Raw genomic sequence first — 144179 nt, 5'->3', positions numbered from 1 at the left:
CGTTCAAGCAGCTGTAGTAACCCCCAGGAAAAAAAAAATAGTTGTGCTAAATGAGATTTTTATGTGTGGGTGTTTAAGTATCGGCGTGAAGCAAATTTCTACCCTCTTCTCATCAGAATGGGAATGAGACCATGTGAGTGATGTGACCAATTACCACCGAGCACCCCAGAGCAGCTTCTGAATATTCACATCCAATTGCTACTTTGGTGGAACAATTGGTTTGAATGGTTTGAAAAGGCAATGATGTCAAATGTGCGGCGTGATTAAACGCAGTGAAATTACCAGCCGTTGAGCTGAAAAATAAGCTCTGTTTCCTTCCCAGGGTAATTCTGCTTTTAAATTTTGCTCCGATGGGAGCAGGAAGCACCTGAATCTATCAGGGAAAAGGTGCAGCTGAGTTTTGGAGGCAGCATAGACTGAGACATGCGTAGAAGCTTTGATATAGGTGCAGCAAGTCAAATACCTCCTCTTCACCCTGATTCTCATGCAGAACCACACTTCTACCCCAGGTAGAACAACACAGCAGCACCTTTTGTAAGCATACCGTGATGCAAATGTAATTTGAATCAAAGATTTTTAGGGCCAAATATCTGGGAGTTGATTGTCCGGATAACTGGCAAAGGCTACGCATGTTCCACCAATATCAGCTGTGTCTGGGAGCTCTTCTGCTTTCTGTACAGACAAGGAACATGTTAAACACACAGTCCTGCTGCTTGGTTCATGCCTATTTCTGTCATCACTGAAAATGGCCTATACTCTTTTAAAAAATAGACCATTAATTCCCTCATTCATCTCTCTCCTGTTTTAAAAATGCATATACCATACGTTATAGTTTAGTAGTAGCCCCAATTTTATGACTGAGTCATACAGATCCAAGCATTAGGAGAAACAGAATTTCTTTATTGTAGTGCTCAGAGAAGTGTGTGGTTTCCAGATGGCAGAAGGGAGCTGGGAGCACACATGAGGAGAAAAAAGTAATACATCCTTCAGGATCATATCTTATGCTGAGCCCTTGTCAGAGAGAGGCAGCACAGAAACACTGCCCATCTCCAGCTGCTCAGGTTTGGGGCCAGCTCTGAAAACAATTTCTCTCTTCCTGGTCCTCTTTGGGGAAGGTGATTGTGCATATTCTGTAGAAAAAAAAAAAAGGTTTTTTCTTAACAAGCGACCCCCACACATTTTGTGACTGAGCAAAAGGCTTCTTAAACATGATGCAGGCAGCTAAGATGAGGAAATAGCCTGTATAAAATCTGCCCTGAAACTAGGGAACTTTTTCTTTTCCTTTCTTGTTTCCTACCCAGAGATCTGAGCTAATTTTCTCTATCCATAGGCTCCCCCCACCCCCTCAAAAAAAAAAAAAAAAAAAAGGCGGGGGGGGGGGGGAGGAGACTGTATTCACTAATTATACATCCTGAAAAGAATTTGGTTCAGTGTAAGATGATCCTAGTGATATGCTAATCCTTTTTTCTGCTTGGTGCAGCCTGAAGCCTGTGTCTAACATTTTTTTCAACTGTATGACAATAAAAGTTGTGGCAACAAAAGAAATAAATGGGCAGCTAAAGAAGGTATAGCTGAAACACATGGCAGACCAGTTCTCTCCTCTCCTTCTGGCTGCTCTTTTGTAGGCTCTGGTTTGGTATCCTCAAGTCAATAGCCGAAAGCCAGCCACCTTAGCAACTTAGTATGACACCCAAGCCCTCTCTCTTTACATTCATGAATAGTCAGCAAGCAGCAGACAAAATAGAACTAATCTTTTTTGACAGAATTGTTCAATTTTAGAGGAAAGGCTTTTGAGGCACCTTCCATACATTTGCAGAATATGAGACAACAATGGCCACCATCACATTTTACAAAAGGACGACCAGGGGTGTGAGCGCGCACACACAACGGCCATTTCGATAAAATATTGTAGCCAAGTTCAAGCGATTGCAGGATATGCCCATTGTTAGGGGGAAAGCTGGCAGGCAAGAAAAAATAAATTATTTTAAAAAAAAATCTCCATTGTTTTGTTGCTGATTATTAAACATACACATCCTGATAACATGTGATTAGGGTTATTTGTCTTGATTAACTAAAGTTAAGAGAGCTGATTAATATCCACTCTTTAATTTCCTGTCATAGGCTGATAACTTCATCTTTTTTTTTTTTTTTCCTTTTTTGGACCAATGATTCTTATTGTGAAATGCATTCAATCCAGCAGGTTCTCGCCTGCATTTAAAAGCTGGTTTTGCCATTTCGAAATCCTGTAACACAGCAGCCACTCACAAGTCTTGTATGTGCAAAGAAGGACATTCCTCTTTTTCCCTTCTCTCCCCTCCATTTAATGCAAGCCATATCTCTATCTCCAAATACCATTTGAACAGGGAAAAGAAGGAAATAATAATAATAATAATAATAATAATAATAATAATAATAATAATAATAATATAATTTACCCAGTCTATGGGCAAACCCAGAAGTTAGCAACATGGTCCATGCAGCTGCAACACTACATTTAAAATTCAGTTTACTCCTAGGAAGAGGGCTAATCCTGCCCCTGTAATTCCCTACAGCCAAAATGTACCCCCCTCCCTGAGTGACAGTGCAATGCAAAGACACTCGCACGCTTATCTTCCCCAACCAGATGGCCGACTTGGATCAATGCACACACGCCACGATCAATGGGAGCGATAAAGAATTAGGAAAACAGTGGTACATGCTCCCAGAAAGCTTGTACACTGCATAATTATTTTATGATTCTACACATGGCTACATGTGATACTGGAGTCAAGAAGGAAAAGGATAATTAGAGAGCCAGAAAGCACCCGTACTGCACTACACACTTTGTCAGTCAGCAGTTCCCACTCGGCTCAACTCACTGCCGTTATCTCCTCTCCTGCCCCCTTGCAAATGAATTTAGGGAATATGTAAAATATTAGGGGGAGGCGGCTTCTGGGTTACAGAGACGGGATACAGGAGATTATCGTGTCCTGTGATATGACAGCAAAAGTTTTTGTCCGAGGGATTGGGTGGACTGTGCGAGCATTGCTTGGGGAGCAGAGCTTAGGGTGACGCCTGCGGGGCACAGGGGTACGTGCCACGAGCGGGGGGTGCGTCTGAACCCTGCTCGGGCTTTGCTGGGAGAGGGACGTATCCACAGCCATTCAATAAAATATAGCTGTATATGTTAGTCTCTGGGCTTGGGTTTTTTTTTTCCTCCTTTCCTCCCGGCAGCAATTTTATGATTGGCTCCTTGTATCCAGCGTATTTGCCACCACGCCGCCAAGCAGAAAAGCGGGGGGAGGAAAGAGCTGCCCCCACCAAACTGATCGAATGACACAGAATAAATATCAAAGTGCTGGATGGTTATGACTGGGAATCTGGATGCCAAAGAGCACATGACCGAGATTAGGGAACAGAACAATGCCAGGCAGAAAGCTGCCCTTGGTGGCGAGAAATCACCGTGCTAAGCACTTTGCAAAAACACCTCGTCACCGCCTGACGCCACCAGCGTGTCCTCGCCCTGCCAGCACCTGGTGTAATACCACCCTGAAATTGCTGATGGGGACAGAGGGAGGACAAGGAGATGGGCTGCCATCAGCATCAGAGGGAAAGATGGGGCACCCTTGTCCCTGTGAGGGCCCCCCATGGACAGCACCTTCCTGCTGTCCATCGGGCTGGTGGTGGGACCTGGGGTCATGGCATGGTGTTGCCGTGCCTGGGGAGATCGGGGTAGGAAATACCCAAAAAGGATTATTGAGAGTTCACTCACTGACAAGTCAAGTAGCGGAGAGGTGTGATGGAGAGCTGGAGCTCAGAGGGGAGCGGGGGAAGCATCACCATCCCTTCCACTGCTGCCTTTCCTCCTGGGGGCTCAGTGTACACTGCAGAGGTGTCATCTTTGGAGACCATGGTCCAGAGACACCTGCCCAGGTCCTTCTGCAGGGATGTGGCAGAGGGGCTCACCCTGCATCTCCTCATCCATGTCCCAGCCCGCTCCCCCAGCATACATCAGGGTCAAACAGCACCTTTCAGTAAAATAAGTGAATAATTGTGGTGGTGACACGTTTGAAAATTTTAAATGCTAAAGTTTAAAATAGGCGAGCTGGGGTCTCTCCTGCTGGCATTTGATTTAAACCAAGATCAGAGCCCAGAGCCCTTGCCTGGACATGTGGAGCAAAAGTCTCTGATGCACACTCAGGCTTAAAGTCACCGCAAAAACATCTGCACTTCACTCTTCTCCCTTCAAACACAGGTTATTGCGTGGGCAAAGGCACAGCAAACTGCAGTGGCTTCACCAGTAGAAACCATCACTGTGAACGTATCTATGAGGCTGGACTGGTGACCGGAGATCCCCCATGCATGACAAGTCACTCACTAGATCAAATTACTGCAGCTCCGGCCCCAAACACACATTTCTGCTTGTTCATAAAGGTTTCCCATCATACTGGGTCTCAACTCAAAACACCCAGTGGTTTGCCCAGCTATGTTTTGCTCCACACGTGTACATAAGAGAGGTGAGAAAGAACATGGCATGACTTGGGTCAATTTAAGCAAACATCCTTCACTGCCGAATCAGAAATCATGCAGTGTCAGTTCTGCCTATGAGCAAAAACATTCAGGCAGAGCTGCCTGCAAGCATCGCTCTGGGAGCTGAGCAGCGCAAGTGGGTCTGACTGGGATGGGGATGAATACTGGTGGATTGGTGAGGTGAGACACACAATGATATTAACTCACTCATGTCTTCATCTCTACTCTTCCGGAGGCTGGTGACATCTGCAAGGAGGGAGATAAAGCCGACGCTTAGAGGCATGTCTACAACAAGGGGCACTCATATCTCGCTCAAGGGACCACCTCGTTTGGCTTCTTGAAGGATTTATAGTCCTGGCCAACTGCACGTGGCATCTCACCAACCCACTCTGATGGGTATGTAACCTTCCCTGGCATAGATGGTCCAGATGTCACTGTCGAAGCAGAATTATTCAACCTGAAGAGTTATGCGTTGTCCCAGGTCTTGGAGAGACAGCTTTCCTGGAGGAGATGGACACTGTATAAGTGAAGTGCCATTAGTTTGACCACTATGGCTGTTTCACCTTCTTAATCAAAATGTCTCTATCAAAAAAAAATTACTTTTTGGACAGATATGAAATTTTTGTTGGTGCCTTCTGTTTCTTTTTCTTTGGAAAAAACTCACAATATTTCCCTTCTTTTAAAAATGTCATTTTTTGGTAAAAGTTTTAATAAAGACTTATCTCAAACTGAATATTTATCCTAAAAATAAAAAAATTCACAGTTTTAGTTTTCAAAGCTTTTAAATTCCTTTTTTTTTTTTTTTTTTTGGTCAGAAAATGATAGGAGCATGAGATAGAGAAGGGAACTATTTCCGAAATTTCTCATAAGAAATAATTGCCTCCCCTAATCATTGTTTCCACAAAGAAAAGGTTCTTTAGTGACACAGGTTCTGCCTTTGGAGTTGGCATCATACTGGGTAACAGCGTAATTAGAAATAGAGAGATGTAATAACTCTCCAGGTTGGAAGAGATCTGTACGAGATCAGTTTTGCCTCACTTGGATATGGACTATCCATTTCTGGAGTGCAATTTAATTACTTCTGTGGTAGCAGGTGGTAAGTTTTGCATCTCCCCTGACTGGCAAAGTGCCTCTTCTCCCCCTCAGTCCAGTTCCCTATGCCTTCGCTAAGTCCGTCCTCTTCCTCGCTGGGTCTGTCTCTGTTTCTCAGTATTTTCCTGCCATAGCAGCTATGATGGACGGATTCTACCGTTTGTTTTGGTAAGCAAAGACCTGGAGTCACAGCTGCAACCAAAGAAAGCATGCTGTAACTCAGAAGAGGGTATTTTTTTCCAACCTGCTGTGTATTAGGGAGCCTAACACAGAATTAAATAACCTGACAGATGCCCTAAATTTTGCCAGCTGCTTTTGGTCCCTGCTTTTGGATAGGCAGGGATGACTAGAACATGTGGGACACTGTGGCCACGTCTCCTTTACCTTGGCCCCAGAGGTTTTGGGTGTCGCACAGCTGTGTAGACTTTGACTCTAGGAGAGCTGGATGTATCATCCTTTCTTAATGCGACTGTGTTAGTCTCTTCTAGTGGGACTAGTCCATGCCACTCATGGAGTAACTTGAAGTTTGCATGCCATGATCCCTCTGTATCAAGACTGGAAGTGCAGGCACATGTCCTGTCATGAGAGAGGGTGTGAAACCAACCCGGGGTCAGCTGACGAGATGCTCAAAAGCAATCCCACCACAGAGCAACTCCTGAACCATCCCCAACTGTGGATTCTTCATGGGATGGGAGCACACACAGTTCCATGTGGAAAGCCCCCTGATAAGGAAAACGTCAGGGTAGCTGCTATGGACAGGTTCCTGTAAACCTGTCTCCCAAAGTCCACTGAGTAAAAGACAAATCTGAAAGAAGAGAATAACTATCTGCAGACCAGTGCTCAGAACTCTGTCCCACATTACAAAAGGGCAGCGGAGGTACCTCTCAGTGCCTCTCACAGCATGTGTATGTGAGACCTCACCATGCTGTGGGTGATAACATATGACACTGATGTCACTCCTAATGACCTACAGGATTTCCTGAAATAAAAGGAAAATAACTTTTACTTCTTAGCTGTTGAGAGCAAATGGGACTTAAATTGACACAGTTGCAAGTAGGCTGGTAGAGAAACAAGCAACACTTTTTTGTGTCTTGTCTATGTTGGGGTTTTTTTGTCTCTTGCAAGGCTATGTAGCATATTCTCTCTCTTCTCTTCCATTATTTCCTACTTAATTTTTGTTTCCAGTTTTGGCCTCGAACAATAACACTGTTATCAAAGAGCAGTGCCTTGGACTCATGGAGGCTTTCAGAAAATATTGGTGCCATCTTCCATAAAACATTTTAAACACATGCTATTTGTTTTTAGTCTCCCTTCTGGTTTTACACCCTACAAAGAGGACATTTAATATGTACAATAGAATTAATAGGCATGCAATGTAAGCAGGACTTACATTCAAAATACACTTCCACAAAACAAAGGAGCAGCTGTGAAAATGTAGAGTCTGCTGAAAATTTTTTACTTGGGTATCACATTTGCTAAAAGATTTACTCTGCAAAGTTTTATCTAATTTCCCATTCATTCAATTAAGCAGAGAGATAAATGCCCAGATCTCAAGAGATTAGGGGAAACTATGTTTAGCTCCCTCTTACACTTGCGATCAAAACTGTGTTCAGTTTCATGATTACCACTATAAAGTTCATGTTTACAGGCTCTGTGCTGCTGATAGATGAACACCTCCATCTTCCATGAAATCCAATGGGATTTGGAAGTAGCCAGCATCCCACAGATGTCTCCAGATCAGGAGCATTCAAACCACATAGGAAATGATACCCCATTTGACAAGGCTAGAGCAATCTAGTTAGGATAGGTCTTCAAGCAACCTGGTCTAGTGGAAGATGTCCCTGTCCATGGCAGGGGGGTTGGAACTAGAGGATCTTTAAGGTCCCTTCCAAGCCAAACCATTCTATGGTTCTGTGATTCTATGAATGGTCTTTCAGCCCTGTTGGGAGGAATAGCCAAAACTCATGGGTTAGCAGAGCAATCAGTTCAGAGTCAGAACCAAGCACCCACCAAAATCTCTTGGAAATGAATCACATGGTAAAGATAAGGCAGAAGAAAGAGATAAAATGGAAATTAATCTCGTTTGCACTGGTATTTGTGTCACACAGCCTTTATCAACTTGCCTAAGCAAAGTCAGGAAGATTTTTGAACAAAAACAGAGATACTTGCCAATGTTTTTTTGAACATCAGTCCAGAATTCTGCTTTCTCCCCTGGCAATTAGAACATGTTTTAGTCATTGGGATAATTAATTTCTGGGGTTCTCTATCTATTTAAAGATAAACTATGGATCTTGTGAAAGCTTGAAGTCCATGGTACATACAACAGACCCCCTTAGAATCTCTGCTACTCCTTCCCCAGAAGGGTGACAAGTGGGTAAAAAGAGAGATTGAAGACAGAGTGAGCACAGCCAGAGACACTCATCCTAAAAACACAGAGCTGTGAAGGTAGTTCCTGGTCACTCATGCACCAGGAGAAGGCATGGATGAGATGTTCCTATCTCCCACCACACAGCCTGTGGTTGGGAGCTGTTGGCAGCAGTTAGTCTGAGCAGCCTTGAGGCCAGTGAGTTCCCTGGATGCAGAAGGAACGAAGGCTGACCACCATCACACTGAACCACCCAGACTGCAGCTGCGGGACATGATAGACATTTGCTAGTGCCAGCATTACTGTGGAAGCTACAGAAATGCAGACACGTTTCAATTCTACCTTATAATGAAGTGACTTTGAAAGAACTGCCTTAGGAACTGAACAAACTCCATTTAGCCTTTTTCTTCATACATTTTAATTCCTCCAAGGTTTCTTGAATCACCCTGGATCCTCATGCATGGCACAAACATATAACAAAGAAGTGCTTGTGCCTTACTGACTTTTTGATCTAAATATAATATTGATTCTGGGTTACAAGAGTTTTTCCTGCAATTTACACCTCCTATGTTTGTATGGGTAATGGGAATGGACAATTCCAGCACCCAACAGATCAAAGGGAATTTGAATTTGCTGCAGTCCTGGTAGGCAGGATGTTTTCAGGTCCTCTTGTTCCAAACACTAACAAGCAGCAGAACTGTAGAATAGCAGCTCCTGTATATATTCAAGGCAAAGCATTTGGCAGTAGGTTTGATGAGACCACTATCTCTCACATTGATCTGCATTTTCTCAGTAAGTTCTTCTGTTCATCCATTTGGTGGCTCTAAGTTTCTACTTGGACTGAAAATTCTCTGGGGATGAAAAAATCTTGGGTTTTTTTTTGCCTTTAAAAGCACAATAATCCACAAACAAGCTGTAGTAATTCTGTGATATTTCTCCTACTGCTGCTACTAGAATTGTAATTGGAATCGACCCTTTCTTGATATCTTGATTAAGAGTTAATTTCCAAAAGCAACCTTAGGTATGGAGAAATTTGCAGATTTGGGCTTCATATAACAAACACGGTTATGTGACAACACCAATATAAAATGTTCATTCAAGTACCATAGCAGGAAAACTTCTGGACACTAAATAGACTTTCTTGGATTTTCATGTCTGTTTGTAAAAAAATGAAGAAAACAAGACAAATGATAGAAAAGACCTAAGATATTATTCTAAATTTTATCAGAAATTTCTGATTAAGCATATGTGAATACAATGTCTGGTTTTAATAAGCTTGAAAACATCATCAGCAATTAACTGGCAAAACAGAATAATGTTGCATAGTCAAGCAAGGGTAATTGTGCTCATTATATTGCCAGAGATGTGGCTGATCAAAAAGAAAAGCACTGTTTTCTCTGAAGTTCATTTACGGTATTTAGGTGGAATCAGCACTGAGTTCATAGCCATTAATCAGACAAACTGCTTCACACAGAAACTGCTCACCAACCTGCCAATGCCTCGCACACTGTCAACACACACAATGGGTTTCCCACTGGATGTGTGTATCTCTTTTTCCAAGGCTGTCAGTGCTATTTTTCCATTTCACCTGAAATATCCGTATTTATCCCTCAAGAAGTAACACCAGCCTCTTCTCATTCTGCATTGTGGAGAGAAAGTGTTGAGGGACAGCAGGGTGCATGGAAACCTCTGTGAACTTCTCTTTGGAGGCAAACTTATCCCAATGAATTTAGATGGAAAGGAGAATATGGTGGAACCTCGTTAGTACAAAAAGTGAAAAAGCTAATTATTTTTCTACAGTGACATAATTATAGTCATCCAAGAACGTGAAAGAGGCAATGTCTGCAGGCAGAGGGAGGAAGATCAGCTGACATAACTGGGAAAATGACAAACTACAGGACACAAAAACCATTTTCACAACAACAAAAATTCATAGATTTCTAATCCAAAGCTGGGATTTTGAGGTTTGGCTTTTCCATTACTGTCTCTTTCTGGGATGGACAAACTGTCTGGACCACCCTGAAAAATTACAACTCCCTTTTCAACCAAAGGGCACATGCAGCCAGTAAATGGTGACTCTATAAAGGGATTGCTGGCTTTGTTTGGGCCTTGCTCTGCATATGAACAAGCACTTCACCCATTCCCCTTGTACTTGCCTCTTATTTCCATAATTACCTGCATTTATTGCTTACTGTGAATATGATGCATTTAATGCCTCAATTTATTCAAACAGGGTCTGCAGCTGTAGGTGCTCAGTGTTGCACCTAGAGGTTTCTTTAATGGTTTGGTACCAGCTTTTTTATCCAGTGTAACCAAGCATCAGTTTCCTCCAGGGATATACAGCAACCTCTTCTCCAAGGCAGCAAACTTTTAGTTGTGTCAACACTTGCTTAGAAATGTCTATTTTTTGTTTAAGAAATACATGCTAACATGATGCCTGCACCCACATTTTCAACAGAAAGACCCATGGACTTGAATTATAGCTCTTATTTTACCTGCTCTCTGTGCCATGTTTTTGCGTTCTGTTTCTGAAAATTTTTTTCTCTGCCTCAGGAAAAAGAAAGACCATTACTCTGATTTTGTGCAAAACTAATTTCTTAATTTATAGTGAGTCCTTTAAATTTCCATTTTGTGCAAATATTTTGTGTGAGATTTGTATGTGTAAACATGCAAAACAATTTTTAATGCTTCCTGAAGATACATAGAGGAGAAAAAGGGAATATGATGAGGTTCATTGCCAAATTCAAATCTACATCTGAGCAATAATTCACCAATGTAATTCCATCAAGGACAAGGGAGTTACGTCAGCTCAATCTGGAGTAAGAAAGTTCAAGGAAAAGGCTCTGAGCCTTTAAGCACAGATTCCTTTTATGAAAAGAGTCAGGAGGCAGCAATTAAACTCAGTTACATTGGGATGAAGGTGCCCTCCCCGTGCCCAGCTCAGAGACCACACACGTGTCGAATGATTCTTGGGGGATGAACGTATCCTGCTCTGGCCAAGGGCCGGGTCAGTTATAGCCAAAATCTCTTTGAGGTTTTGGCTCAAAGGTGCAGCCCTGTGAAATACTTAGAGAGACAATCCTGCACCACATAGTCTGTCCTGATGAAGTTGCCCCTTTCGGAGCACGCAGGACATTGACCCAATTTGCACAGACCCTCGGCATTAGCATAGACCCATTTCAAGTGAGGTCTTTGAACACCAGTTGCCTCCAAATTCCATTACCTCTCTCCCTGCTGGGTTTTGTGCTTTAAGTATCAGGCAGGGGCTGGGAGAAGAAAAGAAAAAGAAAAAAACCAGTAAGTTAAATCCTAAGCCCAAATAATTAGACATGTTTTGGTTAGTTCTCTAAACTCTTACTTATTGCTGTTTCTCCATTTGGCAGAATATAATCTGATTTTTTTTCAGACTTGACACACAGGTCAGTTAATCCAGAGGTTCATGTATGAATGAGCCAGAGAGAGAGGCAAACACCAACTTTGGATGTGTTTGTCGCAGCTCTTCATCTTTGTTTGCAGCCTCATCTGACGTACAAGCAAATTTCAGAGTCATCCTTGCTTGTAGATACGCTGAGAAAACTTCACTTTGAGAGGGAAAGAAATGCAGGATGACTTTGCTGTCTGGCAGATAAGCTTAAGGGTAACAATACCTCATCTTTTGTCACTAATGAGAGGGAGGCCTCGGGTTGCTGGATAATTTTAAGAGGAAAGCTACTCATAGAAAAACACTTTGTGGACGGAGGGGAGTTTTAGCTCTATGCTGAATGGTAGAAGGCATTTTTATTTCATCTGGAGTTGAAGATCCAATGCTGGCCTGGAACAGAGGGGACTCATTGCTTTTGAAAATTAGACTGTGAGTGCAGAACAACTGAAGGAATAAAGTCCAGCCAGTTCTATTGCTTAAAGCTTTTTACTTCTTTGTGTTCAGGAGCAAGTATTTAAACTTGATGCCTAGCAAATACAGGGAGAAAGTCTATTTCTGACTTAGCATGATCTTAGCATGACCCACAACATGCTAACCCTGTGGTTGCAAGTGCAGGTCAGGACTTGACTTGTCTTTGTAGAGAAGTTCTTGCGCTGCAAGTTGGAAGGGGAGTGAATTTGCACAACACGTACTCTGTACCCCATGACTGTGTGTCACCTAATATTGTACTTCAAACTAGCGGCAAAGTCTTCACAAACTGTTGGAAGATCATGGACAGCTTGCTTAGAGTGGGTACCCGCCCCTTGGCATGACTGGAGTTACAAACCCGACCTTTAGTGCAACTCAGCTGCTTTATATGCAACAAGCGCTAAGCATGTCTGTATGGTATCTCTACCTTAAGATGCACTATTTGCACTGAGACCCTGAGCACAGCACGACCACTTTCATTCATATACTATTTCCATCTTATACTGGTTGTTACACTCTGGACGTCACTGGGCACAGCTCTTTGCTCTTTGGTCCTTTTTAGTGGAGTTTGCTGCATTGGTTGGCATTTCTTCAGAAAAAGAATTCTTGTCTTGTGTGATTCAGGTACAAAAGAAAGTGAGATTGAAGAATACACTTGGAGTAGAAGGGAGTGAGGTTTGTGGTGCTTATTTCTTCTTCAGGGAGCCAACTTTGCACTGGCTTTCAGGGAAGTTGTATCCCTCACCCAGGGGCTCTTCACCTTAATATACAGGGCTCCACAATTCAAAGGAGTAAATTTATTGAGGATAGCCCTCAGGGGTCCATGAATTTTTTTTTTCCCAGTAGCCTTTTCACAGGGTTTCTTGGACCTTGTCAACAAAGAATAGACTATGAACTGGATTTGGAATTCTCTGAAAAGCCACCGGAAGAATTGGAGGTATCGTGCAGTTGAGTAGCTGGTATCGTTAGGGAGATACCTGATGGCATTTCTTACTAGTGAGAGTTTTCCAAATGCTGATGGCTTTATGCAGAGTTCTCTCACACCATTGCACTTTTCCTGCAAAAAGACAAAATACTGCAGGGACAAGGTGAGGTCACCACCAGAGGAGACAGGACAGAGTCTCTGAGCTGTAAGGAAACAGCAGAGGATATTACTTGCGCATGCTGCTATGGAAGAGATTACTGTCAGAGAAGACTGAGCTGAATGGACACCTTCAACAAAAAGAGACAGTGCTACAGCTACATACTCTTTGAAATCCTTTCCTCTGAGCAACAGCATTACCTCTGCCTCACTAAGAGTCAGCTTCAATGAGCTCTTCTTCCTTCATAAAACTGTCCTGATGTGAAGGATGTAGCTCTGTATGGTGGCAAATAGGAAAGGCTCTGTGTTATCTGTGTGCTGCTGGCACTCAAAGCAATGTTGCCTAATCAGTTTATCTTTGAGTTTCACAGAGATGTTAAAAAAGGCCGAAGAGGAGCTGATCTTTCTGAGACTCCACTAACAAAGGACTTGGAGGTGCAGTTTTATTTAGTCCATTTCAGCCTGCAGTCCTGACACCTGTTTGCCATGAGAAGGCAGACCCGCATGGTCTCCAGGATCAAAACAACTTGATGAGGTGGTTAGTTGATGTTTGGCTAACTTCACAGAGTTTGCTCAGGAGCAGGAGCTCAGCCAACAGGAGGCAATAAGCTGGAACTGATATACTACGAGGTGGGAGGTTTCCTTCATGTCCACAGGATGGAAACGGCATGGACTAGATTAACAAGCCTTTGGGGACGGGGAGGAAGGGGGTATTTTTTACATCATCCAGAACTTCTCAGGTACAACTACACTGCTCACTGGGAGAAAAGACTAGCGTGTACAAGCCATTTTGTTTTGGAAAACCACAGACGTGAAGAGCGGCTCTGTCTAAGAAGTGTTTGAGTTAAGGTTACTGTAACAATTCTGCATGGACCCTGGTTTCTTCAGCGCTTTGACAGCCATTTTGCATACACATTCTGACCATACTTTCTTCGGGTGGAAAAATCACCCACCAGGCCTTAGTCCTGCTTTTCCTCTGCGAGAGCTGCAGGCCCAGGTGGGGATCAGAATGTAATTTTGCAGATTATTTGGAAGTGTCACCCTACTCAGGTGCTCCTTTTCATGTCATTATCAAAATCCACAAAATATAGCCTGCTTTGAAAGCATTTCCTGCCTTAAGGATAATCAAATATCATCCAGGAATATGTAGACTTTTAACAGTTCTCATCAACAGACTGTGAGCTTGCTAATAAGTATGAGAAACATGACGGACAAGAAACATGAGAAAACTCCAGAAACTAAATGTTGTGAGGATTCATCTTCTTGAATGGTGATTCATGCATGCAATTCCCATGAGTATTACTAGGAGTTATGGATATAAATCCTAGCACATCAAGAGGGGAATATAACCCCTCGTGGTTAGGAATTAAAAGCATTCTGAGGGGCGCAGAGTCTCATCTTAAGACACAGAGTCACTGTGTGCATCTAAATCCCTGTACACTGAGATGCGAATATGCCAGGATCACAGTAATAATAATGACTATGCAGCTTGTTTGGTGCTTTTGAAATTGGATGACACAGACACATCTTTCCAAATTAGCGATTTAAAATTGCAGGTGGCTGGCGCTTTCAGTTTTCATCCACCCTGTAAGCCTGGAGATGGTTTCACTAATACAGCACTTCCCAGATGTTTAGACCCCAGGTGTGCAACAGTGTTCTTATTGATAGGATTTAAATTTGGGTTTTTTTCAGTACTGCTTGTGTTAGGAGCAAAGATAACTACATTGGGTCATATCTTTCATTATCACACAATCTTCTTTTCTTCCTTGCATTACTGATGATGGGTTTAATTCTTTTTACAATGAATTTGTCGAGATTGTGCATATATTTGTGTACAGGGTATGTCTTTACCTTGAACCAGGATAGTACCTTCTCTCTCCATTCATTTGTAAGCACTGTCTCCATGGGCACACTTGCCCCTGCAGCCATTATTTTACCAGTGAGTGTTAAACTATATTATTAATGATGTTTTTTTCTTTTGTGGTGCCCATCTACTTGTTAGAATTGCTTCTTTTTGATAGTTTTGCAAACCTTTGGATGTTGTCACTGCACCACCAGATAGTGTGTTTCAAGGTCTCATGGTTACTCTAGTTTCCATTCATATGCCTGAGGTTTACTTCAAACCTTGCTTGCTTGTCTAATAAGGGATGGCAAGCAATACTTTGGTTGGAGGGGGATTCACCTGCTTTGGGGCACATATATGCCACACAGGTACTTCCATAAGAACTAGTCCTCCTAACGTGTTTTAAGTCAGTCAAGAGAGACAGGCACAATTTCTCTCAGTCCCACATCAGATGAATCATATCCTAAAAGTATCTGTTTATCCCCTGTCACTCTAAAGGGAGTCTGGAATAACTGGCTCAGATGATGACGGGCACACTGTATGTCTCTGCACTCAGGTGAGATGACCCCTACCTGCGTGCCAAATACAGATGTTCATAAAAACTGACTCGGAGCAGCCAAAATGCTGAAACTCACAGAAAAGTGGCCACAATCAATCTGTAGATTAAGAAAGAAGTAAACCACTTCCAAACCAATTTGTAGAATGCATATCATTAATGCACATGTTCAAGGAACTCATCAGATTTTCTCATGGATACAAAAGAAGTCCTGAGGTTTTGCTGTGTCAGGATGGACTGAGGCAAAGATCAAAGCCGTGTAGAGCTGGAAGCCACGTGATCCACAGACTCGACCATTCCCAGTTTCTTTTGTCATCTCCATCAGCTGATTCATCTTCCTCACAACTTCTCCAAAGGTGAGAAGGGACAGGTATTTATTGAATCCACAACATCAATGAATATGATTCTGAGCTTTCTCCCAAAAGACCATCAACCTAAAGCCCCAGATATGTAGTAATTAGACCAAGAAAAGTGATCATCTGACAGCCAATAAATCTGACAACCTTGTAGGAGCAAAACCTGTGCTCTGAAAGAGGTATTTCTCCCCTCAGCATATACATGAACACATTTATAACCCTGGAACTTCCCACACTGTTGCATTTTCTCTGAATTTCTAATGTATTCCAAAGAACCCTGAGATACTTCTAGGATTTCTAATTCAGTTTTTGTAACAAGAAAGTCAGACTGATATCCAAAAGTGCCTTGTGGTCACCAGGTCCTCTACATTTATGCACTCAATTTGCACCTGTGAATAATTTTTTTCTACTATATGGAGAATTATGGAGATTTGGGGAGTTGTGCATATTTTCTTTTAAGATATGCTCAGGTCCACCAACAATCACGGTCTTGAGGCAAGAATCCCAGGGTGAAGCGCTCTGTCCTCTGCTATTCCGTAAGTTATACGGGACTCACTCAATGCTTGCCCCTGCTTTAAAATGTCTGAGGCCCACAGACAAATATGGAAGTATCCATATGGGGCTATAGTGTGGCTTAAATAAGCAGATACTTTCCATGATGTACTGTGCAACAAGCAGCAAAACAGACAGTCCTTTACTAAAAGGACTGTGGGATGGCAGACCAAAGTATGGCACCCTGAAAATGGACTAAATCCATCCCTAATCACAACCAAAGTGCTGAGTTTGCAGTAGATATTTCTCTTATCAAGACCTCTAGCTGGATGCGCTGATATGGGTAATTTCCCAGGTGTTTACTTGGCAGAGAAAGAGGTCGTCTAGGGGGAAAACTGTCTCCTGGAAGATGAAATGCTGTGACCCAGAAGCTGAATAAGTGTAGGAAAAGGTCTGCGTATACAGCAAAATGTTGCAGTTATTATAATTCCTGAAAATACCAGGGAGCTGGATTCACAAGACTCTTCCAGCTGCATTTCCCTGTGTCTTACATGCCACCCCCCCCACGTACACCAGCTGCAACATGTGCCGTCATGAAAATAACCCTAAAGTGTATTAATTAAGAGAATAATACTAGAACTAAGCACTATCAGTATTCAGGTTTTCTATCATGCCAACACATGCTGTATTTCAGAAAACAAAATATAAGCTGTAGAGTACTATATTTTGCTTTTTCTTTCTATTTTAGAATGAATTACTCTCCTAGTTATTCCACTGTCATTTTTACTGCCACGGAGCAGCTTGAATTTGCATTTTCCTCAAACAAGAACCAGCTGAACACAAATTTCCTATATAGCTTCTTGAAACACTGCAGTGAGCGAATTCATATTTCCTTTTTTTCAGGTACTGAAACTAGAAACTTGGCCTTGGGAGTCACGCTGAGCCACTGCTGGCAGAGAAGCACTGCTGGGTGACATCTGTCATCAGCCACCGCTGAGCTGAAATATTCAGTTCCTAGCAGCAAGTTGTGCATTAAAGAAAGAAACAAACAAACAAACAAAAAGCCTTCCAAGAATTCTCCAAAAGCAGTTTGAAGCAGAAGTGAATTTGAGAAAATTCAATACATTTTTCAGCCACTCCTCCATCGAAAAAGTTCTCATCAAGTATCACGTGAATTGTGCACTGAGCTCTGCACAGACTAGTCTGAATTGCAATGTGAAAAATGTCAGGCAGCAATTCTTACCAGTCTAATTGTGGTCTATAGCACTTGTCCAGACATAGGATTTTAGGTGGTACTTTAATCTAAGGAAAATACCTGTAATAAATATGTCTTTTATCTCCCAGAAAGAGATGTATAAAGAAGCAATGCCTTGAAAACTCAGCCAGAGAAATTCTAGAAATAAGGTAAACATTTATAATATCGAAAGTGATTAATTCTAGTAACGAACATCCAGCAAAATGAGGAACTGTCTAGCTCTTGTAAGTCTTCAAATCAAGAATGGTCAGGACATTTTAACATCACAAGATGCTGAACTTTACACTGATTTTAAATTAATAAAATGAACTGGTCTGGGATGTGCAGTATGCCAGATCTAAGGACCACCCGGACTTAAAATGCTGTTTCCATGAAGCAACGGGGTGCACACGGCTCTGTGACTGCCTCATGAGATGGACCAGTTTGTCCCAGAGCTCTAAAGTCTGGGCCAAAGATTAATTAGGGACTAGAATTGTTGTTGGCTGAATTTGAAGCTATTGGGAAGTTCTCTACATCAGAAAGGCAGATGATAGGCCGGACATGCTTCAGCATTTTCTGTAGATCCTGAGGGCTTCACAAATACATCTGTGCAGACATTTTGCCACCCAACCCTATGGGATTCAGGATACGTGTGTTCCCCTCTTGATTCACCTTAGACCTGGTATGGGGTCAAAAGCATGCTGGTTCTCCCACTCTGTTCCCTTTCCCCAAAACCAAAACCACTTGTCTATTTAAACTGGAAGCTTTGGGAGACAGGGCTCTGACCTCTCCCTTGTTGCAAAGTTTGTCCTAATAACACTCCTAACAGATAAGAGCATAAAAGCATTTCCATCACAGCTTTCTCTTTCACATGCTCTAAATGCAAAAACAAAAAATGAGGAAGACTTTACTTTCCCCTGTTTGGATCCCACTGCATCCCCAAAAGTGAAGTTAAATACCTGATTAGAAGGCAACAAAATACTTTTCGTAAACAACAAAAACCTAGCTGTATTTTAAAAATGGTATAAACCTGCTGTGGGTGAGAGCATAAGTGTTGACACGTGTGTGTTAGGTTGAGGTTTAGAACATCATTATTTACTCTTATTTACCAAATGTCTTACCCACCATATTATCTGCTTTTTCAGATGTGTACTGCTTTTGATTTTTAATTGGTCTTATTTACCAAATGTCTTACTCATTAGACTATCTACTTTTTCAGATGTGTTCCCATTTTGATTTCACTATGAAGAGAACCAGCATATCAAAACAGTGACACACAAGGCTTCCTCAGCGTCTTGGTGCCTTTGACACAGTGTCCAGCACCTCTGCATATCACTCCGTTGGTTTAGCAAAAGGTCCTTTCTCCCTTCCATGATCCCCGATTCAACTTTGCCGTCTCCCTGCTCAGCATGTAGGGAGATTAATAAGGCATTGACTGTGATGGGGCTGAGCTAGAGATGCCAGAGGTTGTGTCTCCTCCACACCTTGCTGACACATCTTTCTGCCTTTGGTTTTCATGTACCGTTTGGAATGATTTATGTCCCTTTTAAAGGAATAACTTCACCACCTGAAAAGGTTTGTAACACTGCACATCGTTTCTTTTCTGAAGGCTAATTGCTGTTGCAAGCTGGTCTCATTCCCCAGATACCTGAAACATGTAGTCAACAGCAGCTCCATATTCAGAGCAACAGAAACCCCCAGGGGTATTTAGTCACTCAATGATAAATAAGTTCTTAACTATCCTGCTGGAGAGGACTCGAGAAGATGCTCACCACAGCCAGGGTCTTTGTGTGGTGGTACTAAAAAGTGGCTCAAATGCCCTGCAGGCCATCACAGGCTGGAGTGTTAATGTGGGGGTGTACGCAGGCAGGGGCTGTTTCTGGAGGTGGATACCCCTCCACATCATTCCAGGAACCCAACACGATGTTCCTAAGCAATTCCCACCTAGGTAGGGCAGAGCCATGTGATACCTCTCACAGCCACTCACTGGACTGGCAGACACAGTGCCCACCCTGCAGACCCCAGCTCAGCATGCCAAGGAGTCAGCAATAAGGGGCAAAATTGCATCAGCCGTGGGATTTTTCACATTTAACCTCATCTTCATAAGCATTCTTCACCTTTCAGAGGCTTTGAATTTGCGATTAAAGCCCCTGAAGGTGGGAACAAAAAAGGCAACTTTTGTGTGAAGAACAGTTAGCTCTGTGCAGTAGGTTGGAGGTTGGATTTATTGTTTCCTTATACAATAAAATCCATTTTTTGCTGAATAAAACCCAACTGTTTGCACTGACTGCTTAAGAACGCTCTAACATTTAATCTAAAAAACATCTCCAAGTGACAGTTTGCCCCAGACCTTCTACTAGCTGAAAATCTACAGCATAAAGGATGTAGTTTTCTGAGAAAAAAAAAAAAAATCTTGGTGTATTCTTGAGGAAAGCAAACAATTTTACCAAAAATATATAATAATTAAAAATTCTGGAGAAATTAGCAATAATTATAGACTATCTTGTTCAGAGATTTTTTACTATGTTTCTATAGATCTCAATGCATTACAGGCCCCTCCATAGTTTCAGATTTCTGAAACTAGTAAACAAGTATTAGCAAAGTATAAATGCCTTTAATATTAGTAAACTGCCCCCCCCTCTCCTGCCCTATGCAAGCCACTGTAACAACAGAAAAAAGAAAAAAAGTGGCAGCAAATATCAGTAGTTTATCCTTTAGGATACTACAAATTATTCTGTTTTACCAAAAGTTGGATTCATTTACAGCTTGAAGCAGGCAGGCTGAATTTTAATGCATTTTACCCTCTTATTGTTTCATCTAATAAAAACGTCCTTAGCTCATGACAAACACAATGATGAAAACTGATGGCTTGATATGCAAACTTTGACCCACAGCAATAGCCTACTATGTCACCAGCCGGGAAAATTCCAAGCGAAAACATTTTTGACAATAAGCAATAAAGGAACAGCATTCCAGGGAGGAACTCACACTTGAGGCTGACAACTAGGCAAGAGATTAAAAAGGAGAGAGAGAGCGAATTTTAATGACCTGGAATGCTCTGGAAGATACGTCTGGTGTAAGTATCAAAAAATTACAACAAAGAATGCAAACCTGGTAGAGGGCAAATACTCATAAAACTCTAAAGGTCTAAAAAAAAGGAGGAATTAAGTAATGTTATACTGCTCCTTCACTGCATACAGTAATTTTAAATACATCTTTGCCAAATTTGAGATGGAAAGCTTTGGTTGATCTTCTACCTACTTTCTGTCGCTTATGAACTTTTCTGAGAGAATGACTTCTGCCTAGTTATCCTCTCAAACTAACTCCCTCTCTCACCTTGACACCATCAGAGCTATATCAGTTCCCCTCGTGTGTTTAGATTGTCAATGCCCACTATTGAAACCGGCTGTGCAGGGGCTGACCTCAGGTCCTGTCTACTTAGTTCCTCAAAGTGCGACTTAAGTATAAGAGCATTTTGGAGTTGGGTGGCAAGGCAGAAGCTGTAGTGAGGGACAAGGAGCTGAAACACCACCTTTACCTGGAAGAGCACAGAGGTCTCTTTGAAATAAAGGGACAAATGAGTGACCGAATGAGGTGGGTCAAAGGCACATGTAGCTCAGCATCCCCTTGCTCACATGGCTAGTAGCAGATGCTTAATAAAAAAAGGAAAAGAGAGCTAACACACCACTGTGTTTCCATTGATGTATCCAGAAGTTGTACCTTGGAGGGTCATAGCCCTGCTGGACTTTTTTCCCATTCATTTGCTCTTCCTTATCAGAAACTTGAATATGATTTCTTGCACCTACTGAGCCACTTGTCTAGAGAAAGATAATGTCTTTCACCCAAAGACAAGAAGCCTCTTTCACCCAAAGACAATCTTTTGAAGTCAGGAATCAGAAGGAGCCCACCTGACCTCCAGCAGAACTGGTGAAAAGATCCCTGGCTTGGTGGACAGGGTCCCCATCCAGCTCGTGCTCTGGTTGAAGAGCAATCTAGGGGACACACACATGTACATAGAGATAAACATGACTTGTCAAATCAGGGCCCACACGTTCTCCTCAGTTAAAGGGAATGCCTCAGCTAATATTCTTCTCATCTTCCTTCTCTAAAGACTCAAATCTACCTGCAATTCAGAGCAGAGCTGAAGGTGTTTTGTAGGGCTGGTGAAGCTGTATAACAGTTAAAAGCACCAGGACCCAGACACCTCAGAGAGGGCACCACTGACTAGCCCGCAAGCTCTAGATAGATTATTAAAGTTTCTTGTGGACATTTGACCATGAAGGTGCTTGGTTTTTCTTCCCTTTACCAGATTCTGCAGTCCCTAAGCACTAGCATTTATTGAACTCTCTTTTCTTCCAAGGGAAAACAAAGAAAAAGAGGAAAAATTGTACAAAAAAATAAATCCTGCTTTTGTTCTGGATAAAACTAGGTCAGCATTTTCCATCCTCACTGTCAGTTTTCTGCAGTGTGTTTCATACAAAACATCATCATTCCGGCAAAAGGTATTTATAAAGTGAGCTTTGACAAAACAATTGCTGTTGTTGTTTTTTTGGTTTTTGTTTTTGTTTTTTGTTGTTTGTTTTTTTTTTTCCAGAAAGGCTTTGGCATCTGTCACTGCCGGGAAAGATTTAAGATCTAGGTAGAATTTTCATCTCTCACAATGACTTGGACTATATTGACTAGATCTAATAGATCTGATGTTTTAAAACCCCTTGTGCAGTAAAACACTATAAATTGCAGCTGTTTAGAAATCTCCCTCCTCCACAGAAAATTTTCAGTGGAAAACATATAAATGTTTCCAGGATTTATTTTCACCCAGCACTCCCACAACCCCCCAGTTCCCGTGATTCAGAGGCAAGAAAATAGTACCACAAGAGAGCTGGAGCATGGCAAAAACAGTACCCCATGGGACAAGGAGGATGTCAAGAACACAGACTACTGTGGGCAGGGGGCATGACAGAGGTTTTGCTGAAAGAAATGAGAGAGTATTTTCACCAAAACTGGGGAACAAAGACAACTTCTTTCATTTCCTCATAATTTGCAACCAACTGGTAAACCAAGACCCTTTTCCACACACATTTCAGTGCAATTACACACAGAAAAAAGTGATACTTGAAATTTAAAAATAAAGAGAAAAATATCTTGTAATTTTCTTGCCATCTTTTTCAACATGCATATAATTAGGACTATTTAAGGCTTATTGTGGGCACACAGAATACTCACTTTGGGGCATTTACTCCATTGTGGTGACACATAACCCACTGCAAAGGCAATTTCTCCACTTACCCCACTCTTCCCTCTTCATTAGGAATACCCTATGTCTGTAGCAGTCTCAGAGTCCCTTACCTGTTAGATGAAAGAGGATTTGCAGGTATAAGATGCATCTGGGGTAGGTGCTTATCATCAGTTTTTCAGTCAGATTATCCCTTAAAAACAAATGTGGGAGAGTCATCCACTGTTGATACATAAAACAAGCACAGGAGATCTACATTAGGCACAGAGACAAATGAAAAAATGGCCTGGGAGGCCCAGAGCTCACTAACATCCTTATGTCTCACGAATAAAAGTGGGGTAGAAGACTGATCAGCAAAATGGGAAGAGATGGAAAGCAGAGACACGCACAAGAGAGAAGCATAGGGGACCTGCACTGGCAAAAATAAGAGATGGATGAAGGACCATAGTGCTGGAGTCAACAGGTTTATCTGCAGAAGCATTAGTAAAGGCATTGCAATCTGGCCTTCATTTTCACTGAAGTTCTTTCTCTTGGATAGAGTCAGAGGAGAAGACAGAATAAGACCTTAGAGAGAGAGAGGAAAGGCAGAGGGGAGTTCAGCACATCCCATGGCTCTGGAGACAAGGCAGGAGCCAAGACAGTCATAAAGCAGTTAATCCCAAAAGCTTTATCTGACCTGTCCTAAACCAAACATGCCACCAGAAAGCATTCCTGCAGCCCTGTAATAGCTCAGCATCGCTCACAATAGCCACAGCATGTCCAGCAGAACAGCAAGGTTAGTCAGTAAATCAATATTATGTCAAATCCCAAAGTCAATCTGAGTCTGATTCATCTTGAAAACACAGCTCCCATGTCTTCAAACACTGTTGAATTCTTTAGGGGAAAAAGTCTCCACTTCCCTGGGTGTCGTGAACAAGTAAGTAAGTCTAGCAAAATCCAAACACAATTTGACAGGATATAATACTTGTTGGAGATAATCCTACCTGCTGAAATTTCCTTTTAACCTCAGTGAAGACTCCAGTAGATGCTAAGTATAATCAGGACAGATACCAATTCTCGCCCACTGGAAAGCAGAACGAACAGTCTTCAAAATATTATTCTTTTATGTCAGATCGTGGCAGCAAACGAAAAGTTCTAGAAATAGTTACTTTGGGCAATTTTCTCCTGAAAAGTAGGCTGGATGATTTTGGCTGTGGTAGATTCCCCAGGGTAATAACAATATAATTCAGCCCATGCTTTTCAGGCGATGGAGAACTATGGTGTTCCCAGGTAGGGGAATTGCAGATTCCCACAGTTAGTGTTGGTCTGATTTCTTCTGAACCCACGGTGGGTTGGGAAGGACCATGACAAAGCTGTTGTCGATGCTTCTTCCCAGTTGAAATTCCCTCACTACAACTTCTGCCTTGCACCCAGCTTGAAAATGGCTCTCAAGTATTACAGGATGCAGATGACTATTGTGCTGATCTAAAGATACACTTTACAAACAGATTGTCCCGAGACTCCACAAAGAAGTTTTCTGGAAATGCCCGTTATGTTACACAAAGTGTTTATTCAACTTCAATTAAAGCTCTGATCATACATTAATTGTAAATTTTGTCGCAAACCAGCATGAGTTGCCTGATGATTAAAGGACTGATATTGCTATTAATTATCATTCGTAGCATGGAAGGCTGCAGCGTGATTCCCCCTACAGGGGTAGGTGCTGTATATACCCTCCTGAAGAAGCATCCTTGGCCCTGGAAAACTTAGAAATCTAAACAGACAGTGCAGACAAAAGAACTACCATTATCTTCTTTTTCCAGATGGGGAACTGAGGCACAGAGAGATTAAGTGACTTGCCAACATCTGTGGAAGAATGGAGGATTAAACCTTGATCTCCTGAGTCCAAGTCTGGTGTTCAGTCACCGGACCAGCCTTCCTGCTCCTGCTAATGTGTTATTGCTATCATCTGCTCAGTGGTTTTTCCTACCCATTTCTACCTAATCCCTTTTCAAGGTAGCTCTTCAGGGACTGTTACTTATGTGGGTCAGGGCTTGATACAGCCATGCCAAAGAGGGACATACTGTTTCGTCCTGTGGGTACCACTGGCTTGGCTGGCAGGTGCCACTGCTGGGTGGCAGCGCAGGAGCAAGGACTTACAAAGTCATTTCTAGTTCAAGGCAGAAAAACCTGCCATGAAATTACTGGGCAGCAGGGGAAGAGGAGGTTGTTTGCTGTGGCTCTCGCTGCATCTGCAGTTCCCATCCTAGAGAAGACAAAAGAGCATGTTCAAGCTTGTAAGATGGGGCTGTAAGACAAGAAGAAAAAAATCTTGAAAGCTGTATACTGGATGGATCCCTGAGCTCTACCAGTATTTATTTCTTGTGCTGCAATACCACCTGCAGGCCCCAGTCCAGGGCTGGACACTGCAGAGAAAAGATGGTTTTACAACCCAAGGGTGTAAGTCCCAGCCCTCACCCTCCATGGGAGCCTTTCTGATGGCTAGGGAGGGTTTGGATGAAGCTCTGCACACACCATCAGACAGGCATACGCCATGCTGCTTCACTGCACGCATTGTCCAAACCAGTCCCCTCAACCCAACCAAACGCCTTGCAAGGAGGAGGGCTGCAATGAAAATAAATCTGAAAACAGTCTTTGAGTTGAAAAGCTGCAGGTCCTCCCAAGGAACCAAGTAATGACACTATTTCCCGCACCATTTGCAAAAGGTCAAAACTTTGTCCTCTGCCAGCAAGTGATGCCTTGGCATGTGGACCCCAAGTAGGACTGCCCTGCTCCCCCAGCCCATGCCAAAACGGGGGGCGAGGGTGGAGGGTGCCACCGCCAGGCCCTCGCCTCAACGCCTGTCACCCCGATTGTGGTGGGCGAGAGATCACAGGCGAGCAGCGGTATCTGCTCCAGAGACATCAGACGGCGTCGGAGCAAGGGTAATCCATTTATTTTTAGAGAAGTTTTTCCACTCGGAGATCATACACACTGCAGATCACAGAAACACATGCAAGCATGAAATTTAATTTTTAAGAATTCTTTTCCTGGGGCTTCCATGTAAAGCGGCAGTGAATGGGAAAAACTATAATCACGACAAGACAATTACAGAGGGGTTTTTTGCTAAGCATGAAACTTTGAAAAAAATGTTTAGGGAAAGGGGAGAAAAAAAACCACTAGAAAAGTCATTTTTGTCCACTTGTCTTGTTCCATTGAAGCAGAATTAGACATCGCGTCATATAAGTGACTTTTAAAATAATAATCGGCTTTAAAGTACCCAAGAAAAAAAAAGTTTGAGTTTGAGCTACTTTTCCTGGTTTGGCTCTTTTAGTGACACAGTGTGTATGCAAATGTGGAAACAGTCTGCACCCTCCTAAATGCTGCAAAACACATACACTTGTGCTTTTAGAATGAAAGGACTGGGAAACATACATTAGGATTTGCAAGATTATGGTGAGAAAGCAGGAGTGATATCTTTGATGTTCTTTTCAAAAAAAAATAAATGGTGAAAAGACAGAAAACCATGAGTGGTTTTTCTCTTCTTGGCAAAGCCCCCCAGGAAAGAGCTAGCATGGAAAATGAGTCCCCTCTCATCTTCCAGAGAGACAGTTCCTCCCCTTCCATCCTAAGTTCACTGACATGGCTGTGTGGGGAGATCAGACGCTGCGTGTCTGAGCCCTGCTTAGCCTGTGGATGAATAGAGAGGTTAGTTTCTACAACAGGCAGCCACGTAAAACTTCTTAAGTAGCAAATATTCCCTGCAAAATAAATACCTAATGTACATCCAGAAACGTAGAATAGAACCAATTTGGTATTGGTGAGAAATGTGTGATTGTCACCTCCATGGTCACGTAGACTGGAATTGTAACTCTGGGGGAAGGTTTCTAACTTGCTTGTCATTAAAGCCAGTCCTTTCCTGGTGTAGGTCTCCTCTGATATAGCAACAACTGCTTAGCGGTTTTCACAATTTCCCTATTCATGACTGCAGTGTCCCAGCAGCTTTAAGTAAGAAACAGAGATTCTGGTAAAAAAAATAGCCCATTGATTCGCAGCTAAGGGAATAAAGATGTTAAAAAATTGTTCTGAAACTTTTAGCTGTCCTTATTCAAGAGGCAGGGGTTTTAGTGCTGATCACTTAGGGGGAAAACGACATAAAGCAGAAAGTATAAAAGGGTTTACCTTGATTTTGTAGCATTGTAGCATCCCTTTGGGTCTCTCGTCCCTGCATCAGGTGACGCTCAGCCGCAATCAAAGGTGGGAGCGCCACGCTCAGCTCCTCCAGGTCTAGAGACAACACAGCAAAATAATTTGTCAAATTGTCAGAATTTAACAGACATGGTAGAGGAGCAGACCGGGGAAATTTGGATAGACTGTGCCTTCACCCAGTCCTAATCTCACCACTGGAGGCTGTAAACATGATGGGTAAAGTGACAGTCTGGCTACAAATCTGTCTGGCAGCTTCATTAGACATCTTTCGCCTGACTGATTAAACTGCATTTAAGACCCACTTTCATTTTTTCAAGTCTTTTGTTTAAATTAAAAGGTCATGTTTTCAAGCGAGTGATCCGCTGCCCTCTCCAGTCTCCTGCCACAATACAGTTACATTAGTACTAGTGTTGCACAAAGCGCTGTGAATAAGATCCACAGACACCAACAAATGTCGCAGCCAGCGGAGGTTACAGAAAGGGGTTTTTGTCTGTTCGTTATATGCCACAGCAGGGATACAAGCTTGAAAAGTCCTCCAGCCTCAAACTTGGACTATTTCTGCTGTGCACCAGGGGACTTGCAAAGAGGACTTGCTACTTTTGCAGATTTATTAAAGCACCCGGGTTTGCCCAGTACGTCTCACTGCACCTTAGTTTTGCTGCTGCCTGACCACTCAGGAACTAAAAAGGATTTTTGGTGGTTAGACAAAAAAAAACCCAGGACCTGGGATTTGGGGTCTAATGCTGCCAAGTGCTGAGTGCCATCTGTTCCCACTGGCTCCGAGCGGCTGTGGGGCTGCTCCAGAGCTCACGGGATGGGGCCCCGGCGCGGCAGAGCCTGATGGAGCAGGGCAGCTCTCCAGAAGATGTAACGCGGCATCTTGGGAGCGCTCCCAGTTTACACCTCTGCGTCTCTGGCCCACAGACAGACTGCACTTAACCTGCCACCCTGCAGCCAAGTGCTTCTCTGAGCTCTCAGAAAACAGTAAGTGCACTCGAAGCTGAGAGAGATGTCCTGGCTGATTTTAAGACTTCTGTATGCTTTGTTTCTAACTAAATCCAGGAAGGGAGTTCCTTATTATCTGTGCTGGGAGGTCATGATGCACTGAGCATTGCAGTTTCTTATGCCATGCTGATGCCACTGATGCTGGTCCAAAAAAATCCCCCAGTCTCACTTGCACTTTTCCATAGGTTTTTGCTTGGCAGAGAGGAGCACGAGATGAATTGGAGGGTCAAGACATGGAGGAGCTGTTCCCTAGGAGGGTCATGGTTGAGCTGCCTGCTTCTCTCAGGTGAAAAGCAGAAATCAAGGGAATTGAACAAAAGGACTGAAAATCAAACACTGGGTCACTGTGTCGGAGGAGTCCTTGCTTCCTGCTGACAAGTTTAACTCCAGCATGAAGGGGTCAGTTCAGTGCCTCGTAGGAGGGCCCACTTTACACCAAGGGGATGTAAAAGTTGACTAAATTTTTAAAAGATAAGATGAGCCTTTCACAAGCTCTCTTCTATAGATGACTGTACTCTGCCCAGTGACCTGTTGTGCCCTGTTATATTCCCTAAACTGCAATTCTATTAACTGAGAACACTATAAATGTGACTTAATAAACTGGACTGTAGCTTGGATTGCAATATTCATTGTGTCCTGAGTTTGACATGCTTCCTCCCACATCTTTTTTTATAAATCACATTGCATTGGAACTTTGGCTATGAAACTGGACACAAAAATGTATTTGGTAGAGGGTTACTTCCCTTCTCTTTCAAGTACAATTAAATCCTTGGTAATCACTGAGGTTTTCAGAAGTGGTGGTGACAACAGAATCTCCCAGAAATAGCGTTTCCCTCAGATTGCAGTGGGATTCGGTCTATAACGAGCCCAGGAACATACTGATATTGCAAATACAACCCTGACTGTCTGCTGCATTTTTTACTTATTGCAAGGGTCAAAGGCTGGTTAAGTATGACATCTACATTATTACTCTAAACTCAAGCTGGTTTTTCTGACCCATCGGCACGGAAGCTGCTGAAATCCTATAGTGTAACATTTGCTTTAGGACTACATTTCTCTAACTGATGTGCCTAAGATTCACATGCAGGTATTGATAGGAGAATAGACCCTTTAGCATTTAGAAATAAATCCTTGACATTTCTATGTTGTACAGTAAGTCCAATTATCCTACTCTTGCTCTGGTCCCCAGTCAGAAATCTGAAAGGCAGAAGAAAATTCAGAATACACAGCAAATTTTTCCAAGTTGTGTGGATTGTTGTAAATAAGAGCAGAAAATATGATCCAGCAACAAGTAAAAATATTTTAGATATCAACAGGGCTAAAGCAGTGTTTAAAGGCTTTTCTGAATGAGCTTGCTTTTGTAAAGCCAGAGGACCTTTTGCTGTTGAGTGTTCATTTATAAAAATGAAATAAAATAATCTTTCTTTCCCAATACCTTAGAGAAATGCTTCTGAATGACCCTTTCCTTTTCTTCACACAGGCTATGTTTTTTCACAACTAGCTGACTATGAATAGGCACAACCATTCCAGTAAGCCTCAGTTTGTGCTGCCAACAATTATATCAGTTATCCAGGCCCTTACGTGTCATTTAATACCTACTTTCATAGAGGCAGAGATGAAAAGAACAACTACAATAAGATGCAGTTAATTATGGATATGTTTAGAAACAGTCTAATGAATAATAAACAACGTTTTATTTCCTCTGACTATGACACAGTGGCAAATAATTAAGAATCAAAAGAATTCAAAGTATTAGGTAACAATCAGAAAACTTGTGCAAGATTTTTTTCTGCTCAAGTTTAATTGGTTCATTGTTCCCATGAACTATAAACCACGGGGTTGATAGTGGTGCTAAAGTTTACTTCTATAAAGGAAGATTAACATATTCGGGAACTTTACCCTAATCCTTGTTTTGCGTTAACTCAAGCAGATTGGATTAGTAATTCTTACCTACCACCCACTAAAAGAAAACGGGTTTCTTTTCTCAGACAACTGGCTGTATTGTACCTTCATGTGCATTATCTGCACTGAAAGCGTTCTGCAGAAAGAAACAATGTGAAGTGAAAGGGAAAAGAGTTTTACACTGTGATGGCAAGAAACAATTGCTGACGTTGCAGAGTCTGAACTCTGCTGAAAGGCTAGACCTGTTCCTTCCCAGTTCATGTGCTGTTATTCCAGGCAAGATGAGAACAAGCCTTTCCCAAACTTCTCAATCAGGAAATCATGAAAACGAAGGAAAGTCGATTTACTAGTTCTGATTTGGAGACCAGTGGGGTGCGCTGGCAGCAGCCCAGAGAGGGAGCAGGGCTGGTTTTGTGGTTCAGCTCTGCTGAGTGCTGGCTGTTGATGCAGGCGTTGCAAACCCACCAGGCTCCCGTGTGCTTAGCCCTGCTGGGAAGCAGGGCAGCCACTGCAGGAAGCATCCTATGCTGGTGGTCCTCCCCGTGCGAGGACACAGTGCAGTGTGGGCCTACCACAAGTACCTGTATAACCCTGGGCCCGTGGCCCGTATAACCCTATCCCACTGAAGAGTTAGACCCAACAAGTCTCTCCCATCCGGCTGATATCCCATTTTCACTAGTTGCCTGAATAAAGCCAGGTCCTACTTGTACTGAAGGCAGTGCCACATCTTCACCCCAGGAAAGAAGCTGCAGTTACCTGCTCTGTTTACAGTTACTTTTCTCCCAACTGTTTTCCTCTTCAGAGTCTGTAGCCCAGATCCTCCTGCTCCCTCTCCATAAGCAAGAGCTATTCCTTTACTCTAGCGGGAGCAAGACAAGATCCCAATGAGAGAGAAACACTAGCATTGTCATGAAGGCCAAAGGACTTGATACCATACAGGTTCCTCTGAAGCTTGGTAAGACTCAAGCATCTTCCAGATGCTTCACTGGGGAAAATTCCCTTCTTACATATATGGACACACTTAGCCAGACCCTTTCTATCATTCATCAACAAGTTATGCCAAGAAGTTTGAGGAGGTTTTGAATAAGGAGAATCAAAATCTTTTACACAGTTTTCATGAGCAATCTGGTGCCCCAGGTGAACACAGCAGCTCCATGGATCACATATAGAGGACTAAACTGTGCAAGACCATGGATGAGCCGAGCACAAGAGATAGTTTCTGTCCAAGCTCCATCCAACCACAAAACTGTGAAACTCCCACAAAATGTGGCAACAGCACATAGAAGCAAATGCCAAGGTATAGAAAGGCAACTCTTTGCTTTCTTATTGGTGCTGGTTGCCTCTGCACCTCAACAGAGATGATGGTCTTCCCATTATGATGGACAAAAATTAATTTCTGTTTGGGTGGTTTCTCTCTTTATATTAAGCAATGATTGTAACTTGAGATAGCTTTAAAAATATTCAGTTGCCAGGGCAATAGGAGGTAAAGAGCTAGCAAACATATGTGCCCCAACTATTGAAAAATAGTTGGCACGAGCACAACTACAGTGATGAGCTTCGTGCTAATCTACAGCGAGCAACAACAGTGATTTCATGGGCAAAGAGCAATGTCACCTATTAGCTGTGTGTGGAGGAGCCAGCTGGCTAAATGGTGGCCCATTTTAACCTGGATTTCCAATGCGATCCCAGTAGTTATCAATAAATCCCATTTACTCCTGCTCATTAGCAGAGAGGGATATTAATTAACTCTGCACCTGAGAATGAAAGAAAGCACCTTGAAGAAGCTCCAGCTATTTCCCCCTCATTGCAGCGCAGAACTGTCTCAGGTGGTCCAGGACTGACTCTTCCATTAAACCAAGCTTGATATTTTGGAAAGCAGAAGCCCACCAGAAATAAAATTATAGAGCCAACACATTGGTCTGAGGTACCTTGCTTCAGCATCTCAAAAGTGAAGGAAAAAGCACACACCTCCAAATTAATAACAACAGCAAGAGACACATGAGATTGAGACCTAACTCTTCTTGGCTGCACGAAGCAGACAAGAAATTCCTTAGACGTTAATTTACTGTCCCAAAGGATGTGGGGCCTGTGTCCCCTTCTCTGCCCCAGCTGTGACCCACAGGCCCTGGTGCACCTCTGTTCAGGAGCCCAGCTGCCTGCAGAGCATTCACCCTCCGCCACCCTTCGTTTGGAAAATAGGAATTTTTGGATGCAACGTATATGCAGTGCCTCCCATAGCAGGATCCTGGTGTCGTATAGACCTGCTCAGTACAGCTTTAAAGCTCATTAGTTTATAGCCAGAGCTGTAGGGAGTTACTTCCCAGCATCTGGGGAACAGCAAGAAAACCCTGGGGCACCCTAAGGTTCCCAGAGAACTTGAAAAAAGCTGGTGCATTTCCTAGGGTAAATTGCAGGGTTTTCAGGAAGACCTACATGAACTACTTTTGAGATTTGCTCTGCTTTCACTCGAAACCCTTTTCTTCCTGGGGAAACTGTTGCTTCTGCCATATCAGTAAAAGAAAAATGAGGACTGGATCAATAAATTACTCAGATGCGTTGTACTATCTGTTAAGAGAGCTGCCAGTACAAATTTTTCACTTTCTTCCTTTTTCATGGTTTTCCACCAAGCTGTGCAAAACACACTGTGTATCGCTTACTGTTTGGGATTTTATGAAGAAAAAAATAAATAGAGCCTCCAAGTACTAATTTCAAACTGTTGTAGTGAACTCTCCCTTTTTTTATTACATAATAGAGCCTTTTGTCCTCAGTTTTCCATCTGTTTGCTAAGCATTTTTCACTTGAAGACTCAATTAGGACAAAAACCCCCCTCACAATCATTCAATTCAAAAATTAATTTGGAGATCAAGGGACTGACTTAGGCCTATACCAGTGACTAAAAGCGATTCAGGCTTTGTCACATGATCCAAGAGAACTGAGCAACAACAGTTTAGCTGCTTTAATCCTGCTTAATTTGAGTGCAAAGAAATTCACATGTGCTACTAAGAACATTTTGCGAGTACACTGTGTCCATTTTTCTGGGTCCCCACATCCAAAGACTTTGTTTCATTGAGAGCTCATGACACCCTTGATTAGTAACCCCCGTGCAGACAAATGAAACGCACACTATTTTGCAGAGGTAGTGAGTGACCTACTCAGAAAATACCCTGCCGAGGAAGAGGTGGTTTCAGATAACACATTTTACAAGCAGGAGGGATAGCAAAACCAGCACCATTAGGGGTCTTGGCAGTGAAGCAGGTCCCACTGTGCCAGGGACAGTATAAAACAGAGATGCCATCAATGGCCCAAAGAGTATATTTAAAAAAATAATACAGCTATGTCATGGGAGGTCTTAGCAGTACATATCACTAGTTTCATAACTTTTTGCACATGCTTTGCACAGGCTATAGGGTCATTAGCAGTGACCCTCTCACCAGCTACCACCGCATGGCACGAGTGTGTGATCCCGGGGCCATGCGTTGGGGTATCAGCCCACCTGAAGCTTGGCTACAGCCTATTTCAATGGGGACGTCCAAGCAAATTTTCATTAGATGAAGGAAAACTTGCAAAAATCCCATCCGGCAAACAGACGCGCAGACACGTACCTTTTCCCTCTCTAATGCCTTGTGCATTTACTGGTTTTGGAAGAACTTAATTAAAGTCAGTTGTGAAATTTCCAAGGAAAAAAATGTAATCCCTTATAGTAAATGTGCTGTGATTGTTCTGGGTTCGCCCTGCCTCTCCCCCTTGACTGGTCTCACAGTGAGACAACATAATCTGAGAGATCAAAAAGCTGAAACCGGCCATGCTTGCTTTTCATCCTCCCTCTGACAAAGCAAATGGCAGCAGAGAGGACTTGAACTGCTTGATCCAAGCAAGGAGCCATGCTCTTCCCTGGACCTAGCAGTTCCCCCAGTTCAGTATCTGGCTGCCCAGTTTACATAAATGCCTTTCCTGGACATAAAGGGTCTCCCTGTAGGAAACTTCCCTTCCCAGGGGCATGACTGCAGAGGACAACTTCTGATAATGTCCTTGTTTTATCCTCTGCCTCCAAGACAAGTGCAACGTGAAAGTATAACATCTTTTCTCGCATCCCTTTCAATCCCTAGACATTTGGTGAGGAGTCCCTAGGAGTTGCGTGGAGTGGGTGGCAGCCCCCCTGCTTAAGCTGGAGAGGACAAAACTGTAAGTCTTCAGCTGAAAAAAGTGTGCTGGGGCAAGGGGATGAAAACAGGGTGAGGAACCCAAAGAAAACTGGGCAGCTGCCCTGAGCAAGGTGGGACACGATGGCTCTGTGCTCCAAGGCACATATTGCTTCCTTCTTGCTGCCCTGCTGGGATGTGGACTCTCCAAGTCCATGTTTCTAGGTCTGTGACTTCTCTGGCTCTGAAGCCCTGATTTACTGTGAAATGTGCGGGGGCAAAGGGAGACCCACTTCCAGTTGTTGCACAGCAAGCGTCATAGGCAGATAACTGGGATATAGCATGGACAAGTCTCAAGGGCCTCTTTATCCTCACCTTTGCCTTAATTTACAGCTTTGTCAAGATCTGTGGTTAGCTGACATTTTAGGAAAAAGTGCCCAGACACAGCTATTCACAGGAATTAGTTCATTTAAATTACAACCCTTCGAAATGCTGGAAGGTCGATTACAGAAACAACCAAACAAAAGCCACAATGACAACAATCCTGCAGCTCTGTTGAAGAAAGAAGCCGTACAGAAAGGTCTGTGTTGGAAAAACCAACCAATTCAACATCAAAGAGAAAAGAAATAACAAGCAAAGCTTGCCCTCCTCCCCTTACCCACACGGTGTATTTTATCTAGTCAGAGTGGCGGTGCTGGCGTGGCGCCAGGGATCTCGCCGATAGATCCAAGCAGTGCTGATTAAGAAATGTAACCAAAGTAATTAATGATGGGGGAGGACCGACTCCTGGTGCTGACAGTGGAGCTGGGATCTGACTCGTTCTTTGCAACAGTTAACCCCAGAAAGAGTCAATTAGAGCAGGACTTCCCAACCTTTTGCAACATACGCTCTCACTTTCAATTAAAATGGCTCACTAGGAACCCAGAGCAGCAAGTTTGAGTCAGCGGGCTGCACAAAGCATCAGGCTTCCCATGCCTTTGTAGTTTCTGACTGTATTTCTCTGACATGCCAGTTTTTAATTTGCAAAAATATTGTCTGGATTTCACCCAGGATTTCAGATGGGTTTCAGCGCTCTCTGTGCTCTGTTCAATACTCTGGACAAGGTTCCAGCCTCTCCAGTATGAGCAATGGCACTTGGCCTGATTTTCAGGACAGCACTTGCTTCTCTCTCTATTTAGGTAACTGTGGTCAATAAGGTCCATGTATGTAAATGCTGGGTCAATATTCCGGACTGCTGTAGGGATGTAAATGCTCAGTTCTGTCTTCTGGATGCGTGTAGGTTTGTCTGTCCTCAGATCATAATGCAGGGTGGGTTTTGGGGGTGGGTTTAAAACTGATTTCAGCATCCTAGATTCATTGTCATTTTGGTTCAGGTATTCTGGCTAAATTCAGTAATGGTACTAGCCAGTTTCCCTCCATATAGAGCAAAGGCATGAGCTAGGAAATCTAGGCTGAAGAGCAAACTTTGTCTGTTCTCTCTTACATCTTTTGTGTCAAAATAATAATAGATGAGAGAATTGCAAAGGAATCACAGTATTTTTAATTTCTCTGTTTATTTTACAGGGGTCTTTTTGTTTCTTGGAGGAAATCTGTGTTACTGAGCACATTTCAACCCCTCCAGCCCCAAAAGACTCAGGATCTTCTGACTTCCTGGCTGGCCCTGCTGGCTCTGCCAATGGGCAGACTTGGATTTACCCCTTGTTTTCCTTTACTTTCCCCTTGAACTTCCAGACTGTCCACCTCCTGTTTTAGGAGCAACATGAAGAATTCACCATAAGATGATACAGAAACCAGGCTAAAATAAAGGCTGATTTACTGCACACTAGAGGCTGGGTCTCTGCTTCTGTCCTTCAAGCTCCTGTTGCCATTCATGCTGCAGTCTGCAGGCAGCTTCCACTCAGGCAAAAGCTCCATTGGCTTGCAAGGAGTCTGTACTGTTTCCTTCACAAGTGGGACTTGATTTTATTTAACTTTGATTTATGATCACACAGAAAGACTGTGCTGTGCTGAGCACCAGCATCGTAGCAGAGAGGTAAGATCTTGAGTTTTATCCTCCTTTTTGGGCCAGATATAATCACGGTAAAAACCCAAATTACTGAATATTTACCCTATTGTTGGAGACACTCACATATTTAGTCTCATTCCCCACACCCTTTTTCAACGCATAAAACCAAGATTTATTTTCATGACATTCTTTTATGATCTTTGTGTCAACTGGAGAAGACATTTTCTAGCCTAGAGGGTAGAGACTTTGCTTTATATTGTCAAAAAGAGCAAGTTCAAGTCCTGTGGTGAGGGTCACATTTTTTATAATAAACCCTTCATATCCTTTATTATCTCCTTGTTAAATGGTTCAGTACATTAATTATCGTTATCGTCCAATATATTCTGCACTGAACAAAAATATTTCAACAACGCCTTTGGTTGAAGAAGCAAAACATAATATACCATTTTATGAGTAATTTTCATGAAATTTTGCATGCATACAGATCTTGTGAGGTAGGGAACATACTTTGTTTGAACTTTATAGCCTTCTCATTCAGTTTTCATTAATAATTTTTCTTTAGTTCTCAATAGGTTTCTCTAGCATTGAGGGAACAATATCAGAGCCCTCCTGTAGCTAATTTAATATCTGTAAATTTCCAGAGCTGATAAGCGACAACTGTGCAGACGAATAGAAAAGTAAAATAGTGAATGTGGGAGAAATAAACCACAAATGAAAGTGGAGACTGCAAGATGCTATGAAGTGATAATCATTGCAAAAAGTTTGGCTTCATCAGGTAAAACCACTAGCAGAAGAACAGTGATTACAATTTGTCCTCTAAAAGAAAATCAAAGTTTTAAATTTGTTTGTTGGTCTCAAAAATCATTCCCTTGATAGATAGAAAGCACTTCCTAGTCAAGATTTTCACCTGCCCCTGTTCTCAGCCATGCTCACATGCAACCCCAGCTTTCTAGAGGCACTAGTAAGGACAGACATGTTTCCTGGCCCAAGAAACCAGTTTCTACCACACCTTTCTCTGTGCCAAAGCACTTTCTCAAGGCTCTGACCCATACTCATAACTCTTCTCCCCTAGACAACCATCCCCAAAAACAGGATCCAAGCCCCCTTGCCCTTGTTAATCCTCCTACCACATATTTAATGACCACTTACTTGAAAAATCTTTGCACTCCCTCTTTGAACTGTGAGCAAATACAGTTTCTCCCCCTCCATCCTGCTCACCTCCATAAGACAGAAATCCAGCCCCTACCCATCCTCCTTGCCCCTGTGCTGCTACTTTTCCCCACAGGTCCTGCTTTCCTCCCCCCGTGCTCTCAGCTGCAGGCTCTGGGGAGCACACAGCAGAGTTTAGAGTTGCTGCTTTGTGGGGATCAAGCAACTGTAAGAAGATGTCCAACCCAGCTGCTGTGGTGAGGAGCAGCTACGTAACATGGCCCACGTCTCACTCCCTGTCCTCCCACACCACTGCAGGCAGCGTAAAGCCGTGACCTGCACACTCACATGAATCCCCCATGCTTTGTTGGCCACGTCAAAGGCTGAACACACCATCCTGGACAAAAGGAACTCTGTGAAAACCACAGACAAACCCAGAAGCTTTGCAGTGTCTGATGGTGTTGCCCACTCTACAGAAACTCCACCTTTAGTAGACACATGAGCTGCAGCTCTACAGCAAACAAATCTTCCCACAACAGGTCTGCTTCACAACAGCTTGGGGAAAGACCCCCTGGAAAGAGTACTCATGGGTCTATCAATTTAAGATGTATTTTTAAATCCTTGCCTGCACAACACAACTTGTTCTCATGAACACTCTTAGCTGTACAATACTTTGTTGCAGCCATCACACACAAGAAAAAGCATATTGAGGTAGGGGACAGCATATTGTGGGTGTTTTAGCAAAAGGAAAGTCTGTGAAAGGACCACAGACCTTGCTACACTTAAATCATCCCTCCACAGCAAACTGTAGCTTATCCGTAGAGAAATACAAGCTGGAACGAGCAGAGAGGTTGCAATTCTGCTCTCACGGGACCAGTCAGGTCTGGTCCTACAAGCCAATCCATCCTGTCCAGACAGGATTGGAGCCTAACACTGGGTCACCGGAAAGGCAGGACCTGCAGGAGGAAATAAATTCCCCTGGAGCCACGGGACCAACCATGGTGCCGGTCACCAGGATGTTATCAACAAGCAAATTCTTTTCCAATCCTGCAAATACCCAAAGCCCTGGCACCCGCAGACCTCACATCTCTAATTAAAAATGGCCATGAATACTTCAATAAACAACGCAATCCATCATGTTCAGGACATAATAAAGAGACATGGAGTGGAAAAGAAGCTTTGCCCCTGTCCTATGTGCCATACTGTATGTGTTTCACCGCAGGGAAGCATGTGCTAATTTCTTACCTCTCTGCTGACTGCACTGTCCTTTTGCATAGTTGCTGCTAAACTGCATGAAAGGTATTTCTAATCTCGTGACGGTGACTGAAAAGGGTTGAAGGACACAAATTAAGTCTCATAGCAATAGAGCAGCCCAAGAATGGAAGGTCAGCCAGTTGACTCTTCCCAGAATCCCCTGAACAATGCAATTATTCATGAAGGAAATTTCAAATTATTTTCATTAGACTTCTGTTTTACCAATCTAACCAAAGTGATTAATTAGGGATTAAAATATTTACTCTGCACATGCTGCCTTGGCACAGCACTAGAATATTTAAGCATTGTGCTAAAAGGGTCAGCTGTCTCCAGTACTGTTTGGAATTCATTCTCTATTTTCTGTGTAAAAGGGCATTGACACTCATGTCTATACTACACTTAGGATCCCATTAGGGACATGGAGAGAGAAATGAGTCTCTTTTCCTGCCCTTGTAGCTGCCCCAAGTTCCCCAACTTCCTTACCAGGCTACTTCGGCTGAGAAGCAGACAACAGCAGCACAATGACTACAGAATGCCGTGCAGCACATTTAAGGTTCGATACCTACTCCACAGAACCAGAAGGGAGGGAGATGCTCATGAGAATCTGGAAGGACCAGCTAGAAAAGAGTGTTGGGTTGGAAGACAGAAGAACTGGACTCAGATTTTGGTCCAGTTATGGATAACCTGCACAACCCTGGCCAGTTTCTTATTCTAACTTGTGCCTCAATTTCTTAGTTGTAATCTGGGGCTCACCAGCAGCAGGGTGAGAATTTGTCATGCTTGGTAAAGAAGAATGGTGCTTTGACTTGGGCCTGCCAAGGAGCAAAATACTCTTCCAGTGAGGTTATGAGGATGTGGCCCAGGGGAAGGTGACACTGCTGCATATTCTGGTGTGGAATATCTCACAAATGTTTGTCCTTACCTGATCTTTGAATTAGCATTAGATACAACTAACACACAACTAGGATGTGGTGCACACTGGAGTGGAAGCTCACATGAGTGCAGGGATTTAGGAACCTCAGCCTTCCAGAAATAGAAACACGGGCTTACCCAAAGTGGCAAATGCTTTCACTGGTTATGAAGTTCAGAGAAAGGATCACTTTGTATTCTCCTGTGAAACAATGTGCTGGAAACACCTTGCTTGCTGCATTCCCTTTCCAGAGCTGCAACCAGCAACCCCAGATCAGAGCCTGGGGCACATGTCAATTCACCCCGACCTTTGGAGCCTCCTGGAATTGAGTCGCAATTCATCCTTCACTCCTGTTTGTCTAACTGAATCCAAAGCAATGGGATAGGTAACAAGGAAAGACTCCGAAAAGGGTGAACATGAGAGATCATGCAACTGATGGTGCATCAGGCCATGACGGCTCAGCCAGTCTGCACAAGGACAGTTGCATTTGTTTCAGCGCTGAGGGTTTGAGTGCTGGCATGGCAATCTGACACATCTCAAGCACGTGTGTGTCTCTGCAGGATAGTTAAAATGCACAGTACCTCAGAGCTGGCGAGTGCTGCCACTGCAACCTCACCAAGATGAAAAAGATGTATAACAGGATTTGCATTCCTTTCCAGACTGACTGCTGCAAGCAAACATTTCAGCACTTATTTGTTACCAATACTATTAGAAGTCTCAACCCATTTCCTGGCTGGGGCATGTTTCCTCGAGGGGACTGAAGTCACCTGTCACTTTCTTTCTCATGTTACTTAATCGTTTTAGTCCAAGCAGTAAGCTGCCAATCATATTTAATATTTAGTCACCTTGAATGCATTGCTACTGATTAAATAGACTGCTATTTCAGTAAACAACTGATGAGAGAATACTTACAGCTTCATTATAATTATTCCACCAGATATTAGAGCATTATTCATATGTAAGTCCAAAGAATATTTAGGTCTTCTCCTATTTATTTCACAAACAACATTTTAATTGCTGCCATATTAGCAGAGCTATCAGTACTAATTGGATAATACCCCTTCAAAGATTTTTCTTATAGCAACTTCTTTTGCTTGCTTGCTTTTAAAGGATGATTTTTAGGATCTCTGCTGATTACCCACAAAGAAATTTACCCTTATGAGTTTATCAGCCAGGCACCTATATGTATTCTTTTGGGTCTGGTTTGTTGTTTGTAATACAGTGAAAACAAGCGAGTCCTACAAGGGGGAAGAAAAAAATGATAGGACAAAGCCTGTACTGCAAATCATGGCAGAGGCATGATGAAAAATCTTCTTTTCTGAGTCTTCTGAGATCATCTATGGCCTTATCCGTAGTACATCCCCTACCCTGGGTAGTGTACTCCTCAGGGCTTGGAGAATCCTTTTAGAACACCATTCAAAAGATCGTTAAGAAAAGTAAACTTATTGTTAGTACACTTAAAAGCAGGGGTCTTGCTTCCAGCAGAAAATATCTTACAGGGTCCACAGTTTGAGAAGTGTTGGAAAACAATGCTGCAGAGTCATATTGAAGCTGGGCAGCAGGTTTTGACAAATTATATGCTTAATAAAGGTCTTTGCACGTTAACAGTGAATGTATTGAGTGGGCTTGGCCAGGGAAGAAAAGGTGAAGAAGAAATTTCAGAAAAGTAAAGATGTTCTGTGTCACCATCATCTAGGCAGGATCTTCAGGCCTTGTTTCTAGAAGGGAGGTTTTGTTTAGAAACTCAGCTAGGGCCATTTTTCAAAGGAACAGATAATACATGTGTTTGTTTCGCTTCAGTGAGAGAAAATGAGAAATTGTTACTTAAGTTTGACCCAAACATTTCTCCTTGTTTCTTCCCACCCCACTCACCTCCTCTCCTTCCTCCCTCACAGTTTTTCAGTTTGAGCACTGAACTGAAAAATTAATTATTCTTACAGCTCTATTAAAGGATGACTTATGCCAGGCTGCTTACAGGCAGTCTAGCTGATGTATATTAAATATCTCTATTTCTTATTTATTTTCCTCTTTCTTTTAACATCTATCCCTTCTTTTGATAATTTCAATATGCTCAAGCACTCATAGGGTGACATGGATTGTACATTAGGCAAATATGTGCAAAAATAAAATAAAATATGAGCCCTAGAAACACCAATAATAATAATAATGCTGAATTTGAACTGAAAAGGTAAAATTGCCTCATCACTTCATAATCAGAGTTTTGTGTTACACACAAAACCTTTAGACACACATGATCTTCACTGTGCACAGTGATAATTATCTGTGTAGGAAAACAGCATAAAATGCAAAAACCTAACCTTCATGCAGCTGGTGAAGAGGAGCAGCACAGAAGTAAAGCATGAGAAGTGCTTATATTACCTTCTACTTCTTCTGCTGCCTTCTGTTTGTCTCTCCTCTATTTGTCCTGGGATGCTCCACCGTGTAGCAGCAGAAGACATCCAGGGCCACTTCTCTGTAGCTGGCAACAGCCCACCTTTATGCACAAAGTGAGGCAATTCCAGGCTTTGGACTGTTTCTGTTTCCAAGAAATAGCAAAATCTGGGCAAAGGAGAGCACAAAAGCATAGCTCCCATAGGAGAAACTTCTGAGCACAAGCAATGGCATGGTGGGAAGAGGAGTCACACATGGCTGGGGGAAACCAGGACACTCATGAGCAAGATCTAGCAGTGAGGATAAAAGCATCAGTGGCTTCTATTTGTAGCTCAGTGAGGGCTTCCCGATTTCTCAGGAAAACTTACTAACCTTACCATCTTCTTGTGTAAATTATTCAGCCAGGAGGGTAGGGAACACATGGCCTGAGAAACAGAGTGAGGTGATCAACAGAATTAGTATTCAACTAGAACTAACTACACCTTGATCTTCATTTGTCTCTCCCCATCCTCTCAAGGAAGTTTGTGCTTTGGTCACTCTCTGCTAGGGTCAGTTAAACTCACTTTTCCAGCAGAAGACCATGAAGATAGAGAAAGGCAGAATTTTAACCTGGGCAGAAGAGCCCTAACTAGTTCCACCATGGACAAGGCTGTCAAGCTTGTGCTTTTCATGGCCACAAAGCCATGAATGGATCTGTCCATTCCTACATTAGAGACTACATCCAGCTATGAACCAGCAGCGCTGCAGCGTGCACTGCAGATGTAAAACCAAAGATGAAACAGCTGCAAGTAGACATGAGGCACTCTTGGTCTATGGGATCCAAGCTGGGGAAAACAATTCCACAAGAAATTACATAAATGTAGGGTCCAGCTCTATTTACATTACATCGTAAGACATCCAATGCACTTGGAAGAACCTATAGTGAGCAACACCAGGCAATGTCTTGCACTGCCGCAAGAGATAGAAATGTTCACAGATCCTACCAGCTACTCCTCCTTGCTTGTCTCAGCCACAGTAACACTGACCATTGGTTCAAAACACAGACAGACAAAAGATCAGATAATTTCCATTGCTATGTACCTTATTACATCATTTTAAGCAGTATTTCAGGGTGTAGAATACACCCCCTGCTCTTAAACTGACAGAAAAGGGCTCACTATTTCCTCTTGTTTAATTTCAAACAGGCGTATGGAAACATTCAGTTTCCAGCCCAGCTAAGAGAGCTGGCAGGAACAAACATTAAAATGTTCAGAACATCTTAGAGCAGAGTTAGAGCTTTTTATTGTTGTTTTATAACTTTGCTTTAATCAACTTTTTATCCATTGACTCCCTTGCAAGTTCCAACCAATATAATTAGCACTATCTAAATTAGTTATCACTCAAAATTACTTCCTTCTTGGAAAAAACAGTTTTATTTTAAAATTATAGGTGTTGCCATAGGCTATGCCAGAACTATATGCATGGGCACGTTTTAAGTAGATAATATTTTTAATCCTAATTAAAAAAATATTCCTCCCCTCTATAAAATGTTAAGATTTGTGAATGACCTTATTTTCATTTTGATAGACACATGGTAACAATCAACTGATTTTCATTCATATACGTATTCTGCACCTTCCATTGAAACACTATATTGTTCAGCTAAGCTCTTATATAAACTGAACACACATTTTCATTGTCAGGTTTATTCTCATCTCATTGCACATTTGATAGAGAGCAGAGAAGCTAACATTTCCAAAGGGTGCCTATTTCAGAACCTGTTATTTACACACTGCCATCAGTAAGCAACACTGTGTCTTCAGTAGGTGCCAAACACCATCAATTCCTATTGATTTCAATGTGAAGTGCAAGTACATAAGTACATCTGATAAAACATCGGGCAGCTCACAGCAGCATGAGCCGAGAATGGAGATGCTAAGATACCAAATCTCCCAGATGTGGCTTTGGATACAGGACCTACCCAGGGTGGCTAGCGATCCTGGGCAACCCAGCTGAGCCACTTCAAAGGGACCAAACTGGGTAGTCAAAAGAAGTCCACCAGATTGTTAGCTGGCTTTGAAAATGTTGGCCCTGATGGAAATTTTTAGGCACCCAGGCTGGGAAATACTGCCTGGAGATTTTATATGTCCACACAGTGCTCAAGCTACTGGGAGGCATGCAAGGTCAATACTACTGCAAAAGAGCTGTTTGTGGATCTGCACTGAGCAGGTTACAGGAATAGGCTGTAGCTGTTGATCTCCTGTTATCTTAAATCGATGTGAAAGGGGGCAGCTACTCCTCTGGAGCCCCAGCTCCAAATCTGAATGCAGCTGACAGCCATGAGCCACACGCTGTTCTTGGACCCCAAGGGGAGGAGATGTTCGGGGGACAGTTTACAGGCAGAAGATGACAAAGGCTCTTTAGAGATCCCATTTCTCTGTGGAAGGATCTCCCGGTGACTGGGGGATGTTTGCCTTGCCATTCCTTGTCGTCTGTCTTCCTTTTAGAGAAGACTTTGAGTACACCCATCTGTCTGCACAGTACCTGTTACTTATCCTTTGCTTAGGGAAAGAAACATGGGATGGGGATGCTGGAGAATGGCCTGAACTCTGAGTACAGACTCCTTCAAACACAGAAGAAGAGTAGGATGAAGCACTGGATGGAGGATGTTGCAGGAGACCTGAGTAAGATAGGCTGTGGGCACATGGCTTGAATGTTAGCTGCAGTGCCCCACCAGGGAAAGCACTAGCCTTACCAAAAGACCACTTTAATTCTTACATCCCAGTGTCCTTTAAGGCTATGCTGCAGCACAGGGTACCCAAATCAGCTTTACCATTCACCTGGTTCCCGCAGTAACTCACTGCAATAACATTTGTCACGAACTGCCCCTTCCACATATTCATCCTCCATCCCACTCCCTCTCTATCTCCCAGTTTCATGTCATAGGAGTAAGGGGGGCAGGGGGAGGTGAAACAGGAATCAAAGCAACCTTATCATTTAAACATATCATTTGAAACTTGGTAAAGAGAAAGCTGAATAATTTCCCACAACCTGAGGGCACTGCTATCTTTCATCCTGACTTGTTCTGCTATTTACAAAAAACTGCATAATTACCAGAGCAAATGCCACGTCACAGCCTGCACCTGCTATGGGCAAGATAGAGAACATGTTTCTGAAAGTAATAATTAAATAAACCCATCTATCAATCAGCTTCATGTACTTTTGTAGCTTCTGTGTGCTTTAAAAGGAGCAAAACAATGCATTTGTGCAACGAGCTTTCTCTCCACATTTTTAATGGCAATTATTGCATGTAAACTAGCTTTTGTAAGAACTATGAAGCAGATGGATGTGGCCTGAAAAAAAAACCCAGGCAAATACACCCACTGGAAAATCAAAAAGATAAAAATGCAAAGTCACTGCGTGTGTAGTTGTCTGTATGCTATGAAATGGTTCTTTTTAGCCTCAGCATCTGAATATTCCCAATGGGAATGTTATTATAAAAGACAACAGGTTGTTTCAGCAGAACTGATCAAAAAGTGTGATTGCAGTTTCAGGCATGGTCCCATGATGTGACTGACAATCCTGAGCAAAAGAATTATTTTCACCCAGCAGCTCACTCTTGAATGGAAGAGCCATCCTGGAAGAGATGAAGATGCTTGAAATCCTGGGAAGCAGTGAGAGGGTAAGGATGTGAGGAGAGGATTGAATGCAGGGAAGCATCTTCTCTTCTTACCCTTCATTTCTCCTTTGAGCTATGCTACTAACACTGCTGCCAGATCTGCCAAGCATGGTGTCCCTCCCAGGCTGCATTCAAAGAGGATTCAGGCTCTCTCTGGGGCTGTAGCAGTTTCCTGATGCGAAAATTCATCTTAGCCCAAGCCAAGGGAAGAGGTGGGTGCTGGTCCTTCATGTAAATGAGACAAAGGCTTAATGTTCAGATATCTAGACATACCCCCCATCTCTTCGCGGGCATCTTTCTACATCTCTTCGTTATGTATTTTCTTCTCTACCAAACTGACATCTGTGGTGCAAATTCCCTTTACATTGCACTTTAAAATACAACTAAAATGAGCAATTGGATGAGACATTTATCCTGTGTCACCACTGGAGAGCTCCTTCTTTGTCAATGGGCAAATTTACAGCATTAAGTCATTCCACATCACGATTTTGGAAAGTTGCATGCAAGGTAAGATTATGAGAATTAAAGGGGTGAAGGGATCTACTTTCCATCAAGGATTTTCTGACAAAGAATCTGCTGGCAATTAATAGATTAATAGATGTTTTTGCAAATTTCTCATGAAATCTTACTGAGATGAGTAAGGCAACGATCCCAATTCACAAGCCCACAGAGCACTCTGGTCTGTGGTATTTACAGCTGTGGTTTGCAACCCTCCTTTTTCACAACTTTTGATGCTTAAAATTTTACTACAGTGGTCCAGGCCCTGCCCAGTGTGTTTAAACCAGTTGCCAATGTTGTTCTTCTTCATTACCTCCAGAGACCTTGCAGAAGCAGTTCTTGGACGACTTTAGAAACCCTTGCTTTGGACCAAGCAAAATAAGCAAATCCTGAGTTCAAAATGTTAATTTTTATTGCCAATTAAGCCTTTACAAAGTACTGGAGATTCAATTCTTGAAACACAATGTAGCTAAGAAATGTATTTGAAAAGGCACCACATCCTAAATGGGAGGGCAACAGAAATGGTTCAAGAAAATCCCAACAGATCACTCCTACAGGCAAACAGACCTCAGGAAATACCCTTCATAATCACCTCTTCAGACAGCAAGGAAATGACTTCAAGAAGGATGTACTTCCTTTCATTTTCAGTACCCTAGATATTCAGAAACTCTTCCTGAGATTTGCAATGGTTCCTACTTAAAGAGTAATTTATTGACATTCCTAAGAGAGAACGTTTTAATTCACAAAATATTATTCATCAAAATGCTACAAAAATGGCAGTTTTATTCTGATCCTAATCTATAAAGCTTTTTGTCTATCTTTAAAGCTATGGTTATCTTGAAGTGCTTAGTCTCATATTCATTGCTTTTATAATTGGACAACATAGAACAATGGGAGATTTACTAGTTTATTAAGAACCAAAATGAATGTAATCCAATATCACCCTTTGTTGAAAGCCACCTACAAAAGAATTGCATGAGGATGTGAAATGAATAATCTTTCTTGGTTTTCTCCTCTTGAAATCACTATAGTGCCTTTCCAGAGCATAATAAATGGCAATATGTTATGGAAAATTACTACAAGTCTTACCAGGTAAACAAGTTCAGTAGATTTTTGGGAACTGGTGCAGCTTCTCACAAATGTTTTCACAGAGGAATCCTTTTTTTGAAATGATCCTGATGATCCAGGTTTAAAAAAGAAATCCTTAATATCAACAATCTGGTTCTTGTTCTACAGACGACATTATGGTTGATCAACCCGAACTCATTTGTATTTTTCTGACCATTAAAGATGGTCTTGTGTATGGAACAATGATTCTAAGGTGGGAAACTAAAAATTATGCTAGAAAAGGTAGGATAATTCAGCACCAACAATAAAACAAGATCTAAATCATACTCTGCACTAGTCTTATTAGTCCTTTAAAGACGAAATGAATGATCAATGCTGAGCAGGAGTCAAACCTTCAAGGATAAGAGCAATGAGAAAATGGGAACATTGTGTCCCAGTGATGTGTCAGAGTTTAAACCAAGCAGTCAAACAGACAAAGGTATTTTGATGCTTCCTTGCCATGGACAGAACTAATTTTTCAAGTCCTGCATCCTTTCCAGGTTGGGATGAAGCTGGAACAGGTTGAAAAAAATTTTCACAAATCCTGTTTTCGATGAAAATGAGCTTTGATTCTGCAGTGAGCTCAGAAAGTGTCTTTTGCTACCTTGGCCTCCTGAAACTTGCTTCAAATCAGGGGACCAATTTCCTATTGCAGTGCTCTATCATTCTTCAGCTATACTATTAATTACGTTTTCTTCCCTGGCCTTCAAAGTGTATTTACAATCAGAGAAATTGAGACACAAAAAGACAAAACATTACTTTCTCCACGTAGACTGGGCCTTGAGACCAGATCAATGTAAACTTAAGAATCATTGTTGCCTGATACAAAGAAAGGCCCTTCCTCTGAACCAAGCGGTCACCAGGGACGCAGACCGATCTTCAGGTTTGATTTTGGTGTGTGTGTTGTTTCTTCAGCTGTAAATCTGTCCTGTTGTCTGGGTGAACTGCACCAAAGAGGTGTCAGGTGGTCACTGCCTGATTGCACACACGACCTGTCACATGTATGGGTATGCTGCTCCCCGAGAAGTCTATGGTAAAACAGCACTCAACTTTCTTGAGTGCCGATTTGGACCACTCAATAATTTCTGCATTACAAGAAATTCTCATCTTTCATAATCTGCCTTTTCCTATCGAACCCAAGAGTGCTAGAGCCATCCATGCTCATTTGCTGTGCTTTGTGTTCCTGGGAGAGCTGACCATCTATCTCCCTGCCAGCCCAACCAACTCTAACCCTGTTCTGTAGCTTCTGGGCTCTGTTGTAATGCAAATAAAAAATGCATGGAGCTACTTGGAACAGACCTTCAGAGAGATATTGAGAGCTTCAGGAAGGGAAGCAGAAAGCAGAGGTGTAATATGTTACTTCTTCAATTTTACTTTATTTAATGTCATGTTTAGGATAGCCCTTATTCCTACCTCACTTTCCTGCACCATGAGCTTGTGGTCTTCTCATCTCTTGGGTGAACAAACAGGATTCTGGTGTCCAGGAGAAAGATGGGAAAACTCTCTTCTTCTACAAAACAGGGTTTAGGTCCCCACCTCCAGGAGGGGTCTGGGCTGATGCATGCCTGGAGAGCTGGAAAGAAAGACATGAAAGGCTCAGCATGCAGACTGCCATGGCTCAGCTTCTCCCTCTCCATCACTAGTATTGGAAATAAGCACCAACTGCCACCAGGCTGGTGCATTTAAATCCTTTCCATGCTGAAAGTCAGAGGTAACATGCTGGATTGGTGCCAAAGGTTCAACTGATCTCAGTGGTCACTGACAAACTGATCCTATGGGATCTGGGTGCAGTTACACCTTGCAGAGTGCCTGGCCAGTTCTCAGAAACACCTCAAAGTGGTACTGTCACTTCAGGCTCCCTCAGGCAGGTCATACCTAAGATCGTTTATCAAGTTAAACTTTACTTATTGGCTTAAAGAATAAATAAATGTTACTGTCGATTTTGCTGCTTTATTGCAGCTAATGGCAGGGCAGGATATCAATTGTTTCTTTCCTCAGGACTTGTATGCTCTTCTGCTTTTCCCCATAGATGCTTTCTTATAAAGAGTAAAAAATGTAATGATTAAATTGAAAAAAATGCTTGTAGACCCAAAAGAAAGAATGCATCTATTATAAAATAAAATCTCTTTTAGTAGCTATTAGAATGCATTAAAAATATTCACAGGACTCTCCCCTCCAGTTATGTTGCAAAAGCCATGCAAATAATAATTGTGGCTAAGTGCACTACAGTGACAGTCAATATTGTACTTCCCAAGCTAGTACTCATTATTCTTTATGGAACTCATGCATTTTGTGAAAGATCAAAAGATTTACATATCATATGGAGTGCTTTAGGGAGTGACTTGCTGTGCACTTTAAATGCACAATGTTCCACAGCCATTTAAATACAGATTTCATTTCTCTCTTCTGTGTGATATTAAATTTGAAAAAAGAGGGAGAGAGAGACGAAATCGACTTGGGTACCTTTGTTCACATCATGAAATACAATTTTAATTTGGTTCCAATATAGAAGTTTAATATTTTTATGGGATGTTATTGAATAATCTGCTAGGCTCAGCACTGGCCTTTGCTCAGGAAAGAGATGAAAGAAATCAATTTTTTTTATGAGCACTGCAGGCAAAATCATCTGCTCCTCCATGCCCTGGAGAAGGGGATGGACTCCAACACACTGCTTGGCCTCCCTCCACCACTGGCTTCCCTGCAACCTCCCCCCATTAGTCTGGTCGTGCTCATGAGTGGAGGGTAACGGCAACTGAAGAAGGAACTGGAACCTATTTCCTTAGTGCAAGAAAGCAGGAAAATACCGTGATTTCTGTGCTGCCCCAGGCTGTGGGAGACAAGGCAGCATCATTCTGCCACAGCCTGCTTGCGTGCCCTTGGGTGAGCCACCGCACACAGGTTCCTCTGTGCAACACAGACACAAAAGCACTTTTTTACCTTGCCAGGATGTTGTGAGGATAAAAAAATACATTAAGGACAGCTGCATGGCCAGTTACTATGGTAATACAGCCACATGGCTGTGTAGAGGGGCTTCGAGACCATATTTGCCATGCCTACACTCTACTCCACATACTCCTGCTCCTGAGATCTGCCCTTTAGCATGTGTCCAGCTGTGAAACGACCAGATGTTTAGACTAGTCTCAGCCCCTCCATCTACTTTCTCTGTCCCTGTGGCTGTGCCATGGGGCCAAAGACTGGGTACAAGCCCTGGGGACATGGAAGGTGTCAGGCAGGGGACACTTTCTTTCATGTTTCCCATCTGAAGGTGAGATGGGATCTACAGACAGCCTGAGCTACACTCCTGGGAGACCTGGGAGTACACCAAGTTTGGGATCAGCCCTAAAAGTAGTTTTTTCAGAATGATCTTTGTGATCATTCAGAATGATCATAGATGAACACCATTTTTGGGTGGTACCTAAAGGAAGGATTAAGAGGACAACAGTCTGTGTCATTCTGGGTCTACTCACCAGAAATGGGAGGAGTTGGGCACCACCCAATACATATCTACACTAGAAAGGTGGAGGAAATGTGTCCCTGTTCCTCCTCCGAAGCAAGAAAAGAAAGGCTTCTGAACAAGTAATTAGCCATTTATTTCTATGGAAGAAAGAAATGTTTTCATGAATAGGAAATCTACCCAATTTGTTTGCTTCTGGTACATTCTGCATTATTTTCCAAATGAAGCAAATGGAAAACCTCTTTAATGAAGCATAACTATGTTGTGATTAAGGCTTATTCTGTCTAAATATTGACTTGGATAACATTTTCTCAGGATGAACAGACCATAACCCATGAATCTGGCATCAAATTCAGGAAGATTAATAGGAAAGATGAATTTTCTGGTTGTCTGAAGAGAAGTTTGACATGGCCAAGGCAACAGTCAGAGACTTTTCTGACTATTTGTGAGATCCAGCCAGAGCGTTTTCAAGACGTTGTAGCTTTCTTGTTCCACTGGACACTTGAAAGCACAGAGAAAAATAGCTCTGTCCTTCACTGGTTAGCACAGAGACAGGAACAGAGTGGCAGGAATTTCTGTAAAACAACCCCATTGTCTTGAAGCAAAGATTAACCAAGGAGTCTTGCAAGCCCTATTAAAGTACAACTGCTGGCTCTTTGACCTGCACCTGCAGGTAAAATCAGAATAAGTCAGGCATACGGATACTAATCCTGGCCTAAACAATCTAGAAGAGGAACAGGTTGACTGGTGCTTGGGAAAAGAAAATGGTAATTAGAGCAAAGAGTGTTTGGAAAGGTAGCTCAAAAGGGAAAAATAAATTGTCCTGGACATAGTTGGTCTTCTGCCAATTTGTACAGTGTGATATTTTCTCTCTCTCATTCAAAAAGAACAGATTGGTGTTTTTTTAATAAATGAGCTTTATTCTCAAGAAGGGTCCTGTTGTGAGGGAAGGCATGTGAAAGCTTTTTGGTTGTTATGTGCTTTACGGTCAGGCCCAGAGACCCCAGCTCAAACAGGATCTTATTTTGGTAAAAAAATAAACAACAGGAGTGAATCTCTGCCCCAGAAGGCTTACCACATGGTGAGGGAAGGCACAAAAGGGGTAGGACACTACGATTCTGTTGGTTGGGAGCTCAGACCCTTCCATCTCTGTCTGCAACCAGCAAAGCAATGATACTTCATAGAGAAATACCACCTCCAGACCTGTGATGGATAACGATATCTCAGAAATATGCATAAATAGACCGATGAAGATGAACTTTTCCACAAACACTTAACAGAAAAAAATTTCCTAGGAAGAAAAAAGCTCCCTGAAAAAAAGTGTTAGCTCCTTGGTCCAGGGGACATTTTCACCATTCTTAGGATTTTGGAATTTAAAAACATCATGAAAACTGACAGTTGTATCAAACAGAAAAGCAATGAAACTGCTGCAGTGGTGTAGGCACAACAGTGCACTGCAAATAGGGTGTCTCTTGGCCTGTCTGGTATTCACTGGGGCAAGATGAGAAGTTGGGAGTTACAGGAATTATTTGATCAACAATTTCATTCTTTGAGATTTAGTTGCTCATTTTAGCTTTCAAAACTCTTAAAAAGACAAGCTTCACTTTGGGCATACCTCTAGGTCTTATTGTGGACAAGTGAAGGATTTACACTGTGGTCTCTTCACAGGGCTTTGACGATGCAGACAGGCTTAAGGGAAAGTCAGGAAGATTTCTCTTTACAATCCCATCTTCTCTCCATTCCTTGTTTGTATAGAGAGCGCTTTTAATTCATGAAAGGTTGTCTTTGAAAAGAGAAAGAAATTCACCTGCCAGCTCTGAGCTCTCCCATTCCTCACTGGGTATCGCCAGTGCTATGCATGGCACATAAGTACTCCAGAATAGGTACAAAGCATTTGGAAATATTTCCCTATAGCATTCTGCCATTGTATTTCCACCTTAGCACCTGTCTAGCCCACCTAAACTTTCAAATTTCAGCTCTGTTCCCATTGTAAACTTCCCAAAGCTGAGCTCTGCAGTTCCAAGGATTTCTAGATGGACAGGCAGGAGGAGTGTGCAGGTTAGCTAACTGTTTGTAAAAGATAAAATTATTATTCTCAGGAAAAAACAACAACAACAACAGGAGAGACACAAAATAATAACCCAGCAGATCTCACAAGCCAATTGCCAAAAACCTTTACAGTGATGCTTTGTCTTCCTACCAACTACAGATCCCAGCCCTTATTTTGGTCTCTGCACTGCAATACTGGGCTTTCCTTTGCACTAGAAGGAACTAGCAATAAAAGAAATACAGAAACGTAAAGGCTGAAATTAAAGTGGAAGAGCAACGGGAGCGTGGCAGTAGTGGTGTTAATGCTGAAGTATTCCCTGGGAGCGCGAGCTGGCAAATGTAGTGGACACCCAGATATTTGAAATGCAGCCAAATAATTTGGCACATCTCTAACTGGCACAAAGCAGTCTTGGTAGAGCTTCCTACTGCTGCTGGCACTTTTACAGCTGTCTTTCTTCATCTTGCTCTTCCCACTGCAACAGCTACTCAACAGGTGTTTCCACAGACACAGTGTGTTTGGCAGCTGTAACCTTTCAATATTATCGCTGGAATACATTTTTCTCCCTCTCAACAGCATCGCTCGGCTCCGTTGCCCAGAGGCCGGCATGGCAACGGGGACAGCTGACCAACTGGATTTGGGAAAAGAGGGCTGTGTGTTTGGGCAGCCAGATGTACGAGTCAGTAAAGCAGTCGGAGAACATCAATGCTTGGCGTGGCCCTGGGAAGTTGGAGTGAGGCTTTGCTGAAGTTTATCTGGAACTCATCTTCTGCTCACCTGGGTCTTCCCTGTTTTTTCTGTTCTTCTCCCAGGACCTCTTGGTCCATGTCCATTTTCTTCATTTCAAACAAGTCCCCATGCCTTTGGGCTTCCTGTCCTTGATTTTTCATAAGGATTGACTGTTTGCTTGGACCACGATGGATTTTCTTTGCCCAAACCTACTCAACCTTCAGTCCAAATGTGCTTAGAGGAAAAGACAGGAGAGTTCAGATCCTGGAGGAAACTTGGGAACCATGACATTTTCAGACACAGAAAGCACCCGGAGAGATTCAAAGGTGAGTCACTTTGGAGTAGAGTTCATGAGAACAATAAAAATAACAACTGTCTTGCTTTCTTCTTTTTTAGCTTATCTCTGCAGTTTTTTGGCGTGGTGTAGCCTTTTCTGTTTTCTGATCTCATACACACCAAAACAGTCTCAGTTCTTTCAGCAGTGGAATCTGTGGTTTTCTGAATGTTGTCTTCTTTAGGTCTCTGGTACATGGTATATGGGAGAGAAACAATACTGAACTATTTTCTCACCGGAGCCTGTGCAAAGTCACAAAAAGAGATCTTTAAAAAATACCTTTTACTGATGTATACACACACACACACACACACACACACACGTGAAAGCTCAAGAATAACCGTGCTGGTTCAGCTGAAATGTCCATTTGACACATCATCCTGCCTCCAATAGCCACAGAAAGCAAATGGCTAAGGGCAGGTTTACAAACCGGACTGATTTTTCAGTAGCACATTTTCCAAATGTGCAAAAATTTGCAGCTGCGAAACTTCCAGAGCAAGAGGAAGGTGGTGCTCAATAGCTCCCAAATAACTGTTTTTCCATGAATTTATCTGCTTGCTTTTTGAATTTATGTGAACTTAGAGCGTCCACCAGATCCTGCAGCAAGGAGTTCCATCACTTCACAACACACTTGTTTCTGTTTATTTTCCACCTATGACCCAAGAGTTTTGTATGGTGTCCCTAAGTCTTGTATTAGAAGAGAGGCAGAAAAATGAGTTTCTGTCCCTCCCTGCTTCTACAGCAGCCATGATTTCACAGGTGTGATTTTACCAGTGTGTCCTCCCTCCATCCTCCTCCCTTTTCCACAAAGTGATTGGCACAGGCCTTCAGAAATATAAGTATGGAAATGTCCCAGTGGATCTTTACTCTCTTCCCTCCCCAGAAGATCTCAACTCTCTGAAGAGCCAGAATAATATTCCTAGCCCCTATTTTGTCCATGTTTATATATCTATATGTAGACACACACTTGTTAAACTACAGATAGGGCAATTAAAGAACATGTCTCATGGTATCTCTGCCACAGAATAAAACACTGCATTAAATCTTTGTCCAGAGCATCGTAAGCACTCACTTTCTGATTAGGGCCGGAAGGCCGCAAGGCTGTTAAAGCCCTCTTTCCACTCTCCCCAATGTTGCCATTAATATGTAAAAGCTTAAGCTTGCTAAAGGGATTATTTCCCATCCTATCTGATTGTAAACTGGCATTTCAATGATTACATGTATCTTTTTGTCATTTTCTCGTAAAACATCTTATTCTTGAACAGCATAATTGGCCTCTTACTAATGTTTAATGAATGATTAAATCAGCATAAATGCAACATACAGCTCTACATGGAAAGCATGTTTGCAACCTCCAGAGCTACAGAAATGTATTTTTGCAATATAGGATTTAAATCCTTATAATTTTCTAATTATGGACTTTCTGGTATATTTCACATTAAGTACATGGGAAAGTAAATGTGAATTTGCCTGTATGAGCTCAGAAGCAATTCAGTCACTTATCATTTTGTTTGCAATTTCTAACCTATGTATTAACAACACCTCTGTGGTTTTCATTTAAGTATATTATATAATCTTCCCAAATTAAAAGCCAATTAAAATCACATAATTGCAGAGCTCAGGCAGGCAAGTCCTTGTAGAGATGGCCAAGCAAGGACACTTCTTTGCATTGACACATCACATTAACCAGCCTCATGGAGAGACTCTCGGTTTTCCCCAGGCAAAGGAATCCAAGTGAAATGAAGCAACAAATGTTTATCTGAGTGTAAAGAGAAATGGAAGGGTATTTCTTCAAAGGGGGGAGAAATATGGGAAAATACAAATTCAGTTTGCTGAAGATAGGAGGTTGAGAGGCATTTACGAGAAGTGGAAATCCTGTGGCAACATGATGTTGATCTCAGGAGTCATAGATGTAAGAGTAGTTTAAAGTCCACTTTAAGAAAGGCCCCTTAGCTGACAAAAAACAGACACATGAAACTAGGCTATGCTATTACCAGGGTGCCTACAGGACCTCAGCGTCCTGTGGCAGTGCAGTCCTAGGGTATATCCGGCCAGATATAGCCAACAGAATTGGGGAATTGCCACTGACCCTCTCCAGGGACAGCGGTAGAGCAGGATGCCTCACTCAGGAGAGGTCCTACCACGTCAACAAGTACAGAGAAGAATGATTCAGAGAGACATGAATTTCAGTCTTCCAAGAGAAAAATGCAAAAACATTCATCTTTTCCAGCAGAAATATGGCAGGGAAGTAAGCACAACAAAGAAAAGCCTACTTAGACAGAAAACTGGCATTAGCGCAAGAATATACCAGAACAAGCCAAATAGTTGCAGGGTGGAAGTTAAATTACAGCTCCCAAGCTCTAAGGTGCTGAAGCAGCTCTTTGACAGATGCTGCAGGGCCAAGAAAATGCATGGGTTTAAAAGTGAAGCTGGATTTGTTTATGAGGGGGACCAGGGGTCAGATTTCCTTTCAAAGCTACCATCTACATTGTTCAGAAAAAAAGTTTGTCTACAAGATCAGGAAGCAAAGCGACACTGCATAACAGCAAAATTTTTGAGATGTGTAGAGGACGCGCCATGCTGCTGGGTTGACCAGCTCTTCTAACCAGGCTGAAGTCACAACCCACACTGAGATAGATCAGAGCTGAATGCCTGAGCCCTCCAGCATCCTTCAGGCTCATCCACATGCCATGTACTCTGTTCTACTCCAGGTGTATTTAGATAACATCAGACAACAGCCAGGGTTTTTATGGGGTGGTCAAGGTTCATGAGAGGTGAAGTCCATCGGATGGAACCATCAGAGCCTTGTTTGAGAGTAACACTGCTGCAAAGGTTACTCTTTCTAGCACAGTCTGCTGCCTGGCTTTTCACCACAGATCTGTATGAGTACCTTCTCACAAGTTACTGAACAAGAGTTAATGTATGTCAGCAAAGCTTTGCAAATGCTTTTGCAGTCAAAAGAGGGGCCAGCAGGTTTAAAAAAAAAAAAAAAGGCAATTGTTTTAAGAATCACCACTGCTTACTCCCAAGCAATGCAGGCTCAGGAAAAGCTGTGAAAAATATTTTAATATAGATGTGATGGTTCAGTTAACAACAAATGTTGGACAATGCAGACCAGCAAACTGTCTGAAGATTTTCCCCTCTCTCTCTGGATTTCTACTCAAGAAATACCTGCAGTGAATCTGGAGAGGAGAAGAAACGGGATTTTTATCCAACCAGTCCAGCAAGATGCTCATACAAATGTCTTTTTCCTTCTGCTTTCCAACAACTGTAGCTATTCCTCATATATTTGTATGGTGTGACTCCATGGTCAGGTCTCCCTCTTTCTGCCTACCACCCAGCCTGTGACCTTGTCCATGGAGTGCAGCTAACAGGAATTCTGGCCTACAGCCTGCTTCACCATGTAAGCCTCCCATCTCTTGCTGCCTCCATCCACTTTTGGACTGCAGCATACTCTCAAGGCAGTAAAAAAGGTGATAATAGAGTAGCCTCTTTTGGTGACAAAAGCAAATGAAACAAAAGAAAAAAGCTAAAATAACTCATTGAAATGACAAGAAAATGTCTTATAGAAGGAATTTCAGTGTTTCAAAAAAAGGTGGGAAATTAATTTTCCATTTTCTGAGGTGTTCCTGTAATTCTTCAGAAGGGACAGGTCAGATTTACCAGGAAATAACATGGTCCAACTGGTAGTTCAACACTTCATCCAGCTACAACTGCACCACAGACTAAATCTGAGTTTGGCAAACACTTTCCTGGTCTCATCATCTGGTTTACAAAATCACTGAGGGATTTTAAAGGACCACAGGCAGGTGGACTTTTAGTTGGCATCACAGTTTGGATTAATGGAATGCCCTACCCACCAGCAGGAGCAAGTGTTACAGCTCTCAGCAAAACCAGCCTGGATTTATTAATTAACATTATAAGGAAGAAAAGGCAGGCATTGAAACAGATACAGATTCACCCATTAGAAATAACAAAAAGCCCAAGCAGGAAATGGGAGAGCATAATATTTTTACCAAAATGCAAGGAAAAGGTATCAATCAAAACCTTTGGAAATTTCTGGCCAAACTGTCTGCTGTTGTCATGGCAAGACCACAGGCTGAAATTAATGTTCCAATTTTTCAGCATGATACCAAGTTGGTTTTTAAATGATAAACAAAACCACGGTATCATATCATCACTCTTCAATACACCTTTGCCCCTGCCTTCCCATCCCTGACAATTCAGCACTGGGTGCTGTGGCTGTCTGAAGGGCTGCTCTGTTTTGCAGATCTTCTAAGAGATACTGAGATGTCCAAGAAAGATGTTCCTGGGAAAATATCAAGTGCAGAGTTAGAGTTGAATGTCTGAATAACCAGCTTCCCAGTCAGATTGATGCTAGATGCCTTATTTGCATTTTATATAAACTCAAGTGAGCAAATCTTGTATTTTAGGAAAAAAATGGTAATAAAATAGAAAAATCATGCAGTGTCAAACTCCTTCAAGCATCCACTGATCTGTCACTAAGGAAATCCTCATCAGCCGTGTTTGAGGGCTTCACATGAACCATAACAGTATCTACTAAGCTGCTCTGTTTGCACTCTGCCACAGTACAGTGGTTTCAGTCAACACAGATACCTGGAGATGACTGACTTCAAACGCTGTTTATTGAGCAAACATCCACCATACAGCTCAAAAGACAAAGAAAGGGAAGAGAAAAAGATGGGCAAGTATCCTCATGAATGTGACTCAGGAGGGACACAAACTAGCCAAGGACATTGAAGAGTCAATGGCAAATATCTTATTGCCAGAAGCATTTGTCTAATGAAACAGGCCAAGAATAAAATACCTGGTGTACCAAAACCTAGAACCACTAGTGGACTTGGATGTCTAGACTAAAAGCCCTGCCAAGCTGGTGCTTAACTCTCAAGATAATGAAATTCTCTGGGTGCTCCAGTTTCCACCAGAAAAGTCTTCATAGTACCTGAATTCCAGCTGCTGGGCACTCACCTGCCCACACAGGTCCTGCAAAGAAAGCACTGGTGGGATTCTCACACTGAATTCTTCTGGAGAGGAAACAGGGAGACTCTACTCAATCAAAAAGAAAAGGGAGAGGACATGTTAGTGGTTAAAATGTTCTGTTACACCATCCCAGATTTCTCACATGTCTTGTACTGAACCTGATCCTCCTTGTGTAAAATTATTCAGGATTCAGAGTCAGAGAAAAAACAGTTCTTGTCTGCATGTTGAAGGTACTAATTTACCAGATCTGAAGGAATATTTAAATATCTATGTAGAGCAAAACAGTTTCTGCAGCAAAGGCAGAGAGAGACTAAACTCAGAACACAGCCCAGCAGCCAGGGCTTCCTTCCAGAAAGGGGTTAGAGAGGAGTTTGCAGCCCTGGTCTTTCTCACAGCTCAGCTAACTGCTCCCACATCCTCCCAGTTGCCTTCCATTGTGTTGTGTAGGAAGAGACCACCCTGCCCCAGTACCTAATGCCAGGAGACAGTTCACCTGTGTGAACCTGACATTGAGGAAGCCACCATCGCTGCTCCTCAATGTTTCCTAGCTGTTGGGAACGAGCTATTGCTTTTTACCTTCAAGACCCTTCCCAGCCCCTTCTAACACAACCTACCATCTGTCTGTCGCTACCAACAATTAATATTGCCTCGACAGACCTGACTCCTGCCTTATTGCCTACCTGTTATAGTTCCACACATCCTTTCTTCCAAGCAGCCTCTCGTGCCTTTGAGGACATTCTTCATGTGTATACCGTATCTCACCATCCTCCCCAAATCTCTCCTCTGTGCTCTGCTAAGTCCAAATGGTTTGACAGCTGTCAGACTGCTGTAACTGATGTCAACTCTGTCAGCCACCATCGTCTCCTTCTTGTTTCTACCTCTCTACGATGCTCCGTCCTCCACTCTTCTCCTGTACCGAGGTTATCAGCTCCTTGGGGCAGGCATAAGATTTTTGTTCTGTACCCATACAGTACCTACACAACAGCACTCTCTGATTTTGAGAGCCTGCAATATTATATTTGAGTAACAAAGGCAGAATTCACTTGAGTCCCTTCCTGCTTCCACAATTATAGCTTAGTAGGACTACACTGCACCATGTATAAACTGTGCGACCTAGGGATCTTTTCAGCTTTGAGGTTCAGATGAAGGCTCCAGCTGCATCCCTGACTCCATGTTGGTGTGTGAATTGGGTGCAAATCTTCCTTCCCTGAACCTGATTTCCTTTGCAAAGAATCACAGCATGTACCTGTGTCATTCACTGACTCTTCAGTTAAAACCATTCAGGGAATAGGATTTGTGGGGCTGATGTGTTCCTTAGCCCATTCATGATCCATCTGAGACACAAAAGGAAGGTCTGGTCAGACAAAGAGCTCTTGGCCCATTCTTCAGCCCTTTTCTGACATGTCTTAGCCTCAGATCCACTTAAATCACGGGGAAGGGTTATGTTGTGTGGCAAGGTTACATGAAAGGGAGACCATGTCTTCTGAATCCTGACAAGTTCTTGGTCTTTAACCATGGTGATTTAGTTTCTAAATAACTCACATTCCTTAGCTATTCAGTCAAATCACTTGTGAGAAGACACACTGTTATTATCATGTTATAAAGCCAGATGAAGGAAGCAGAGACAAAGAGATTGCTCAAATTTATTTTGGCCATTTTAAAATGATTTCCAGGGGGTTATGTGTCTATGTGCTTTTGAGATGACTTACCTGGAGAGGTGCATGGTATGGCAAAGCCCTCCTTCTCTGGAAACATCAGCCCCTCTATTGCTCAGGTCAAGCTTCTTTTGTTCACAACAAACAGCAGAGCCTGGAAAAAGAACTGGAAGGGGAGTTAAGAAGATACTTGTGGGACATTACAAAGAGGACTGTGAAAGAGAGGACTATATGCAGAAAAGCAGAGATGGGCATGAGGCAGAAGGGGAATATTGAACATATAAAACTCATGAAGAAAAGCATTGAAACCTTTCTGAGCTTCCCCACATGATGATGGCTAAAGGCTGTGCAACTGGAACACCTTAGGTACTGTACATTAAAGAGAGAGAAAATGCAAGAGAAAGACCAAACTAGGCAATAGGCCATGAAGAAGAACAACATATTCTCCATTCATCTGCAAGGACAAGAGATGCTGGCATCCCATTCTGCTCTAGATGAAGGCTGGCCACTATGTCTTCTCACCACCTAGTTGTTGTCACAATTGGTCACCATTGCTGAGCAAACGTTAGCAGCTTTTCTGTGTATGGGACTATCTTGTACTCCTCCTTCCTGGGGACGATATGCCCTGCTTCCTTCTCAGGGCAGGAGAACTGGCATGGCAAAGTCATCGCAGATGGGTGAGCAAAACCACAGCTGGCATTGCAGCTTGCATTTAGACAATTAAATAGCCTGCCAGCAGCCATGCTTCTTGGAAGTGATCATGCCGTAAATATTTCACTGAGTGTTGCCCGTGGCCACTAAATACTGTCAAACACTTCTATAACAAAGGCTTGCTATCTGGACCTCAAATCTCTTCAGTCCCAAACTTCGGCCTTACTCCCATCAATTCCCATAACTCATCTTCACCCTGGTAAGATTGTTTTAGTGAGATTAGGTCCCACATAGCTGCACCTACTTCCAGCAGTTCTTTCTATTCTTTCTGCTTTCTTTTTTAATTCTCAAGGTTTTATTGTTTCTGGAGAATTTAATTTAAGAAAAAGGCTTGGTTTCTGGTTTCTGGGGTTTGAGTTCTTTTTCAAATCAACAAAAACCCCCACAAACCTGTGCCTCCAGTGAAAGGAAAACTTTCCTTGCCAGAATTAAGTGGAGGTGGTAGAAACGAGGATATTTGAACAAAGAAAGCAGGAATGATCACTACCCCATCGCTGGAGCACACAGGGAAAGGAGGGAGAGAAATGGAACAGCAGCAGTGAGAAATATGCATGCATATTCAGCCCCTTTGTCAAAAAACCTTGTGCTGCAGCATTTCAATTAACAAAGTAGGATGGTTTACCTGATAAAATGCTCCCTGTGTGAGTGTAATTACATATTTATGCCCCACAGAGATTTTTTAATTTCTCTTCAGTTTGTTTGCCTTGAAAGTATTTGTCACTGGAAATGTTCTTGATGTGTAATTTTAAGGCAGGGTTGGCCAAATGTGTGGTTTGTTTTCATTTTAGATTTACTTCACTGAAAAAGGAATGGAAGATAATGTATATTTTCAGCGCAAAGAAAAAAAAATTCAATAAGAAAGGTGATACATCAACCAGCAGCAGAAAAAAATGCACTCAAGTGCTGCTTCAGAAATTTCACTGTCTTTTTTTTTTTTTTCTTTCTCTGGCTTGAAATATATTCTCAGGTGCTTGAAATAGCTTATTGTTCTGCCACTTTCATTTTGTCCTTGCTCCACAAACTCGCCTCTTGTGTTTCCAGAGAGGCTGCAATGAACAGGCTGCTTTTAGGTCATTATTTTCCTATTATTTGAGCCCCTTCCTGAGCAATCCCTGTCTTGGGGTTTCGGTGCTGAGCACCACCCTACCTCCAGCAAGGCATCACAGATGTGCTCAAGCCTAAGCGTGCGAGTGATTGCATTGCGCTCAATAGGCTTCAAGTTACACTCGTCTAAGTACTCCATTGGGTCAGGGCCTGGCAGAGTATAACTGTTGTAAATTCATTGCCATGGCTTCGTTTAGCCATAGAAAAGCACAGTTAAGACTTTGGAGAGCTGCTTGAATGTTTAGTGAAGAGCAGAACCCTAGCTCCCATCAAAATCTAGTCTGTCATTGTTAGTTTTCTTCCTTATTTTCCCTGAACTTCTTCGGAAAGGATGGAAAAGGATCTGAAGGTCAAAACTGCACCAGTTTTGGCTGGTGAATAGCACAACAGAAGGTCACTGCTGGCCATGGAGGTCAATATCTCTCTCAAAGATTATTAGAGGGGTTTTCTCAAGGCACGCAGTAGTTCAGCCAGTGTTTGAGAAGTCACCACTGTGTGAACCATTTTACTGAGGATTATGCTAGTTTAACCTTGCAGGCAGGGAAAAAGTTTGAGTGGTGTCAGGAGATAAATCTGTGACTGCATCCCCTTCCCAAAGATCAGGTATGCTGCACTGGATCATTGACTGGCACAGGAATGATTCTGCTGGGGCAAGCAAAGCTTCTAGCTCTGGAGATGACAAATATCCATATTCATCTCCTAGACCTGACAGCAATTTTTGACACTGGCATGACTGAATTCATCTTACAGGCCTGGCGGAGATAAACGGAGTCATGAAGTTGGCTTTGCTTCTTCCTCTCAGATGGATCCCGGAGGGTCATAACTAGCATCTGTTCTGTCTCTTCGAGGATGCACAAGGCGAAGTTGTGTCTTCTTTTTACTACCAGGTTGTGTGAGAGCTCCAGGAGCGAGGCTCAGAGATGTTATTTGACGTTGGTGCCTGCCAAACTGTGACACTTCCCTATTACAGCCAGAATTGTCTTCTCTCCCCCAGCTGTCCCGATGCCCACAAAAGAAAAGCTCCTAGATGAAAGACAAAGAAGCTGGCTAAGGCCCAACACATGGTCATGGGAACTGATGTTGGGGATAAGGAAAATATGCAAAGGAAATACCCTAAAATCTCAGCCCCTTCAACGTGCTATCAGAATGACAGTGCTCTAATTACTGCTCCTATGTAATGTGGAATGGAGTTTTTTTCCCCCACTTTGGTTACCCAAGAAATGCAAACTCCCTTTCAGATACAAACCTGGAGCTTCCACCACTGTGCTGTATGTGTGTTTGGTTCCTGTTCCACCCAAGGGTGATTGCCAAAATCCAAGGGAAAACTGATACGGGTTAACATACAACATAACATAACAGAGCATTCTGCTGCTGCACGAGGTTTCTGCATCCCATTTAAATCAGGCGTTAACCTGCAAAGCATTCACCGGGCCATTCCCATCTCAGACACCACCTCTGTAACCCAAGATGCAGCATGACACTGAGGTGAGCCGCTTTCAGGTGCGCAAAGCAACAACTGACCACCCAGGCACAGAAAAATTAGGGCACTGCACTCTGGCTTATGCTTTCCCCATTCTGTTGGGTGAGATGTCTCACAGTCATTATATAGACCCATACAATGTTTTGCAAATGTTTTCCTAGAGGAGAGGTGCTACCATATGATCACAAGCATCCTCAGTTAAGCCGAACACCTATTAACTATTGCAAGCCTGGCTTTAGCAGTAGATGTTCCAGCTTCCAGGGGCAGCCATTTGGCTGTCACCCAGCTTAAGAGCAGCTCCCCTGGATGACAGCATCTCAGGGCTGCTAGCCAGACCTGTGCCAGCACAAGGGCTGCTTGGCAGATCCCACTCTGCCATTCCTGAAGAAAAGTTAGCAAGGACTGCCGACCAGGCTGCCAAGCATCACTGCACCCCAACCCTGCCTAGCCCAGCTCCACCTCGCAACACGGCACCATGGGGAGTCATTGCTACCTACCACCCCTAAAACCCCCACCCCCCGAGCTCCCAAAGGCATGAGGTATGCCTGCTGGGACTCTTTATGTGTGAAGACTTTGACATTCAGCCTGTAGGGACAGAGAAGACACCTGTTCATTGATTATATGATCTCCTGAGATTCCTTCTGGTCCCATCATCCCGCGATTACTCACCACCGCCTGATGTCAGGATGGTTTTGCGATGCCGGCAGCCGTTTCCCAGCAGCTAGACTGAGGTCGGACACCAGTTAGTCGTTGACACTGATTAGTTCTGGCTTGAATGGCCCGAGTGATCTGTTCATGTTGCAAGATAAGACTACTAGTGACAACAACAAAAAAAGGCAACTCAAACCAAATAAACAAACAAAAGCCACAGCCTCTTAAAATGTATTATCTTCCCTTACTGTCTCAGTACCACTGTAAGACTCAATACACTCTCTAGTCTTATGTTCCAGTAATGTCTTTTTATATTATCATGAGATGGACAACCCACCACGCTGCAGCCACACGTCCCTCTCAGAGGTGAAAGGCTGCACACAAGCTTCCAGCTCCAATTCTAGCGTATTCTGCTTCTTTGTCTACGCTTCTCTTTGACTTTCCCATCCTCTCTTTTACCCCTTAACCAAAGATGCTCTATCAGGGGCCCATGTCATTGCTGGGTATGTTTGAGTGCATGAAAAACTCCTGAAGGATATTGGTTTCTTTGAGAGGTTTTCACACAACTCCACGTATCATCTTGGAAATATCTGCTTTTTAAAGCTATATGGTAATGCACACTGTGCATCTGAGATTAGAATATGGCCCTGAGGAACAAAACGCTCTTCTCTCTTTACAGCTGACAATGCATAGCTTATTTTTATGAGCTCCTCATTTTCAAGAGATTCAACTCCATTGTTTGACAGTCACAGTTTCAAGGGAAATCTCCAAAGATGGTTTGACTTTGGGCATTGCCATTTCTATCTCTGGGGTGCAAGCATTCACTGGGCCATATTGACCCGTGACCTGTGTGCCCAAAGCGGGGCTGAGCATTTCAAAACCAGCTGGGGAAACCTCCAGCTTTCCAACAGACAGCCTCAAAAGTCTCAAGGAAGATGCATGCACAACAAGAGGGTGCTCTCGGAAACCCCAAGAAGATTGTTTAGTTCCTGTGGCCTCCTCTTGGTCCTTTACTCCTAGGACCAGATCCAGCACCTACAGGTCCAAAGGGTAAGATTTTCTGAGAAGGGTTTTTGATCAAGCCCTTAGGCTATCCTGCTTTTCCCTTTTCATTACCAAAGAGTTCAATACAATTCTTCTCCTTTCTCTTAAGTCACAGTATTGAAAAAGGAAAAACACCCTGAAAGGCTGGGGAAATAAAATGTCTCTTTTTTTGGCTAACCTTATGGGACCTGAAGAACTGATCACTCCTGTAGGAACAGTTTGCATCTCACCTCAAAATAAAATTTACGTATCTGTCTTGTCTCCAGCCCAATCCTTCTGAAGAAACATTGCCTTTAAACTGCATCACTAACATCTGTATTCAAGTATCATTCCAAAACAGAACAAAAGGGGCAAAAATAAGGCAAGGTAAAGAAACTGTTCCAAAAGGGCACATCATCAGCACACAGGGGAGCAGACCAAGAACCCCAAGACTGCATGGACTTAGACTGCCGTGTGCTTGTACAGGGTCTACCACTCTCCTGGCCTGATCCTGTCCAGTCCCTAGTCTGCCACAATAACAGCAGCAACAATAATGAATTAAGTTCTGCCTGCAGTAGATGTGGCTATTTCATTTTGGCAGCGCGAATGTTGCTAAGTGAAAGCACGTCTTTCTGAACTGCCTTGCTCATGGGAACCATTTAATCATTATAGAGCAATTATAGAGGTCTTTATTCAGTTGTTCCTTAAGTCCTCATTCAGGCAAACCTATTTCAATGGGAACTGTGCCTGAAAGGGACTCATCAAAACCTGACCAGGAAATGGCCAGTAAGAGTAACCTATTTTCAAGAGAGAAAAACTCATGCATTACATCCATAATGGGTAACTTCTTATGAATACACCTATTGAAGTGTGTTATATTCATTAAACTCCATTTGGAGAGGAAGGGTAACCTTCCAGTTAACACAATTTCTATGGGCTTGTGAGAGCTAGGTTCTGTTCCTGGCTTTGATATAGACTCCCCCCGTGACCATGGTCATACCACTTCGTAATATTACCTTGGATTTAGCAAAATAGGTAATAAACAGTGACAGTAGTAAGCGTCAGTTTAACTGTATTTGTGGACTGCAGCCCCTGGTTCCTCCTCCACAAAACAGAAAGAAGAACAGATGATTTCTCCTAATTTTTTTTTTCTGTTCACATTTTGAGGCAGGGACGGTCTTTTATTTTGTGTGTGCCCAGTGCATCGTACAATATGTCTTTGATTGGGGCTGTGCTCTAGCACAGAGTAATAATACTAATTGTTATCAATACAAGCAAACAATGCTGTGCTTTTGTGGCAAATGTCCACTAGGAGCTTGACTGAGACCATCAACATTTCATTTGGGACTTAAGCCCCATTTGAACTTGTCTCCCAAAGCGAGAGTTTACAAACACAATTTAGTCCCTATTTGAGCAGTGCTTTGAAGATGTAAAGTACTAAATTGTGTATCTGTATGTATGAGAGACAGAGACAGAATGTGTAATTTCTTTTTGCATTCAGTGAACACAAGATTTCCTTTTTTCCCCTCTTTTTGGAAGGAAGTTTACTGCTGAGACTATTAGAGAAAATGCAAATGTGCAGACTGTTTGTTAAGGCTCCAGGAGTGAAAGCACAGGCAGTTGTTACCATGAGTATTTCTAGGAAAAGGGGAAATCTTTGTCTTTAAGTGTATTTATTTAGCTAAAGAAAGTTTGCACAGCTTGTGGAGAATGGTTCTGGAGGAAATTAAATTTCAGCTGCACCTCCATATCACTCCTACACCTGCCAATTCTTTCAACTAGCTCGTGACGTCCTGCAGCCAGGGCTCCAGCCCACGAGCACATTTGCGATGCTCACCAGCATCAGAGATGAGCTGTTGTGCAACCACTTTTTTCTTTTTTTTTAATCTTATCCAAGAAAGAGGCAACAACTGTACTCCTGCCCACAAAAGATTGCCTGTAGCAGAACCCACCAGGAAAGCTCCCAAAAGCATAGGCAGGAGATGAGGAATTTTTGAGACAGATTAAAGAGAAATAAAATTATATGTTTATATAGGCTGGTATAGATGGATCCAAGCTTCACTCGACATAAGACAGGTTTGATCCAGAAGACACGGAGCCATATTAGCTTATTAGGGCTTATTAACTTGGACACAGCCCCATGCTTACGTATCTATACATCTTCCAAACTGCTCTCCAGGCTGGAGAGCAGTCCTTGGTGTGATCCCCAGGGCCAAACATTATTGCACTTCTCTCCACACCTGCCTTCAGCCTATGAAATCGCTGATCCATAAAAATGTTGCAGTACAGGCAGTGAAAGTATGTCTTGGAAAGGGTAAGCCAGGAATCCAAAAAATGAGACAAATCAAAGGACAGTTGGGTGTTGTAAGGGAGGGGGAGGCTGCAAGGTTTGTGGCCATAGACAGAGGCTTGGAGGAGAGGCAAAGGCCTTTTAAGAGAAGTCTGGACAAGGAATGTAAAAGGAAATGTGCTGGAAGAGAGGTATGGTGGAAAGAGAGGTCCAAAAAATGTGCTAGGGAAAGGATCTGGCCGCAGAGCAGTACACTGTGCCCAGCACCAGCTGTACTTTATGAAAGATGGAAGATACAAGGAAGCTGGAAGTTAAAAAAGAACCAAAACAACTGAAGGGACAAAAACTTTAACCTTTTATGTGGTTTGTTGGCAAAAGAGGATCTGAGAATGGAAAATGGGCAACAGAGACAGAAAAAGGAGGGACACCTGTAGACATTGACAGTGACCTTGGAAACAGAAGAAAGGAGCAGACCCAGAGGATGTTTGTGCACAACACATCTTTCATGAAAGACAAACTGTGGACAAGCAAACTGTGTGGTAAGTTAATGAGACTATCAAAAATTGTTCTGATGAAAAATACTTTCTAAACTAAAATACTTAGTTTTGGTCCCTCAGTTTGAAACCAATACCTCCATTTCAAAATACACTTAAATTTTATTAAAAAAATGTAATTCTAAGAGTAAAAAAAAAATCCTTCAAACAACATTGAGATATGTTGGCTAGGGATCAAAGACCTTTAATGCCACTTAAAGAGATACTTTTTTTCTACTTGTTGGAATATTGAAATTTTTCAAAACATCTATATGACCAAAAACATTTTTCCCAGTTTTCAGTTATCATCACTAACAACCCCTGCCCCCAAATCCCAGTTATCAGAAAGATTTGTCATTGATTTCTTTGGAAGCACAGCCATGAGCTGATATACTAGTGTAACAAACCCTTTCCTTCCACAAGACCTAATCATCTATTATTAATATATTCCTAGTAATTGTTCCATAAAGATTCTGGAGCGCCAAGTCTCGGCAGGTGCAAGTCAATGCAGCTGCACTGCTGTACAGTACCACGGTAATTTCAATAAGGCTGAGAGCCAGCCAGCTGCTTTGTACATTAACCTTCTGATGATAGGATGCAAGTTTGTACCAGCAAGAATGATAAGCAAGTTCCCATACTGCCCACACACACGAGCATCCCAACAACAGGGTGAGAAAGCAGAGACATCATATCATGTCATCAAAACATTGTCAATATATTAAAAGTGGAAGGTTCAGGTGAATAAAAGTGGCTGTAGATTTGGCTTTCCTGAAAAGTGGTTGGTTTTGGGGGGAGTGGGTGGTTCTTGCTTCACTTTCATTTTTGCACTTTTAGTAGTTTATACATATCCCAGATACCAGGGATTCACTTCCAGGAAACATCCGATGTTCTTCTAATTTGTGCAAAATATTTGGTACACTTTATGGAAAAAATATAAAAATGTTATTTGCATTTCAGCAACACCAAGAAAGCCCAGCTGGAACCAGCATCGTGTGTTATATTTCTTATAATGTTATATTTCATATAGTGCCAGAGGTGAACCCTAATTCAAAGTTACAACATAAAGGACAAGCAGAGGTTGGGAGGAACTGTAAGATTATTTATATAAGTTAGTTATTCAGCCAGGATTACGTTCCAGTGATATGTTTCATCTGCCTGTATGTACACGGCTATGTCTAATCTAATCACTCTGGGTTCTCTCTAAAGCCACTGAAGATCTAGTCAATGACATCAGTGGAACGTAGGGTGCAATTCACTTTTTCTTAAAGAAGCTATCAAAGCTGGTCAACTGAGTTGTACCCTAAAAGCATCTTTGCTTCCCACCAGAACCACAGGGTCACTAGCACAGCTGTGTATATCTGGTCAACATTTAGACACATACGCTCACTTACTCAGCTGTGTATGCCTGGGGTTAATCTACCTCAGCTCTCTTGGCTTCCCACCCAGGTCCCTGGGTATTAAGCTGTGTTGCCTCTCTGGCATAGGTAGAAGAATTTCATTCTTTCACCCTCCAGTTTTCTACTTTGGTTCAAAACAAAGATCTTTCCCCCTCCAATCATCTTGAAAGTGAGAAAAGTAAATGCATGGAAACCCTTAATACAAACCTATAGGACCCTAAAGAACTACATGGTATTTATTCTTGTGTTAAAAGATCTGTATTTTGCTTCGGTTTGATTTTTACAGCTCGTGTGGGCACACACTCAGCACTGTGGGGGAAAAAAAAGAAAATAAAAGCTATCTTCAGCAGTGCGATAAGTTATCTTTCCAGTGATATTTTTTCCCCCTATCTGAATTTAAAATGAGTCAGATCTGGATGGAGGAACACCACTTGCTGCTTTATGTGCACACGTACTGCGCTGCACGTGCTTCTATACAGGTTTTGTGTATGTGTGTGCATTATGAATGTATTAATAATGACTTTTTTTGTTGTTTATGAGGTTTTAGTAGATAAAAAGGATAAATGTAGTGTGCTCATACACAGCAGTACACTGGGGATAAAAAAAAAAAAAAAGCATATCTAAGAACCTACTTAATTAACTCATCTTAAGGAAAGAAATTCTTTCAAACACCATGCAGAATTAAGACACATTCAGGCAGGTTTCTCGGAGACCGAAGTTGCAGACGGATGCCAAAAGGAACCAACAAATATTTCCAGTGAGTTACCAACCTAACCTAATCTGTTAATTGTGTTTGTAAATTCACGAGGCACCCAACCGCTTATCCAAATACCACACTTCTGTGGATCAGGTCCTAAATTACGATGTGTGTGGCATATTACTTCAAGTACTAGACTTCATTAAAGATCCGTCCCTTTCCTTATTAACGTCCACTCCTGCAGAGATGGAAGCTTCTGTTCAGAGGCAACACGTCCTCACAGATCCCAGTGGCAACTTCTGCGTTTAGTAAAATCATCCTTTGTAGTAATTATATTTTCCAGGTGAAAGCAAAATAAATCAGTAGCCTTCCCAAAACATAGTTTCTTTTGTTATCCTTTAGCAAGCAGGCTTACTCTGGTTAGATATAGCCAACAGAAAAAATGGGTAACCAGAATTACCTGTAAGAACACAGAAATATTGGTCTGAAGAAGGGAGAGAGACAAGGAAAGAGTATTTATGCATGGCTATTCTATTTCATTTATTGTCTACTGGGGATATACTGATGGACTCTTGGATGTGACTTTGTGGCATGGAAATGGGTTCATTTCAAATGCTAGCCAAACAAGAGCGATCCATTTGACAATACATATCATTACAGGCTTCCTTACAAACAAGGCTCAGAGAGGAACATAATTTCTCAAACCTCATCTTGCCTCCAAACTCTTCTCCTCTCAGGGGACATAACCTTCAAAACAGGGGAGCTCGAAACCAACAGATCTGAGAGCTTATGTTTCACCACAAAATACAATCTGTTTCCAAAGGAACATCCTACCATACAGAAGGGCTAAGAGCCATTCATCTGATATGAAAACCATTGTTTTTTTCCACTGAGCAAAACCACAACATGGCAGGAGTCACAGAAATAGCTCTTACTCATACGAGGCTGTACTATTCTGGGGTTTTTTTTCTGGGATATTTCATTCTGTGCCACATCCAGCAGTTCAAGTTTTCCCAGGTAGCTGGCAAATGCTAATGAAATATTCTCAGTAGTACTTCACACCTAATTCATCATTTTCTTAAGATGGACCTAATGAAAAAACAGTACTTGGAGTGCAATATCCCACACCATCAACATCACCCCAATGAAGCTGCATTATTTAATTATTTTTTTTGTTATACCTCCAACTATTTGATCACTGTCAAACCACCACATGAGAAAGGCAATCCCAACTGGGTATTTACAGTCCAGCATCATGTGCCACAAATGGTTTTGGAGCACTTTGGTCACTTTGGAGGGACTTGAGAGAGATTATACTCTTTGCTGCTTGAATCCCACAGGAACTGCTTGATATGATACAGACTTTAGAAGGGGATTGATGTCTTGGCGTGCAAGACTGAATATCTGTTTTTTCCATCTGATTAATATAAGGAATCCACACCTACTCCATCCATCTACAGAGTCTCTCCCTCCAGTTCAGTTAGTGATAACCACAAAAATGCTAAACAGAACAAACAAGGATTTACCCTAAAGTAATCTGCAGGTGCCACATCAGCCAATCTTCCCTTCAGATACACATACAGAAAAGATAACACACAATATTTAGCAATCCACGTTTCTATTCTGTTTCATTACCACCTCAATGGAATATATATATAAATACACACACACACACATATGTATATATGGAATGAAGTGGGGGCAGGAAGAGTGAAGATACAGGTAAACACAACATTTAAGTCCCTATAGTCAAGCTTATTGCTGCATAATCAAAGAGACAAGTAAATCCAAGAATCTGCAGAAATTCCAAGCCGAGATCAAAACTGGAACTTGTTTTCCTTCCCCAAAACATTGTTTGACTTCAGGGCATTGTAGTCTTCCACTTTCTGTATGTCTTCAAAAAAAAAAAAACCAAACCCCAAACCAAAAAAAAGAACTGTGTAATGGGAACAGGTGCCAGTAATAAGCCTAGAAACTCTATTTGTCCTCATAAGAAATTGTCATCTCCCTACATAAGTACAGCCTGGTACTGTCAATAAATATAAACATCATTTTGATAAAGATAAATTATAAAGCAGTTCTTTGGTCTTCTAAAGAGAGCGGGTATTGTGGACAGCTGTTTGGCTGCTGGAGTTACATTTAATGAGATTTATGCACAAAATTGTTTGCACGTTTGAGTGATGTATTTCACAATGGCACTGAAAACAATTGGGTGTTGTGGGATAAGTACCTTTTACAGTATATCAAGGTCAAACCTTTTACTTGATGTACTTAACTAACCATGTAAAATATTACATCAGCAAGCCTATGAGGCACTTAGAGATATATTCATATTTGCATAATGTCCTCTGTAAGTTAGTCTGCGGTCCTTAAGGGTGTTTAGAATAACTGCATGCAAGAATATACTTAATCCAATCTCATTTTAGCTTTTGCTCTTTTAAGATTTCAAAATTAATAAATCCTCCTGATACTCCAAATTACCATGAGCTTTTATAAGCATAACTTTGTAACTTTAACCCATTTATGAACATACCCTACAGGCATATGTACTAATGAATAAGAAATAACATTAGAAGTTTAAAGATGGTCTCTTTATGAAGTAATGTAAGAAAATCCTGTTAGCTGGATCAAGTACAAAAGTGTGATTTCTTAAAAATAGAAAATCCTTCACAAAATTACTTGTAATTACAATAACCAAAGGATAAAAAGTAAGAATAGTTTAAGTATTGTGCATTATTTAACTTGGTACATGAAATATGTTTTATGTATATGTATGAAGCATGCAAATAGAAATCTGATCTAAAGTGTGCTTCCATGGCTACGGGATTTTTATTTATTTATTTTCTATTGTGCTTGATTGCTGTCAAGAATACTGACAGATAAAGGATTTCAAATTACCTTAAACACTTGGTGCTTCTTCAAGTGAATTAAGCTCTTCTCTTGTTTGCCTGTAAGACATTTGGAAGAGATGGGGAAAATCTTCCAGGTCAAAGGTTCTCCCAGCATCCCACAAGTTCTCCAGGATCTACAAGCTAAACATCTTCTTTAGAGAATTAAAAAGATTGGAAAAACTCATCACAATAAATGGGTCAATAACTGACATTTCTCCTTCTGCTTGCCATGGGTTTGAAGTGGCAACTGGTCTGCCCACCATCAGAAGTCATTACAACCCACTGAATGAAATATCCTGGTGATCAAACCCTGCGAGTAGGAGAAGGGAAGGGGACTGAGTCCCAGACGCTGATGCTGGTGGCTCATGGGAAAAAGGCAGCCATGTGGGAACCACATGGAAGTGGGAAATAAAGGTTCATTATGCCCACCACCTAGTTAATATGGGCAGAAAAAAACCCAGAGCATCCTTGCTTTCCCCCACCTCTTCCCACTTAAAGTTAAATATTAAATGGCCAAACTATAGGGACCTCCCCTTTCCCAGTTATTACTTATTATGATAATCCATTTTGTTCTGTTCCCAGATCAGCCTTAATCACTATTCTCCTTGCACAAAATAACTAAAAAAGGGATTTTATCTGGTATGAGCAGTCAGTGTGTATCATCAGAGCTGCTTTAGATCAATGGAGCTATGATACTAAGAAAAGCTGAACAGCTGGCCCTGAGACCTTAGTGTTCCCAATAGATTAACTCTGTTGATTTCCTAAGAGTGGCATTTCAGCATATCGAGAATGTATTGCTTTCAGAAGGAGGACAGGTGCAAGTCCCAGACGTCAAAGGAGTCACCCTTTTATTGTAAGGAAGCTGAAGTGTATTGACAGGTCTTAAAACGAAAGCCATTTCATTCATCACATGTTGACTTTGGCAAGTTTTTGCCCTGCTCAGTGGAGCAAGAATAAAATAAATTTAAAGCAATGACAAGAGAGATTTTGCCAGGTGGGTGTGCTATAGAGATGCTCTACTGCTCTTCCACTGGATGTCACTCTGACATTGAGCCGAATTCTAGACTTTCCGCAGACCAAAGTGGCTTTGTTCAGGGAATAATGCAAGAGCTGGTGGAGAGAAAAGCTAAGTGACTTCTTATTAAAGCAGCTTCAGATATCCAGTAACTCTTTGTCACAGGGATTGATGGGGCAAGACAACACATAAACAATAATTCTTCAGCCTTAGCAAAACAAGGCTGGGAGGGGATAGATCTGCTGTAAATAAATCTGTAGATTTAATGCCTAGAGGGAGAAACTACTGAAGCTAAAGGACAGTAACGCACATGAGCATAAGAGAGTCTTGATCTTATTTAGACTGGAAATAAGAGTGTAAGATCAGGGTGGGTATGGAGTTGTCTGGCTAAGGGGACTAGCAGAAGAGCTCTCCCTCTTCACCCAAGAAGACAAACCCCAGCTAGGATTAAAATGGACCTTGATCTGTTTATGACTGGCACTTCATCACTGTATGGGTCAGGAGGTCTCTTCTGTTCTTGCTACCAGCAGCACCTTAGCTCCTACCCACCTCTGCTACGTATTATGGCAAAGGATTTTTTATGGAGTACAGTCCACAGCTGAGAATGACTGGAGACATTTCTGCCTCCCCTATCCTTGCTCTGTCACATTCACAACATGAGAGAAGTGTCAAAGAGGACTAAGACATCCTGAAACGGGCAGGTTTTACAGCACCATAGACAAAGTTACCTGGAACTGTGTCTTAAGTCATTAATACTTGGTCTAGACAGGACTGAAAATGAAGCAATGCATCATACAACACTAATAGCTGTTGGAGATGTTATCTGTGGTATCCCAGGAAATTCTTTAATAGAGGCAAGTTAGTTTGTTTGCAGATGTAATTTCAGATCACTTCCCTTGCAAATCCTCAGAGGTTCTTGGAGATGATGGTTCAGGTGCTCTCTGCACTCCTCCTCTCCCCCATCTGCCTAGCAGGTGGGATGCCACGATACGACTGAGCCTGAGCACACAGGGCCTTCAGAGGGCTTCAGGCCACCTTCTGCTTTCCTTGTGCAAGGCTGCACTGGGGTCTGGCAAAGCTCTCCTGCAGCAGAAACATCTGGATTCCCACATCTCTGGCCTCTGGCAGTGCATCTACTCTGACGGCACAAATGGCCAGGGCTCTTACAGCTGCTGTCTTCCACAGCAACTACATGAGGGATCCCTGACGTGCCTCACCCTGGTTTCTCCACCTTTCCAGGCAGGCTATTGGAAAGGCAGCCAACTAAATTGTTACTCTAGTAATGAAGAGAAACCCCATTCATATTGGAATTCACACCATATCATTAAAACAATAATTATGAGTCTAGCCACCTAGACCATCTCTCTGTTCTTGTAGTCTGTATTATCATCACCGTAAGTCTTCTCCTGCCCTTCACAACCAGCCTCCACCAGAATACGATGATGCCTGAAGAAACGGCAAGAGACAGGTCAGAGTTTGAATAAGCCTATCTAGCTCACACTAACCAAAGGTAATAATTCAGGTAGCTTACACCCCCATGCCATTAATACTTGTGCAAAGGAATAATTTAAAAAGAGCACTGTTAGTTTCCTAACAACCAAGCAAAACCAAAAATGAACTACTCTTCCTCCTGCTTGTGACATGGATTCTCATGGATCGTTAAGCAGGCCTTGCAAATGCCAGTCAAGATCAGGCATCTTCAGACTACCATCACTAATGTTAGAAAAAGACCAAACTGGAACACAGCAGGGCTTCTTGTTCCTATATGGATGGTTGTATTTGGATGTATACTAAGCAAAAAAAGTCTTCCTTTAAAAATATAGCATTGACAGGAATCCTGAGTTTGGACAGTGTGCCTGTAGAAGGTCAAATGCAGTGATCATAATGAAATCCAAATTGTAGCAATAGAATGTAAATGCTGAGTGTGACTGAAGAAAGGCCAGCTAGGCATCTCTGGGAAGGCCACACTACAGGCATTCATCCTAGTGAACAACCAGAAGACAAAGAAATAAAATTGAGCAGTTATGAAAAATTCAAAGATTTACAGAGAACTACCAATATTTCCCTGACAAAGAGAAAAGAGGGCAACTTTTAACAGAAAACAAAGATTTTTAGCGTCTGCAAAGCCAGCAGTAAAAATATTTTGCAACAGAAAGCTTATTCTTTAAATCTAACAACATGAATTTCTGTCCACAGAATATATCTATTTGTGAGCGCATAATAACTTTATGTACAGTCAACAGTGTCAAAAGTACAGAGAAAAGATGTCACTGAACCTTAGCTATACGACAAGTTTGAAATGACTTTACCACCGTATTACTGAAATTATCAAGGAAAGAAAAGTTTGATGTTCCTAAATTTCTTAAAGGATGAATAATTTAATTTAATTCCCACACTGAATAACAGATTTACTTGTAAATGCTCAGACTTTCATTCTGCACTCAGGGTAAGCACCCTGGATTTGGGGAAGGAACACTGTATTTTCTTTTATACACAACAGTAAGTTTGAGACAACCCTTCAACTGTAAATCTCAATTCCCCTCATTTATGGGGCCATCATTGATGCCTCCATAACAGCAGAAGTCAGAGATTTGAGAGTTTTGAAAGGGTTTAGATACACAAGTCCCATTAGACTCATGGGAACTGTTGCAGTAAATCTCTCAGGCAGGTCTCAAAAAATTCAGTCTAAATTTCTTAAAGAAACTAGACATAGCCCTGGAGAACAGCAGCAAGCAGAGAGGAGACTACATTATCATCAGTGTTAGCAAGGTGAAACAAGAGAATTGGCTTTGCATGGTAGGAAGGTTTAATAAAAGGCACTTAGAAGTGCCATTACATTTGTCCTGCACGTGTAGCTGTCACACATGATATCGAGTGATGTTGCAATGCCATGTAGTACAAGGTAAAGTTAGCTGCATATAGTGGTTGGCCAGAGATGAAAATGCTTCTGAAAGATTGCAAGTTACTACTAAACATAACGAGAAAGATAAGTTTAAAAGCTGAAGAAAGGAAATAAATTCATCTCATTTCAATTAACTGGGAAGGGTGAATGGAAATATTTACTCCCAAATAGCACTATCAGCTTCAAGTCTGATTCTCCTTTAGGGGACAGAAAGTTTGATAAAAATGCAACACCCTGCTGCTGATTATGATAAATGCTCATTGAAGGCGTATTTTGGTGCCGATAAGGAGCTGCGTGACCTTGCAGAGACCCAGTGCTCCAAGGCAGACACTTGCGGCGGCGGCAGCCGCACTTCCGTACAGGAGCAGCCCTTCTGCAGAGAAAGCAAATAAAGAAATGAGCTCAGCTCTGACACAAAACATCTTTTAACTCAATTACTGTTTACAAACACAGCCGCACTCCTGTCTGGGGAAGCAGAGCCCAGATACTGTCAAACTGGATAATGAAATGGAAAAGGAAAAGGGAGCTAAAAAAAAAAAAAAGCCTTTACCCCAACATTCCTCCTTTTCCTAGCCCTGGTCATTCGGGGAAACGCATCCAATCCCACCCGGAGATGCAGTGAGGATTGGCCTCCCAAGAGGAGCAGGCAACATAAAAGTCTGGAATGTACTCTGTCCTACACCCATCATGGCACGGCATTTGCATATTGGATTTAGTGCTGTGCTTCCACAGATATAAAATTAGGCCGACAGAAGTCTGGATTCAGGCCCTTGCTCCATACTGCTAACTTGTAGAGAGCCGGTAGCCAAAAGCATTTGGAACGGTTGTCTCTCTCCAGATGCTGCCATTCATTTCTGTGGGAACAAGACCACTTACATCTAATTACAGTTTCTGCTCAAATTAACAGGACAGAAATGACAGCAAAAAAAAAAAAAAACCAACCCTTCACCGGACTAACTGGGAGACCTTTCATCGGCACGGCTTATAAAGCAGATGACTTTCAAACAGACCGACTTTTAAGTAATTTAAAGTTCACATTTTGACTGCTCAGTTTGTCTCATCAGCATATTAAAGCAACAGCAAAAGGAAGAGAAAAGGGACAGTCTTCTTAAAGAGATCTCCTGCTTGTGAGATTTGTTAAATGACCTTGCAGTCAACTATGGAATTGGGATCATCATGGTGTAAAACACTGTTTTCATTATCAAACCAAATCAAATGCCAATTGCACATTACAATATAGGATGTGCACTAGAAGTTATACAAAGACCCATGTTTTCACCAATATTGTATATGGACTGAAACATGTGTATGTAGTCTTACACGTGTACACGTATCTATGTCTCGCTTAATTGTGGAAATCTTACACTGAAGGGTAAGAAAATCTGCATTTTCAGATGAGAATCAAGCCACCAGTGTACACCTCCCTTCCTTGCATTCCACTTACCATTGGGATAGTATCAGTAGTCCATCAGATGCAGAATATTTCCGACCTTTCTAAATCCATAGAAATTTTGCTATAGCCTTCAGCTGGACTGTTACCATCATAGGTTTTGATTTAACTTTGCTTAGACTGGTCCAGCCACGAGAAGGATGGAAATAGAGGAAAGCGTAAGGCTCTGAGATTCCTCCCCTCTGGCTGATCTGGCAGTACTAACGCAGTGGCTACAGTCCCATACGGGGTCTCCACATCCTGCTGGTGAATCGACATCTGATTCAGGTTTCCTCCCCACCAAACAGACAATCTGCGCACGATAATCATTCTGTGCTATTAATCATTATTAGTCTATTATTCTAGTCCAACCTTGGATAGTTGCTTAGATCTTAATCAATGTGTGGTAGATATAATAATTCATATCAGTCCAAAAGAGGGGGTTACATCTACATAGTTAATAGCTTATACATTCAATGGAAAATTCTGTTTCTTTTTTAATGTAAATTCATCAAACATGTTCTTTTGCAGTTCCTTACCAGCAGCGTTGCTGCATTTGGATATTACACAGATGCATAGGTTCAGCCCTGTTCTAAATATGAAAGGGGGACATAGAGCAATGCTCAGCTGTCATACCATGTAGGAACACACACAGTCCCACTTACTAATAATGGTTGTTTAATCATTTCTAAGCTCTGAGTGAATCTACACCTGATACATGCAGATATGTACAAGCAAACACTTATCAGCTCAGAATGAGCAAATTACAAACTTGAAAAGCAATGGACAAATAACCATGCACAGAAGTTGCTGCTAGATATAGGCCCTCTGTCTGATGTTACAGGCAGGTAAGGGCGAAATACAAGCAATGAATTATACCTTATAGGATACCCATCACCCACCTTAAGATCCACACCACTGTCAAAAAAATTGAGTTTGTAGCTGACTTCCAACACACCAGCTCCTAAATTCTGAAAGTTATTTCTCCCCCAGATTTCACAACTGGACACAATTTTAAAGGATCTGATAGGCAGATCCAGCTCCGGACTTGTCCCAAGGGGCAAAGTCACAGAAACCATCAGACATCCATTTTGTATGTGCTCATTGTGAAGGCAGCTGATTATGGAGCAAGAATTTACAGACTGCAATGCCAAAACTTGACTTTTCTTCTATTTCAGCAGCAGAGCCCTTAAGACACATAATGTAAAAATCCTTCTCTAGAAATACGGACTTTGTCTCACACTGGACAGACTTTAAGAACCATTTCAAACCTGAGATGAACAAAAGAACAGGAGAAAACATTATACAATGTGGAACTAGACCAAATTCATAGGAAAAACATGAATTAGTTTTAATTGAAGCTTTTCTCCTCTGTCCTGCCTTTCCTTAGGAGAAAGGAAGGCTCTCCATCGGCTCCCACTTAATTATTCCAAACACACAGACATGGTGTTTCAGCCCATTATGCCTGTTTAAAAGTGATTTTCAAACAAACTGTGTAAAATCTATTGAACAAGTGTAAAATTCTTTGCTAAGGGCCCAGCTCAGTTTCTGTTGAAGTCAGTACTTGGAGTTCAATAGCAGTTGCGTTGGACCTTTAAGGTGAGATTTTCAAAAGCTTCCCAGTGACTCACAGTGTGTCTACACAGTTAGTTAAGCTTGTGTCTGAGCCTGATCCTTAACTCCATAATCATCTTCACAGTTAACCCTCAATGCAAATATATAATTTGATGCTTGAAGACCTTCCAGAAGTGTAGGGTAAGAGAAGAACCAGCCCTTCTGGGGAGCCACGAGGGAAGAGGATGCAAACACCTTCCATAGGTGGTGCAGTAAGAGCTCAGGTTGAAGGAACAGCTTCTCAGGATGCTCCTCAGCTACTTCGCTGGTGATGTTAACTCCACCGTTTGACTTTGCACTGAGAGGGACTGCAGGCGTTCATGTTTGGTGACAGCAAAGCAGAAACCTAGAAATTTATGAGCACCTTTGCAATGGAAATACTGTTAACGAAGAGTACATGAATATTGCCACTAGAGCTGAAGCCATTGGTATACTTAAAATTAAGGTATGTTCATCTCTTCTGCTGAATCCAATCACTAGAATCTCCCTAGAAGTCCTACTTTCCACAGAATCAATATCCCAGCCTACCCTCCAGGGAGGTTCCATGGAGTAGAGAACTACAGCAGTACAACTCCATTTGAATGTATTTTTTAAAACAAGTTAAAACAGTTTAATTACAGGAAACTAAAACTCACACTGGTAGTTATAAGAAGAAACCAATAGGTATGAATCAGGTGAAAGAGAAAAGAAACTTTAATCTTCAAGCTGCTAGAAGATTCAATGTCATTTTGTAAGGGACTAGCTAAATGTTGATTTTGTTTTTCTTCTGGTAGACAAGCCAGCATTGGCTGAGCATTGGATTTGTATAACAAGGAAACAGACAACTATCAATTTATGATCAGTTTTCACCATCTTAGTCTTTCCCAGAAGAGATTTCTTTCTAGCCAAATATTAGGGATATTGTCAGCTGGTTCCAAGGATAAATTCCTGGAATAACAGCCATTAAGTTGACAGGTTTAAAGCTTTATCTAGAGGGAACATGATAGGGAATGTGCAACAGAACAGATTTTTCACTTGAGACTCATTCCAAGAGCTGCAAAACTACAAGAGTTTCCAAAATGTAGGACAGACTTCCTCAGGTTATTGCCTTACACACATGTCCACACAGCCAACGATTAAAAATTCACAAGAACATCTTGTCATACAGTTCAGCATTCAACTGGCTTTCCAGTCTCTGAATCTAATCTTACCTTGAGCATTCCTTATCTCAGGAGGAAGCTAGTCTTGCAGTTAAGACAGGACTAGGCTGCAAAGTCACATGAGTTCAACCCCTGATCCTGCTTCTGAGTTTTGAGGAACTTGTTTAATCCCTCCAAGATGCAGCTTTCCATATGTAGAATGGGGATAATACCACTTGCTTTTGGTTGTCTGTTTAGTCTCTCCAAGATCCTAAGTTATTTAGGAAATAGTTTCTTACCATATATTTACCTTTTGCTTTGTGGGGCAGGACATCCAATGCCATTGGAGCCCTTAAGCAGTGTAGCAATATTAGTGAAATCTAGTGAAATAATCAACTAATGCCAAAGGATATCATGGTGTATGCAGCTTTTAAAGCCAGGTTAGAAAAAAAAGTCTCCAGAATGTTTTAAACAAAATTGATCCTGTCTTGAAGACCACGGATCTGCTACATCATTGCTTATCAGTATGGTTCACCACTTCAGAACTGTTTCTTCTCTCACTCTGGTATGAGGCTCCTGGGTCTGAAGGGACTTCATCTCTAATTTAATGTTTATTGCATGAACACCAGGAAGGCATCACTGAAGAAGGAAGTCAGTTCTGTGACTCCTACCCTGACAAAAGCTGAACTACATTTCAACCTAAAATTGATGGGCCTGATGGAGAGACTTCAGGATGAAATTCTCTGGCTAATATAGGCCAGATGTCAGGACAGATGATCATAGTAGATCCTGCTAGTCTTACAAAAAATTGGCTAATCCACTGCGGCCAACTGTCAGCTTGGGCTCATGAGCAAGCAGTGACTCCTTACTGTATCAGCACACAGGCCACGCAAGGAGTAGTCATAGGGAATCCTTCGTAAAATCCTGAGGAGCAAATATGATCCCAAATATTGCAGACCATTCTGTGATTTTTTTTGCATATCAGAAAAAGGGATGTGTTTGGAAGAATACGGCCTGCAAATTGTTCACCCCATTCCACTAAGCCTACTAAAGCATCTGGAGGTGTCCCAGTTAAGCAGAACTACAATCCCTATTAAGTGGCACTCACTGCCACTAAGCATCGTTGGACTTACATGATTTCCCTTGTAGATGTCTGGATTAAGTGGTTTTGCCAACTAAGCACCTCCTTTTTCTGCTTCAGCGGAGCGTACTGAATCGTTCGTATTTTACTGCTTTATATATTTCAAATAGCATGAAAACTGGCTGGTTTTGTGGAAATTAAAATACAGTTTATCTGTTGCACAAGTTTTCAATACACGTGAGCTCCCAATGCATGTGGAATACATTTCATCCCATCTATATATACAGTCCTGCATTATGTATATAGTGGTTTTCAGAGAGCAGCGAACAGCCTTCCCATGCACTTACCCTGGTCTGATAACATTCTTATGAAACAGAAATCATATGCTGAACGTTGGAATAATGTCAGCGCACAAAGGGAGGGAAAATAAATAAATAAATAGAACCAAAATCCAGGCACCTTGAAGCAAAGCTCTGAGAAACCGTCTGTCTCAATGGAAAATCCTAAGGCTGGTACATTTGGCCGCTTTCAGAGCGTAGTTCAGCGAGTAATGCCTCTTTCATTGGACACTCAAAGCTCTAGAGTCACATCTGTTTGTGCTGGCGTGAGATTGGCATGCTGCTCCCGCTGATGAAAGCTGAAACGATGGTGCCAACCTACAGGGAAAAGCATGGCTTTCAGGATTTTTCCTTTCTTTCCTTTTGCTGCAAGTATTCTAATACAGTGCCAAGGCAGTGAAAGAGGCGAGCGCACACAAGTTTTCTTTGGAGGATGAGGGGAATGGAAGGAGGAGGGGTGGGGGGAAGAAAAAAGGCATCTTGTCTGAAAGCTGAACCTGTCATAGAGTTCGCTCTTTTTTGATGATAACGGAACAGGTCAACAATGATCTGGACCACGGAAGGCAACAGAAGGTTTGTCTTTAACTTCTGCAGAGGCAGCTTCAGTCCCTGTGCTGCTGTGTGGCGAGCACACACGCTCCCCACCTTGAGTGTGAATGTGCCCGATTCTCAGAATATAATCTTTAGAAATCGCTTCCTTCTCAGGTGAGGCAGATCAAGCACCCCTAGGTTTTCAGACTCGCCCATTTGACCCAATGCAGCGTTTCTGCACTGATGAATTAGGGGCTGCAAAGCCTAACATCCAGGCGCTTGGTCCCAAGAGACCCTACAACTTCATGGTGCATGCCCAGGTTCCTTCATCAACAGATAGGGAGAGCTGGAGGCCTCTGAATTTGGCTGACGAAGCTTTTGCAGCTCATGCTTAAAACAGTCACTCTCTCACCTTTATTCAGCATGGTCCAAACAACTCACACTTCCATTTTTTCTCAATCCTTTCATGAGATTAGTCAAGGAACAACATCCGCGTAGGCCAGTCTATAGCCTGAGAGTTGCAGGCTAGGTCCAAGCTGCTACCTCCACCCAGGATAGCAGGGATGTGTCAGGGACATGCACTTCATTTCTAGGTAGGCTCGGATTAACAGGAAAAGATGCTGTGGCCCACAAATTGAGTCCTAAAATAGGGCTCATCCAGGAATATATGAGACCCAGGGCTCTATTCTTCTTATTGAGCAGAGGCTGCAAATTGTTAGAAACCCAGGTGTCAAATATGGTTCCCTAAACATCAAGTGGAAAGCGGAGCCAGGAAAAGAATACATAAGGAAAACAGCACATGATTTGTGAGGCCAGGTCTCAGGGAGGTTTTCAGTGCCTTCATAGGGGAAGATTTAAAAAAAAATTTAAAAAATTAAAAAAATTTGGAATTGCAGCAGGACTGAGATTTCAGCCAGCCTCATCCTCATGTCTTATAAAATATCTGAGAATAATTAAATCTGTTCCTTTTCTTTAATTAGCCCTGTATCTCATTAGAGCAGTTCACTGCTGTATCTTTACTTACTTGATATCTCCTCCACACCTTTGCCTTCCCTCATTCACCTAATCTTAACATCTCCCTTTTCCTTCCCTTAAAGCTCTTTATTTTAATGCTTTGATGTTATATTGGCTTGCCCCCCACGTGCTTTGTTTAGAAGAAAAACAAAGATAGAAAATCTATACACAGAACATAAGAGTCAACTACATCTTGACAAATCAAGCTTTTAAAAAGTCAGAAAAAGCAGATTTAAAGATGAAAGCTTATTCTTAACCCAGCTTCCTTCTTCAGAGACCTTAATATGATCTCTTTATGTAACTGTTTGCCAATTAATTCAAAATATAATGCAAGCTGCAATTTCAGAGATGTGCATTCATTAGGTTTGTGGAGACTATAGTTTTCAGACTTTGATTGATTTTTAAATCTCATTGAGATGTACAGAATAAAACATCTTTTAAAGACATCAATTGTCCAAACAACCACTGTTTAAATCTACAAATTTACTAGAAACAGATGTTTTTCACATGGGTGGAAAACCGAGTTTTCCTAGAAGACGGGTAACAACATTTAATCTTAGTGCAGCGACAGCCCTGTTCAAGCTATGACCTACATATGGAGAAAACAGCAGTTCATGATCATAGAGTTTGCTTTTCTCAACACATTACCAAAGTTTATGAGTAGGGGCCATGTGCCAGGCTATGAGAGATCAGATTCCTGAATATGCAGGATTAAAACCTGTAAAAGTTGCTCTTGGCACTTGTAGTTATCACTTCCATCCTCTTGAAGATGCCCTTGCATGGCACCTATGGTACAAGGACATGTGGCTTTAAAGGTAGCTACGTACCTAGAACCAGCCCAAATAAAAACAGGAATATGAAAGTTCTTTCCCACCAGTTCTGCTTGAGAAATACACATCTTAAACTGAAGAGAGTAATTGCAGGGACAGAGGTTTCACAGGCACCATTTGAAAGGCTTTTCTGATTTCATACCTCAATAGCAATGCTACCTCAAAGTTGTTCAGCTGATCCTTCATACAATAGCTTGCTGGCATACTCTGAAATACAAGGAAAGATAATAAGAAGCCATAAGCTGTGGAATATGTTATTAAGGTTTACTGGCATGTGTTTCAGGTACACAGAGTATTCATTAAACAGGAAAGGGTTTAATTGAGCTCAACAGATTTATTTCTCAAGGATTCCTGAGTGGAATCAGGAGTCCAAACCCCAATGCCTTTCAGATCTTCCCATTCCTGACTTACTGAAAGTGCTTCGAAGTCCCTGCCCTGCTTTGCCTCCAGCTACAGCACTGTTACTGAACAATGATACTGCAGCAATATGCTGCAGATGCAGCCTAAGATCCCATTGAAAATGGAGTCACTGCCTGTTAGAAACCCAGGAAAAAAATGACAGACGTCCAAATCCTGGTATAAACCAAAGTAGTCCCCACATTTTTCACATGTAAATGGTCTGAGGCATCAAACATGGTCCCATGGTGTTAAGGACCAGGTAGGAAGAAGGCCAGAATCTTTCTGAAATACATTGCAGTACATGTTGGCTAGCTTCCAAGTGAGCCTTCCTCTACAAGCCTCACGTTTTAAAAATTCCTACCCAGACATTTTTGTCACATCAGTTAAATGCACTAGTGTATGGAATACTATGCTAATTGAGCATTATCACCCAGAGGATTTGGTTGGAGACCATACCAACTCTGCAAGCATAAAGACAACCTCACACCCTACTCTGTTCTTCACATACATGATACAAACCTTATGTTAGAAAGGGTACAATAATACAGCTGCAGACAGAGCAATGTGAGTGTGGTAGGACTCAAACTTCTTATGCCACCAGATGTTAGGTGACACAAGACAGGTGGAAAATGAAAAATCAGCTGAGAAGCAGATTTATGAAGGAAGTGGATTGACAATGAGAGAGGGGACACAGTACAAACAAAAAGCAGAAAAAGGAAAGCATGCTGCTGTAGGGTGAAGTGGTCACCTTTTGGCCAACCAGTAGAAGAGAAAAGGAGCAGAACAGAAAGTCTGTTACCAGCAACATGGAGGCAAGGCACAAAACAGAAGCGCTGGACTGTGGCCCAAACACACTCTCCACCTGAACCAGGAGAGGGCCAGGGGTAATCGTACATCCTAGTTGTTCTACCCTGCATGCAGGGATCAAGGTCTAATAACAAATATCAAAACTGCAGCTGGGTATGCTCTGGCCAAGTCCCCTTGCTCCTTTGGCTGCCCTGTTGTTACCTCAGCAGCTCGGTGAGGATGGCAAACACCCATTCCACAGACACTCGCCACTTGGACCTTATTTCCTAGTAACAGGCCAGACCTCTCAGGATTTTCCTCTCCCAACATATGACATCTCACTGGTGGAGTTAGAGGACCAGGAAAAGCTGAGTGCTCAGCTGCAAACCGGAAATATGCTCCTCTCAGGGAGAGCACAAGACGCTGCAGGGACACAGGAGCCAAGCCACAGTACAGTCCCACGGCCCTTCTCACAGTCCAAGACCCTTCTCTCAAGACAGCTACAGCTGGCTCATGAGGTAGGAGAGCAGTACAGGGCAGCAGCACTGCACTGCAAGTGTATGAGACTCCAGCTTTCTATTTCAGGAAGCAGGAGCCAGCTCTAAGCTTCACATTCCACACATGAGACCAGAGAAGTAGTAAGGAGGTTCTCTTAGCATAGGAATGAATGGATGGCAGAATACAGCCTTAGACCTGGTTCAGAGAGAGTCCAATGGTGTCCCAAAATCTGATGCCATTAGAGGTTATTGGGGGGAAAAAAAAAAAGTAAATCAGCAAAATCTGTAACAAGGTGACAATATAGATGGGTCCCTCAAGAGTCCGAGACAATCAGGATCCTGGCCTTGTCCTCCTTGCTCAGACAAAACTACTGAAGAGAGGAATTTCCTCTGCGACAGAGTGTGCTGGAAGCATGCCCAGGCCCACCACGGCTCCATCCCAGTAGTTCAGTGTGGAGCCCCTGGTGCTATTCACGATCAAGAGAGTGAATTCTATAGCCCCCTGCTTCCCCCTGCCCCGCTGGCAGCCAAATTCCTACACTGACGTTATGCAAATCCAGCTCAGCCCCGCTGCCCCCCACTCCTTAGCTCTATGCAATATTTTATTGAGCTATTGTTTCTCTAGGACAGTACAGAAAACATCACGTATTGTCCTCCACTGACAGTCTCAAGCCACAAAGGAAAATATTCCTGCCCTCCCAGATGAGTTTTGCAAGCACACAGCACGTGCTTACGCCCCATTCATGGCAGCACACTCTCATGATGAACAGTACACCAGACTGTAACGGAGTGCAGCCTATTTCCCCAGCTGATGTTACCCCAGGCACCGTCCCGACAGCAGGCTCCCCCGCTCAGCCAGCTGACAGCCAGCTTCTCCAGCATCCAAGGTGCAAAACTATGCACCCAACATCATCCACTAATTGGCCCATCGCAGCTTACAGGCAGCTGCATTCCCTGCGGATGGGGTTGTGTAACTGGGGTTTAAACACATATATACCCTACGGCATCGGGCTCTGCCGGCATCCTCTGTCGACTTGAGGAGCCGGCATGTGCATCCAAAGCAATTACAGAAACATGCCTCGGCGAGGCAGTTCACTGGTGTAGCAACATTTTATTTCTCCCACCTGACAAAATAAAAAGCAGGAGAGAATTATTTGTCAGCTCAATCCCTGTGTTAATCTAGTTGCAAGTATAATGTGATTTCCCTCCTGCCCCAGTAGTAGGTATTGCAACACCTTACATATGGATCATTTTAATCTAATATAATCTGGCTGGCTAGAAAGAAGGTTTCCCTCCACCACAGCTGCTTGTGATTAATGCTAAATATACATGCCAAGCTTCAATCAGCAAGAGTGTGCATCTTAGCTAGTCTGTACTGGGTAAATCAACAGTAAACCCTATAAAATGCAGAAGATGCAGCAAAGCTTTACATACTTAAGTTATATCCATTTTTTTTTTTCCAAATGCTTCCTCTATTTGCCATTTCTAATGTATCGTGATCTACTACTTCTTTTCTTTAAGCAAAATTGATTTAAAAAGCTGATCACAGAAGATAGGAAGTGTCACCTCACCTTTACAAATCACAAACCATGGGCAAATACTCATTAACTGTTTGGTCCTCTTCATTTTACATTCACTTACTGCAAACTTCAGCAAGAGGAAAAGCATTTCTGTTGAAACTAAGATCAAGCACATATAATAAAAAAACCACAAAGCAAATAAATGAGAGCTTTTAAAATCATTATTAAATACAAACATGTATTCTTATTTTACTATAATTATCAAACTAGGATTAAAATAATCTTGTATATTGCTTCCCTTCATGGTGAATTAAATTATGTAAAAAGTCTCCCACTAATATTCTTACCTAGCAAGAAACATTTTAATTGTAAATTTGCCTTTTGGAGTCTTTAAATTACACACACACACACACACATTAAAAAAGGCCAGTACTATGGATACTGTGTATCCACTAATCTGTAAATAGACTCCCAGTCCAGGACTCATCTCTGAAATGTGGCATCAATTGCACAGGCTCCCATTTAGTTTTAGTTGAATAAAGCCATACTAGATACGCAAATAACATCAAACTTGCCGGATTAGAAAGGGGCACCTCGTACTCTAAATCATGATTGTCAATCATCACCCAGGATTAAGGGATATAGTTTAAAAACCTAAAAGCAAGCACTTCCTTTTAACTTCTGCCTACTGTGCATTTTGGATTATCGCCCAGAAACAGCATTACTTGAAACAAGGCTGCCTCCCTTCTACCATCTCAGGGAAGTGCATCTTTACCATCTGCTAACCTCTGTTTGGGGAAGAAAAAAAAAAAAGTCTCAGCAAAGCATACAATTTAGATTTGAGATCTACTGCTGACTGTGATTATATTTATAACTCGCTTTTCACAGAAAAATGGGGGGTTATTTTTGGCTTAATAAGTGCTTTCTGAACACAGTCGCCATTCTTATCACAAAGATGTAAGGCAGTTAAAAACCAGAGCAGCTACTCTATTCTTACACGGAACTGGCAGCCTTCCTGAATCACTGCCTTTCACAGGAAGGGTTTTTGAGAGAATTACTTGGAATGCATTTCATTGTACTCCTAAAAACAGAGCAGCATCCCATGGATAACTCCGCCTGTCCTCCTGCACACAAGACAGGCAACATTCAGCCTTCCTACTCTGTAACTTCTCCTATGTACCCTTGGTTGAGCTACGAAGCTAGAGCTGCCTCTTTGAAAGTCTCTCCTTCGCTGTCAGAAAAGGCCATGGGAGACGGAGATCGGTCAACAAATGTTAATGTTGAATATGTATGTCAGTTCAGTGAACTGAGCTCAGGATTGGGTCATAAACTGGGAATAATTTATGGGAATAGTTAACAGAACTGGCTGCTCTGTTTGGCCCCTAATTCATCACTTAGCACCAGATTTTCCAGGCAAACAGGTAAGTGGTTTTCCTTATTTGATGTAAAATTCAGGACGTTCTTGGGATTTTGGTTATTTCTGCTCAGCAACTGTCACGCCAACTGATGTACCTGCACGTGTAAGTTATATGGAGAGGTGGACACAAACAGTTGTGGGACTCAAGTGTGGCTAAATCCATGTAGAATATAGACAAGGAATCAGGCAGAGAGGGTAGCTGTCTACACAAACAAGGACCTGTCTGCTCTGTTTGAAGGCATTTCCATCTGTAGTTCTGTGCCTCCCTTTCTTTGGCTACTACCAGAGACGACGACATACATCCCATCATTTTCATCCATCCTCGTGGACTCAGCTGATGCTTGCAGAGCACTAGGGTGTGCCACATCATGGCACAGACCCATTAAAGTTATTCAAGCACGTAAAGCCTCTTCAAAACTGTGGGATTTAGACAGTCTGATACTTTTGTGGCTCTAAGTTTCTAAACTGGATGCTGCAGTGTTGAGTCGACTCAGCTTTCTGTTGCAGATTCCTCAAACGTCCTAGATGATCCTCCATAAGCAAAGCTTTCTTCCTGCACCTGTTTATGACTGTGTCTCCCCTTCTCTCTCTCTCTAAATATATTTAGACACACATGTACATGTACATTCATAACATCTTTAAACATACAGTATGTAATAAGTCAAGTTATAATGAAGAAAAAGAAACCAGAAGAGAATGAAGTATCTTCACAGCTATCCTATTCTATAAAAATAGGATTAAATCAACTTCCACAGCTAATCAAAACCTTTTTCAAAATCAGTATTTTGCGAACATCTTTATAATTAAGGTGCTCACCAGAATCTGGGGACAAGGGTCATATCCTCAGCTGGTGTAAACTGTCACAGCTACACTGACTTCATCTGCACCTCCACAGTCTAAATGAGTCAATGATCTTGCCCCTAAAGGTACAGTTTATGGCTGCATACTGATTAAAGAAAATATACACTAGTTCTTTAAGGAAGAAGGGGAAAAAACTCAGCTAAGGCTAATCTTATCAACATATAGCCTTTTAATCAGATTATTGAAACAACGTGTTAATTTATGAAAAGTTCAGCATTCTATTAAATTGCAAACAACGTAGTGAATTGCAACCCAACAGGCTGCTTCATTGAATTCATGCAGCCACTCCTGGCAAAGGCATTCCAAATTTGAACTTAATTAATATTCCTACTCCTGGTTTCCATAGTTTCTTTTTAAACATGAGTACCAGCAGAAACTGGCAGTAACTTTACCCATATTCTCAATAATAACCCCCCTCTGACTGTCAATATGTATGAAAGGAAAAATTTTTTGCATACCCCAAACAGCCTGTCATTTTCCTGTCTTTTGTCAAAAATATGTTGGCAACTTTTTTTTCTGTTTTTTGCTTACACAGCTTAAGATTCTTAACTGTTTCTCTGCTTGGGTTACAAGCGAGGCACCTTCCCTCCTTTGTGTATTGGAAAGAGAGACCAGTAGCCATGCTCCTCCAACCTCACATGATAGTCACATTGAGGGGAAAAAAAAAAAGTTAAGTTTCACTGAGGTAGGGGAAAAAGAAAAAACTTTCCTTGGAGAATCAGGAACTTAAGTGGCTAAAATGCTTGGGGAAGTGTTTCATCTTTTCCTTCCTTGTTCCTAGGATCTTCAGAAATGGCTAGTGTCCATCTTCAACCAAGAAGTTATTATTCTAAATATTCTTTAAAGCTCTTTTTCTATTCTTATACAAAAGGGCACTGCCCTTCATACAAGCAAAACTTGAGCTAGCCTGAATACCAGAAACACAGACCAAGAAAGTCTCACTCACTCACCATCCGGACAAAAAGCAGGAGAGCAGCACAGCACTGGATTGCACTTGGGCAAGGGGAAGGAGGGAAGAGACATTCCCATCAGTGCCTCACTCCCATAGAAATCTTTCTAGAGGATATAACTCCTACTCTGCAGCTTAACAACACTTCCCCTTCTGCATGATGTGGCCCCAAAACACATCTTTCACTGTCACATAAGTCTGTTCACCAAATGAGCCCTTCACTCACGGTATCCAACCCAGTATCCTCTGACTCTTGGGGAGTATTCTTTGTCTTTTGTGCTGGGACAAGAGAAACAAATATCATTTGGGAGAGCACCCCATAGAGCAGAGGATCCCCATGAAGAATTTCAGGTAAAAATCTGCAGAACAAATCCACCCTGAGCTCTGTACTGCTACGGGACACTGTAATAAAGATTAAGCCCTCAAGCCCAGGAACCAGTTACTTCAGATTTATGCCTTTGGACTACTGCACAGGAATAACCCTGTACGACCTTCCACAGGGAGTTCAGTGTGTCTGTTTTATCTGGCCAAGGAAACCCCAATTATTTCAGCCAGGTCTGACTGAACCTCACTTGCAAGCACAGCTGATCAGCTAAGATTTAAACCAGGTGCAAGTGAGGAGATGCTAGCTGATGGAAAACCTAGTGAGAATTGGAGATGGGTTGTTACCTGAGGATTTGTGATTTATTCCAGCTCATAATCCAATAGCCCTGTAGACTGTGCTTTTTCTAGAAGACCACTTAATGGCACCAGTTAAAGCACTTTTCAGCAGTTACCTGCTAAAGGATTAGTTGTTCCCTTAACATTCAGATCTTGCAATGCCTTGCATGTCACCTCCATTACAGACTTCACAATTTCCTGTGTTAGAGATTATACCTAAAGCTTTTTCCTAAACTGAAACCAGCATGTAAACTCAGGGTCTTGCCATGGATATATCCAAGCTGATTCTTCTCTCTGAACTTCTAGGGGTGGGTTTTTTTCATCCATTAGTCCATTTTAACCAAATGTGGCAGAGGCATAGAAGATTTAAAAAAAAAATAAATATGCTCCAATAAATTTTGTGCAAAACATTCAACGCAAAGTTCAAAAATACAAATCAATCACTAAAACAAAGGCTACAGAGTGAGCTCAGCAGTATTTTGTTGTTTATCCCATCTGTTGATCAGTCAAAATGTGTGAACTGGTGTCCAATTAGCATGTATGTTAATATATGAGAGATATGCAAGATGTTAATGTATAGCTCACAAGGATCCACAACACAGATGGCCATTCATCCACCCGGAAGTTGGGGGTCACAGCATAGTACAGAGGGTAATCCAGAGCGATTTAAGGGAGTTGTAGGAGTCTTCAGGGGAGGAACGTGTTGGACATCATTCCCCAGGAAACCAGACTTGGTTTACTCTACTGTTCAAAGAGCAACTCTTACACAAAAAAGCAGTTAACCCCCACCCCCCCCCGGCAAAATAGGACTTAGATACAAATCAGCCTTCTGCACCTTCTTTCCAGTGCTGTAAAACCCATTGTTTTTTATGGCCTGAATTCAGTTCTGACCCTGCTTTAAAGTAGAGGGGGTGGACCAGATGACTTTCTGAGGTATCCTTCAATCTGAATTACCCCGTGTTTATCGTATACCTGGGAATACAAGCAGTAAGACCTGTACTTGCTGTACAGCCATGGCTGAATTGGCCAACTGCAAAGGTTAGACTACAAAAAAATCCAAGTCAATAAAGATTAAGCTCACATATGATAAACTGGCACAGCTAGTCTATGGCAGACTCTCAACAGGTACAGGAGACAGATAGTGGTGCCATGAACCAACTAATCAAACATTAAACACCACAAGGCAACCTTGGCCTGGACAGGACCCATATTTCATTCCATCCAGGCCAATGACAACCACAATTTCCAAGATTTTACAGAATAAGAAGCCTGTGCCTTCAGGGTACCATAGTGCAAAAAGGTGATCTTTCATCCTGTCATTCCAAATTCTTCTGTTTTATTGAGTTGAATCCAACAGGCTCCGTTAGCAGATGCCTCCTGTGTTGCCAGACGGGGAAGCTCAAAGCCACCTGTGAATCAGGAGGGGACAAGATGACAAGCAACTGCTTGACTGATAAAGATCCTATTCTTGGAATAGTTCCTGTCTATCCTGCCAAATATGCCTTGGCTGAAGAGTGTGTGGTGGCTTGGGAGGAGGGATGAAGAGAGGGGAGGGAGTGCTGAGGATCAAAACTGCCTCCAGGTAAGGTAGACCCAAGGCAGAGTCAAAAGAGAACAGCAGGTCAGATGGAAGCACCCTAGGAGAGACTGGGCATCTGAGAGGATGTCCAGCCAAACCCAGGATTTTCTTTAGAAGGAGATAAATAATTTCTCCTTGATGTTGGTGGTAGCCTTCAGCTTTAGGGACTCACAAAGTCCTTAACCTGAGGGAATTGGTTTAAAAAAAAAAAAAGTGATCAGGAAGCCCAAGTGGTCTTTTGGTGGGACAGAAAGATGTTTTACAGTTCACAGTTCATAATACACAGAAGGACAAATACGATGGCTAGAAGTACCATTCATTATTGCACAGGGAAAAAATTCTCTAATTCTACAGCTTCCCTGAGAAGGACAGCAGACATTATGTCTGTTATGACCTGACAAGCATTAGCTAGAAGATGGATCCTGGAAAACAAGATGGTGAAGGTAGTGAGGACATGAGGGCAGCTCATAAACAGAGCCCTGCGGGAAGCAGACAGGCATGAACAGGCATGACCCCAACAGACTGCCAGAGTAGCTCTGAAATATCAAAAAGCCTGAGAAGTCACTCAGACCAGGACCAGCACTGCAGAACTTCACCTATGAAGGAAAGTTCACTGTGTTCAGTGTGGAAGAAGAGATCCAGAAAAGAAACTTTTGAGCACAATGGAAGAAAGTCCATTTCTACAAGAAGCCAGTGATGGAACAGATGGATGGCATCTGTAGATTGTCTAACTTGTACTGTACTTCATTGTGCAGTCTTAGACAAATGCACAATCATCAGTCGACCAAACGGTCAGACAGCAGCTGTCACTCATGCAGGCAGAGCTGGGATCCAAGGGGGAGCAAAATGAGAGGGCCTGTTCTTCTCTGCCAAGGACCAGCAGGTGTGGAAGGAGAGAGATGCCAAGCAGAAGGGAACCAAGCTAGAAGAAAACTCATTTTGTTTGAAGTTAGCCAGTGTCAGATTAAAGAAATCAAAGACTTGTTTAGAGTAAAGCAAAGAGAAATAAAGGAAGCTTCTTTCAGATTTCAGTCCAAGCCTTTTGTCCAGTTTAACCTCTTTTCTCTTGTTCCTCCATTTGCTTGTTTTCTTCATCAGTCACAACAGAATGGCTCCTCCAGAAGAGACTCATCCCTTGGCTTTGAGATCACCAAAGAGACCAAGATCAAAGCAATTTAGGAAGCACAGTTTTCATGCCTGCATCACCATGTACACTAACGCGCTTCTTCACACAGCACTGTCACTGGAGATAAATCCATAAGCAGTGCTGTGCCAAAGCAAGCAGAGTTACTGTGCAGACTTCGTAAAGACAACTACTAAACACTGAAAGGCAGTATTTGCCTTTCTCTTCTCTAGTCTACCACCAGATTTCCAAAGGAAACAAAATCAGATCTAGATTCTTCCATTTGCCAAGGAAAATTAAATTCAATGAGCCAAAGCAGCTGAAAGGGCTGAGTTCATCACAGAGAGTCTTCAGGGGTCAAAATAACAAGCATCAGTGCGCTTCCTTGGCCTCTACAAATAGGTGAGGCCATCTTACTCTTTAGGCATATCATTTTAGCTGGTCTAAACAAATGGCTTGTGTCCCTTCATAACTGATGAAGCAACTGAGACTCTTCTAGGAAGCAAATCATCTGTCCTACTTTAGTTCTATGCCAGGATGAATCAGACTTTGGAATAGTGCCCCTCTCTCTCAGTCCATGATACAGGGAGCCTACACAACTAGCACAGTATACATTTAAATTCACAGAATGGGAATTCGGTGATATCAGTCCCCCATGATGTTACCATGGCTTGAGAACTGCTCCAGTTTTGCCTCTTTTGGCTCCAGTTACATCTTGCATGGCAGTGCAGAGTAGCTGTGTTGTCTTCTACAATCTTGTTTCATCACAGAATTGGCTCTGTTCCATTTTTCCCTTGGAATCCACATAGTTTGACATCCAAAAATAACATCCCACTGAATTAAAACAAAAAAATTAAAAAAATGTTATGTCACTCTCCCCTAGCTTCCTCAGCACATCTATTTCTTTCTATGTCTACTTTATACAGAGCAAGTTCTGCTCAAGAATGAGAGCCATTTCTCGTCTTTCATGGCATGAAGCAATTTGTTGGCACTTAAAATTAAAGCAAAGTACACTTCAATTGAAAGTTCAAGACAAGTGTAAGAGTGTATCTGACAGCACACTTTATAACTCATGCAGTTTTTTAAACCAAGCTGACAGACTCTCACAAGTTTCTAAGAGGAAAGGGCAGACATTTCCTGAGCTCGATTAGGACCTTATTCAGTCCTGGAAATAAAGAACCAAGATGAACTCTCTTCTTTAGCTGATATTGCTGTTGATTTCTGCCCTCGCAACATGACTGAACAGTTGAGCACTAAGCACTCCCGTTGAATCATTATTTTCTGCCTTCTCTTTTTAAGCTAGGCCCCTAACGTTGCTAAATGTACCATTTTTACATGAAACAAAACAGAAAACTGCCCACCTTCCTGTTCGTTACCTCATATGGTGGGTCTGAATTGAAAACACCAACATGGAGAGAATTACGCGTTGCACAAAGAATAGCTTCGGTTTTCTCAACGTGCGCAGTATCTTAAATGGGAAACAAACTACTTTTTGGATCATATCGCTGTCGCACGAGGCATTCTCCCTCTGGTGGTCTGATCTGAGGGTACATTCTGGAATAATTTCCTAGAGGGAAGCTGACAGCTCTTTCACACCCTTCCCCTCCTCCCTTCACACGACTGGCAGTATTACTTTTACAGGATCATTATTTATCAAGACCAAATCGAGTAATTTCCTTTAAAGCAAAGTGCTTTCTTAGCATAAAGGCTTCAAAGGAATCTTTGCCCATCTTTGGAGGGACTACCACCACCTTGGACGTATGTCTTTTTGTCCCCCAAAAGCCACTTTAACCTACTTCTCAATTTTCAGAAAAGTGACATTCTTTGTTGCTAACAAAAGCACCACCTTAGCACCTCACTCACCAAAAAACTAACTGCTATCAGCTAAATACGCTCCACTGTCTGCTCTGAGTTATACACCAGTCATGGTAGGTTTTAATTTGATTAGTGATTGGGCTAAAAGCAGCTAAATAAAAATTATAATGCCCAAGAGCCACTTAGACTTGTTCAGACACTTTAAATACCAAATCCCTTCAGCAATATAACATTATCTTTATACACAAAACTGAGTTTAAAAGTACAAATCTAATTGATCTCAAGTGCATTGGAATTACTATATTTAGGCGTTGGATTATGTACTACAGAAAGCCCCATGCTATGTAAGCAACAAAACTAATTGTGGAAAGACAAAGGTATGTGTCTAACGTGCTTATGGACTTTTAAAAATTCATATTTTCATTGAAGCTGGCAAAGTTACAGCTGCTCACACCAGCAGTGAATTTGGCACAGCGCCCTATATGTTGAGCGAACATAAGCCGGCTATTTCTGGTCTCCTTCAGAAGACCTGGACTTCAAGCCCTGCCTCAAAATTACTATTTAAGGCTCTCACTGTTGCAGGAAGAAAAAAGTAAATTAAAAAACAGCAAGTTGATTCTCAACAGCTAAGCAAGACTTTCATTTCTTTAGTCTCAACTGGGGGCTCAGTTCATGCAGGCATTTACGGCAGATGCTCAGACACCACAGAAGGATGCCATTACACTTTTAAAGAAGCTTTTCAAATGTAGTATACTATTTCAGAATAAACAAGTTACCTAGGCAAGAAGAAGGAGCAATCCATTCCCACTGCCACTTCTGAGATTAATATATATCAGCGTGTGCTAAAAAAGGACACAAAAATGGAGAGATTCACTAGTCCAGTTGAATTTGTGTCTGGCTGGACAGGGAAGTCAATTTAAAGTCTTCAGATGGATGCATGGATTCTGGCTGCATTGAATTCTGCTGCTGCATGCAACTCAGTTGCCTGCCTGCAGACAGCCCGTCCTGGGAGGGAAAAGCAACAAAATCCATTTTTTCCTGAATACAACCCCATACCTGCCTCTCAGAACAAAATAACTGTCAAGAAACACTTGCAGACAACATGATTCAAGATATCCCTCTAAAACTTAGTGGCTCCCCCCGTGTTGCACTTTCCCACTTTCCCTCTGAAATGGGATTTTCCAGTGACAAGGCCCAGAGAGCAGTCTCTCCTCTTGATCCACCTTTATAAAAGGAGATACATTCACTGGCTAAGCAGACTAACTTTATCCTCAGAGGCTTCCTGAAAAAAGCATCAAGAGGGAAAACAACAGCCAACATCATAGAAGACAAAATAGGTCTTAAAAATTAAAAAAAAGGTAACAGTGAACTTCAGCTTTTTCACCTATTAAGCACCTAATTTAAGGTTCTATCCCAGTATTACTACAAGAGGCTGGGCTGGGTCTTGGGAGGTCTCATATCAAGAGGTTTCCTAATAGGCTAGAGGAGAGCAGGAGTGGATTTGGATCAGAAATTCCACAGAAGAGCAAAAATCTTTCTAGGTGGAAGGATGTTGGGTTTGGTTTTGGTTTGTTTTTTGTTTTTGTTTTTTTGTTTTTTTTTAAATGAGAAATTAAAAAACACACACACTGGGAAACAAAGTTAAGTTAAATCTAGCTCAGCTTTACACATTTTAACAATTCACTCTGCTGTCTGTAGAACACAGCAATATAAATATTGCTATCTCTGTTAAAATGAATTATTGACAATTTTAATACATGTTGCACAGTACATATTAATATAGAAAAATACATGTTATCAGCAGTGCAATGTTGACCATGTACTAATCCATTCCACCTGCTCAAATATTAGTGCAAATAATTATATATTTGTAATGCATCATTGCTGTCTAGTTTGAATCTCTGCCTCCAGAATAAATGTCTCTTCTCTGAAGTTGTTTGCTATTATGAGTAAAATGTTATATATTCATACTCAAATTGACTTTGGGTGGATAAGTAAAATGAGCAACCTTCAAAAATCCACTTGTCTAAGATTTAGCAAGTCATTTTAATGAATTGTTTACAGTAAAATGAATGTTATAAAAATGTTTCAAACACAAGCTCACGTTAGCTGGCTTCTCTACAACACTCAGATACCACACATCAAAACAGCGTAGAGTTCAAAATGACCATCTTCAACTGGCAGAATCAACTGAGGTGAACCTTAACCATATCTTTCAGCAGGAGCTATTTACCCTGATACCATCCAGTTTATCTATCTACAAATCGATCCTAGAGACATCTCTCCACAGTCTCACTTTTCTTTTCAAGAAAGGAGGTGGCCCTGATGAGGCCGGACCCTTGGCAGAACAATAGCTCCTGTCCCCAACAGACTGTTGATCAAAATGGGAAAAGCAGATGTACAACCAAGACACTGCAAGGGCTTGTTTGTGCCAGGATACACCCTTGGCTAGGAGTGAAGTCGGGACAGGGCCAAGAAGGACAAGGGCAGCCCTGAGAACAAATGAGGTTAAGGTGAATAAACTGCAAGGGAAGACTATGGTGCAAACAACCAGTTGACAAAGAGGTGGGGAGCAGAAACAGCCCCCAAAACGTACAGAGCCCCACTGTGCACACAAGGGGGAGGAATGAAAAGGACTGACATCTCTTAATTAATTCTCTCCTCTATTCTTGCTAAATTCAGGTTTGAGAACAACAAAACACAGCGTGAGGAAGCTTTCAGCAACAGCCACTGCTGCCGTCATGCCTGTCTCCCAAACCAGCATTTGTTTCTTCATGCTCTGGCTCCAGCAGCTTCATGGATGTGAGAGATGAGAAATTGGGCCAATTTTGTGTTGCAGTGAAAGAAGAGAGAGAAGCTTTAACACTTAAAGAAGAAAAGTTTTTAAACATCAACTTTCAAAGAATATTGTGTGTTAGAAAATCAGCCGAGCAAGCCAGCACTTCCAGCTGTGGGTTTCATGAGATGGTCACACATGCTCTAAAATTACATTAACTGGGGTGTAACAATTCTGACCCTCCAAGGATGACACACCATAGCTCGGAGGTACTGAACCCTTTTGGGCAGCCTATGCAGGACAAGCAAAGACCTCTTCTGCAGCACAAAGGTGACACAAAAGCCTCATGCTACACTATGCTGAGGCTACACAACCAGGGGAGGGCAAGGGCAGGCAGAGAACGTGCATGCTGAGCCCTCACAGCAGGGGCGAGCTGCTTGGCTGGGACCAGGACAGGCTTTAGCATGGCAAGGGGAGGTGCTGCCACAGCCTGCGGCTTGGCCAGCAGCTCCAAGGCTCCTCACTTCACAGAGGGGAAACAGCAGTGCAGATGAGCAGGATTTGGGACCGCTATAAGGAAGTCTCAAATTTATTTTCTTCCCCTATCAGGATGAACTTAAATTACAAATAACTAAATCACAAAGAAAATTTCAAGATATCTTGACCCTCAAGTGTCAAAACAATTAATTTGGCTTTGTTAAGCTGTTCTCAAAGATACTATTCAAATATGGCTCAACTTTCCTGGCACCTAATGGACACTGAAGCTGAGCTACCTGACACTTGGCTGGCCCCTTACATGAAGTTTCAATATAATGCACTGTACAGCCAGGTCAGGGGAGAGCATGTGGAAACAGAGACCTGGAGGGATGAGAGAATATGGGAAAGGTAGAGGTAGAGAAATAAAGGGGAAAGGAGCTAAACTCCTTCTATCAGGCTGCATGGGGATGAACAGTAGAGAGTATGTAAAGGTCTCCTAGAAGCGGTGCTGCAATGTTAAAGGTTTCTCTCTCTCTCTCTGGTAGTGTGGTAACAGGGGGAAAAGGATAGTGCAATCCTGAGATCTGGAAAGGAAAACAGGGCATTGGGACATAAAGCTAATAAAATAAAAGTAGAAACCAAGGCTTCCACATACACTAAGGCCTGTATTGACACAGAGTAAGCAGTGCCCCATACAAGAGAAAAGACGACAGGCAAACACAGCTGCTTCCCCACTCTAAGATAAGCAGAAGACATGGTACAGAAATCTCCTACCACCAAAAGAAATTAGAATGGAGGAAAAAAAGACAAGCAAAGCAGTGAACACAACTGGGCAGGAGATGGGGCTCCCTCCCCTCCTTAAAACAGGTGCAGAAACATCAGGAAAGAAAAAACAAACAATGTGCCAGCCTTGATGTCCAGAGAGAAAATACTCCAATGCAGATAGCACAACAGAAATCTGTCTCCACTTACAACTAGCACAGAGGTGGTAGAAATAATGCCTAGAAGCCAATATCCAGCAGACCATGAGGACAGGAAAGGTGCTCTTACCTTTCAGTTGTCCTCTTCTAGAGCATGGTTGGCTTATCTTTCCTACTGCTCCTGGGACAAGAAACGAAGAGCTGCTATCTGCATTTAAAATTAGACAAGAAATTGTTTAGATATCTGCTTGCTTCGTATAAGAAAAAACATCACCTCAGTCTGGTTTCCCTATGCGTGACCAGTTCAATTTAAGTACTAATCCCAATTCTTGCCATGAAAACTTAATCCAAAGAGCACCCTTGTGTTCTGGAATTTGTCACGACCCCTAAAGCCAAATACATTAGGTTTCCTGTCATGCACAATACTGGTTGAGAAACCTGGAAGTACAGGCTTCTGAAGAATGAGCCAGTGTGTACCCAACTTGTGAAGGAACCCAGCAGGCCTCATCTTCGTCAGGGCACTTTATAAGATGCAGCATTTTTGCCATGTATTTGCAACATTTTCTACAGAAACGGAGCAATCAATTCAGACAACACTCAATCACATCCCAACATCAGCTAAATAGCGGAGGATTGCTCCTTAGGCAACTGAAATTGGGAGTTATCCATGGCAGTTAAACACTGAAGCAATCAGTGACTTAAAATAACTTTGTGAAAGCTAAGAGGAAAAAAATAAAACACAAAACCCAACCCAAGTTCTTATTGACTGCAAGATAAACTGACCTGCCACATGCCAACACCATGCCATTCTCAAATGAAGCATTCACTTACCATTCTCCAGATCACTGTAGTCTTCAAAGAAAAAAAAAAAAAAAGCTCAGCTCTAGCAAATTCTTCTCCCCTCCACTCAGATTGCATACTGCTGATGCGTTTCAACCCCTCACGGTGGAAATAAGCAGTGCTGGCATTCACAGCATCACTACCCATCCTTCACAGACGTACACTTGTGTACGGACAGCCTCCTCCTGTTGAAGCCAAGTTTCAAGATGAACGAACAGCTCCGCAGTGAAGTATTTTAGCCAGTCCCTCTCCTCCAGAGGCCTCACTTCATTTCAGGGTGGGACACGGCTGTGGAGATTTTAATTCCAATCCTGCTTAATTCTCCTAGCTTGATGTGTATGTCAGGTTTCTGTTAATCACATTTTAACCTTCTCCTTACACATGCTATGCTACTTCATTTAAAACTGCTTGTTCTCCCCATATCCTTTCAGTTCATGTCATTATTTGTAAATATCAAAATCTTATTTTTCCAAGCACCTCCATTTCCCAATTTTTGATATTTTTTGTTTTGAGAAGTATTCTTACAGAACACCAACTCCTTCCTGCCCTCTCTGCATACGCAAACAAAATACAATACCAAAATCACGTTAATAAATTACAGGACTTGTAAAAACACAGCTTATTTTCCAGCCTACAACAGTTTACTGCAAGGCCGTTTTCACCAGTTGTAGACAAATTACACACATATATACACACACCTCTTCTCAGGCATTCATTTGGCTGCCAGCCTGAGAAATATAAAATTGCCTGAGAAAGGCAATATTTTAACTCATTATATGAACATTAAAAGGCATATTTGTATTTTGAATAGTACTTTATTGTATTCAGAAGCCACTGGAAATATTTTCCCAAATTATATGCTGTAAGAGCTCTAAACTTAAAAATGTGTGAAAATTATAGTTCCCCATCCCAATCCAACTTGTATTGTAAAGTAAACTTACTGACAGTTTCCTCTAGAAATAGAAACTCTTTCAGTGTGTGCATGGGGAGGTTTTTTGAACAAAGGGGAAAGGGAAAGCTCACACCAGTGATAAATTTGGTCAGTAAAATTACTTTTATTATTTTTTTTTTTTTAAATAGAAGGGCTTATACAACTGAGTATAAAGATATTTGAGGAACATGGAAATGAAAAGAAAAAAGTGTCTGAAGGGAATTCTTTTTATTGAGGAAGAGTTTACATATCTAAGTTTAAGTATTCACCTACTTTTTGCTGCCTCCTGTTAACAGGCATAACGAAAATATTGCACTGAGCATATGCATGGAAAACACAGCTAATAAAGCAAGAAATATGGTAAATACATTTCATACAACCTTAAAATAATTCAAACAATCATACAACAAATTCTGAAGCACTTCTGTGATCTGCAATCTTAAGATGATGTTCACTGTTCTGAAGTGTTTACAAATTGACACGTTTTTTGTAGAAAGTTTTTGTATTGGTTAATAAAACCACAGCCTTAAAATTGTTGGCTTTCAGTTACAGAGGTAACAGAGAGGTATCATCTGAATTCACATCAGAGCTTTTGAAAAAAAATGGCAGCAGTACAAGCATGTGCCTCCTCCAGTGTCCAAAACTCTTTGTGGCTTTGCCATGGCCAAGGAATAGAGCTACACAGCTCAAAGCGGCCAGTCTCCCCGAATACTTTGAGACAGTCTGGCATCCGTTCCCTTGTTTACTGATATAATGCCCTGCTAAATATAAAATGAAGCAGAAGAACCTCAACTAACCAAGAGAAGTTCCACACAAGTCTGTCAACATTGACTACACCTGGTAACTCATTAACAAAAGAGGAAAATAATTTTATTTGACCAACCCATGAAGCAAATTTATAGAAATGCTGCTTTGAAGATGGGAGAGAAAGAAGTTTCCATAACATACACTGAACCCACAGTAGAAATAACATGTTACAGATGATTTGTTCAGGGATGATGTAAGTCAGACTGAAGACACAACCGCAGCAGTTCCAACCTGTTTTCCACAAGAGCTCATTCTGAATAAAGGTCTATTTACAACAATTTTCAACTGCTTGTGGAAAAGCTGCCCCCAGATGTTTCAAACATCACTGTTGCTTCAATTCACTATATGCACACTATGGATCCATCTCAGAAACACCTTGAATAAATGCTGGAGCACAACGGACACAAAAGTAGCCCGTCTCCAATATTAAAATTATGATCAGTGACGAGAAGCTTTCGCACACTTCAACATTTTATATTGCTCAGGCACTGAGGATCAATTATCTTCAGCACAGGAACTTTCAAGTCTATGTTTTTGCTAGAGCCGGTGTCCATTCCTCCCACATATGAAAAACTGGGCTACATTTCATCCTTTCATTTTGTTATAATTTGAATTTATTTACATACAAAACAAGAGACAGGAGAAAGCTCTTTTAACCCAACAATGGGCACCTTCACCTTGTAATAAGGCGGCCTTCGGCAAGGCAGCTGCATTTACTTTAGGAGCATATATAAAATTCAGTGTGCCGGTACCAAACAGAAACAATAATGTCAGATCATACAATGTCAATACATTCTGGTGGGCCCTAGATTTTTAGGTACAAAAAAACCCCAAATCCAAAGAACCAGAAAAACCCCAAAAACTTTTCACCACTTTAGTTCTGTTTAGAATGCTACACAATGAATAAATTACATCTTTCTGGGATAGTGTTGCTTTTACTCCTACATCTCAAAGAAATTCCAAGCTAATTAATTAGAGCAAGAAATTACATTGAGCAGGATAACGTTTTAAATGAAAGAAACGACTTAGAAACACCAATCAAAGATAATTTGATTATGATTAGCTGTGCTGAAGTCTAAGTCATTAAAATTGATGAAGAATGTTTTTACACTGGTCTATTCTATGTAATCCATTACCTACGCTATGCTCTGTAGTTCAAGTCTAACAAACGGTATCTGATAATTCAATATTGCAGACTGAAATACTTTCAATGCACCACTTGCTTTCCTACACCAACATGTTTCCAATAAAAAAATCAGTAGCAAGTAGATTTGCAAAATTCTTCACTGAGAGAACTTTAGCTTACATGAAATACCATTCAGATTATTACCTGCTTGCCTTCTACATAGTCATGTTTAAATATGGCTGCTGCTTTATTCTGAACAGTCATTATCCCACAAAAGCTACAACCATGGTTTGGTAAGAAATCATTCCCTGTGCTTTCTAACTGAGGCCTGCCCAAAGGTACAAATTTTCTTTCCATGCTCTCAGCTGAAGTGACGAGCAAGACGAGCAGACCTATAATCAACACGCAGCTGAACAAAGGAGTGAAGGATGTTCTTGTCCAGATTAGCAAGTTGTTCTCCTGAGCAAACTTGCTTTAAATTATCCGGGGCTACAACCAGAAGATTGCAAAGTGCATGCAAGGTATCAAAGAGTTGTAACACCAGCGCAATCTGTGGTTAAGAGAAAAGAAAGAAAAAAACCCAGATATTAAGAGTTAGAGTTGCTTCAAGTCTTACAACACAATGTCCATCTAGATCTTCAAAATACTCCCTCCCAACAGAGGATTCACATCCATCATTGCCTCCTCGTGTGCATAAATATATGTAGACACACACACATATACATCTGCAGGCACGCACACAGGCAAAGTTATATGTAGAACACATAATAATGCAAACTCAGCTTTTCTTCAATATACACACATAGCTGGCAAGCAATAAAATGCTATCAGAAAACTGCTCTTTAGGACATGATAAAGAACTGCTGGTACAGTAACAGAATGTATAACATCAGTATATAACACGGTGGTGTTCAAACAGAAACAAACTATTTTTATGAAGAAAAAACTGTCTGATTAAAAATAAGAGTCCTGCTACTAATTTCAACATGGCCATACATCACCAACCTGTACACAATTACCTTGAAGTCTTTGGCACACTTTCTATATTCAGCCACGTCACAAATAGCTAACATGCCTCCCATGCAACTGTAGGAATATTGCTGTAGGTGTTCATAGATAAGTCGATGAAAACGAACTCCAAGCTCCATCAAAACTGTGTCCACATTCTTACCATCCATAGAATTTCTGATCTTTTCCACCTGCTTTCTAACATAGCCACAGACTTTAACACAAGCCTAAAGAAAAAAAAAGAAAAAGAAAAATAATTAGGTAACTTACTTTCTAGAAATCTGTTCTTCCCAAAGTGGCTTCCACATCATAAGCTGAACAGTCACTAAGTCTTTAAAATTCCCACATCACTGAAATTAGTCATTTTCCAAGTAATAATTTGCCAACAGTTTTTTATTTGCCGCATAAAGACGCAAAAATGCAAGTAGAAAGATGGATACAAGACACTATTCAATTAAATTATAGTTTGTATCAGTTCAGAATAGAACAGTTTAACTCGGGCTTTTAATTCAAACACTGATCAACCATGGGGTGGCATGGGAAGTGATTAAAAACCTCGTCAGCTGCCCCAAGAAACCCAAATCAACATAAACCCAAATTACCAGCCATACAGGCATCCTCACCCTTCCCACATCATCCCGACTCTACGTTCTACTGCTCCACTTCTCCCACTCCCACCTGAATGCAGGCATTCAGGCAATGCTCTCACTTCTTCCCACTGACTGTAGTTTGTTCTCTACCTCTCTGCATTGTTCCCTAACAAGTGCCTAACTGAACGCAGCACTACAGCTCCTAGCAGCCCATAGGCTGGGTTTCAGACAGATTCAGTGGTAGAGACAACGTTCTGCAGCAAAGACTGTTCGTACCATACCCATGATGCTTTGTCATGCTCCTGCCATTCTAAGGGGAAAAAGCGCCCAGCAACTAGAGAGAAGCTGATAATTGATTTTCCGAAACTGATAGCTTAAAGCTAATTATCAGCTAAAAACCTTGTTCCAAATCTGGGCCTCTCGGGAGGGGAAAGACTGTGACAGTTTGTCCAGCACCTACTGATTTGTGTCTGACACTAGATACAAAACTGCTAATGTTCCTTTTCAGCTTGAGAAAATAGTCCACAACAGAGTTTGGAGGTGTTTAGTGCAAAATGGAATAGCTAAGTAAATTAATCAAATGTGCGTGTCGTCTAATGAGTATTTGGTAAGGAACATCTTGTACCTGATAACACTCATGAGTATTTGAAGCTATACCGATGAGCTGGGACTTAGTTTACTTACATTAGTATACTGAATCAAAACATTGTTTTCATCTTCTGGTTTAAAATCCGTCTTCTTTTGCTCTGCAGTCAAGATGTGCTTCATCTGTCCAATCATACAATTCAGTGTCCTTTAAAGTTACAAATACAGATTGGGTTTTGAAGGGAACATTTTAAATTTCCTTGATTTTTATCTTTACGTATACTGATATTATTCTATACAAAAATAAGCAGCCTAAAGCAACGAGGAAAAAAACCCACTACCCACCATTTGAGTAACCTACAGAAGATACACTAAAAGCAAACATTTATTACAAGAAGCAAGGGGTGCTAGGACGTGTCAAAGGAAATACTTCATTTAACAGACATGCACACACACATACGCACACTCTTCTGAAGCTGCAGTGCAATTCTATAAAGAAGACAGTTGATTTTACGTAAGCAGTTCAAAAAAGGAGAATCAGCCAAAACAACTCCCCAGCAACACTAAAAACTATCTGCCAAGTTCAGTGTCTTGGAGCACAGCACTCAGCACGCTGGTCAGGTGGTTTTAAAGGGGACACATTAATTGTAAGGTAATCCATTCAAATCCAGCTCTTCAGAGAAACTGGATAGCATTCTTCAATGCAGAGGGAATCAGAAAGCCAAAGGAAGCATTCCAAAGAGTTTAGCAGAATTAGATCACATCGTGTATTACTCAGAAGCAAGAATCAGAAAACACTTGGAAAACGAAGGAGGAAGAAAAAAAAAGGGGGGAAAAAAAGAAAGGAAAAACCTCTTCTTTTGCCAGAACTTTGTATTTTTCTTGTTCTCAGAAATCTAATAGTTTCATTGTGTCATTTCTTTCTCCCTTACAGGATTTATCTTTTCAGAACACTACCTAAGGTCAAGGCCCTCGTTTAAGTCCAAACCAAAGATCAAACAGCAAAGCAGCTGAGAGAGGCCACATACCTCTCAGTGTCTACCTTTGCCAGGAACCTCCCTCTGTCTCCCCCCCACCCCCCCTTTTTTTTTTCCTCTCCCCTTTTCTTCACTCCCCTCAAACCTCCAACCTCCCTGACAAAAACAGTCAAGACCACTACAGGCCTTGAAGGATTCAAGTTGGGGTGAAGGGGAGAAGGTATATATCCAAAGAGTGAATAAACTCCTTTATTTTCTATGCATAGAGCTCAGACTTGCATTCCAGGTGTACTTCATTCAACAACCCACATACCATAAGTAATATAAAGAAATCATACATTGCATTCTCCTCAATTTCCATTTTCAATAAATATTTCCAGAAGGCTGTTTACACAGAATACACACTGAAAGAAACCAGTTGAACTAATTTTGTTTGGCCAATAAACCATTTCTACAGAGGTAGACAATTGCTATGAATGGCATTCAAGAAGCTGCTATTGGACTTTATTAGACTGGATAATCTTGAAACCATCAACTTGTAGAAATCTGCCTTTTTTTTTTTTTTAAAAAACTCAATCATTCCTTTAAGCAAGAAAATCGATTCTCAACAGCAACAGTGGCACTACAAAGCAGCATGTGAGCAGGCACACAAACACATTTTACTTACAACATTCATCTCAAAACTAATCTCTTATATGTGCCAAAGCACAAATTTTTTTGGAAGTCTCTATCTACAAACCTGTGAACATACCATTTTTCAACAGGGACTTGTTCTCCTAAGTCTTATTATGACTTTTAAGAGACTAATTATTTTACACAGATAGAAACTACTGTAATGCTGATGACCAACCTGTCTAGATCTAAACTTATGGCCTTGATAGTTCAAGTACTTCAAACTGCGTGCTTAAACCTCTAAGGTTACTCCCAGCAGGAGTAATCTGAATTGCCAATTACACATCCCCTTATCTCCACCTTTCTTTTTGCACCCAGAGAAAACGCAGGTGCAATTAATATATCAAATCTCTTCCTCATCTCTCTGCAAAAAATAACCAGACACAAATGCAATGCCCGTCTTTCCTATACAGTGCTGTTCTCATCCCTCTCCAGTATGGTGTGATCCTTCCAAAAACCTCAATAATAACTTCCAGAGTAGCTCTTGTTATACACAGGATGGCTTATTTCCATTACTGCAGAGAGAAAACAGGCACAGAAAGCTTAGGTAACATGTTCTAGGTTGACTAATGCTACCTTGAAACGTGTGAACACTACATGCTTCCCAGACCAAAGCAGGGCATTAAACAACATTTGCTAATACAAAGCATGTTAGTTTGTTATTATCCTCTGCTGCAAAACACCTATGACTTTAATTTACAATCTTTATAGCTATCCCCTCATTTTTATTTGGAGAACTAGGAAAAAAAAAAAATTAAATGAGCCAGTCACAACCTCAAAGCAAGTCAATGTCAGAATCAAAATTATTCCAGGTCTACAGACTTCTATGACTAGGTCTAATCCACAGCACTGCACAGACTGAAGCAAATCATCTAACCTATTTTTGTCAAACTTTGCTCCTAATGGAAATCCTGCAAGTCTTTAACCTACTTCAATCATCATTCCCTCCCTCCCTTAAGGTAGAAAAAAGTAGTTTGAGACAATAAGGCAAAACTGAATTACTGCACTCAGTCATTCCAGAAGTATTAACGGGTCAGAAATCTGCCATGGAAAATATGACCCTCTAAAACAAAATCTAAATTTCCTATGCACAATATTTCATACTTATGGATTTAAAAAAAGGTTTAAAAAAAAAAATCAATTTTGTGTTCAGAAATAATTCATCCTTAAAAGGAAAGCTAATGTACATCACAAAGGAGTTTTACAAGAATTAATGATTAACAGAACGTTTAAATCTCTACTTGCCTATCAATGCCCATATCCAGCTTCACTTCCATTTGTTCTATGATATCCTTTTTCTTCTGAAGGCATTCAGATAATTTAGGAGAAGAACTGCAACAGTATAGAGGGTTGGGTGTGTGACAGTTTCAAAATATCATAACAAATTGTCTGCTGGGTCTGCTACTTACAACAGGACTTTGTGAAGATTTCCCACCCCATCAGAAAGGACTAGTTTAGATGGAGTTAGCTGGCTTCAGAACAACAAATCAACTGCCTGAACAGCCACCAGACCCTGAGGAGGATGTGCTGAGCGCTGAGGGGCAGTACTGCAACACACTTTGGGCAGCGTTGTGCTACTGAGCGGTGCCTCTCAGCTGCTGCCAGCCCCGGCAGGTGAGCGAGCAAACCCAGCTTTTCATACACACTAATTCCCAGCACGTCAGCGCGCGCTACCTCGAGTGTATTCAACCCCTGGCTCCCAGCAACACGCAGCTTCCATGGAGTTCACGTGTGGCTCCCAAGGCATGGCCAGCTGCTCCCCCTGCAGAGCCTGTGAGGTACCCCCAGGAGTCCCAGCAGCCCTTGTATCGCCAGCTCACCCCAAGGTGCAGCCACAAATCCCCTCTAGTCCTGGCCTATAATGCAGCAGTGAGGTCTAAGGAGCAATTTGTCTCTCCTTCCTATCTTGGAGCTCACTCTCTCCCCCATTAGTTCTCCAAGGTACCGACTTAACTCCCCTTCTTCCCCCTCTCATTATGGCATTTTATCTTCCCACATCTCAAGCTGAACCGCCCCAAGAATAAACTCATCTTAACAGAGATGAAGAATGAAAAAATTGCTTTCTTCACCAAAAATGACATTCACAAAGGAAATACTAATGAAACTAAAGGTACCTGATCAACGGCATCAGATGATCATTGAACTGCTTGTCAAATAAATGGAAAATAGTATTGGCCTGGTGGACAACATCCAAGAAATAGAGATTTGCGTTCTTTGAATCAGAAGAGGGAATGCCTAAAGCAAAGAAGGTTTCATTAGAATTGTAACGATATGCAGTTCTTGTAATTAGCATGATGACTTTTTAAATATGCAGAATTTTTCCATGAATGCTTAAATCACAGGCTTAGAGTTTCAAAAATTTACCATGGTGCCATATATAGAATACTTCTCATAGCTATATCAGGTAATAACCATAAGCACAGAAATAGCTTGCTTTTAAAATTTCTAAAAGCCAAATGGAACAGCCAATTTAAGTATTTCTTCAGAACACAAGTTTTATGCTTTCATGTAGGAAAGATAGGTTCTCACTGTCAAGACGTTAGCTTCTTTAATACAAGCAGATTTCTTATTTACTGTCACTCTTTTAAAAAAATGCACAAGTATACATTTTATAAGAATTCCATCCTTTTTTGTAAGACACTAAGCCTTAATATACGAATATTCTCCTGCTATGGCACAGAGAACAATTAATGAAGTAGGGAATGCTGATGTCCCAATTTCTGTGACACAAATGTTTTTGAAGACAGTAGCACGTTTCCATCAATTTCCCAAACAGAAGTTACACTTCAGAAGACATTAAATGCTGACTCCCAAATACACAAAACAAATTTAATTTAACCAATACATTCTGAACAAGGCTAATCAATAAGGCACAGCAAGGACCCGCAAAGATCATCTGCGCCAAAAGGCCAATGAGATGAAATGCTCAGAAAATATTACACTCACCAGCAAGGCCTGTTTCTAATGCATAATCGATGTGTTCAGTACATAAGAACTCTACAAGCATAGAAAAAATTCTGAAAGCATTCTTCGGTAAGTCAGATGGATCAGAGAGCTTTAAAGAAAAAGAAAAAAAATTTATCCTAAAGGTCAGTTCTACACACATTTGAAACTTTATCCGATATTGCATAGAGGATAAGCTTAAAATGTAACAAGTATTCCAGAATAACTGGAATTTTATTCTAAATGAAAAGTATCCATACAGAGAACTATTCAGGAACAGCCTTTAGTATCAATAAAACCCTTCACCATTAACAAGTAAACCGAAGCTCGCATGCCACAAGATGCTACAAAAAGCAGAAGTATATTATTAATATTATTGTTATTAGAAACTGTTTAAAGGAAGATATTAATACTCCTTAAAACACAATTGTCCAAATGTCATCTCAGGAATTACCTAAACTGCATACCACTGGATGGATGCTGGGCAAATGTAGACAGAAGAGATGACCCTATCCATACCCTGACTTTTTTCTCTTTTACTAAGTTTCTGCCACTGGCCAGAGTCAGAGACAGGACACTGGGTTAGATGGAACTCCAGTTTCACCCAGTGCAGCTTCTTTTATCACTGCCACAGTACTGCAGAAAAAATAATACAGACTGAACCTCAGCTACATTTATCACAGTTCAGCTGGAGTCAACGGAGCATGAAAATTTTTATTAAGTGAAGTAATGCCCACATATACAGGGAGCATCTGTACCTTCATGAGCTGTAAGCAACATGGGATTTCAGACAGCAACCTGTCAGTAAATCCCTTCTCTAAAGAGAAAAGGGACAGGGCTTTTGCACATAAGAAACACGGCTTTGGTTTTTAAGGAATTATGTGAAGACGTTAGGAAGCTATGAGTAAGAAAGATTACTGTTGCAATTCCAGTTAATTTTCGTAACAACACTCCCAAAGATTTCTGCATTCTGTGTCCTGCTCCTGTATTCCCCCAAAAACCAAAACAAAAATCCCCAACAACAAAACACCATTACAGAGATTTCCACACACTGAAATGTTTCAATATATGGCTATATTCAGAATTACCAACTTATTTTTCCTAAAGCAGTCACAGTAGGGACAGACTGTATCTGCACGTATCTGTCATGCGATATAAATATTACAATTAGTTAGCCAGGGACACGTTTAATTTCTGTTTTGCATAGTGAGTTGCCATGACCACAAACAAAACCCTAGCAGCACGTATGATAAGAGAGAAGTTATACACCTGTAATTCTAAAAATCTCCTTATATGCCGAGATCTATTTAGCACTGGTTCCCACCCCAACACATACAATTTTCAGACCTTGTATGAAAAATTCTGATTCCCACAGGAAAGATTAAAAAAAAAAAAAGTAGTTTGATACACTTAGAAAAAGTTAGTTTATATCATGAGTTTAGCAAGTGTTTCTAGCAACTACCATATTGAGAAAAATAATGATCTACCTGCCTGTCTTGCAGTCACTGACTTCCACCACTAGGAAGGTGGTCATCCCAGTGCGCACAGGTAACAGTGCTGTACCTGTATTCTGTTACATCTTTGGCCCCTCTAAGTATATAAAATATTAAAACTTCTAAATATTTAAAGTGTTAAGGTTTTCTGCACTAATTTAGAATGCCAGAGGCATTAAAATTTGTTAGAAATCAGTGTAGTTAGCTAATAAAAAATCCCTAGCATTCAAGTTTGCAATTAAGTTTCAAGGGTTTTCATTTACACTAAAGGATCAGAGAAACAATAATTGACAGGCAGTATAACCAGCTATTTAACCAGAAGGAAAACACATTTTTTGTTAGAGTAAAGCATTTAAAGAAGAGCAGAGGGTTATCATGGTAAATCACATTAAAGCTTTTTATTGGTGATATTCTCTAATGTTAGAAGAAATGGAACTTGACACAGGAAAACATCTGTTGAACTATTCTCTATATTACTGAAGGACGAGAAAAAAAATTACTCTAAAGGCTTCTCAAAGTCTTGGGCCTAATTTAGTAAGAAAAGCAATGTAGATGGTAAGTTTAACCCTCCACACTTTTTCCAAAACCAGACAGTATTAAAAACCACAAAATACAACTAGATCCACATTTAAAAAGCAAACCCTTAAGTCTCCATCATGACCCTGATTCAGTGAAAAATAATTAATTTGTTTAATAATGTCTTTCCTCTCTTCCTTTAACTGAAAATTGAACCTCAAGATTTAATTTCACACACAAAATTGTATCACTAATGGAGAGCACAGGGAGCAAACTTACCCTGTGACACCTTTCAAAAGCTTGTTTAGTTTCTTGCAAAAGGTTAACTACCACTTCTTGCGACAGAAAAGTTTCTCCGTGTGTGTCAATGCTTGGCCCCAATGGTAAGTTTGTACGTTGCCTTATTCTCTCTTTGAGGTCTTGAATACTAGAATAAAGATATACCAACAGAAGATTTCACTGGATGGAAATTTTGAAGCTCAAATTCAATAATGATTTAGGATATTTTAGTTGTTAACTTAAAAACCAGACCCAAGACACAGTTTAGGATATGCAAGCATTAAGACAAGTCTTGCAAGCTTAAAAAAAATTGCCAGTAAATGCAAAACTACCACCTCTGATCCCATGGTCAGCTGTGTTCTACCATGGCATGTTCACACTGTGGGACCAGCTATTCCCCACTGTGGAGTAAGAGTAATTTCAATTGACTCCAATCTGCAGACAAAGTTTAGCCTCCATACATTCTGTCACACTGCACTTTCAAAACACTAATGAGAGCTTTCTATCTCATCCACGCCCACAAATCCTCTCATCCTCATCCACTGTCTCAGTGGTCCTGATTCGGTCAAGCATGCTCCAACACATTTCCATGCATAAAACAACCCGTAAAGTCACTACGACCAATTTAATTTTCCCCAAGAAAATTAAATTTTCATCTGTTTTTTTTAATTCATTTAACTACTCTGTTGTTGCTGTTCTCTCCAAATCACTTTTCATTCCTGACACAGTAGCTCTTTGAAAGGCGCAGTAGTCTTATCATCTCTGCTTCACACAAGTTTTAATTCTTCCTTTCCCACTTCTCACTAGTCCTTTATTAGTTTCTCTACCCTGAGGATAATGAAGTCTTGTTTTACCTTTCTCTAAGTCCATTGCATCTTCTGGGCTCATTAAGAGCTTTCTCACTGACATTGCTATGGTCTTTTCCCCTTCCTAGGTCTTGGGAGGGGACCACAAGACCTGGGCAGGTGAAAAAAAATGTATGCTTTTAGATACACACATATACATGCTTTAGGTACCTTAATTTTGCTTCAGTCCTTTTGTGGATCTGGATCCTAAGTTGAAACATAGGTTTAACTGGTATTTTTCATTTCCCATGAGTGTATAAATACCATGCATCACCTTTCACATGTACCGAGAGCAATACACTTTTTAGCAGAAGTTAACATAAAGTGACAGCAAATTATCAAAAGCTGTAGGTCAGTTTAAAGCTGACTCTTTTGCAGTTCATCACTGTACATCTGACATGGCAAACGCTACGTTTATCCCCTTACCACCTCCCTTCCATTTTAAAAGTACGAAACTTCACAGAAGAAACTTACCCTCCAGTGCCAATGGACCTCTTCTGGTGGTTTTTGGAATCATAATAGCGTTGCAGAATCATAGCACTCCTACTTTTCAAATAACCAATTTCCACCTCAATGTAATTCTCCAAGTAGGAAATGAAAATGGATTTGATAAGCTTAGACAAGAAAGTCTGCTTATCAGTACCCAAGTTAAATTCCATCAATTTGCTTGACAGATTAGTAGTTCTTTATGCAAAAGAAACAAAGAAGGGGAGGGGAGGAGCAGGTTGAATTTGTATGAATTACAGCATTACGTGTTAGTAAAGTACACAGCACAACGGAATCCTGATTGCGATTAAGACTTCTAGCAGCTTTACATTTAAGTAAAGAATTTCACATAATTCATGTTTAATTACATACAGTACAATTGCAATCAAGTAAGTTGCCAGTGAGATGCTGAGGACTGGCTTTTTCACAGTTTTAAAATTACTCTCAAAGATCACTATACTAAATACTTCTCATTAAAAATAGGAATGGCAATTTTAAATTTTCTTTAGGAAGACAATCATCGTAAAAGGTTAATGGCCATAAAATTTTTTCAATTTTTATGAGAAGTTTACGTATTTGGCTTCTCTTCCTACATCTTGATAATAAATCGATCTATTACAAGAGAATATCTACAACAATAATTTCATCATCAATATATAAATACCTTGTATATAGATCATAGAGATTCTTAAGATATTGTTCTGCATCTGATTTCCTGTGTTCTTCTAACCGGTCCTTTACATAACTCTGTAAAATTTGGGTACATCTGTTAGAAGATTAACAAGCAACCACAGGTCATACTCACTACTTACTGGATTATAAGTAGTTCACTGCAAAGTGTATATCTTAAGGTAATTTATATATTCTTTGGTTTTGAAACTCTAATTTACAGTTCCTGAATTATCCACAGATAGAGTTAAATGCATCTTTTAGAAGAAAATGATTTAGTAATACAAAGCAGTAGTGTGTGAAGGAAAGACAAAAGACAGATTGCTTTGAAAACGTGCTTGACCAACAAACACAAAATCCCCTCTTTTTAAGAATCAAAAGCACCGGAGGCCTAGGGGCATTTCTGCAGTTGACAGTAAGCAAAGGAGATGCTTACATATTTCCTTATCATAATACAGACACAAAGCAGATACAAGCTTAGAGTCTTCTTGTCATTGAATATTTGGACAAAAATATCATTTACCATAAAATACCAAGTCAAAACTGACACAGAAATTTGGAGTTGAAACACAAGCTCAATCTCTACACTATAAAGGAGAGTAACATCTACAGGGAAATTGCTTTTTGCAATGAATAGTCATGTTGTTGACTTTACACACTTAAGTGAGTGCATTTGCAGGATGGAAAACAATATTTTAAAATACTCTAGACTTTCATATAAATATTGCATTAGCTGTGAGAAAGGATTCACAACGTAAGTTATTTTCACCTATTCAATGCTAACCTCACACGTGAAAACCAATTCCAAGAACGAACAGATTAAAGATACTTATTAAATGGAAACTTATTTTCCTAACATATTCTTGGTAGGGGGCATACAGAAATTAAATATGCATATGACATCTTATGAATTACCCAATGAACATACCAATTCCCTTATAATTTTACATATTGAACTTGAGTGTTTTCAGTCACACTGTATTCAGAGCACAAGCAGCTTTATTTGATATAGGCTTGATTATCTCTCCGAATTGTTTCAGAGCAATCAGCTATGATTCTACATACTTATACAAGATTGCAAGTACTATAAATTCTCATTAATTCTTATTACTAGATACAATATTTTTGGATGAAGTTTCCTCAATGAACTTCAACACGTTAAAATTTGAAATACCTGAAGTTTAACTTCAAAGATATTCTGAATGAGTTTGGCTAGCACAGTCTCTGGATTGCTAAAGACTTCTCCAACTTGCTTATTCACTCGCTGGCAGAGAATGGCTGCATCTTCAAAGACATCATTCCTCAGGAATGCACCCTAGGGTTTTAGAAGCACATTTCACAATATATTTACAACCACCTATATGACTAAATGAATCAATACCCAAAGAGATACTTGTAAAACAAAATGCATTACCTCTTGACACTGTTTTATGTACACATCAACGCAATGGGAGTAGCCCTATAGAAGGAGCAAAACAACTCAATGTTAAAGCAGGTTGTCCATACTTTCAGTATAGAATGAAATCAAGGAAATACAATCCTTGTGGAAAAGTTATTGCCAAAAAATAGATCCACTGAACGTGTAGACTCTTTCAAACCCATTTTTGTCACAAACCTAATGTAACTTCACTTACCTCTCTACAGGGATATACACCACAGGTTTCAACACTCCTTGTCAAGCATGAAAGTCAGTTCACACACATACAAGAAAAGATTATCTTAGAATGGTCTCTACTGGCACTGCCTCCAATCCCCTATCATTTGCCTCCTTTATTCCCCTGCATTTGATTTCAGATGGAATATCTTGGTATTTTTAAAGTTATATATGTTATCTGACACAGAGGTTGTTCAGTTAAAACAGGCGCTTATTCTATTGTGTATTGTTTTATTTATGCACTTATATTAAACACCTCAATTTTTACCTTAAAATGAAGCAAAACTGCTGCTACTTCTCTCATTCTGGAGATTTCGCCTCTTCGTTGTGCACTGGTAAACTCTTGAATTAGCTGGCATTCTAAATCATGGTACTTACCTGGAGAGGGGATAACAACAAAAATCCATCAGGCTACGTAATGCAAGCACTGACAAAACCTGTAATACTGACAGCATTGCAAACCTCTTTAATCATCTTTAACAATTCAAATATAGGAATATGGATTGAACTGGATAGATAACTTACTTGCTATCTTTGATTTTACTTCAGAAAACCTGTTAACAACAGAAAATACCATGATTAAATTCAAATCCACATCACAAGAGAAATCATAGACATCCTAGGTCATGAGTAACAGGCAATCTACTTAAAAATTAAAACATGGAACACAAAGACGACAGAAAAGTTACATGCTTTATATCTGTAAAAACCTACAAGCATCTAATTTAAATCTAGCATTAAGTCAGCACAGCAAAATTATCCCATTAAAAGTCTGTTAAGCAGTTTAGGATGTGTACGTAAAGATGATCCTACAACATGAGTGCGTGAACACAAATCTGAGAATAGAGGAGAGAGAAATAAGCACACAATCCATCTCAAAAGCTACATGAATTGTCAAGCAAAACACCAAAAAAGTTGACAAGTGAAGCATCAGAAAATTATAGCTATGTGAAGATTTATTTTTAAAAAAAAGATGTTCAGATAGAATTTTACCTGTCAAAAGGCAGTTCCTGTGCAATCAAATGCAGTTTCTGAATAATATCAGCTGCCTCTTTAATCTGTTAAAACATGACATAATTATTAAAAGTCTGATTGTGGGCTATTCTGTTCCACTCCCTCCACCATCCAATTTTGATACACGTAGTTTCTATTTCTAAAGCTGGTTGAGTTGATATACCCATGGAAGAGATCAGCCCCTTAAAGTTCCTGTATGTACTTCTACGATGCTTAAGGTACTTTTTTAAAACGTAAAGTTATATAGGTCTAAGCATGATAAAAATCTTGATATATGTTCACGCTGGGCATGTCTCTGTAGGTGTGCAAGTTGCCTGGACAAATATCTCATCACTGCACCACACCGACGTAGCTATACAGCTCACAGACCAAAGATTCCTCAGGGGTGACTGCTCTAGCTGCATTCTGATCTAATCTCATGAAAATCTGCAATTTTCCATTTGGGGATAAAACATGTAACTAACACAGAGCTGGCTGAACTACATCATTATACTTTACAAGTGATTAGATAAAAGTCTTACTGACTCACACCCAACCAGAAGAGATCTGCGTTTTGCTCAGAAGTGAAATGGCTAACAACCCTTTCAGACAGGTCAGGAAAAGCACTGGGGAATTCTTTGCAACTGATGAAATTAGCTGTATAGCTGTATCCAAAAAAAAAAAAAAAACTATGACAACGCTCAGCATAGCAAGGGACGAAGGGGAAAAAAGCGAATCAAAGCAGAGCATAGCTGGAGTACTTCACATTCTCCAAGGAAGGAGAAATGGAAGCTGTATTAGAAATGATAAACTCTGAGGTTGAAAGCAAAGATCAAGATGAAAGTCAGTTCCTCATACATCTACAAAATAGGAATAGTCACATGAATACAAAAGCTAACAAATAAAGTTAACACGGCATGCAAATTTCTGCTCTGTCCTGCACAGAAAAACCTTTTATTATTTATTCTTCCATGATCAATCAGCATGGGAAGTGAACTTAAGTAGCACTTAGTGACTGTTTCACTTGGCTGACTAAAACTATAGGGAACGCCAATTTGAAAGTGTGGGGAATGCAGCTGGTTGCAACCGAAGTTCAGTGGATTTAAGCACACAGCGTTGACTGGCCCAAACCACGCACAGCTCTGGGATGGTTTTACAGGCTTTATTACGCTGTCTTGGTACTGGATGGCAACTTGAAGGCCCCCTTTGATGAAAGCTCCAGCTACTACATTCAAGCAAAACTTTTGTAAGTTGACACAATGGAGAAAGTGCAGTTTATCTTGTTCTTCCTGTTAGCCATGTTCCAGGGAACCGGAGTGAAAGGAATGAAAGTAATGCAATCCTATTCTCCCACCACTTAGGGCAGGTTGGGCTTAAAACTTTTCAAGAATAGAACAAGACACACAGGTAAAAATACAGAGCATGGGCATCATGCTAGGTTGGTTGTTCAGAAAAAACAAGGGGCTCTCAAAGTATATCCATTCTGCTTATTAAGAGCAGCTTCTGTTTTGAAACTGTCAGCTTGCAATAGCCTAAGTCAAAAGCAGCTACGCTCCTCAAATAAATCCAATGAAACAGCAGTTATTTCTGTTAGCTTACAGTAACCTTAATACCTAACAATTGTGATCAATACTGATGTCATTAAAATAGTCTATATATCAGCAGTTATTCACCAATGTTACAAAAAAGACACCCCACAAACAGTATTTTCTTTGTCTCCTCTTCACACAATAGCTGTTAACTAACGTTGATTCTTAGATTTTATTGAATTCAAGGGCCTTTTCTTATGCACAAGAGAAGCCATAACAAATCAGTTCTCCATGGTTTCTGCTTAATTTTGGACATATTTCATTTTTAATTGAATCAGGTTTCTATAAACTATTAAATCAAAATAAATATAGATTCTGTAAAATGCAACTTAAAGGCTATGACATACCTGGAAAAAAACTGAAAAATCATGAACAAGTATGTCAAAAGATAATTTTAACACAAAATATTTTTATGAACAAGTTAAAAGGCATAATGTAATAATGTTAACTTTGGAACATAAATGGAGAAAAGGATGTAAGAATAATAGTAAACACATTAAACACAGGTCAATGCTATTGCATGATAAACAAGTGAGCTGCTAGATTATTTTGATAGTTTAACTGTTTTAACTGGAATGATTTGCTCACTTCAAGACTTTTCAGTACAGGAGGAGGTCTGGCTACTGGTAGTGCAAGAGAAATTATAAGGATTCAGAGGATGAAGATGCACGATATATAGCATGGGACAAGACAGCAAGGAAAAACCATCACAGAGATGTTAAGTTAGAAATTGCTCGGTACAGCTAGAAAAAAGTAACGTGGGAAGCAACTTGAGTGTAGGAAAAAAAATCCAACAGATTTTAAGAACTGACACTACTGAGAAAAATATGAATGCCCTAGGAAATAACTGCATTATAATTCCTTTCTTGCCTCTCTTTTCACAGATTCCCTGCCCTCAACGTCTCAAAGAAAAACCCACACTTGTGAGGGATGGCATAGTACAAAGAAATCATAACATCTTCCAAAACACTATCTAAAACCCACATCAGTTCAAAGATCATAAGACTGACAAAGCATTAAGGTTTTACATTTAAGAATATTTGTTACTATCTCATACCTTAGAACTATTTTTAGTTCAAAGATGCATTAAGATGCGATAGCTCATGTCTAGGCAGGTTCTTTTATAAACACTGATTCTACCTACTATTTCAACTAGGAAGCAAAAAGTTACAGAACAGTACTAACCCACCTTCACTGAAAACTAATCTCTGTAAGGTAACTTGTATCCAGAAAATCTTGTTTGTGTTCCCACACACTCCCTCTGCAGACTGGCACAAGATTTCCAGCCTTTACTACATTTGTCTTCCTCCAGATTTGCTGAATATCTTATTATTCTTCAGGGTGTATAAAGACTAATTAGTTTACCAATTTCCAGGTTTACCTGATCTCTCTACCAGCTTTTTCAGATTCTCCAAGAGAAAGTACTATGAAACTTTAAGTTATAAGTAAAGCAAAAGTTGAATTCTGCATCAGACTCTTCAGCAGACAATACATAGTTCTCTAACTTATGCTTTATTTACCATGTTACCATTAAGTGTTTTGAAAATGCATGGTTTATTTCTACTTAGAAAAAAAAACAAAACAAAGCTTACACAGATCTGGAAAAGGCTGATCACAGAAGACCTTCCGTTATGTCGAAACCCTTCTGTTTTCCTTAGAAGTCAGATAAGTTTTTGTGTGTTCTGTCTTTGATTAGAGCAAACTATCAACTGGTAATTACCATATATCCACAGACCATGAACTGAAAGTCACTATGCAACTGACTTCTCGGGAATACAAATATATGAAATGATTAGTTTTCATTTCCCTGAGAGATACCTTCAGCTCAGTAGAGAGGGTATGACTGATTACCCCGTTCTTGGGTTCTTTATGAGCTGCATTTCAAGCACGTATTTTTTGTTGAATATGCAAACCAAGTTTTTGCTGTTCTCACATACTGTAATTTCTTCCTGACTACAATCATACCACTGCACAGAATTTAAGGAGAGCGGGAAGATTCTTCAGGACACCTCAAAAAAAAAAAAACCAACCAAAACCCCAAAACAAACCAACAACTGTATTTTTTCAAACCGCATAGGGAAATCTAGTATGTGCCCTTTTGCTTAAAGCTGGACACTTTTCCTTCAGTTTATTTTTATTAGCCACACCATTCAGATTATATTTGCTTCATGAACATACTCTTAAAGCATAACAAAAACAAAATGCTTGAACATTTCTTTGAAGTTTTCCTGCCTGGTTCCTCTAAATTCAGAGGGTGGAGACATAACCACAGGACTATACAAAGACCAAAGGCATGCTGTGACAAAAAGGTATCCAGGGCCAGTGGACTGACCCAACAGAGTAAAGTTTCACAAAGAAGTTGTATTCAGAAACGTTCTGCATTACAGGGTGGATCTGAGGCAAGGGGTTCAAAGGAAAAAGGCAGATATTGTATGCACTCTAAAGTTGCCCTCCCAGCGTTTCTCAAATCTCTGATAATTTCATAAAATGAAAAATGCCAACATTGCCACATTAAGCATCACTGAATACAAATGCTTTATCAGCAATCTGCAGCCTAGTGTTGTTAATTTACATTTCAGAACAATGAAACTTTAACAAGTCAGTCACTCACTGGTTTGAAGTCTGACCATGGTAAGTCATGGTAGCAGCTTGTAATTAGGGCAGTACTGCTTATTGCTTTGAACTGCTTTCATCCCGCTGACAGCTCTTACCTTTTCAGAGTTTGTAAAAACATCAGACTTCAGCTCTCCGTCCAGAAACTCATTAAAGTATTTCATCAGCTTCTGAGCCTCCACAGCCCGTTGCCGTGGCGTGTTTACCCCCTCCAGTTGGTCGCCAAGGTGACAGACCTTAGTTGCTACATAGCTGATGTGCTCATCTAGTTCTTGGAAATGTTGGAAGGCAACCTGGGAGAACATAGACATGGACACAAAACTTATGATTTCCATTTATTGTACTTAAGGAAATTCTAGATTTACTTCAACAAGCAGCACAGTGAATGAGGGCATCAGCTTTCCAGGTGCTGTATCTCAGAACTACTCAGAACCACTAATGAAGTACACACAACTGCTTAACATTTAGTGTCTTTCTTTAAAGTGTTGTGAAGACTCACTACTTTCAGAATAGCTAGCACTCATTAATGGAACATGCAGATAAGCCTCCTTTGACAGGGGAAATTGTTTTCCATCAAGCCCTCTTTATTTTTATCTCAAACAGTGGCACGCTGTACCGAGAAATGTTAATAGAGTGTGTGATGCTTTTAAAATTTGCACAGCCTAGCACTGACTATACTTTTTAGATTTTACCTGGTTGCTTTTCTGCAGCTCTTGTACCTTCTTGGCAAATTCCTTTGCTTCCTTCTGGCATTGCTGTTCTAGTTTCTCCACCTTTCTCTGAATCCTTTCATCCATTACCTGTAATTCTTGGATATGATTTACAAATTCTTCCAATAATCTGATTTAAAATAAAATACAGTAATTACTTAAAATAAAATACAGACTTTAGTTTAAAAGACATTGTCTTCTGCAGAGAGCTTAAAAAAACCCTCAAAAAACCCAGTCTGCCTAAAAGGCTGGTATAATCATGCCTAACTTACAAATTTAGTTTTAAACTATACTACCCTGGCTGTGTAGAACTCCATGCCCACATAAATGGTAGGCCAGGGGAGAAGGGAATACCTAAATACCAATCACTCAAGAACGTGGCTCTGCCACAAGTACAGAAGTCTGTATGTCCTCATCTTCCCTGAATAAGTCTTATCAGGGCAAAGAGAGTTTAGGCCAATACATCCCTTCAATGTAAGGGCTACAACAGGAAAACATTTTCTACTGTACATGTCACTGTAAGCTTGTAAATCAGCATCCTATTAATAGGTAATTAATGCAATCATATTGTCTCATAATGTTGTTTTGGTTATGACCACCTGTTGTTGAAGTCAGTTGCTTCCTGACTTCACTTCTTTTCTTCCTCTAACATATACCATTTAAAGGTTTTTTCTGCCCTTTCCCAGCACTTTTTCTTTCAGACTCACATTTTACTCCTCCCAAACACAGTACACCTGAATGCATTCTTAATTTCCTCTATTCTTTTTTCATTCCATTCTCAACGTCTCTCATTTTCTCATTCCTGTTTTTGTTCATTCTGTCCCATTCCAGTCATCTTTTCAGTTTATACTTTTCTGAACATCCCAGCCACTGATGCTCAGGGAATGAATTGCTCCCAGATCCTCCACAGCCATAAACCTCGTCCTAGTAACTGAAAACGTATGAAAGATTTGAGAACTCTGCTGTCCAGGTTTAATGTCAAAGCAGAAGAGGAGAGGAAGTGGGAAACCCTTCCAGGGAGCTACGTCTAGACTACTCAGGAACCTGCATTTTCACATATACTGTTCAGAAGGTATACTGGGAATGTGAAGCCCTTCCAACCTGCAGTGCTGCTGAACAGCAGAATGAGCACGCTGCTCCTCTCCTGGCTCCCCAGGCATAGGCTACAGATTCTCAGCAACCAGAAGGGAAAAGTAGAACATATTATTCTACCCTCACATGACTCCTTCCCAGTAACAACTACAGCACCTCTCTTGGCCAACATCTAGAGCTTTCTCTGAGAAACACTTAAGTGATACTAATGTGATTCTCTTTAGTTGCAAGGAGGATCACTGCATTTTCAGTTTTAACTTCTCCTTTTACTGATTGGCTTTTACCCTGCTGCTTGGAGCACGTGAACTACCTTTTTGCTCACTGTATTGGTCTAAAAACCTATTTCAAGTTATATCTTTACAACAGTAAGTGACTTAAAGGCACAACTTATTAAAGAAAACTGGATTGGGGCAGATGTTTATAACATCTTTCCTCCACTTCCTGCTTGCCAGAAGCCCAAGAGCAAACATGTTGCATTAGATTCCGCAGAAAACCACAAGGAACAGACTTTCGTAGAAGTCTATTTAAAATTAAACAACAGTGACACAAAGTATACTTTTAAAATTAAACTACAGTAAGTGACACAAAACATAGTTTCAAACAAAAGCCTAGAGAAGTGCAGATAGCTTCTATTCATTTCAACAAGCTGATTCAGTTCAGTTTAGGGTTTGGTTTTTTTAAACAGGTATTGTGCCAATCAGCACTTATTCAGCAATAGTACTCAATATAGTGAGAGAGGAAAGAATGCTCGGGTAGAAGAGGTAGCTGCTGGGTAGGTTTCTCAGAATAAAGACTCCGACATTCTTTCTACCAAACAAAAGCATCATCTTCTAAAAACAGAAAAGAAAAAACATACACCAAAAGGTCTGTTTCTTTTTGGCTCCCTGCCCAATACTAGAAGATCCCACAAGAAAAATATTTACTGTTGCAGGAGTCTCCCACTTGTCCTGAAAAATATGAAAGTGCATCACAAAAGTTAAAACCAGCAGAAATACTGAAGATAGATTAAACTGAGTTGGTACTGGTACAAATCATTACCTATCCTAAAGTATATACTAGGCACAACTGTGGAGAAAAGGCAGAGGAAGCAATGTCGTGTATTTCCATGCTTCTTCCTGCTTAAATCACATGCATAGGATACAGACCCCACACTGAATGTCAAGGGTTCAGCATCTCACTAGAACTCCAATAATATCATTCCTCTTCTTGCATGCCTCCAAAGTGCCAGACTGCTCCAGAAGGAACGTCCTTTGACCCTGCTAATGAAGCGTTTCATATTTGCTTTTGAGTAACAGCTTGTCTATGAAGTTAGCAATTCCTAAACTTCTTAGAGTTCTAGCTCAGGTTACTACAAACAATCTCAAGCTGGAGTAAGATCATGTGGATGAGAAGTCACTAAGGAACAGCTATTGCACTTGTTCATCTCCCAAATTATAATTGTGTAAAAAATGAAAACATGTAAGTTAATTATGTCTCTAGAAAAACTACTAATACTGGTACAAAAGCTAAAAATTAGCACTATTTGAGTCACTCTTTTCAAAACAAAAGATCCAGAGGTTTGGAGTAGAGAAGCTCAGATGTTGAACACTGCTGTACAAAACTGTGCATCCGAGCTACCAATGAAGCACGCAATGCCAGCCCAGTAACCAGAGAGCTGCCTCCTTAGGGTGAGGTTTCCCAACAAAGCCAAGTCAGCAAACGTGGGGAGGTCCTGCACTCCCTCCTCCTTCCCCACTTCCCCTAGCCTAGCTTTGCTCTCCCTTGCACACCCATGTTCCTTCTCACCACCAGCTCACAGACACACCACCTCTTCCCTTTCCACCTGCTCGCTCCCAGGCTTTTCCAGTACCCCAAAACAGCTAACCCAACTAGGCAAAAAGTTGTGGTTTTTTTTTTTTTTTTCCTGTCAGGTTAGTTTTCTGGCATTTCAGTAACTTAGATTAGCTTATCATGAGATCATGTGCCTAGAGCTAGCTCAAGATGAGCCATCACAGTGTGCAGGTAAGAGCAAGGGAGAGGGGCACAAGCCCATCTCCACTCAGCAGCAACAAGCTGTTCATCTGATTCGGACTATACCCCACAAATTCATTTTAAAACAGTCTAAGTCAACATCGCCATGTTCCTGCCTTTCTTCCCATCCTACCTGTTTGTGCCTTTTATTTGCACTGGGACTATGAACTACTGGGACTTACAACAAGCCAACTCTGGGAGCAAAACTAGCAAGAAACTCATTAAATTGACTTAACTATCATAGCAGTGAAGCCTCATATTATGCTTTAATCCAGCAAACCTAGTGCTTTGGAACATTCATGTCTGACAAGGACAAACAACATCAATTCTCCTTCATTCAAAAGGTCTAAATCAGAAAGTGACTTTCCCTAGTCTTGTTACTGAATAATTGGTTCGGAATAATTGGCTCATGGTCACAAATTCTAGCAATTCTCCCAAATGAAAACCTCCTTGGACAAACACCAACATTACATACAGGCTTTTTTGTTGTATGTGTAATAAAACAGTGCAATTAGAGATACATTCACTTTGACCATTATGCAATTTTATTTTACCTTTTCGGATCAAAAGCTTCTCCACCTCTGGAGCCTCCTCCAGGTGTTCTCCATGCCAGGCGTTCAATGTATTCATCTGCCACAAAAGGCTCCTAGCCACAGAATAAAAACTCCTTACGATGTGCCACAGCAGGTTGTTCCTTAAGCAGCTGCTTACACATTTTGAAAGCGTTTAGAAGCTTTACTACCATCAAGAGCAAGTACAGTGCTAGCAATTACCCCGTCACCTCTTATGTTTACATATTTAATATAAAGAACACCGTTCTTAATATGGTGGGTTTGAACATCTAGTCTATAGATTGCCAGACGACTAGCAAAGAATTTGCTGCAGGTCTGTGAAGCGTTGGCTCTAAACTACCTGTCCTTACTTCCAGGGGAGCTTATGGCTCATCAGTGCAAAGTGTCTGAACCATGCAGCAGCCACACTGATTTCAGGTATTACACCACGACACCCAGCCGTCAGCTGTACAGCAAATCAGATGGGAGAACTGATCTGTCTAAAAAAATTACGTGGCAAAGTAAGTTTTCTTTGCTGTCACTCAACACTCTGATGCAGTTCACAACATGGCATCACAAGCTGAACTGACCAAGGCACTGCCCTGCGGCAAAAACAGTGAGAGATAGCCACTGGACGCTGTGCAACATCAAACTGCAGCTGCAGAAACAAAGTAGATAAAAAGGAAAAAACAAAAACCAAAGCAAGCATAAAAACAGGTAATGGACTTGATTTTCCCAAGAAGGAAAAACAGGGCATGAGTGATGCTAAAAAAACAAGGTTACTCAAGTTTCTTCCATAGTATTTGCTGGATCTTCCACAAAAATACCACACAATGATGAACAGTTAAGATTATTTTTCCACCCAGCAGTGTCTTCTGAAGGCAGAGAGCTTATTATAAAACCAAGAGCTCCTCTTTTAGTTGGCCTAATACTTAAACCAGCTCAAACATTTCTTCACATGGTTAACATTAAATAACCAAAACATAGCCCAACACCCATCCTTTAAAAAACTAGTATTTATCACTTCAGCTTCACTGGTAATCTAGTAGCGTTGTTTTAAGTGCCAACATCAGCACATCTAAGATAAGTAAGCAAAGTATTCTCACAACCACCAGGATTTCACCGAAAGCTTTTAAATTACATGCAGCAATGGTTCTAAAACTGGGAAACACAACCCAGCACAGAACCAGGAGTGGCTCTGGTTAATAGTGGTACTTGCCACAACTCATTTCTGATAATAAAACATGTGAACATGCCACCACTGCTTTTGAGAAAGCTTGGTTTAAGAAAAATAATAAAAATTAAACAGATCTCCACAAGTATCAAATTGGTTCTTCTATCAATAGGTCTAAAACCTTGTCAGAAGTAATAGGGAGGGAAAAAACAGCATTATAGTATTATTTTAATAACTAAAACCAAGGGTTAGAAAGCAAATAGTCAGTTCAAGGTTTGTCATTCCTCAAAAACACATTATGCCCTATCCCGTCAGGCTCAGCTATTAAACAGAAATATACAATTTTTTAAAATATACTGTCAACATGCTGAATCATGCTAGACAGAACAAAAGTTTCACCCTTTAAACAGATGATCCCGTAACTCCTCACTCAAAGACTGAGTAGAGTAACTGTGTTTTGCTCAACCTCCTTGCTTAAGCTTCAAAATAACTGGGTGATACCACATACAAACCACTTCCCTACAGGTCACTCATTTCTAACCCAGTTCTTCCTGATACACAACGTTTATTTTCCCTTCCGTGAATCCTCTTCATCAAAAGTTATAATGCAGTGTTTTCATGCCAAGTGTAAATTTTCTCCTTATGTCATCTTTACATCTAAATTTTTGGGAACATTTTTGCAATTTTAATTATAGGTGAAATAAGCCATTCAACACAGTAACATTCCCTTCAGGGGAGACCTTCAGCTTCGTAATTACCTTATGGCTCTTCACAGCACTTCTCCTTTATATGAAAATCACAACCACAATCTTTCCACTGAAGATCCCATAATTCAGCTGGAGTATCACTCTAGTTACAAGGATACCAACACCAAACACAGGGCTACAGAAGAACCCCATATAAAGGGTGCACTATTTACTAATGCTCTCTGTGTGTGTATATCATTTTCTACACTTCTCCCTTCTTTTAGATGTTCACACTAAAAGATAATTCACATACACACACATAGTGACCTTGATTTTTTTTTTTTTTTGTTTTCAAAACAACATTTACAGAGTTTTTCTACAAGACTATCAAAGCCTCCTTTCCTAAGGAAATCTGAACCCTCAAAAATAAAGTTATAAAGCCAGTCTTGCTCTAGCCATTACGCCTCTATACTCCTCTAAAGCTCCCTCGAGTGCATGTGTACACAGAGTACCTGAAGCTCCCTTCCCTGCATCCGAAACATCTAGCTGGGCACAAGGCAACAAGCGCTGTGGTTGACCCCAAACTCGGTGCCACCCGATCAGCCATGAGACCAGACTGCGTGGGCAGCAGCCCTGTCCCCTCCGCTGCCCTTCCCAAGCGCGGGCACTCACGTGCGTCCCCCTCTTCTGCAGTGCTCACCCCGTCTCCCAGTCTGCCTCTCCCCTTCTGCAACATCTGTTGTTCTGCAAAAATTATAAACTTTTAACAACCTGACACATCAGCAAAGAGTGTTAATTAGTTTCGTTAGACCTAAATGATGGCAGAATCACTGCTACATGCAGGTGTAGTAATATTTTTAAAGGGGCATAACCGGCAAAATACTTGTTTTTCAAGAACACTTACACAGGAGACCTGCCCTTCAGTTTTTAAATCATATAAACCCTGTTCTGTATTATTTAAGAAATAGTAACTGCAGGGGATATTATTATGTGCAAAATGCTGACCAACAGAAAAACAAAATGAGCTTTTTCTTCCAAATTTTCACAAAGGGTTTGCTTAAAATAATATACTTGATTTATAAAGACTAAATGAAGTTCAACAATGTCTTTTTAAGGCGTGGTTCCACTGCAAATCCAAAACTTTAGTTCTGTTTCTATATTGGATCTTCCACATACATTTGCTCTTTTTAATGCCATCTTGATAACAGGGTTACCTGTAGCTGACAGTCTAACTCCTATTTGAAGTCTCCTATCCAGTGCTACAGAAATTGATGAAAAACAGCTATTACAAATGTCATTTGCAAGTCCTTTGCCTGTTATCAGATGAGACCCAACAGTCAATTTCTTCACAGCTTTGAACCTCCCTCTAGCTCTAGACGAATTAACGTGATCCTATCCATTCAGCTAATACTACTGATTTAATAACAGATATGCCTGAAGTGGATGATAACCTGGTTTGATCTGGTCTGTACAAATGAAACTAAACTGGACCTAGCCACATTAAAAGCCAGTTTAGAAGTAATCATTGTTAAATTACGCTTTCAGTTGTATGAGGGAGAACTGAGTCCATGTTGTGCCCATTTTCAGCACAGATCCTTCTACACAATGTCACATATCTATACTGAAAACGACTTTTAAACACATGTTCATGAAAACATGGCAATCAAATGCCACCCTCAGTATGCAGGTAAGGGTTACTCCCATAACAAGCACGCTTTCATGTTCCAACCTATGTGGCAGTGACTTCAAACTAACACAGCAGGCAACATTAATTTAGTGAACATCAACAAAACCTCTCTTGCCTTTGGAGTGAAAGGAAAGTGAAAGCAGGAGAGAAAAAAACCACTGGCTTCCATATTGGAAAACAATTGCAAGTCCTATCTCTAGGCAAAGGTCCCACCTACTTTGTAATTTCATCTTTATTGCTATTGCAAACTGGAACAAATTGTCGCATGACCCAAAGCAGCCAAAGCATACAGTTTTCTTTCCACATCTAAGTTATCTCACATTCAGCATCCCACAAAGAACAGAACCACACTGTCATCACACTGAGAAATCAACAGATTCCTAGGACAGTTAGAGAGGTGCAGAGAGGGTATAAAACCTGGGGGTACCTAGCTACTCGCAACATGGTATATTAGTCTTGCGATTTTTTTAAACCATGCAAGCCAGAAGATGTGAGTCATGTGTCATAAGAGTGATTCATAAATACAAGTGCACACAACGCATTTATATAAACCACAGATAGAGGATCTTCCAGAGAAACGGGAAGACCTTTCCTGAAGGCTGGGCAAAGTGTGTCCCGGTGTTAACACACCAGATGAACAACCTGCTCTTGAGCAACTCAGAGAGCAAATACAAGACACCAGGTAACAATGCACTAGCAAGTGGGGACAAACACTTTCTCTTTGATCACAGGTCACATCATGACAGCCCGCGGTCCAGACCAGGAGAGAAGAATCTGCCAGGCTCCATCTATATCCCTGCCCTGCTCCTGCGCGGCCTTGGGCAAGCTATTCGGTTTCTCGTGCCTCAGTTCCACAGCGGCTGAAGGGAGGGCAAAATTATTTATTTCAGACACGTAGAAGCCGCGCTAAAATACCCCCGTGCTGGGGTAGGTGTTTCGGGAGAAGCAGCGCGGCGGTCGGGCCTGGCGTGGCCTCTCACCCTGCTGAAGGCAGCACCCCCTTGCTGCACAGCCTGGGAGCCCCAGGGGAAGGGGCGAGGGACTGCACCCCCCCGAGGCTGCACCCACACTCGGGGGGGGCTTCCTCAGCCCCCCACCCCGACGCCCCGTTTCCGCAGGCTCCGGCATTGCGCCGCTCGCCCCCCGCACACGCCCTGGCCCCGGGCGGGGGGGCCCGTTTCCCTCCCCGCGGCCTCGCCACCCGAGCAGGAGCTCGCCCGGAGGCGGCGGGGGGGCCGCCCCATCCCCTCAGAGAACCGTCCGGCCCCCACCACCACCTCCCGCCGCCGGGGCCCAGCGCGGCCCCCTCCGCCCGGGGAAACCCGCAGGCAGCCCCGGCGCTGCCCGCACCCACCTCGAAGAGCTCGGCCGTGGTAGCCATGGCCTCAGGGAGGGCGGCGGGAGTCCTCAGCGGCCCGCCGCCGCCGCCCCACCGCTGCCGCCCATTGTGTCCCGCCGCCCCGGCAGCACCAGCAGCAGCAGCAGCCGCCGCGGCGCCGCCTCCGCCCGCCGGAAATGGGGCTGCGCCGGGCGGCCGCCGCCGCCGGGGAGGGGCCGGGAGCTGGGCGCGGCGGCCGCCCCTCAGCGCCGCCGCCATGGCCCTGCGGGCGCTGTGGCTCCTCAGGCACGACCCCGGGGCCGGCGGCGCCGGCGTCCTCTTCTCCAGGTAACGGCGGCGGCGGTGTGTGGAGCCCGGGGATGGGCCCGGCCCGGCGGCCTGCGCCAGGCCGGGCCCGAGTGCTTCAGGGGGCCGGGGGTCGAGGGGCCGCCGCTCCCCGCGCTGCGCGTCCAGGCGGGCGGCCCCGGTGAGGGGGGGACGGAGAGGGGGGAAAGGCGGCCGGGGCGCCTCGGAGGCGCCGGTGTTTGCAGAGCAGCCGGGGCTGCCTCGGGGCCCCGGAGCAGATGCAAACATACCGAATTAGGCTGATGCCGAGTAAATAAATCCCTTCGCTCGTCAGAGCGCCGCTGGCCGCTTTACATTTCTGAACCCGATTTTGGAAATTTTTGGGTTCAGATAACGTGCTTTCAGCTAAATCTATTTTTTTGCAACTTCTGCATTTTGCACATGACTTTCCCTTCTCTGTTCCTCTTTCCGTTAGTTACTGTGAAGATTGTACCCAGCTCTTCTCTGTCCTAACATGGAAGAGAACAAGGTAGCAGTTACGAAAGACTGTCAGATGAATAAAATGGGCAAAGTAGAAACATATATTTTGCTTATGTTTTGCTTATATTCTTTTCTGTCACTATACAAAAAGTACATTTTTTTCAGGCAGAAGTTTAACTTTCCATGTCATTTTAATCTTTGCATACAGAGACAGGTTTCTTTTAAGTTAGTGAGCCAAAGGAGGACTTTTTATTCAGAACTTTTACAGAGTTTTTAGTAAGACTTTGGGTAGGTGGGCTGCTTTTGATGGTCTGGCAAACTGTTGACCATTTCTTCCTACTCTCTGATCTCAGATGACTCAATTCTGAAGAATGAGAGGAAAAACAACTGGGCGATAGGGAAAGGAAAAATACTGAGACCTGGGTAATAGATGTGCCCTACAGTTCTAGTCTGAATTCAGTAAAACTGAAGAAAGAACCTAGAAGGAGGAAAAAAAAAAAAAAAAAAGAGCAAGTAGACTATCTTCCATCTTCAGGTGCAGACAGATCTCTACATTGGACATTCCTCTGATTGTTTTAGGATTAGTATTATAGTCCTTGTATTACCTACAAGACTAGAGATGAGGCCTCTCCTCTACAAACACAGAGAAAGAAAAAGCCTTGTCCAAAAAATCTGAGAGTGTAATCACCATGGAGGAAGGGGGGGCTAGTGACAGGGATATGTGAAGTAACTTGTCACACAGTAAGTGGCAGAGACAAGGAATAGCACTCCTTTGAAAAGGGCAAACTATACTTGATACTTCAAGTGATTTCCACACTTAGATCTTTCAAGTTCCCAGAGGAAATAATAGGGCTGTGGAAACCCCAAGTTTATCCTCCTAACTGACCTTAAATTCAACAAAGCGCAGAGACAATATAAAGAATGCGGGATCACATGGAAACTGTTGGTTTCGGGACTTACACACTCAGCTGGAGATACGTGAGCCCTGATCTTTAACCTCAGAGAAGACATCTGGGACATCAAAGCATTCCACTTTTTTTGAGCTGATCATAACTTAATTCAGGCAACAAGTATGGTCTCTCCCTTGAATTACCAAAGCTTATACATTCCTGGAAACTTTCATCTTTTTAAGTTTTCATGACTTTCTAGAAAGGAATACTGAAAAACTGAGATCTGAAGGGCTAACTAATCATCTAATGACTCAGCTAAAGTTGGGAAGTTTCAGTGGGAGGAGGAGAAGATTGCTGTGGCGTGGGGACAGCTTCAGCAAATGGAGCTGGCAGTTTGGGATAGAAGTAAGACAAAACTAGACTGAAATATCTCTTCCTTTGCTTTTAAAACATCGACCAAAAATAGGAGATGCTCACCAAGGTTACATGTAGCCTTTTATCAACAGCCTTGCTGTGGAAGTCTTCATAAATTTTCAAGCAGCAAAACCACTCTGTTCCTTGCTCTTCAAAATAGACATGAGACTAGGAAAGTGGTTTACTGTAATCTGTATCCTGTTTACGGATCTTGTAGCTCTGGCTTCTCTCTGCTTCTGCTTGCTCTTTCCTTACTGAAAAAACAAAAAAAAAAAGCTGTAGATGCCTGATTAAGAATGAAACAAAAAAGCACGGTCACTGAAAGTAAGCCTGAGGAAGCATAGCTGCCTGCAGCAGGAGACTCTGCTGCTCAGTTAAGAAAAGATGGTGTAGGTGGGACTTAGAGGCAGCGGGGTAAGAACCATGCAAGTGTTCAGGAGCAGAAGGGGAGTGCTACATATGGAGGTCAGAGATGAATCAAAGTACTACATTGCTGGGATTACAAGTTCCATGACAATTTAAGAAACAGACTGTCAATGTGTCTTTAAAAAGATGGTATAAAAGGGAATAAATTAAGGCATTTATGTATCTGCATTTTTTCTCCCATGTTTATGCGTGTGTCTCTGAGTGCAAACAAACATGCAGCCTGAGAACAGATCTGCTACGAGGTGATTGATTTAGTGATTTAACTAGTTGCCTGGTGAGTAACCTGTGATACGTACTTTGAGGGTCCGTGGATAACTACTAAGAGAGTCCATGAAAGAGAATGTAGAAAAAATAGCCTGTTATCAAACTTAATGTAAGAGAGACTCAGGGGAGTCTGTAGTTCAAAAAGAGGATTAAAACCAATGCATTAATGGAAGTAATATTTTTTCTTTTCTTGGCTATTTATTAAAAGACAACTTTTCAGTTCCTCTTGATAGATTTAGGTTAGCTTGAGAAGAAATTCATCCCTCTCTCCTTTAAAAAATAATACTGCTTCAGAAGAAAAAATCCCAGACATAGCATTAAACAGCTACTATGATTTTTCTCAAATATTTTCTCTAGGAGATTTGAAATTAAATATAGAAGTTGATGCAACATAGCAATTTTAAAATATACAAAACCTTGCATCTCTGTGACATTATGATTACATCTTAAAGACTGGAAAAAAAAGGAAATGATGAAGTCACATATATTGCACTCGCAGTGAGGAATCCATTTTGCTCCTTGCGAAATTTTCGCGGCTTTTGCTGGAAGAAATGGAGTTAGGTACAGTGAAATTTTTTTGTATTTATAATGTAAAGATTTTTATTTAATCTTGTTAATCAGTTAAAGCAACTGTTGCAGATCACTTGTGTAAGCTCAGAACAGGGACGAATAACCTGTATATAAGTAACTTCCATTATACCATCTCATAAATACAGCATTTAGCAGAGTAGCAAACCTGTAGCAGTAGAAATACTGTATCTAGGCATAAAGCTGTTGTGGCTGAATTTGGTTATGTGGGACATCTGTTTTCTTAAATGTCTGAAAACTTGTCTTCAGTATGATCTCACCACTTAGAAATATTTTGCTGTGCACTGGTGTGAGTCATGCTTGGGTTCATTAGTGTCGTTTAAACATCCTATAGCTTTGTGCAACAGGAAGGGTAGACAGATTCATATTTTACTAAAAAAAATGAGTGGATGTATTTGCTCAAAGTTTCCAGTAAAAATCCACCTGCTAGAATGAATCCTAACTACTCATGAAATAGTTTTATTTTTCAGATTCTGATCCCATCACTCTTTCTGTGAGGATGCTGCTGGCTTCCACTTACACAAGGTTACTTTTAGGACCAGGGTGGCCTTTGGGAGTTATTTGAATACCTAAGAGAAACTCATCCTTGATTATTTCAACACTCCAAAGATTTTGATAATGCTTTTGCATTCTCTGACAGCCAGAGAAGGGGTTGTGTGGTTCTGCTTCTAGGAACTCTGTTGCTGTGGTATTTTGGGTGGGAAGAGATGAGCAGCACTAACACACGCTCTTATTTCCATGTCACAGACGTTACCCCACCGTTGAAATACGCGCTGAGAGCTTCAACGGGTCAACGCATGTGCCTGTACCATCCGACAGCGCTTTTCTTAAAGCCCTGCTGTTTGAACTGAGACTCATAGATGACCATGTTTTTGTGGAGCATCGAGATACTTGTACTCAAATCAATCATTCGTCGGTGTATTCGGTTCGCACCGAAAGCGGGGATCTCTGGCCTGTGCTTGCTTTTCAGAAGAGTGGTCTGATATATGCGTGTCTTCCACTAGTTGAGGAGACCTTGGAGCCACGGCCACCCCTCCTTACCGTTAGTGGGCTCTCGCAAGGACTGGCTCTGCTGTTAGGCATTGCAGACTACATCTCTCCAAGTCGGAAAAATGAAGCTGAGATGAGCGCGAAAGTAGGCCAGCTTCGAAATTTGCTTATACAGGCCTGTCCACTTGGCACCCCCTTAAACACAAACATACGCAGCTTAAACAGCTCCTTTGATGACATCCAGGAAATGCCTATGGATGAGAATCAACCAGCTTGGAGATCCAACACGTATAAAGGCAAACCTCAGGTTAATGTCTGCATCACGGAAAAAGTCAAGTGTATGCAGTATGACAAAAGAGATGTTGTGGACACGTGGCAGGTTTACGGAGCTGTAAATTGCAAGGTGAGAGCATTTTATGTGCAAGTCTGACCAAAGTATTTTTCATGCATACCGGGAAAGTAAATACTCATACCATTTTACTTTGGTATGTAATCAGTGAATTTCTAACACTGTAATATTTCAAAGTGTAACAAACCATCATATATTAGACAAACTATTACTTTTGTAGTAGTTTTTTATTTTGATCTTTACTGTTTTTCTCCTGCACGCTTCATGTATTTTTTTGGTAACTATTTATGGGGACTTAAGTTTCCAGCAGTAGGTAGACTGAATGTATTTTCCCAAATTATTCTTATTTTAAATGAAATAGGGAGGAATAATTTCATACAGTCTTTGCATATAGGGACTAAGAAATGGTGTTGCTAAGACCAAATTTCTTTTCATCTATCTAATAAGCAATGTGTTAAATAATGATTAGAAACAGAATTTCTGAATGAGTCTTCTGCAGGTGTCTTTACGTGAGCGTTTTTAATTAATTTTCCTACCAAATGAAAGTTTACTCTTCTATCCTACTTTATTCTATTACAACAACATTTTGAATCCACAAAATTGGTTTGGCTGATGTAAGAACAGTTGATACAGAACCTGTATATAATAATTGTATAATTATTTTGAATGTTTTCATAGTTTAATATTAAAAATTGGGGAATATTGACTAAAGAGATCCATAATAATTATGAAATACATTAAAATTTGTGCTTTTTATAATGGATGTATTTAACATTCTTTGCTCTGAATTATGCTTAGGAAGCACACTTATTATGACAGTACAGTGTATTTGTAACTGCCAATGTTTTAAGAGGAGAAAGACCTTCTAATAAAGTGGATCATGGTAATTTAATTACTTGCAAGAAGTGGGATACTCGTCTCCAAAGGAAGCCAACCCAAGTACTGCGCTTCCAAAGACTGGGTTATTTCCCACTAGCTGTGCTGGTAGGGATTATGTGGGTGAACAGCTTCCTGCTCTCCGAGGGCCAAGTTTTTAGGTCATCTTGCAGAGTGGATGGCCTTACATAAGAAGAAAACCCTGGTGTAATCATGCACTACTGAGCTGGCACATGGGGGACGAGACAATGGATGCGCTGCACGTGGTTGTGTGAGAAAGCTGACATGGGACCACAGTGGCCATTAATGGCGTGCTTGAATCCATTAAGCAGATGTTGTAAAAGTAACTGAATTAATTAGACTATCACCAAGTGTGTTTATGCGACGTTCATAATGATGTAGCTGTACAGTAAGTCCTTGGCTTGCTTATCTGCTGTTTTCTTGCTAAAGAGTACTTGTTAATTAAGAGACACTTAGCTAAGACTGCATCACTAGCCCTGCTGTGGGAAAGGTACAGAAATGGGAAAGGGACTTTGTTTTGAAAGTATTTGTCAGTGCTAATGTTTGAAGCCAGCTGAAGATTTTTAGTATGATTCTTTTTAATGCTTGTATTTGATTTTTGAACATCTACTTCTGATTTGAGGGTGATACTTTAGAATAAATTCTTAATTTTTTTCAAGTGTGACATAGAGGGATCTGCACCAAACGTAACCCTCAGTTTGAATCTCCCGACTAACGGTCCTCCGCTCCAAGATATTGTGGTCCATCATTGTGTGACTTCCGTTGACCCTGCCATGCTGATGTCCAGTAGTGCCGAGCCACTGGATGATTCTGTGTATAATGGACCTTACAAATTTCCTTTCGTTCCTCCTTCAGATTCATTCAACTTGTGTTACTACACCTCCCAGGTAATAACATTCCTGACCCTCGTTATTTTCCAGTCTTCAAATGGGAATTAAAATACCTGTGTTGTTGAATGTGTCTGAATGAGTTTCAGTCTGATACAGGTGGTTAAAATGTTTTTTATATAAAAAACTGCTTGGAGGACACTTCAGGACTTGAGTCATTTGAGTCACGTTTAGGAGGTGCCAGTACTTTGACTGCTTGGCATGGCTGCTCTTCCTTTAAATAAAATGCCTGAATTAGGCAAAATGAATCCAGGCTGAGAGGTCAAGTGCATATACCACAAATCTGTATATTGCAAGCAGCCTGAAGAGTTTGGCACAGTCAGCAATTGATATGTGCTTGTTATTTTTTAAGTACTTTAGCAATGAAAGCAGTATATAACTATATAACTGATCTTACGATGATGGTGTTAACTTATCTTGAGAATTAATACAGTTTTTTCCAGGTTCCTGTCCCACCAATTTTGGGATGTTATCAGCTCATTGAAGAGGGATCACAGTTAAAAATAACAGTTAATTTAAAGCTTCATGAGAGCATAAAGAATTCTTTTGAGTACTGTGAAGCTCGTATACCTTTTTTCAACAGGTAAGAATAAAGAAATCCTGAAGAAATTTCTTCCATTACTCTCTGATCTTCCTGAAATGAACCTGTCAGGAGTCAATATTAACAGATTATGCTCCATCAAAGTACTACCAGTGGACACTGATCTTGCAGGTGTCAGGAAGCCCCCTTGGAATTCTCATAATTTCCAGAATACAGAATTGTACCAGAATACTTGGTAATGTTCTGAATACTTCTGTTGCACATCCTGTTTCCTTGTGGTACTTTTTCACGTGAAACACTGCCACAATCCTCCAGGTGGATTAAGTCTCAAGATCACTTCCAACTCAGGGTTACCCTTTCCTTAAGACTGCTAATCCTAGCTACAGATCAGTTTATCAAAAATATAGTTATTTAAAATTAAAACAATAGGTTTCATTTAAGCCCTTCTGACAACTGCCGTGACTATGCTGTCACATAATTATCATGAAAATTTAAAGATGAAATGATAAAACATTGCTGATGCTGATGATAGTGTTAGTAAAACACTATCAGTGAACTAAAGATAGTAAAATATCAACAGCTCTTTCATGATTACTGGATTGAGACCATGGTGATCTCCTCCAGCTCTGTAATTTCTTTTCATAAATTAGCAGTGTGTGCAGATAGGTATGATTTGTCTGTATGCACATAAATAATGTCTTTAAGCATTTTGTTGCTTTCTTCAACAAAACGGGTGTTAACAAATAATGATACTGATTCCAATGGTTTTATTCCTCCTCTGTCATACTGTAGGGGCCCAATCACTCGATTAGAGTACAAAGCTAGTTATGGCCAACTGGATTTGTCGCGAGAGAAGAGCCTACTGGTTTGGGTCATTGGTAAGCAGAATACCCCTGTGCACTCTTACTTCCCCCCCAGTCCGTTTTGTATAGTGTAGGCAGACCTGTATAATTTCTTACAGATGCTGTTTCTGGCTTTAGGACAGAAGTTCCCTAAATCTTTGGAAGTTTCTCTGACTGGAACCGTGTCTTTTGGCCCTGCAGGCAAAGAGCACCCAACTGATTATGTTTGCACTGGGAACACTGCATATGTGAAAGTAAGTCACAGGCTGTGCGAAAAGAGGCCTTAGTAGTCACTTTTTTATTACCTTAAATTGTTTATGAAGATATGTTGATTTTAAATCAGCTTCTTTGTTCTCAGCATGGAGTTTTCTGTTTTCTTGCTTACAGGATTTGACATGCTGTCATTTTGGAGTACGCTTGCAAACCAAGAGCATGTAACATAGATTGCCAGTATTCGTGCAGCAAGCACGACAGTATGCATCTGATCATGTTTCTCCTCTCTTTCTATAGCTGTATTTTAGGATCCCAGACTTTGCACTTACTGGATGTTATGTAGACCAGCATTCTATTCAGATCTTTGTACCAGGAAAACCCAAAATTGCTGCATGTGAGTTGCTAAAATTGTAATTTATTTAACTGAAACTGTGTATTGAAGTTATGAACTGGATGTCAATGACTAAAATCACGTAGCTAAAGTTGGACAAAGGTTTTTCCTGGTTTGCTTCGGACATCCCAGCAATTTCGTTCTCTGCTTTGTTTGGGTTTTTGTTTGTGATGCTTAAAGCATCCCTGGAGTAGGGACTGGCATCTCCCTTTCAGATGAAAGCTCTTATTACCCAGTTACAAAGTCAGGTTCTCTCTTGGGCTCTCTCCCCTTTGCCCTGTGATGTTTTACTGTGCTCTGCATAATGGCAGAACTTTTAACTGGAGGGGCAGAAGATGCCTCTCTGGAGTCTGGCCCCTTGTTTAGGACACTTTTGTCAGAGACATGATATGTGGATTGGCAGTACCCAGGTACAGAACTCAGCTCCTTGTGTGCAAGGTGAGGCTGTTGCTGTTGGTGTCATCACACCTACATGTGGCTCTACATTAAATCTGTGGAGCAGAAACCAAATCTGCTTATTCTTGAGTTAACACATGACTACTTCCAAGTTTGCACCAAAAATACACTAATTGGGGGCACAGTAGGCACTCATTAAATCTGAGCAGTACTGTCTAATGGGAGCATTTTTATTTGTTGCTGTCTATCTGCTGCAACTTCTGTCAGTCATGTTAGCAGAAGTCTGTAAATGCCTTTTGAAAACTGTGATCTACGCTGTTAATTTTATGACAGGTCACATTCAGTCCTAAATTGTAACACAAAAAAGCAACATTTTCATACTGTATATTTTATATCGAGTATGCAATTTATATTCATTGAACAAAACCCAAGCCATTCACCTGCTTTTGACTTAACCTCTGTTTGAATTTTAAGCTCATGACTGATACATTAGTAAAGGTAATTGAAGCTGAGACTTTAAATGTCTCATTATCAGAAATGATTTTCAAATAATAATAAGAGTCTTACAGTTTAAAGAGGCCATTATACCTTTTCTGTAAACTGGTAAGGCTGGATTAGTAGTCTCTTAACTTGAATGAAGGAATGTCTGATTGTAAGGCTCCCTGTAATCCGTATTTTTCTTGCCTGTTTTTTTTTTTTTTAGCCCAGGAACTGATTTCTTCCGATTACTACATCTGGAACTCCAAAGCACCAGCACCTATGGTGTACAAAACCTTGTTTGACTAATTTGCTTGTGAATGATATTTATACTTAAACAAAACAGCTAATGAGAGTTATGTCATGATACAATGAAAATAAATATTCTCCAGCACTTGTACTTTGTATGATAGCTTAAAAATTTCTGTTGAGGAAAAACAAAAGAGATTGCTCCTCTGAAAAACATAAGTTGGTTTTAAATTGTTTAGTCCTGGATAACAGCTTAGAGAAGACGATTGGAAATGTACTTGCGTGGCCATTTTTACTTTCCCTTCTAGCATTTACTGGTACAAAATAAGTACCTCGTGATACAGATACAGACTGGTACGGTTGGGTGTGTCTTCCAGGAGGATTCCCAGTTACTTCACTGGTTTTGTAAACCAGAGAGCTCAGGGGACGTGAAAGCGGTCAGTGCCTTATTCCTGTCTTGCAGTCACAAGAATCTGATCAGGCCCCAGATTAACAGGACAGTTAAAAGCAAGAGTTCTGTTATTTTCACGAGATGTGTACAGAATACATATGAGTCAATAATTTACAAGAATTTTAAGAGAGGAGTATGGCGTGAGCGGCGCTTCTAAAAGTGGAGACGATACAGGAGTCTTTATTGCCTCTGTCAGCAGAAGTGGTGAGTTTCCTTTCATACATGCCTGTGAACTGCACTGCCCTGAAAGCTAGTGTTAGTGAGGATCCTCAGGTGTGAACCTGGTTTTTCAAATCACATGACTAGCTCTGAGCAGGCAAAATCAGCTAAGCTTGCTGGAAGCTCCAAAAAACATCACTGGGCCGTTTTCCCTGGAAAACTAGGTGAAAAAGAAAAGGACTCAGTTTACAGAGGCAGACCTCTAATTTTGAGAAGAAAATTGATGTCTGCAGGAACACAGGAAATGGACTTTAAGAGAGTTATCAGGAAATGAGCAAATTCTGAAAGGCTGGTGAAAAACTGAGAGAACCTGGAGAGCAGCACAAAAGGAGAGAAGAATGCCATCTAATAACCGAGCACGCCGGCTGCTCCTGCTGTACCTCTTGTTTAACTGTACGCTGTGTGAGAAATAAGATTAGTGATTATGTAAGGAGAAAAGTTTTAAGCTATAATTTAAAAAATGCTTAGATTGAGATAGTAATCTAATTGGTTGGTTAAATGTTCTAAAGGGTGGATTAATTCATGTGAAACGTGCCGTTCAGCTGAAATGGCTATGCAAACTTACAAAACAGAGCTATGCTATGGCCCGTTTCGCACAGGTGACGTGTCCGTTTTGGTTAGCAGGCTAAAGGTGATTTAATGATTTTGTCCAGAATCCAGCCCCTACCTGTTTCAGTCATCCACGTGCCTGGACACCACAGCGTGAGTGGAGAGCGGGGGTCTCTCTGTTGGAAGGGTTTAGATCATGTTCTGTAGGCCGGGCCCACACCACAGGATTTCAGTGCCTGGTGTTTGCTTTCCCCCTAGCCATGAGAAAGATGGGAGCAGCACCGTGGAGGAGCAGCTTCTCTTCTTCACAGCATTTCCCCAAGAAATGCTGTAAAATGGTGTGACTGTAAAAAGCCACAGCACATGAGAAGAGAATCTCCTTGCACTTAATAGCAGGGTGTCCTTCCCAAATCACGTTCCTTTTTTGTTTCCCTCTTGTCCGTGTCTCTAAGTCTCTCCAGGCTGGGAGAGCTGCAGTGCTCAGGAAGGGAGGGCTGCTGCTTTAGGTTACTTTGCACACACCTACTGATGCAGGTTGCTCCCAAACCTGAGCAGTTTTCCCTGAGCAGTTTTCTACATCTTCATGCACCTGTTTTGATTTATTATAAGATTTTGTTCCGTAAACCTCTGGATCATAACTCTAGCAAGTTCTTGCCGCTGTGCTCTGCCCCGGCTCGGGGACAGCTCTATAGTAAGAGAAGTGGGGAAAGGAGGCTGTGTCTGCCTTTTTTAAAAAGTGTGGCTGAGGTCTCCCTGGCAGGCTTGAGTAGGCAGCGTATTGTGTTCTTTGGAAAGCACCCGTGAATGAGTCAGACAGCAAAACAGATCAGGTTAAACTGGCACACACCTTAATCCAGCAGTTGTGCAACAGCTGAGAGCCACCCACGCTGGTGGAGAAAGTCAGATGAAGCCTTTCTCCTGGCCTGACAGTCTTTGGGAAGGGGAAGGGCCCATTCTCATGGATGCTTCATAAATCTTAGCAAGCTACTAAACTAGTCAAGTTAGCTTAGTAAACTAGACGGCTAGCAAATCTGGTCTCTCACGACTGATGTACCTTTAGGCATGGCCTGCAGAACGCAAGGCACGGAGAGAAACGAGTGATGTGCGTAGAGGTTTCAGGTCCCTCCAGGCCTGGGCAGCAAATGGGGACACTGGGGAGATGACACTGGAAGCCAGAGTTCAGGGAGTTATAAATGACTAAACCCTTCTGGGCATCTCTGTGTGTTCCCTAGTAGTTGCCCAGTTTCACTGTTTCTCTATGTGCTCTGACCATTTTTCCTGTTTTAAGAGAGACAAAAAACACTTCAAAAACTAATTCAGGAAGATATGATTGAGAGCTGCCATGAGCCTGAGGACTCCATGGCAGAGGTGGTATCTAACAGTAGTTCTGGTGGGCTCTAAAGGTCATTAAGCCCCATGTCAGTGGTATTCCTTTAGCTCTTTAAAAAAATCAACACGTTTTTAATACAACACTTTATTTAAAAATACTTTGTGTTAAAGAGAAGAAATAACAATTCTTCTACAAGAAGAACTTCTTCAACAATTTCTTCTACAAGAGTGCTTGCTGCTTGAAGGGCTTGTTATTTACTTCATCGCAGGTATAGACTGTATGAGATCTATGCAGATAGCTTTGCACAAAAACTTTCAGAAGAGGTGGTCAAAGAGTTCTCCAGACTTACTATTGCATTTCAGAGGGCTAGAAGAACATGCAAATGATTGAAAAGAATAAACATAAGGACTTAAATAAATATTGGGTTGTTAACCTGACATTTTTCCCAAACAAAACAATGGGTATAAATAAGTAAGAAGTTAATACAGAAATCACTTCATTAAGAATTTGTTTCATTTTATTAAAATTTTGCTGTAATGTAAATAATGCCAATTAACATGAATTTAAAGTAAATATACACTGCCAAACTTTTCAGATGAGACTGCACATTTAGTTGGCAAAGAGAACTGGTGTAACAGATCTCTAAGAAAATAATGTGAAATCCATGTATAACCCACTAAAC

At 41.4% G+C, this 144179-nt stretch overlaps 2 protein-coding genes across 4 annotated transcripts; one reads left to right on the top strand and one right to left on the bottom strand.

Annotated features, from left to right (window-relative positions):
* Positions 1 to 102375: 102375 nt before the first annotated feature.
* EXOC5 (exocyst complex component 5) lies at positions 102376 to 131531 on the bottom strand. Of its 2 annotated transcripts, XM_074869104.1 has the most exons (19): positions 131385 to 131531; positions 126487 to 126578; positions 122813 to 122960; positions 122219 to 122413; positions 117919 to 117983; positions 117451 to 117479; positions 117194 to 117303; positions 116686 to 116730; positions 116446 to 116586; positions 115267 to 115349; positions 114591 to 114800; positions 114288 to 114323; positions 113272 to 113419; positions 110987 to 111095; positions 110155 to 110275; positions 109286 to 109372; positions 106491 to 106599; positions 105228 to 105443; positions 102376 to 104758 (listed from the first exon to the last, which is right to left on the bottom strand). In XM_074869104.1, exons 1-19 carry the CDS (start codon positions 131409 to 131411, stop codon positions 104570 to 104572), a joined length of 2160 nt encoding a protein of 719 aa, XP_074725205.1. In that variant the 5' UTR covers positions 131412 to 131531; the 3' UTR covers positions 102376 to 104569. The 2 variants fall into 2 exon arrangements, with proteins under 2 accessions (XP_074725205.1, XP_074725207.1); XM_074869106.1 differs by lacking the exon at positions 114288 to 114323.
* Positions 131532 to 131563: 32 nt separating this feature from the next.
* AP5M1 (adaptor related protein complex 5 subunit mu 1) lies at positions 131564 to 141104 on the top strand. 2 transcript variants are annotated; one of them, XM_074869103.1, is made up of 8 exons: positions 131564 to 131696; positions 135464 to 136109; positions 137612 to 137839; positions 138283 to 138422; positions 139173 to 139258; positions 139361 to 139476; positions 139733 to 139829; positions 140926 to 141104. In XM_074869103.1, exons 1-8 carry the CDS (start codon positions 131626 to 131628, stop codon positions 141006 to 141008), a joined length of 1467 nt encoding a protein of 488 aa, XP_074725204.1. In that variant the 5' UTR covers positions 131564 to 131625; the 3' UTR covers positions 141009 to 141104. The 2 variants fall into 2 exon arrangements, 1 of the variants encoding a protein (XP_074725204.1); XR_012628995.1 differs by lacking the exon at positions 140926 to 141104 and having other exon boundaries at positions 139342 to 139476.
* The last annotated feature ends 3075 nt before the right edge of the window (positions 141105 to 144179 follow it).

Source organism: Strix uralensis, chromosome 4 (genome assembly GCF_047716275.1).
Source record: "Strix uralensis isolate ZFMK-TIS-50842 chromosome 4, bStrUra1, whole genome shotgun sequence".
Classification (NCBI taxonomy): domain Eukaryota; kingdom Metazoa; phylum Chordata; class Aves; order Strigiformes; family Strigidae; genus Strix; species Strix uralensis.
This window is presented reverse-complemented; position numbering and strand designations above follow the sequence as displayed.

What these genes read in the sequence shown, in the direction of transcription:
- EXOC5 (XM_074869104.1), bottom strand. Translation starts at nt 131,411, where the DNA reads ATGGCTACCACGGCCGAGCTCTTCGAG. An exon ending in ACATAAAACAGTGTCAAGAG is followed by an intron (nt 116,587 to 116,685) that starts GTAATGCATTTT and finishes CTAAAACCCTAG; the next exon opens with GGTGCATTCCTGAGGAATGA. An exon ending in CTTTTGAAAGGTGTCACAGG is followed by an intron (nt 111,096 to 113,271) that starts GTAAGTTTGCTC and finishes TTTTCTTTAAAG; the next exon opens with CTCTCTGATCCATCTGACTT.
- AP5M1 (XM_074869103.1), top strand. Translation starts at nt 131,626, where the DNA reads ATGGCCCTGCGGGCGCTGTGGCTCCTCAGGCACGACCCCGGGGCCGGC. An exon ending in GCCGGCGTCCTCTTCTCCAG is followed by an intron (nt 131,697 to 135,463) that starts GTAACGGCGGCG and finishes TCCATGTCACAG; the next exon opens with ACGTTACCCCACCGTTGAAA. An exon ending in AAAACCCAAAATTGCTGCAT is followed by an intron (nt 139,830 to 140,925) that starts GTGAGTTGCTAA and finishes TTTTTTTTTTAG; the next exon opens with CCCAGGAACTGATTTCTTCC.